The sequence below is a fragment of the Mercenaria mercenaria genome, chromosome 9 (genome assembly GCF_021730395.1).
Source record: "Mercenaria mercenaria strain notata chromosome 9, MADL_Memer_1, whole genome shotgun sequence".
In the NCBI taxonomy this organism is placed as follows: domain Eukaryota; kingdom Metazoa; phylum Mollusca; class Bivalvia; order Venerida; family Veneridae; genus Mercenaria; species Mercenaria mercenaria.
The window spans coordinates 62,681,166-62,818,549 of NC_069369.1; the positions used below are offsets into that span (position 1 = coordinate 62,681,166).

The following is a 137,384-nucleotide window of genomic DNA, read 5'->3' on the forward strand; positions in this document are numbered from 1 at the left end:
GACTAAAATATATGATAAATGAATGCAACATTTTCATCTTTTTCCAAAGCTTTATAGACATTTTATAGATCAAAGATATATAATAAATGCATGGTGCTTTTTATGTCCGTTATAAGTGACTTTTATTGACAGAGTGGTGATACTGAGTAGTAGGAACGGGGATTTATTGCTAGCGCAGAAATGATGTGAGCAGCAGCATAAGAAAACCAACATAGTGCGTTTGCGACCAGCATGGATCCAGACCAGCCTGCGCATCCGCGCAGTCTGGTCAGGATCCATGTTGTTCGCTTTCAAAGCCTATTTAAATTAGAGAAACTGTAGCGAACAGCATGAAACTTGACCAGACAGCGCAGGCTGGTCTGGATCCATGCTCGTCGCAAATGCACTATGTTGGTTTTCTCATGGCGCGGCTCATGTCTGTTATACAAAGCGTTAAATTAAGCCATATGCAAAATGCAGGTGAAAAAATAACCAGTTTGAAATACCAACAATGGTGTCTTGGCATCTAGGATAATGAATGCGGTTTCTGCGTAACTTATGTTGATATCCTAGCTTCAGAGAGTGAGAAAATATTATTGTTTACAGCTACAAATAAAGGCATGTCATTAAACCGTGTGGATAACGTCATTTTAATCTTCTTTTTGTCTATTGTTGAAGTAAATTTAAATAAGTTAGTAATGTTTGGGGACAACTGATATTTTATCAGTTTCTTAGGTATATGACGCCTCTCGCTGGCATTTCATTCTGCCGTTTAGCAAAAACAATATATAATCGCCGTCTTCTTCGACCTTCAATAGTTTTGTAATCAAGTTTTACCAGTGACAGATTACCCAAATTCAACTTCTCATATGTAACAGACCGATGCAATAAGTCTGATTTAATTACTCATTATTTATCTTAGAAAGCTTAAATAAGACTGGCGCTTATTGATCCTTTTAATAATACAGTGAAGTGTCGTCTGGCAACTATATGGAACTGTATCAGCTTAGCGTAAGATGTATGATATCTCTGTTATTTATGTAAAGTTGTTATCAGTCTTAGAATGTTTATTTATTTATTTATTTATTTATTTGGGGTTTACGGTGCACCATCACAGTATAGGTTATATGGCGCCAAACAGGACTACAAATTTTGTTTCCATATCTCATTTACATCGAAATAAAAACATGAGGTATGGAATCCAAATTTGCATACCTGTTGGAATCACGGAGTTACTGCAAAACCAAGTGTTAAGAACCTATTAGTCGCCTCTTACGATCATGCAAGAGTAAGGCAGTGGTTCCAATTCTTTTCATACACAGATCGTCCCAGAACCACATGGGGCTAGGATGAAATCCAAAACTGGTCTAACTGAAACCAGATAAACACTCGATTTATGTATTTTAGATATGCAGAATTAAGCTTGTATTTTTGAGAAATTCAGCGTATCTCTGGCAAGTATATAGTAGTATGAACAGAATTTGATTTCAGTGCTTAAGCAACGTAAGAAGCTAAGAGAATTACACACGGATAAAATAACAGTCATTTTTTGTCCGAGTAGCAAATTTCTAAACATTCTTATATGACAAAAGTATGGGAAATGCGTTCGATTACTGTTAAAAGTAAAAGTACCCTAATAGTCTCCTAACGTATAAGATTTAGTTAATATCTATATCACAGATGACTCCGAAATTTAATAATCTGTTGTTATAATGATTTTTGCAGATCATGTTATGCCGTAGCTGCGGCATACACCTGCTTGCAAGTGTAATAAACATACCCGACCACCGGATTTTAGTGTTCACTTGAGTTTTATACATGTTTGTTAAGCACTTCTTTTTTTCAAGAAAACGTTTCTAAGGCAATTATTCTTAGATTTACATTTACTACAAGGAACAACCAATGTCCTATCTCCCACTAAATTAAATTCAAACGCGAGTGATATGTGGTTTTTTATGTTAAATGAGCTTCTAATACAAATTGAACTGCACAGTGTCAAAACATGAACATAGGTATATTGCACCAATATCTATCGATTGCACCAGGAACAGCGGTTATTTATTACTTTTCTTCACAGTGTATCGACCTTTAATTGTCTTTTATTTAATAAATGTCCGCAATAAGTAACGACGCATTTTCACTGAAGATCTATAATTCCTCCCTGATCTGATAAATTATTTCGCTTCGAGCAATAAACTGTTGTCTTGCTAACAGTGGGCTTGATTGAGCGATAAGTATGAAGAAAAAGAATAAAAGCAGCTTATTTTATAACCATAAAATGCATGTAGATACGGATCAGGTATCTGGCGTCCAAAACACTGCTGTTTTAACTTTCACGATAATGCGGACATTATTGAATAATGTATTATTTCGACAAAACAGGATCATAGTTATCACGCATCTATTTAAGCTCATAATACGATTACGTAACCTAGAAAACTCAATAGAATATCCGTTTAAAGTAGATTATTATTATAAAAATACATAGCATTTGTTGGAAAAGATAAACAAGTGTCTTTACAAAAGACGTACAATCCATTCATCTTTGTTCAAGCTGGTCGTTTATGAAGAAAACATTTCAGATACCGGAGACTGTTTCACAAAAATTTGTAAATTTCCCTCAAGGTCTTTTCTTAAGTATGAACTTTTAAAACGTCCATTTTTCAAGGGATATTAATCATGTAACTACAAAACTATGTCTTTAATTCAATATCATAAAACAGCTGTCATAGCCTGGTTCTACTCAGGTTTTAAGAATCATTGCTGAATATTTTAAATGAATATACTTTAGGTAGTTTTCTAAGTTCTAATTTTGTCCTAAGTTGGCTTCGTAAAACGGGCTTTTAATCAGGACATTAAAACATCAAATCTATACCACTATATGATAAAATGCTAAGAAAGATATAAGCTTTCAAGCTTTACGGGAATGTTTACGAAATGAGTATAAACACGAAAATACTTAGAGAAAGCAAACAACAACAACAACAACAATTCGCATTTTTCACTGACAGGTTTTTAATGAAAATTACATTACTGTCACATACTTTTATGAATATTTATAAATGAGAAACGCCGCATGTTTGTACTAGTTTATATTATAATGCGTTATCTTATCAGTTCTCCGTCGGCTTTCAATGAGTACTAGTATTAAAAATTAAAATAAATAAATGTATGTCAAAATGTGTAACATTATCAGCTTTCAATAGCGTAAATAATTTTACCTAAAAATGAATAGAGTAGAGATGCCATTGTCAAACATGAAACATTATCAGATCTCTACTTACAAATGTAACAACAAATTAGATATTTTTTTTACAAAATTTCAAACGTTTAAACGTAATGGCTGATACAAAAGCATGGTGATAAAGCTACCTACTACCCATTAAGAAGACGTTTCCCGTTTGCCAGTTTGCAGTCGTTTACTTATGAATCACTCAAACACCTGTTTGCCCTCCGTGACCTCGGTACATATCTTTGAAGCTTATCCGACATGTCATCGGGAGTTGTGCGTGTACATTTCAGTACGGACGGAGTTTATCGATAGACATGATGCAAACTCTCGATTAGGCCCAAATCAAAATTTTGTTTGTTTTCCGCTTTATTTGTTTTTATTTCTGTTCATTAAAATATTTCTGTATCAGCCTGTCGAATTTGTAGTCTTGCTATTGCTTTAAAATTCATAGAGTGCCCTTATTCGGTAAAAGTTTTACGGGGCTTCTGTTTTCTCAATACAATTTCTGTAATAAAATCGTGCTATTGGTTTGTTTTACTGTGTCATGCACTAATGTAATAGCCGACTAAGTCCGTTTATTTGACTTGGACGTGCGCACTCGTGTACAATAAACGTGCGTATGCCATGTACAGGAGAGCACAATGCTGTGAAATAACATCTACTTTTATTATTATTGTGATTTTATTTCATTATATCCAGCAACAGACACAAAAACTAAATTCGAATTAATGTAAATCAAGTATGTCATTTTGCCTGTATTGAAAATACAACGTTAGTGGTCATGGCAGCAAATAGGAGAAAAAAACACAGTCGGAAATATCGCCAATATTAATCTGTGAAAATTTTATAACAGACCGTTGAAAAATGAGGGTGGCGCATTCTATAATAAACGAGGAAAACATATTGTGCTTTTAAACATATATTTGTTATCGGTAATATGTCATTTGTTACGACATTGACAGAAGGGTATCAATGTCTGATTCATGGAAGTGTCACATACATAGCGAAACGTGTTTTATGAGGACTGTGTTCACATCGTTAAAAACCCTTAACTGCAATTTTTACACGTCACATGTTTTCTCTGAAAAGACGTTACGAACAAATTGGATGTAACTGTTGTGCACTGGGAATTGTACCCATTTTTCAGTCGAATCTTTCCATCGCCAAAGCAAGTTTGCATCTCAAACAGCTTTTTAGGTTGCTAAACATGTCATAATGTTGAGCTTATTTAAAGCTAATGGTGGGCAAATGATTGCAGAAATATCCCCTTTTCCGCATTCGAAATACTGTTGACAAGATCAGTGTGCGACTTTTGTCAAAAATTCGATTTATACTTTTAATAATCAAAACAGAAGTAAAACTTTTTAAAACGTGGTAAATTAATATTACATGTGCTTTTTCTGAACAGTTTCTGTCTTATTATTCATAACAATCGTCAATATTAAAAATCGTATGTCCAACATGTAAAAAGTGGTAATTTTCACGTTATACCCATATTTAATAAAAGTGTTTTAAAACCTGTTTTGCCGAGACATATACCACACGACATCCTTATCCTTAGTGTTATGGAACTGCTTGAAATTTAAGAATGAATTGGGACTATTGTTCGGGGAATCGCCAGTCTTTTCGGCGGTCATGACATACATGTACTTTTTAAAGTCAAGATGCCCTTGACGGAAAATAATTCTTTCAAAATTGTATTTTGTTGAAACAGTGTCTTATAATTTATCTACAATAACGCCATTCTGCTTTTTATTGTTAAGAACGACACAATTTCTGAATGGCTCGTAAAACAAGATCTAGTTTATACGTGTTTTTGCGGGAAAGTTGAACGTGCCTTCAATGATGTGCATATGTTGACGTACGTTACATTTTCGTGTAAATAGAAATGTTGAACGTTCATACTGCATTTGAACAGTAATCTTAAATTAGAGAAACCAATAGATAAAACAAATATCTAATTTTTTATTGGCCTACACGTTTGTCATTGTAAGAGTAAACGACAGCTGGCGACTGTGACGTATATACTGCGGTGATATCAAACTATCGGTTTTTTGTTTGAAGTAGTTCAAAGTGAAACGCGGGAAAATTGTCAAACGGGAAAGATCTTCTTAACGGGTAGTAAAAGTAGCTCAAATACGTATTGTACGTATTATCCCGTTGCAAATAAGGCTATATTCGTTTATTTTAAATCGATATCAACTTTTGGCACTTACATTGCATCTTACGTGAGAATTAGCTAGAGTTGAAGATATTTCCAGTAAGCACGCGCAAATTAGGGGAATAACATAACTTCTTATTGCCTCATGAAACTATATTGTTAAAAAGGTTACTTATATGCAAGTGCAAACCACTTACAAATCTATTTTTAACGAACATCAAACTGTTGTAAACGTGTCTCAGAAATAGACAGTAAGTGAAATTTAATTTCTGCAGAACAACCAAAGCACGCTCTGCACGATATATATGGTAAAATAAGCCATCGTGAAAAATGAGAATGTGCTTTTTCGTATCCTGAATTAACGTATGAAATTGAACAAAAATTCTTTCGTTAATTGTATTTTTTTATATAAGACAATTATTTTATTTTGAGTAACTTTCGTCTCATGTTTTTTTCGGGATGTGATTGACAACAGTCATGTACGCGTTTTAAAGATTTCAACAGTTACGTCTGTGACAATGCCGCATGATATTCACGTGTGTTTTGCGTGTTCGCTAAATGTTGGTAAATAAAACCATTGTAAACATATATACTCACTTTATTCTGTTTAACCTGTCTAATAGTGACATGTCAGAGCGTCTACTCGCTCCATCTGTTAACTTCTCATAAGGGACGTTACATTTTCTCGTGCTTTGTTATCAGTGAGAGACTAACTTATTTACATGTTCTTCCACATGTTGAAACCAAGAACATTAAAGATAATACTTGCAGATGAACGCTTCCCTTCTTCATCACAATAAAAGCCAGTTAGTTGAACAATAATTATTTAAAAACAATGCCGTACCCTTAAAAACAAAATTTCTGGGTTTAAAGATGAACATTCCACAGCGTTTCTGTCAATCGATAAACGGGTTTGAACATTCACGAAAATTTTTTTATTGTCAATGTCGTCCCCAAAAACGAACTTTGCAGAGCAATTTTAAAATCAAATCATCAGTTAGAGAACACGACAATGACCATGTATATGTTGCTATAAACTGTGACGTCATTGGTACACATCTACAATAGGAGCACAGAAGACAAAATACCGTTGACTTACGATATAAGTTATATTCATTTGACAAAAAGAGCACGTACACAAATTAAACGTTGATTAATTTACCAATATTACTGATTTTATCAGTTTAAAACAATTATATGAGTTACTTAATTCTCCGATTTTTTAATTGTACCGTGTACATTGTTTATACACATCGCCCCACCTGCACTAATGATGCGTTTTGAAAATGCGAGTTTAGTTATGAGACATATACTGAAAATGTCAAAAAATGTTTCGCAGTTTTTTGTGGTTTTTTTTTTGTTTGTTTTTTTCATTTTTAATTAATGACCGGCATGTTTGCTGTATATATTCCGATACAGGCATATACTATTTTGCCAATAATCGCTGTAATACTAAGCTAGAATAAATAGAGTTGTAAGATAATACTAAATTCATGAAAAATAACAAAATATTTTTAAATCTGATTGTTAAATTAGACCCCTTCAGAGATTTTGAGATTTCGGCACATTTATTACGGCACGTCTCGTCAAGTCCGAACCCTGCTGAAAATGATTTGCCTTGTGTTTTATTTCTCCACATTACAAGTACATAACTCTATCGCCCAAACAAATGTAGTGATATTTTAGTATTTATTAATTTATCAGGAAGTCTTTATTCATGATTTGTCTTAGATTTAAATAGACAATGGGTTTTCTTTTCATTAGTTCGTGCTTAAATTGTTTAATACAATTCTCAGAATTTTCGACCATGTTCGTACCCATTATAACAAAATTATAAAATCTATATATCTTTAACTCTTTATATGTATATTCGCTTTTACATGTATCTTTTAAGAGACGCATTATACGTTTCCAATACAACATCTTCTGTGCGATATATGACCTTTGTGAGTCGATTCTCCCGTTGAATCTTAACTCACTCTTTCACTATAAAATCTATAAGAAGATATCTGAAAGCATAGAATGCTACCAAGCAAACTTATACAGACTCGATTTGATTGGATCTGTTCATAAGAGGTAATGAAATGTGCAACACCCCTCACGCTACTAGCATCGGCTTAAGCGAAATTTTGAATTGTCACCGTGATTCCCAAAGACCAGAAAATATAGCAAAACTAAATCTATGGACTTGTTACGGCCGCTACACGGTACTAAAATATTTCTGTTGTGATAGTTAATAAAATCTGTAAAAAAAAGAGATCCCTTAAAAGTATAGAGCTCAAACACGCAAACCAATAGGAGACTCAGTTTAACTGAGTCCCTTCATAATGGGTAATGAAATTAGCAACACCCCTCTTGACCCTTGCGCCAGCTTAAGCGGAATTTATTTAGATATTGAATTTTGATCCAAAATAGACAAGATAACATTAGACTGAATCCGAAACTTTTATAAACATATTATTGTTATTATTATTTTACCAGATTTATATAGCCAACATTTGCTGTGTACAAACCCTTAAACCAGTTTATTTTGCACAAAATTTGTCCATAACATCCACAATGTCCCAGTTATACAACACTTTGTAAATAAAAGCTATCCCCACCAGGTAAATACACATACAACGGGAAAAAACGGTTTGATACCATATACTTATGCTCTTTATTGTACTCTTAATGGTAAATAAATCAGTATGTACACAAAGTCAATGGCCCAATGAGCCCCAAAACTTATAGAGCGTAACCCACCAAACACAGTAAAATAATGGAGTGTGTATATTGACTCAATATCTTGAGGTATTCATAATGTGGTTTTTTTTCTGGTTACTAGTATGAGAATGGTTTAGATTTTCCTCGTACCTTTAAAGAGACTTGCAAATACAGAATGTTACTTTTTCAGTTTGTGCGAGATGAGTTGCACATATTGTTGTGTATAGGTCGAGGACATGGCATGCGTGAATATTGCATGTCCTTTTTGTGTAATTGAGTTATTGCTTTACCGAGGAATAATGGTTGTCAAGTTATAATTTTATAGGACATACTATTTGGCTTGTATTATCCGTAATAATCAAAATGTGAGACAATTTGACACAATGTTTTCACAATACATCTAGAAAATGTTGCCTAATATCACAAGCCAAAATAATGTTCACGCTGACAAATTTCTGTTGGAATAATAAACAACCAAATGCCATTTGTATTACTGATATGATATTATTGGACGTAGTAAAGAGATGACGTGATATGACTATGTGGCAAAACGTAAACAGATAATGTATAATTTACAATACGGCTGATATCACAGACAAAATCACATTGCCTGGTTATTTGACAGGCGTATTATTACGAGAAATTAGTCTAATCTTGCCCGTTGTTCTACCAAAATTGGCATATGTCATAAAAACCAATATAAGAAACTGAATTTTATAAACGCGGACATGTTGGAATTTTCTTCTTTTTTTCCTTTTTTTTCTTCTTTGTTTTTTCAAAATGCCAGAGTATACTCTAAGTCTTTAGGGATATCAGTTAGAATAGAGCTTATTGATAAAATGTGTTATTCCAACGCATAATGAAATTGTATTGTTTGCTACAGAATTGCAATTAACTATAACTCTAGCCTAATGAAAATATTTCACCTCATTGTTTGCTTGCAATATTGTTGTTGTGCACGCACGAATTAGGAAACTATCGTTAATTTAATCCTTAGTATAAAATGTTACATTCATTTATAACAGTTCTAAATGTCAATATTACAGACATTGTCACAAGGGATTACAGGCAGTGTTAAACTGATTATAACTTCCATACCTTCCATACAAGAGCAGTCTTGTGGTAAAACCATCTTTTGTTCTGTCCTCGATTATTTCATTTTAGCTCTTATGCATTTGTACTTCGTTGTTACTAGAACCGAAAATTAGAGCCAGAGGTACTCCTTTTATGCAATTATTTCTTTTCTTATAATTTTTCCTGGAAATATAACAAAAAGCGGAGAAAGAGCTTAGTCTTATATGCGTTTACAAGGTTACGACAGAGGAAACCTTGTCTGATGCATAAAGAAGACAAATTTGTCTGATTTATTACTCAAGAGATTTTATATTCATCCCGTCTTGTCTGAACGTATGTTTCCGGCAAATTTGTGAAGTGTTCTTATGAAGTAAGCATAAACTGCTTCAGCTGCATTATTCCTGGCTTACCAGTCTATGGTTGTTCTGTCCCAAATCAATACCTGTTTACGTTTGGTCACATTAACATTCTTTTCATACAAAGCCAAGGACAGGCATACAACTGTAATAGTGCAGCCTCCTTGAACATCCATATTAATATCAGAACATTCCTCAACCTTTTTGATCGACAAAATGAGCCAAAAATGATCATACCCATTTAGACTTTGTACGGACTGACAAATATTTTCTATCGAAGAGTTTCCGCTTTCTGTCCATTTAAAGTTTTAGAAATCTTACTATCAGATGTGTTTGAATCGATTTTTTAAGCAAAGCATGAGGAAACATTGATCAAATGTCCAACTTCTTTTAAACTTGTGTCTCTCTATTTTGTACGCTTCTCTTTCAGTTCAGCTGTATGAATGTATTGTAATGTAGTGTCAAATTAAAAAAAATACGCGCTTTGTTGCGCATACTGTATTAAAGGTCTCAGAGGACTAATATTAGCATAGCTCTGCTCTTTGTATACTTTCAATATGGCAGTAATAACAACAAGTTTAATTGCTCCATTTGATATGCTACTATTGCACCAAAAATCAAGTATGCTGCCCAGTAGGTCAAAGATACAACGATACAACATGGCATCGTTAAGTGTCCACTTAATCAATTTTTATATAAAAGTTTGATTCAAAATTATATAAATATTAATATTTTTACAGATGTGCACAATACTAAAACATGTATTTCAGAAAGCGTGATATTCCTTTACATTGCGTATGAGTTTTTTCCCTTTTTTGCAATATTAATATCAGTGTTTCCAAGCCAAAATCAATATTTTGAATTTGTCCTGCAATTTAAAAGCATATCATTGTTGGTCTGAAACAAAAAGAATGAAATGATTTTAAATGTTTTCATGCTTTAGTGCTAATGCATTTTCTGCACGTGGTTATTTGTTTTTCACAAGTGTTCCGTGATAAAATATGAGAATGATGTTTCAAACAAGATGTCATTTCCGATTTGGGATGACAAATGTAGCGGTGTTCTATTTACGTTTGCCAATTTTACGTAAAGCACCTTATCTGAAAGTGATAACTAAACAGTACCTGACATTTTTGTGACTAGAAAATTTACTTTTTTATTTCATCGACCATATACAAAATTGTAACAATTTCAAAAACAGCTCAAAAGATAATATATTAAGCAGGAGTCATATGATATCATCGCAATAACAGTTGTTTGCATGTGGCATTAATATACCAGATGAAAAACCTTATGTTTGCACTTGAGTTTATTAGTTGTCACAATTTCTTGTGTTTATTTACCACTTATCAGCGAAATCATTCATTGTCATGTACCAAACTACAAATGTAATTATTCTTAGATTACCTTCACATCCACCAATATCCATCAATCAGTTTCAACAGCAAAAATCTGTCATTGATACTGTTCGGTGTAACGACATTTTCTTGTCGTTTATTTAATAACTGTAAGTTATAACTCAGGAAAAGAATTCAAGACATGAGCATTTGCTTACCTGATAAATTATTTCACTACAAGCAATAAAGTGTTGTCTTGAACACGACGGGTTAGTAGTACCAAGTAGTAGCGATAGGCAGGATGACAACGAATTAAGCTATCCGGCACAAAACAGCTAAAATGTATTACGTAAAGTGAAAATATATCACCTATATAGCTGTGAAACAAACATCATAGCATTTCATCACGTCATACGCTGACATGAATTTGAAACATTATGACTATGCCAGAGTGGAAAATGTGGAAAATTGGAATCGTTTGTATGCAAACGTTTAATATCAGATTGTTGATATAAACTCACACGTATAAGGCAAAGGTAAACAATACATAAATCAACAAAATGTGGCAAATACCTTACTGCTGCGGTTAGACAATTTTATTTTAACGAGTCATTAATCAAAAAAGTGTATCAGATAATAATCAACAAATAGGTATTCAATACCATTTTGATGACAGGCTTTATTGAGTATTTACAGAAAGTAGGCAGGCGCCAATGCCTGCTTACAATGGGAAACGATATCTTTTCTTTATTGCCCTTCAACATTATTACAGTCACAGGCTCAAATGACAGACACTGCATAGGTTTAAATCAAAATGTGTCGTCTTTAATTCCGGTTTTTTTTTAAATAAATGCATGTCAGAACAAAGTTCCGATTGAATTTGTAATAAAAATGACTTATAATATTATACCAGTTTTAATTGTTATTACACGTAAGAATTGCAAACATTCAAGTCACCCTCAATGTTTTCGTGAAGAAACTCTTTTAAGAAGATTATATTGATAAAATATTTGCTGATATCACAAGCCAATATGTATAATTGTAATGCTGTCAGCTTACGATTGGAATAATCAACCAAATGCATATAATGCTCTCTTACATGCAATTTGTATTTATTTATTGATATGAAACACTAACTACACTGATACAGAAATGCTGTGATTTGAGCAGGGAACGAAATGCGAACGAAATTATATATGCGACTGACAATACGGTCATGAAAACAGAAACAGTGATAGTATGTGCACATTTTGTGAAAGTAGGATTATTTTGAGACATATAGAAACTTGACCTTGTATGTTGTTTACTTATTTTGGAGTTATATCTCCGAGAAATTGTAAGAGTCATGCAGTTTAAAGATACGGACTGTTATAAGTGTGGAGATATTGGATGTTAGTGTGATTTAAAAATTCCAAGGTACCTATTTTATTTTTTGATCTTCTGGGTCATTAATAGTAGTAGCTCGTTATATCATTATTTTTATAGTGACTATACGTTATCGTTGACTATACAATGTCTTTGATGGGATTAACGTTCTATTTTAGATGCTAGATAAACCTAGCCTAGTGAAATCTGTTCATCTTCATATTATGCCTAAACACGACAGACTTTTATACTCCGTATCGACAAATTTTATCACGTGACCCGAAACAGGTAAACAGAGAGTTTCCCAGCCAGTGTGTTTATATACATACCGCATGTACACATTGCAAAGATTATCTAGTATTATCTTGAAATCATGGTGTTTTACTGCTGTGTTCCCAATTGTAAATCTTCAGGATTTGATGAAAATGTATCAATGCATAAATTTCCAAACGATGAAAGGCAAATTAAGGTAAGAAAGCTATTTCATATTTTTTATTTATAAAAATAGTTCAGTGTTCAAAATATTAAGATAGAAATGTTGCTTGTTTAAAGAACATACAGAATTCATCAAAAAAAAAATCCCAGCTGCTGTTACAAGGAAAAGTGAAGTATTGTTAAGAGTGCCTTCTGATAAATAGTGTTTTCTTTTTAATTTTAGGTGTGGAAAGACAGGATACGTAGGTCAGGGTCATCGGCTACAAAGGATGACTTTAGAGTAACAGCCAGCACCAGAGTCTGTTCAAAACATTTCCAATCTGTAGACTATGTTTGCCCAGATGCAGCAAAGAAACGTTTAAAGTGTGATGCAGTTCCATCTGTTTTCACATGGATTCACACACCAAAGCGGAAGTCACCGAGAAAGAGAAAGTTTGAGGACAGCGATGAGACAGACACTGCATCAGAAGGCGAGGAGAGAGTGCATCAGGAAGTACAGGCTAATATAGTCATGCCGTGTACTCATAGATTCTCATTGAATAACATCGTACATTCCAATCCTAAGCTGAATTTGTTACGTTTTTATACAGGCTTTGCAACTATTGCAGTTTTCAATACCGTTTTAGAACTGATTGTGCCAAAGAAGGACCGAAGTTCAATAACATACTGGGATCGACGCAAAAGTAGTTCATACACATCTGGAGCTGAATATTTTGAAAGTGACTATGAAATGTCAGAAAGTGAAAGCAGTAATGAAGAAGATTTTGATGCATCTCAAGCATCCAGGACTTACAAACTTTCTTTGGAGGATGAATTCTTACTGACTGTAATGAAACTTAGACTGGGATTATTTAACAAGGACTTGGCAAACCGTTTTCAAATTTCGTTATCAATGGTGTCAAGAATTTTCAATACATGGATAAATTTAATCTACATAAGACTAGGTTCTATGAAAGTTTTTCCTCATCGTGATATAATATCAAAACATATGACACATGATTTTAAAAAGCAGTATCCAAATGTAATGCTAATTATTGATTGCACTGAGTTAAAAATACAAATGCCTTAGAACTTCGTTAGTACGAAAGTCACAAACGTATTCTGACTACAAGTCGGCAAACACATATAAAGGCCTCGTTGGAGTAGACAGTCGTGGAGGAATAATGTTTGTGTCACATTTATACACTGGTGGAATTTCAGACAAAGTAATTTGTCAACGCAGTGGTCTCTTTGATTCGTTAAAACAAAAAATAGAGACTGGCGAATTAAAACGTGGAGACGGAATCATGGCAGATAAAGGATTTACAATTGCAAACGAATTGAACGAGATAGGTCTCTGTCTAAACATTCCTCCGTTCCTTGGAAAAAGAAAACGATTGTCTGCTGCAAATGTACAGGATACACATGTAATAGCTCATCATCGGATACATGTTGAAAGGGCCATAGGAAAAGTTAGAAACTTCCATATATTTGACAGAAGATTACCTATTAAATCTGCTGGTGTTGTAAATCAAATATGGACTGATTGTTGCCTTTTATCAAATTTCCAGGACCCTCTTATTGCAAAAACTTCAACTGACGATGACTAAAGTACTCACTTAAACGTCCGTCTGCTTGTTTTTAAGATAAGGCACTGCTGAGTTGACGTAAAATTGAGCAAGCTTTGGGAAAATTCTTGCCCACACGTTTTTGTCATAAAATATACGTTCTACAAATAGTCCTTTGTTCGTGAAAACAACAAAGTCGCACCAATTTACACCGGCTATTGCCATCTGTCCAGTCACTTGGTAGAAGTAACTATGTGACCTTTTTAAATGCAGCTCCTCGTCCCTTATTTCAAGACAGAAGTCTGTATTTCTTGCTGCTTCCGCGGGTGTAGTATTTCTATATTTATATGGGCACTTAATTTCCAACAGCCCGAAGTGATCATAAGATGACCTGTCTAAAACTTTGCCGTCTGGGGAAGCTCCAAGATAAGGACAGCTTGGATTTATTAGGAGTCCTGTGCGAAATACTGACACATTATGTTTGCAATTGTTTTTCATTTTTTTAGTGTACAATTTTCGTGCAGTATCTTCTTTATCTCTGCCATGTGAAATTGATTTTACACTTGATAAGTCTTTGCATGTAAATAAATTTTTGACAAAAGCTTCACTTGGTTCACTTTTTCTATTTATAACGTCGCCAAACTTTGATGCTGTAAGTCTATTTTTACGCATCTCATGCCATAGTTTATTCTGAGACTGATCGATAGTGATTTGTTCAATCTCCTCAGACCTGGCTTTAGTTACGTCCAGTGATTGCAAGAATGTTTTGCTTGTTTCATCAAGTTGAGTTAAGTCTATGTTAAGACTTGAATTTGGTACAGGTATATCAGGGAAGCGAAGGTTGTCTTGCAAAACAATATCAACTTTGCTGGGAATGTACGCTGAAAATTCAGACTTACAGCTGTGATAGTCTTGGAGTTGATAGCTGAGTGGGGAACCAGTAGGAACTTCTCCAAATAATGTGTCAGTTGAGTGTGTTGTTGAGTGGTCTATAGTTAAATACACTATAGGAATGTTACTGTTGCGTGCTCCAACTATTTCTTGTATAGTAGCTACCTCCTCTTTTGATGGTGCCAAAGTTCCTTTACTTTTTTTTGCACGCCCGTCATACAAATAACATTTCACAGGTTCCCTTTTACGTAGCTGTCTGTCAGTTGCTGCTTTGGCAAAGGTGAGCTTCATTACTGGTTCTGGTTCAATTTTGTCCCCACGTGGCTTATGCCATATTTGGCTCACTTCTGTACATGACATATCTGCTGGGATCTCTGTCATTCTCTTGCTACTCCAGTGATTTACATTGTATAACAATGCAATTATATGGTTGCAAACTCCTCCGGTTCTGAAAGCATAAATGAAATCATATAATTAGAATTTATTTGATAATATTCATTATTCTTTTAGTGACATTTGTTTGAAAACTTCAGTATAGTTTTAATGGAATACAAGACAAAATAATTCACACACAAAAATCAAATTAAGTTTCAATCATTTAAAAAAGTACATAATTTTCACTCACCCAGCAATACAGCTGCATTGTCCATCAAGAACGTTTGATTCTTTTAAACATATCTCTGCCGATAATATATGTGGCAATTCATTTTTCTTCTGACTTCGCCAACATTTTGCTTTGACAAGAAATTTACTGTCTGTTTTACAAACAAAAGCATCATGTACATAACTTTCAATAAAAAAATTGCATCCTTTTTCAAATGCCCTGTTTTTTCCTCTTACTTTTATATAATCAGCAATTTGTAAAATAGTAAATTTTGGAATTTCATTTAATTTTTTACTCCAATTCAAAGAACTACTAGAGGCCATTTCTGTAATTTTCTGTAGAATATTGTAAAGACTGAGATTAATTAGGATTCTGTGTAGGTTGAGGGTCTAATTGTTTATTTATTAGCAAGTGATAAGAAATAGATTAACTGTGGTTATTAATCTGACATGGTTGTAAACTCATTGTAGAGGCATTCTCTCTGCAGTGTAGTGAGAATGTTTACCTGTTTCAGATCACGTGATAGGGCTGTCGATACGGAGTATAAACGCAATGCAATGGTGTTGCAGCGTACGGAACAGGAAACTGATGTTTATTTAATCCTTGGTTTAATCAGCGTTCGCTGTAATTATTGATTGTAATTTTTTGATCACTCGCGCGTCGGCTTCCTCCCGAACCCAATAAATCACAGTAATAGAAAAAAGCCATGACTACAACTCATCGCAGCCCGTCTGATTAGATGAAGCACATTACAATTTGAGCCGCGCCATGAGAAAACCAACATAGTGGGTTTGCGACCAGCATGGATCCAGACCAGACTGCGCGTCTGGTCAGGATCCAGGCTGTTCGCTTTTAAAGCCTACTGCAATTAGAGAAACCGTTAGCGAGCACTATGGATCCTGACCAGACTGCGCGGATGCGCAGGCTGGTGTGGATCCATGCTGGTCGCATACCCACTATGTTGATTTTCTCATGGCGCGGCTCATTCATACAGAATTTACACAAGTTCAAAATTGCAGTATTACCGACATCGCCGATATTGCAATCAGGCTTTAACTAGTAACAGCTTTGACCGTCATCCATTCCGTTGATGGACAGTCTAGTGGTAAAACATCATTTACTAATTGGATACATATTTTAAACATTTTTACATTTGTACCCCTTTAAAGCGTATGTACACAATGAAATTAGTTTATTACTGTTATAAATCCGTTTTGAAGCCAGCTGCACATGTTTTTTACAGTAATTTAATTTGAAAAGACTTATTTCATTTAACATTATTGATGAAATTTAATAGTCTGCATATATATCCAAAAAAAGAGGCCTAGAAATTGGCTTTGATGGCATTTTTTGTTAATGCCCGACAGCCATGTTCATTGTTAACTTTATAAAAATTGGAAACTTTTCAGGGGGGCTGTCGCCTTCTAAGGGTTTTAGTAAGGTCACGGCACAAGGTCAAAGGTCAGTAAGTGCATTTTTTTGTTATAAACTTCAGATATTTGCAATTTTTGCTACATTCTATTACAAACTTGTAATTTTTCGGTGATAATTATGAATTTCAGAAGTAAAATAAATTACTTCAAATAAATTTATTGCATTTGAGACTGGTAAAATTCAAAACGACTAAGGTTATTTCTATAGAATGAGCTTAAATTTTCGGACGCTTTAATATTTTGTTCATTTATGGAAGTTATCTTTCTCATGCTTCTAAAATTTCCGTTTTCTGGCTAACAGTTTCGATAATGGCTGGTTGGTTACCTGTATGATTGAACAGTACAGATAGAAAAAAAATCCATGGTGCGTATTTTATAAAGACTAGTACAGTCAAACTTCGTTTGCTCGAATTCGGATTATCCAATTACTACTTTTGCTCGCTCGAACTCAGTGTCAGGTCTATATAATGTATAATTCACTTTGGCTTGTACTACTGATATCTCGAACACATGTCGCTTGTCCTATCAAGCTCTGGCGAAAACAGTTTGACTGTACTAACTGTTGACTAATCTAAAGATTCATTCGGAGTCATAGAACTCCAGAACGTAAAAACAGCAAACTCGGTTTGATTTAGTCTGTTTGTGAGATAAAATGAAATGTGAAAATTCAAATTAGCATTATCTAAAACTGTCCATGCTGTCAATCAAAACTCTATTCTATTGGTTTTCGCATGTGCATCAGCATGAAAAATGGTACTTTTCATATTTTTGAAAAATTATTCCTTGCACATTGACATTAGGCTATTATTAGAACATGTAACCGCTCTTCAAGTGTTTCAATATCTACAATTTTGTAAATATTTGTTTATGTTGGTTCTTTAGATGTCATAACTGTAAAAAGGATTGATAAATGTCAGTGAATTCGATAGTATATCGAATGTTATCAGTATGATCTTTATGACTGTGAATATAGGGGCAAAGCATGTTTGTTTTCCTGTAACAACAACTTTAGATTTCCGAGTGATTGGTTGGTGATAGAACCGTGCGGAGCAAACTTACCAGTGTATCACGAAGCAATCTACTGATGTTATAAAATAAACAATTGTGAGCTAATGCTATTGTAGCCTTAAACGTGTAAAAAAATATATTGTCAATTAAATTCAGTGCGGAATGTTAGAATGAATTACATACCCTTATATAGAAATAACTTCTTACTCTTATATAAGAAAATGAATAAACTCCGTAACACTTCACAAGCTATAGACGGGTTAGCCTGACATAATTTATCAATCGGCATTATTTGTTATAAATCCATCATTTTGAATTTCAGATCTCTTCTTCATGCTCTTCTCATCCTGCAGGAAGTTATTTTTATGCATTTTATATATCTTGGTAAATATCGAACCACCATATTTCATCATTTTGATTAGCTGAACCGCCATATGTCAGTAATCATGAAAATATCGGAAGGTATAACTTCAATGTATCACTGAACGAGCCTGAATGTTACTATTATAAAAAATTCTAAAGCAACCTTCTGATGTTTTTATATCTTTAATTTTACATTTTTATTTGTAAAACATCTGAATGACTAATGTTTCAGTGTCAAGACACAAGCTTTGTTTTCACAATGTTATCAAGGACATCCTGTCTGAAACCATGTGTAAGATCTGTAAATTGTTACGATCTGATTAGTTTTTCAACTTCAGTTTGAATAGAAAGTGAGAGTGTAGAAGCAAAGCCAAAGATAAAAAAAGATCGAAACAGAAATAGCGTGGTGAAGTTTTAAAATAAAATGATGCAAATATCGCATTAAGAGCTTCGGTGATAGAAAATCTAGTTCTTGAAATGTGCTACTTAATTGGAAATACCTAAAATATACTTCACGTTGACTTGTACTAATGATATCTCGAACACATGTTGCTTGTCCTATCAAGCTCTGGCGAAAATAGTTTGACTGTACTAACTGTTGGCAGATCTAAAGATGCCTTCTGAGGCATAGAACTCCAGAACGTAAAAATAGCAAACTCGGTTTGATTAAGTCTGTTTGTGAGATAAAATGAAATGTGAAAATTCTCTCAAGCATTATCTAAAACTGTCCATGCTGTCAATCAAAACTCTATTCCATTGGTTTACGCATGTGCATCAGCATGAAAAATGGTACTTTCCATATGTTTGAATCAGCTAAAAAATTATTCCTCGCACATTGACATTAGGCTATTATTAGAACTTGTAACCGCTCTTCAAGTGTTTCAATATTTACAATTTTGTAAATATTTGTTTATGTTGGTTCTTTAGATGTCTACTTAATTGGAAATACCTAAAATATGATGATAAATGCCTGACTTATAGTAAAAAAAGAACTATATTACAGTAAATCAAGGGAATAGTGTATAGATTAACTAGTTGAAATCCTACAGATCTGTTCTCATTAGTTTATTACCGTACATGAACTGTGTAAACCTATGCTCTGACCAATATTTCAGTTATTCTTCTGAAATGGTCCGATTTAACCATCGTCACGCGGACAAATTAACATAAATATATATCATATAATGAATCATCACCAGATTTGAAATCATTTCTTTAGGGGCTGGAGAAGGATTCCATATAATATTATAAATGTTACTTTCAACATTATTTCTGTCTTGTAACGGCGGTCAATTAACTTAATCAGTGTTTCTGGAGTCTTTACAAGTAGTAGCCTTTTCCCTGCAAGTAACTGCCAACATCTCCAAATGATTCAGAAAGTGGAGGACGAAATCACTCCTGACAATGTCTATTATCAAATCGTCATGGAGAACATTCACCTCTCCCGGGGATCGAACTCGCGACCCCGCGATCCATAGATCTGCACTCTACTGATTGAGCTAAAAATACTTTTTTGTATACATGCCAGTAAAGTGATTTTAACTATTTACGTGAGAATTTTATACATTTATATGTAATTCATTTTCCGCTTTAGTCTTCTTCCTCAAAACCTATCATATTTTCTCTTTCGCACACATTTCTTAAAAGGTGTACAATATGTAAATATTCTTTTTATAGTCAGTTCAAAGCTTAAATTCAAGTTTTATTGCTGTCTGAAATGCAAGATATGCATTTTGTAATCATTTGCTCAACAATTTTTCTAACTGCACACCTGACTTTTGTTTTTATCTCTGCCAAATTTTGACAGATTTGAATGAAAATTGGACACATTGTTTAATGACCAGTTCAATTAAATAAACATAACAACGATATGAATTGTTCGTACATTCGTTGTGCCATGACAGTTTAAGTAAGGTATCCCCCCCACCAAAAATTGTCACTGAATGAATGCAACTTGGTGCTGGTCTGTATGCGGCAATTACTGTCATCTGCGGGATTAAAAAATTTTGTCATTAATGACGTCACAAACCTGATAAAAAAATTAATATGTACATGTTGAAAATATTAACAGATGTTCCATTACAACTAAACAGAGTTGAACATTCAGAATATAATAATTTTAATATCATTAAAGTAATAGGATCAAAGTGTACTACTGTGATTTGGAATTTACTAATGTGACTTTTAATTTAAGGGTTACTTTATCCTTACCATTTACAGTTAAATGAATTTACATCAGGCTATGATCGTTTTAATGTTATATTATAATAGAATAATCATTTAACATTGTGTAAAACATTCATTCAAATCTGTAAAAATTTGGCAATAAAGGGAAAAACAGGTGTGAATCTGAAAAGGTGTTGAGTATATTGTTAATATACGCACCATTTTGCTACCGTTAATAACTTAGAAGTCATTTTTAAAAGTTCAGTTTTGACCTTGACATGTCTGTGACCTTGAAATAACATTGAAATAACCCTTGGATACAACAAAAATATTTCTCTAGTTCAACCACATTTAAAGATTAGCAAACATGTCAAGTAAAACACACTTTGCCATTGTATGCCACTTTCCCCAGATATATATTATTCTATATAATATTATATATATTAGATATATATTTTATATATATTATCATCAGTTTTATTTACAAAATAGTAAAGGGCATTGAGACACAATATTTAAACCAATTTAGATGGTATATGAAAATAAAACGAGTGCACAGCGGCATAGTTTATTTGTAAATTCACTTATTTGACCTTTGACCCCATTGCACTTAAATGAGGAACCCTAGAAGGCGACAGCCCCTTTTAAATTTCATGTTCGATTCTAAGAAACACTTAAATACACATATCTAAGCATTAACAAAAAATGCCATCAGAAGTCACATTTTCCCAAGATATTAGTAGACTATAAAAGAAACAAGCACAAAACCACAAAAGAAATAGTCGCATGCAGAGAAGGCTGCTAGCAATACAGCTCTCCACATGGAAATGATATATTTATTTGACCCCCATCACACCAGAAATGTTGTATTTTTGTTCACATATTCTCTTCCCATCTTTCATAAACATGATTATTCCTGTATCTAACCACCTTGTAGAAATAACTTTTTTTTAAAAAAAAACAAGCCTATCTTTTAGTAGTGTCAGACGTTTATTGTTTTGGTAAGACGAGTAGCTAAGTAGGATATTAATTACCAAGTGTCTGAACTATTTCACATCTTATAATTTGTATGTATTTAGCAAATACGATAGTGGCGAAAACAACATACGATTTTTCTTAATATTTGCTTTATTGCAAGTTCAATGTAAGTATTACTAACATGTGCTGTTAGATGTCTAATATTTGTTGCCGATTTCTTATAGCAACACAAATACAAGGTTTTAAACATTACTTATCATAACACTGCACATCCTAAAAAAGGCTTTTTCTTTTATAGTTTAAACAGAGATTTTAACACGCACTATTTAAAAACAACAATGCACGATATTCCAATCCAAATAACCAAACACAGGAAGTTATTTTCCACATTTTTGCAAATACTCTGACAAGTATAACAAGCTTATCAGTTTGCAGCTGTCAAAAACAGAATGTAAATGACAGCTTTAGAGTAGTCAGTCTTTGGCGAAGGATTTCCGGTTTCTATCTGGTAAAATTTCACTTCTAAGATATCTGTTCACCAAGAATGAATGTTTTTGCTTTAGTATGATGTATGAAGATTGGGCTGTTTGAGCGATAGAAAGAAGTATGAAAGAGTGTTTTGAACTAAGGATAAGTTGTTTAAACTTTAGTAAACAGTAGAAAGAATGGGCCTTTTGAAACATAGTATGAATTAGAAGAAAGGATATTTGAACTTAGTGTGAAGAAAGGATCGTTTCAGCTATAGTATGAAGGATGGGCCTCTGGGACTATAGCGTGTATTATTACGTACGAAAGAAAAAAATGGCCAACTCCTTTGTGTTAAATTTCATAGGTGCTTTCCATCCTTCTTAGTTATGTGACTGAATAAAGATGTGTACACATTCATGCTGGTTGACGTAAAAATCCTTTATTGCAAACGTATTACCAGAGATCTCTCTTGCGGGTAATATTAGCATGACTCTGCTCTTCCGCATACCTCCTGTATGGCCATTGCTTCATTTGATATGACGTCAATGCATAAATCTAACAATGCTGCACAGTTTACAAATGATATTGCATAGTGTTATCATCAAAGTTTTGCACCAGTGAGAGCTTGCTATAAATACTTTCTTTTAAAAGTATATGCATGCTCTGCATTCAGTTGTAATTGTATTTTAATCTAATGCAATTTCGTCTATACGCTTGAAACAGTATACACTTCTGGAATGGCTTGCCAGTCAATAGTCAAAACTATTGCCCGACGTCCGGACCTTGGGCATTCAGTAAGTGTTCTATTACATGACGTCAGAAATTAATGTTTAAATTTGAATTATTAGCCCGCAAAACATGTCTCGAATACAACCCAGTGATATAGCACAAGTTATTGACTGACCATATATATCAATGGTCATGTAACAAATACAGTTATTGAATGTGAATAAGAGACACCAAACACGTTTCTACAGATACATGTAAAGCTTAAACATGATTGGTGTTTAAAAGTCAAGTTTTGGTTTTTTTTAGGTTGAACTTCACACTGACAAAGTTATAAGTTGTGTGGCTACTTCCCTGCTTTTGATTGTGGAGGACATCGCCAGGTGCCTTTCTGTGTATTTTTCATCACCATCGAACCCCTGGGTAGAACCACCGACCATACATAAGCCAGTTAAATTGCTTCCTCAAATTAGAAGAATTGCGTATCCCAAGCGATGTTTCGAACCGACTGCAGTAAGGAAATAGCTGAAACAGATACTATTCCGTTATTTTATGTACTTTACCGTTACGTGTATGTATGTAAAGCAGGTACTACACCATTTCGTATAAAAATGTAAAACAAGTATGTATGTGTGCACGTTATGTATCAAAATTGGTCAACTCGTTTTATTTTAGTTTCACTGACCACGTACAATTAACATCTGCTGAATTAGTCTGCCCATCAAACATAGCTCAGAAACTGTAGTATGTTGTCTCAAGTCATCTGATATTATATCAGTGACTTTCCCCTTCTTTATACCATGTGTTCATAATTGGCATAAACATCCCAGAACGACTTTATATGTTCTCTTGAGTTTTAATGGTTGGCGCAATTTCTTGTGTTTATTTACCACTTCGTTTGCCAAGAAAACATTTCTGTGGCATATGGAATATAGGAAATGAAATTATTACTGCTAGCAGTTATTGATAGGTTGCTTAAGTTAGACAAAGTTGGAACTGACTGTATTAATGCATTACAACAACAGCCACACGTATATTATACCAATATCCATCTAGTATTTATTACTTGTTTCCATTTTCGTGTCCTTTATTTCATAAATGTAAGCAGTAACGTAACTTCAAGACCCATCAATGCGTAATATACCAGTCTGGTAATTTGATACACTTCAAGCAATAAAGTGATGTCTTACAAACTGTTGGTTATATGTATTATAGCTACTTAAGAAGTAAAAGTATAGTAATGGTCGATTTAAAAAGCCGAAAACCTCTACATATAAATGTAGGAGTAATTAAATATGATTTATTTCACGAACATTTGTTCTACATGTTTATTCAAATGTGTAACAAAATCAGCCCTGATCGACTTTAAAAACACTTTAAAAATTATAAGGGCAACTATATGTTAAAATGTGTAACATTATGAGCTCCTCTCCGTCTTTCAAAACACTTTAACATGTTTTAAAAACTGAAAGGTAGCACATATCTGTTTCTTTATCATCTCTAGATGTGCATTTTCTACCGTTAAATAACAGAGTTAAGCAAATAATAACAAATTAACAAATATAAAGTACCAATTGAAAATGTGAAACATTGACAACCTTTCAATCTTAATGTTTATAAATGACAAACTTTCCAGTTCATGAACTCAAACACATTAGGCCGATACAATAAACATGATATCACAGTTTTTAACTACTCATCAATTGCTCAAATAAGTCTTCATTGTACTTTTCACGGCAGTACAAATAACGCCTTTGTAATTATAATGCTTCCTATGAAAGATGTTTCTTAAGTAGGGGTTTCCTAAGTATTCAGAAAATAGTACAAGAATCTTTCATTGGTTAATGAGGCCCTGTCGAGTTACTGCAGAACAGTTACCAAAGAGCCAGATATTTCCATCCGTACCTTCAACTGGGGATAAATTCTTTTTCTTTGATATTGACATATCGAAAAATTTAATAAAACGAATGTTTTTCTTATAAGCACTACTTTATTATAGTAGCGTATGAATTTACGCATTCATTCATTAATTACAGTACATGAGTCTTCTTACCCGCCGGGTGTAAGATGTGTTTTTCCAGGACCGCAAAAACCCTGTTCGGTATGCAAGTTATAGCTCCTTATCAACTCATAAATCTGTATATCTTTTTACAGAGTACTCAACAGCAAGTGCTCATACAAATTTTAGCACTGTTCTCAACCAAAACGCTCACAATATTATTTTATCACGAACATTAAACTGCTATAAACATATTTCAGATAGACAATAGTTGAAAAATTAATTTCGTCGAAGTAATCAAAGACGCCTTGCACATCTTTAATGTGAAATATATGATATAATGAACGCGAGAATGAATTATTTCATATCCTGTATCATATCTGTTTATTGATGATATCCCAAATATTAATGCAAGTGTAATTTGATTTAACTAACATTTTCTCTCATGAACCTAATTTTAAAATTGATTGACGCTTTCCTTCTAACACCTTCCTTGTTTGCGTGTATATGTAATACAACATCATGTAACATTACAGCAATTAGGGACGTCTCCTTTTAGTATTGATGTTTGACTTTCAAGTTTTACTTTTGGCTTCGTGTTTTGTGGCATTCCTCGTGTGAGTTTATTTTTATATTGAGAAAAGTGCTGGTTTTCTTGGTGTTTAAAGGCCATAGTTTGTAAACAAACGTGCAAATACATTTTTTGACCTTTTTACTTGTCTGCGTGATATAAAGCACATGTCCTTAATTTTAGGATATGGATCTGTTCTGATATGCTTTATTCAGCTATTGCTCAATCATTTTTACAGAGAAAAACAACACTAATTATAAGTCAAGTTGCGCTTGCATTTCGTTATAACAGAATTTAATATTATGTTTGTATTATCTGTATGACACAAACCGTTATCATTACATCGTGAGAAAAATTTGAATTGCAAACATTCATGTCGCCCACAATGTTTTCGTGAGGCAACTCTTATATTGTATCTAGAAAATGTTTGCTGATATCACCAGCCAATATAATTGTCATCCCGTCAGATCACGATTGGAATAATCAACCAAATGTATATAATGTTCTGTAACATGCAATTTGTATTATTGATACAGAATTCTTAGACATAATACAGAAATGATCTGATGTGAGCTTGAAGCGATATGTAAACAGATAGATAAATGTAAAATTGTGAACACGGCCAAGGAAACGAAAATAGTGATTTCATGTACAAATTTGACAACCGTAGGATTATTACGTGAAACACTGGAGTTTAAATTTGTTGGTTGTTTACAAATAATGTGTAAGATCTCAGAGTCGTACAGTTTTAAAAAGTATTTTTGTCAGTACGGATATATTAAATGGCAAGGTATATTATTATTTATTTTTAAATTAATGTTTTTTAACAGTAACTGCAGTAGCACTTGTTGTCTTTGGGCACATATTTTGTTCCGTTGCTGCATAAAATATTGTTGCGGAAGTCATCCAGCTGGCTTACGAAAGGTTGATGGTTCTACCTTGGTGCCCGCTCGTGATGAAATAATGCAAGGAGGCACATGGGTTCTTCCTCCACCATCAAAGCTCGAAAGTCGCCATATTACCTATTTTTGTGTCGGTGCGACGCTAAACTCAACAAAATAAAATAAAAATAATAACATTGTCTTTATTTTTTAAGACGCAATGTCTATATTTAACCACGAAACTAACCTGCTCTTTCATTCACCTAGTACTTAACAGGTGTCATTATTTTGCAACAATTAGATATGATTTGATATCAAAGCGATAATGGTGTGAATTGTATGGCTACATAACGTATTTTTCCCATTGTAAAATTAAGTTTTAGGAAAACAATTGCATGCAAATGTAACTTCCATGCTAGTAAGGAAAGCCTGAAGTTTTGTAGCAATCCATTCACAAATGAAGTCAATAATGAACTTTAAAACAGTTTCGTTGAAAAAGATAACCGCTGAAATTTACTAAAGAAAATACCATGATAATATTTTCTTTCGATAAATTGACATCTGGGGCCGTATTCGTAAAGCATCTTAAGTATAAGTTTTGACTTAAGTTTAAGATTTTACTTAAGTTTGTTGTGATTTCAACTTACGTCTAAGTAAAAACTTAAGTTCTAGTCATAAAACAGCTAAAACTTAAGATACGTAAGAAATGACTTAAGTCAGAAAATACAATAGCGTGGTGAGTACGATTAAAGTGTTGTTTTCAGGTAAAAGCACTTTAAACATAATTGTGCATGTTGTATCTGTCTGAATTTAATGTTGCTTTTTAATGTTTTCGTCCACAATAAAAAACAAGAATTACTTATTAAGTTGTTTTATGAACAACAAATATACTTTAGTAAAATAAATTTCTAACCTAAGTAATACTTAAGTAAATAATCAATTTCTTATACTTATACTTAAGATGCTTTATGAACACGGCCCCTGATCTAGATATTTTTAAACAGTTCCTAAGAATGATATTAAATATCAATGGTATTGTCTTATATTTAACAAGAAATCGTGGAACGGTAAAGGTAGATTAAACAGTGATTGATCATCCTATTGTACAGCTTAACTTTTATTATTTATATTATTATTATTATTTATTATCTATATTGTTATTATTTAATATTATATATTATTTATAAAGTCATATGTTCTGGGCCTATTAGTCCCTTTTAGATGAAACTTGAACTGGTTATATGTATAATTTTTGACATCATCCTATCCTTTCAAGAAATTGTGAAATTATTTTCTTTTGTACTGTTGTTGACTATTTGGATAAAGCTCTGGTAATGTGCTTTAAAATCACACGTACTTTGAACTTAAATGTTGTTTGCTATACGTGGCTTTTAGACCTTTTGTCATACGTTTGTGCGGAGATGACACTTACATGCGTTTTATGAATATGTGTTTCATGTTATGATACAGACAAAAATGTCCGAGCCATCAAGACATACCATTGGTCAAGTTCAGTTAGGTGTGTTTATGTTTTATGCATACACTGCATCATTCCTAGATGGCAAAAGCTCTGCCAGTCTGGAGCTGATCAGTACTAACTCAGTTATTTCTACAAAAAAATAATTACGGCATTACTCTGTTCGTACAAATCTTAGATAACCCATTATTACCAAGTTTCAGAAAATGTTTTATCTCTGTTCATATGTTCTCTTCCCATACTACAAAACATGATACGTTCTATATATCTAAACATATCATAAAAATTAACCATTTTTTCTGATAAGGCAAAAAAGATCAATATTTTCCTGATAAACTAAAGCGGCAAGTGCAGTTGTTGGTATCTAATTTTTTATTAACATAAGACTTCTCTGAAAGCAACCAAATGGTCTGTCTGACATCTTTTAAGCGCATAACTAGAAATTCTCATTTTGCTCTACATATACTCAAACGCAAAAGAAAGTGTGCACTCGGGTTTTCGTCAACTGAATAGATTATGTTGTCCAAAGCAGATTATTTTGTCTAAAAGTATGTCATGTTTGGTACCAAAATGTAGTGCAGCTTACGGCCAATTTTATGTGTTTCGATTATTTTCAAAATTTTGACATTTATGGGGATTCTCGGCTATTCAAAGCCAATTTGGGTCAAAAACGGAAGTTGTAAATCTCTCTCTTGTCAGATGTTAAAAAGCTGCCTGTTCCTCAAACATTATTTTGTTTAAATATCGTGTGTGACAACCTCTACTATTTATTCAAGCATTGATATGGCAACGCTTAAGCCTAACGTAACAATAGAATGACGTCAAGAGGAATTTTATTCCATTCTTGAGTAGCGGTTGTCACCCGAGGTCTGCTGGATTTATGGCGTACAGCAACTCGACCAGTTTGCTGAAATTGCTGGTGCAAAAGAATTATGACATTACTTTGGCACCCAAACGTTCTGCTGACATAAATAACGCAGATTTGAAATCTAATGTGTTTTTCCTTTCATCAAAGGGATAAGAAAACTGACAAAACACGTTTTTCGTAAACATGTTCGTTTTCTGTGGGCAGCACGTGCAAATCGTGCAAAAGGCCACTATTGCTAGTTAACTTGACTCAATCCAGCTTTTATTGTAAAATTGAAAGAAGATCAATAGTACATGCTTCGAGCAAAGTATGTTTCAAATTGTAGACGGATACTTCTTTTAGAACTGAGAATATTCCAATTTAAAAAGTACACACTTTCTTTTGCGTTTGAGTATATGAATTAATATATGCAAATGTATATGGCAACTGGTCTAATGTTATCTTACTAATACGTATTGTTAAAATGCTTTATATCTGTTAAAAGTTTAACAAATACAGGTCGTTTTTTTAAACATGATTGCATAATAAAATTGTAAATAATAAATACACTTATTTATTCTGGGAATATTAACGCACATGTTCAAATTAAAACAAGATTGATTGAACAGCTTTGCGTGATATTCCATGAAACATTAATAGATCAAAACAAACAAAACAGGAAATAATTTTCGAAGCCTCCTGTAAATATCCCATAACACAAGCTTTCAGCTGTCAAATTCAGATGGACATTGGCAGCTTAACTGGTGAAACGTGATTATAAAAATTCAGTCTTTCTACGAATATGCACTTTTTGTCCAAGAATTATCGCTTTTAACTTGTCTGACATGAACATGTCTTGATGTCTTGGAGATTTTTGAAGTAAGAAGGAGGGAAAAGTTAACAATTTTCCAAGTTCTTTGGAAAAATAAAAGCCTCATGTCTCTTCATTTTATGTGCGCTCGCCTAATATTCAGCTATTTAATTGTACAACACGTATGCACTTTCTCATGCTGGTTTACAAATTAAACAAACTCACTATAATGCACTAGCAGTATCTGTGTTCTCTCATGAGGCTAATACTGCCATGACTCTGCTCTTCAGTATGCCTTTAGTGTGGCAGTTATCAATGTTTAATTGCTTTATTTGATATGCAATCATGGCATCAAATTAATCGTGTTGCTCAGTATATCAATTACGTTACATCGCGCTGTCAGCAAACAGCACCAGTGAGTGCGATCTCATATGCTTTCATTGCAGACATTAATGACAGAAACATTACCTGAACAAACTACACAGGCAGGAGAGATAGTTACAAACAGGTAGTGTTTTCTGTCATTGTTCTCAGCTTTGCTTCATGAAAAAGCTACATATGTATTCTAAGTGTCCCTTAAATCCTTCTAATACATTAGTTCTATTTCTACATCAAAGTTGAAATAGAAAAATGTAGGCTTAAACGACAGGTCAATGCAAGTTTCTACACTACTGTTAGTTATGTATCAACCTATACCAATTATCCAATTATGCAAATACAGATTAGCACACGCGATCGAACAGTAACGTTTAAAGATGACCGTTTACTTAAAATTATATTTTTATTTGAGTAACGTAATTATGTAAATATTACAGACGTATTTTAGATTATTTCTTCGGCTGTAAATGTAAAGAAAGTACTGCCACATAAATAAATAAAAAACTTATAACATATGCGAGATTTTCTTTTCATTTTGACCTTTTTTAATGGAGAATATGACCATAATATTATGTTTAAAAAATATTGTTTTATTTACATGCATGGTACCACTGACATCATTTCCTGCCGATTCGCGTGACGTCTGGCCGGGATGTTACTTAAAAACTCAATAAAATTGTTATATTTAGTCATGTCATCATGGAGTCACTACAAAAAATGCGTAAAATGCCCCGTGAGGGCAATAAAAACCGATAAAAGTGTGCATTCCGCTGAACTGAGTTTCATCTCCAAGAATTTCCTTCAAGCGACTTCTAATAATTCTTCCGAGTCAAAAAGGGAAATTTGTTGACGGATAATTGTTGGCCTAATGAAACATCGAATCGGAGCATTTGTATTCATTTTGGTCATCATTTTAGGATCGAGTATAAAGCGGATCTGTAGTTACTCTACGATACTCCTACATTTGTTTATATGTGTAAATGGCCTCTATATCATTGGTTTATAAAGGTAAAAATATAGGTGTAAATATTTAGACTGTGACATTGTAACATACACGTAAAACAGGCGCTGCGGCGCATGTATCAAAAAAGTGTAAACGGGGTCCTGTATCTGTTAACTGGTTTAAATAAGTATTAAGTTTAAATAAGTATTAAATTAATGTATCTGTATTTATTTGAAAGTCTGAGTTAAAATAATGCCAGTGTTAACGAGGCTTGTGCAAATATTTAACACCAAAATAGTATGTGAAATGGGACAAAATAAACTAAAGTGAAGATAGAAATAAAATATCAATGCTACCCAGCCAATATAAATATATTAAGTAGGTCGTTCATTTAAAAGCGTATCAATGCCGCTTGGAAACATAAATAATATACGTGATCTTTAATGTTTACACGCTTTACCGCTAATGCATTTCTGATTCGCTTGATTATCTGTATTCCACAAGTGTTCCGTGATTAAAAAATGAAAATGATAGTTCAGTCACAACGGCATTTCCGATGATCGATTAAAAATGCATTGCAGTTCTTTTTTAGGTCTTTCCGGTTTTAAATCTTCATTTCCGGAATTTCTTGATTTAAAACGTTATTATCTGTGATTTGTACATGGAGACGTACAATCTGTGTTACGGATGCTGATTAAAAAAACTATCATTTGTGTTTTGTTTAAAGTAATCTGTATCTTTGCATAATGTGTTATGAATATAGTAATTTTACTGATGGATATCACCAATCAGACTGGGTATGAGTAAATAAATGTATTGTTCTATTTCACATTTAGATAACATATAGCGCTATTTGCAATTATTTATCCTTATATTTTAGTATATCTGAATAGAAATATTTGAATAACGCAAACATTCAATTTCACTAGACTAATTGCTTTAAATAAAGAATAATACGCTGTGATCTATACGTTTTATAAACAGTTTGCATAAACATGTAAATGAATGCGAAATCTTAAGAGTGTCAGTCATAAACATTTCTTTTGTGTACCATCTAAATTATCAATGTCTTAAGTCAAAGAACAATCTGAAAGCCATCTTATATGTCTCATTAGTCTACAGAATTGACATTTCATTCTAATTTCTGTGTCATAATGATGACCGTCTTGACATTCCTTTTAGAGTGCTTACATAAATTCTTGTTTCTTTTCAGTAATTCATTGTGAAGAAAGGCGTATATCATTGTAGACACGTAAGTATCTTTTAGAAATGTCAGTTTTTATTTTGCCAGAAGGTCTTGCATATATGGTAACATGAAACAGTTTGCTTCAGGTTGTCTAGTAACACAGTCAAATATGTCTGGGAGAGTGTTAATTTCAAATTCCAGATTGTTCAGCGTAATAAGGAAAGCTTTAGTTACTTTGCTTATGTCAGTCAGTCTGTAGTTTGGACTGTCACTTGGTTAGTTGGTCGGTCTGTCTGTAACTGCATAGGATGAGTGTCTGCGGTCAGTAGGTTACATTAACATCGTTTAATAAATCAAATGTTAAGGTGTATAGGAACTCGAGACAGGAAATGATGTCCGGTCAATAATCAGAAAAAGGTTTTGGTCATTAACTTTTTTATTTTACGTATCAGTAAATGATTCATAATGTTTCTGAGTCAGTAGATCAATGTCCAAGATCACACTGAAACTGTGACTGAAAACAGCTTACGACCAATAACTAAAAGAACACTTAGACTTTATGTATCAACACTTCATTGCATGATTGTGTCCCTTTATTGCTTTGCTGGATCAATATGTCAAAGGGAAAAGTCTAAATGATCTTGAACTGGTCTATAGCTGGAAATGCTTCTGCCTAGGATTGCCAAATGTCATAAATACAGTGCATGTGATCAGCAGCTGACCCTTTTAATTCAGTAAATGAAGGTCCAGATCACAATGACGTTGAAATTGAAAGCAGCTTCCGGTCAAACACTTGAGAACATTTGGTCCTGTAGTTTTCAAACTTCAAAGGATGTGAGAGTTTGCTCAGTTCAAAGATCAAGGTCGCAATGAACTTGAAACTGAAGTAAATAGCTTGGGAATGCGTAACGCCATTTTACTACATAACTGCATTGATCAGAGAGTCATAAAGTCAAAAGTCAAGTTCACATAATTGAAAACAGTACGTACCTAGCTACTTCCGACAGGCTAGCATTAGGGTATATGTGTTTTTCAAACAGCTCATGTTCAGTGACATTACTTATTTAAATTGTGATGAACAGACTCCATCAATCCATGTCGGTTATTTTTTTGCTAGGTTGCATTCTGTGTTTCCGAAGGATCATTTAATTTGACAGATTTCATTAACTATCGCAACACGTACTTCGACGGTGCTTTTGTATTTTCTGGGCCTTTGGGATCAACATTCAGCTGTACTATAATATTATTCCGCTTAAGGATGTAGGAGCGATTTTTTTCTAACGTAAAGAATTTTTTCATACTCTGTGAGCTTGAAGAACATTTGTTTCCAAGACAAACAAGAGAAGAAAAAACATAGGTCACCGAACTCGTTTTAATTTTATAGGCATTTACTTCACCCACTGCTTAAGCATTTCTGAAATTTTGTAAAATTAGAAAAATGGTGGTACTTTATAAAACATTAAATATCCCACTTAATTTTATAGGAATTTGGGGTGTTACAGGTTAATATGAATACAAGGTGATGCCATATTATATAAGCATAAATGTCACTAACAATTCTCTTTCATTTTCACATATTGACATAATTACCCCACCCACTTTATTGTCAGTGGGAAAAAACGTATTTAGATCTACAAAAAAATTCTGACGTTAAGATTTTCAAAATATTTTGCAGCTTTAATGACCCACAAAAATGCTTCAAAATGGAAAGAAAAAAAGTTGGGGTCACCATGCATCTAAGAGATTTATTAAGAAAAACCTGTTAAAAATTGGTGAATTTTGATATTTTTTGTTCTTTTTGTTTTAATATATGTTTTCTAGATAATGTAATGTGCTATCTTGAAAACCTTTATTTCAGTTATAGCTCATCATTATATGTATCAGTTAGGAAAATTTCAAAACCAAACCTGATCTACTTTAATAGATATTTGACATTACCTACCCCTACCCCATTGTAAATTTTACGTCAAGTTTAGGCAAATTCCAGCCAAAAATAAGGGTGAAAACATTTTTTTTCGCAAAAAGTAGAATATATTTGCTTAAATGGTACATCATTAGCCATATTTTAATTATCTATCATTAATTTTTGACAAAACTTTTGTTAGAAAGCATTATTCGGAGAAACATTTTTCAAAATGGCGGATATCCTGAAAAAAATAAACGCTCGTACATCCTTAAGCTGGTGATAGTAGGCATGAGGAGTTTTGAAAAATTTATTACTCTCATGAACAGACTCCGTCAGAGTCTGCTATTACGTTGCAAGGTTGCGTTCAGTACATTCAAAGGAGCTTTCCACAAATTTAATTGCTTATACATTTTTAAAATCTAACACATAATACTTTTTATACGCCCGTTTAAAAAACGGGACATATTATGGGAACGCCCCAGTCGGGCGGTTGGGCGGGCGGCGTCCATAGACTTTGTCCGGAGTATATCTTCTCCATGCATGGAGGGATTGTGATGAAACTTGGCACAATAGTTCACCATCATGAGACGGAGTGTTATATGCAAGAGCCAGGTCCCTAGGTCTTAGGTCAAGGTCACACTTAGAGGTCAAAGGTTAAAATCAAGAATAACTTTGTCCGGAGCATATCTTCTTCTTGCATGGAGGGATTTTGATGTAACTTGGCACAATTGTTCACTATCATGAGACGGAGTGTCTTGCGTAAGAACCAGGTCCCTAGGTCTAAGGTCAAGGACACACTTAGAAGCCAAAGGTCAGATACAAGAATGACTTTGTCCGGAGCATATCTTCTTTATGCATGGAGGGATTTTGATGTAACTTGGCACAATTGTACCTCATCATGAGACGGAGTGTCATGCGCAGGTCCCTTCTTTAGAATAACTTTCCTTTGTTGTTACTATAAAATAGCTTATATTGTTACTTTGTCATTACTAGTTGTAGGGAAAATCGAGACTACTTTTCTGTAGTACAACATGCATGTTACATCCAATTTTGAGGTGTATTTTGACCTATCTCTACTTGGTAAGGATTTTTGTATGGACTTAGATTTTTTTTTAAGATTAATTTCCCTTAGTTGTTACTATAAATAACTTATATTGTTTCTGTTTTATAATTGACCGTAGGGAAAACAAGGACCACTTTTCTGTGGTACAACATAGATGTTACTTTCAAATTTTAGTTGTATTTTAAGGTATCTCTACATGGTAAGGAGTTTTTTTGTGGACTTTGAAAAACAAAAGAATTACAATAATTACTAAACAACCACAAAATTAAAATTCCATTTGCAAATACAGGTGCTAGTGTAAAGAAATTTGCTGTGACGGGCGTATATTGTGACATTCTGGCACTCTTGTTAAACATTAAACAACATGTTCCCGTTTGTCTGCATAGATACTGTGCAGTATTTGTATATACTATACGCTACCTATTCAAGCATAATTTATGTTTTAGATTAATAAGGGCGGATCTTCGTGGATACTCAACCTCTTTTGAAACGCAGTTTCTTATATATTTCAGTCTTTTAAAGGAATTGTTTGTTTGTTTGTTTTGGGTTTAACGCCGTTTTTCAACAGTATTACAGTCATGTAACGGCGGGCAGTTAACCTAACCAGTGTTCCTGGATTCTGTACCAGTACAAACCTGTTCTCCGCAAGTAACTGCCAACTTCCCCACATGAATCAGAGGTGAAGGACTAATGATTTCAGACACAATGTCGTTTATCAAATAGTCACGGAGAACATACGCCCAGCCCGAGGATCGAACTCACGACCCCTCGATCCGTAGACCGACGCTCTACCTACTGAGCTAAGCGGGCGGGTTTTTAAAGGAATTGTAGATATTATATTGCAATTATGTAGTCAGACGTTAACAGTTACAGCATACGACAGCACAATACTCTAATCCGGTTTTCTATAACTTATTCATTTTCGTTACCCTTTAGTACCTCAAATTTTTGCAAACAGTGAACATTGCAGGGCCGTATTTACATTTATTTTACCCATTTCTATTTCTGAATCATTATTTTTGATGCTGGGTGATATAAAAACGATGAACAATAGATGAGCTCATTTATTACGTTTACTATGTCAATATTATGACCATTAGTTATGGTTTTCAGAATGCAACTGGGGTGAAATGAAAACAACAATAGGTTTTATAGCATACGACATTTCTCTTTATGTTATTCACTAATTTATTCATTCCATGTAGACATCTTTTGTAAATTTACAATACAAGAACGCTGTTGGTTGCAGCATTATATCTATCTCTTGCATTGTTATTTTCAAATTAAACTTTCATTATTGCAACCTATACATCATTTTAACATTGAGCCTAACGTTGAAGCAACTCTTTTATTACATGTGAATGTTTATTTATCCGATTAAGATACCCAATGGGCGTTTTAATGATGGAGTATTATAGTAGAGTTTATGCATATTAATGAATGCAAGATGATGAATAGTACAAGAACAAACTCGAATTGTAAATTACACCAAGAAGTAGTTGATATATACTCTAACGTCTGTTCACGAAGCAGCATAATTACCCTTTTTGTCGAGAAGTTCTTGTTTTCAAACAGAGCCCGGAATGTGAACATATGAGCAGCAGCTGTAACATATATAAAATTGTGTCGTACCTATGATAATAAAAAATAAACTGCTACAACATGTAATAGCTTCAGATGAAACAGTTCATACAAGATTTTTCGTCTTCTTTTGAATAGTGTAAGAAGGATTTTCTTCAACAGCTAACTTGAATTCAGCTCTAGGTCAGAGCAACCTTATTTATTTTTGACACAGAAAGGAGCGTTTTCTCAAAAGTCTACCTATTAGTAAGTTATGCAAATTTATTGTTTTGTTGAAGAGTTATTATTTTAACCTCGATCAAGTGAACGATATAAGAACATTTGAAACTTTCCTACATTTACCACAAAGTGAGGTTTTAACACTCAGCTTAGCGTTTTTATTATGCATGCAAATAATAAACCAAGTATAAAATTCGGCACTTAAATTACATGTTATGTTGGAAGTATTCAAAGTGGTTTCTCGAGATTCAATTATGATATATCACCCCATAAAACTTCATGATATTACGAAGCATGCTAAAATACAAGTGCTTGTACAAGTTTTAGCACTGAATGCAAACGCTTAGTATCAAAACAACGTATGGCTACGTTTTTGCGAAAACAAAAAGCCAACATATGAGTCACACCATTAGAAAACCAACATAGTGCATTTGCGACCAGCATGGATCCAGACCAGGATCCATGCTTGTTGCTTTCAAAGCCTATTGCAATGAGAGAAACCGTTAGCGAACAGTATGGATCCTGGTCTGGATCTATGCTGGTCACAAATGCACTATGTTGGTTTTCTCATGATGCGGCTCAGTTACAAACCGCTCTAAGATAGACACTAATAGAACTTTAGTTCAACAACTGTAAGACACATATACACGTCTTCATAAGCATAAGCTAAGCATTTGTAGAGGGTATAAGCGATCTCTGTCCTATCTCCGTGGCCGTGTTTAAAGTTGCTGACTTCAAATCACTTGCCTCTCATGATGCAGACATCGGGCGCCTCACTCGGGGCATTGAACTTTTCATGTAAGGAAGCCATCCAGCTGGCTTACGGGAGGTCGATGATTCTACCAAGCTGCCCACTCGTGATAAAATTATGCACGGAGGGGCATCTGGGGTCAAAGCTGGAATGTCGCCATATGACCTATAATTGTTTCGGTGTGACGTTAAACCCAACAAAACAAATTATAGTAAAGCATCTATCATGGAATTAAAAACAAAGTAAGTAAAGCAAGTAAAAGGTTTAAAATATCCGACGGGTTAAAAATACTGCAGTTTTGGGATAGGATAACATTAAAAAATGAAACTTCCGTACTATTTAGTATCCGGCAATTAAACATCATAACACAATACTTTACAATCGCTCAAACAAACAGGGCATCGCAAGCTCACAGTATGAACAATGTATCATTCTGACACATATTATTTGAACAGAGCCATATAAACTCGTATGTTAACGCTATATTCAATAGCTAATTTAATTAAAAGCATGCGTCTTATACCACCTGATACTTAACTTGTTTTATTCATCAATATGATACTGAAGGCTTACGGCAGAAATTGTATAGATCGCCGTGGGATCGTTGCAGAAACAGAACATTTTGTTATAATTAAATGTGTAACTGAATGATCGGTTTCTCTCATACATATTGTATGTTATGTCGAAAACATGTGTCTAACGATGCAATGCTAGTTTCGAACACAGAGGAAATTTGAACGAAAATTTAATGTAAAGAACATCGTGCGATAGAAACACAACAAATTATTTCTATTATTTCTTGTTTCGTGGACAATGCTTTAAATATATATATTGCAGCTTTTTATCATTCGTTTAGAGACATTAAACTGATTACGGCACATAGGTCATTTTAACCATTTTTACTTGAAAGAAATATATATTAAACTAATGCCGTGACGAGTCATTGCGTTTAATTCTCAGTAGATTTGCTGCAAGGGTTATCCGTCATAGTTCTGAAGTTGTACAGGCGCAATGCTATTCTTGCCGGAATCATTCAGACTGAGTGGAGAGTTATGTTAAGTTCACAGTCCAATGCAGTTTTAAAACCTTCATATCATTACATGAATAATCAATTTAATGCATTTAATTTTCTCCAATAAACTATATGTGTATTATCGATGTTAAAGTCTAACTCAAAAGTACAGTTATTTCAATGCGAACATGACAGACATCGCGTAATTCTTTATACGCTATTGGCAAATACAGAAGTTATTAGGAAAACTTAATCCCCCAATACTTGTCTGTCTTTTGTAAACAAGAAATAATTCTCAGTGATTCCGAAAGAATGAACTTTTAAACAATTTTGTAATGACAGGATTTCCGCTTGATGTTGCATAAAGCGTAATTTCAATCTCAAAAGGTAAATCATTTGTTGATAATATATTTAAATTTAATGTTTTAAAGTTTTAATTTGCTATGTTTCATTGCATTTGATATTTCATTTTAATTATTTTCTTCTACATTTATACATTAAGAATAATTATAGTTTTGTTTTTGCCAAATGTTCTTAATAATACATGCAGTACAATATGTATTATATATATATTTATAAAACTAAAGTATTGAAGTTCGATTTTAAATTATGCGAAAAACGGTGTGTTTCTGAAAATGAATATTTGTTCAATTTAGAAAAACATGAGCCTTTGATGTGCGACAGGGAATTGATTATGGAACATAAACTTTATATAGTTACAGATATCACAAAATTATGGTTGTGCGTAAAACCATAAACATAACCATTATTAGCATCAAGCTAAGGATTAACTCTTCAAAGCTAAATATTCTTAATTCCTTAAATGCTCATAATTCTTTTTTTAACGTGACAACCATATTTCTTATTAACATAATATATATTTCTTGTTAATTTCTACTTCTTACAGCTGTTTTTCTAATGTTTGTTAAAAATGTGAACATTGATTAACTTAGTAGACATATCTTTCGAATTATTTCCCTTATATCTCTAACTATGAACGTTTGCGTGTAGTATAAAATATAGTGTTTTCCTTGCCATGTTATTATGCACAGTATCTGTTCATTTAGCTGTTTCGTCCGCTTTTAAGGTAATTCTGCTCATTTGACTCAATTTAATTTTCTACAAGCTAGAACTTGAATAAACACAAACTTCAGATTATACTTAGACATTCGGCAAATAAAAAATAGGGTCATATGCTTGATTTTTTGCTAGACTGATTTGAATAGTTGGACCTCTCAAAAGTCTTCGTAATGGGAGTCTTAGGGAAAATCACATTTTTTATAACATTTTCCAAAAACCTGAGTAGAATTTTTTCTACAATTTAGATTTTAATGAAACTTCTTACAGTCGTAAATTAACATAAGGCCTTCAATGTATAATATGGTGAAACAAAATGTTTAGGACAGTGTTGTTGTTTTTGACGTATGGTTAAAGTGGTCTGCACATTTCAAACTTATTTTAAGACATTATTTCGAATAATTCAACGTGCCAGATGTTTTAATGTCATATTTTGACTGTAGAAGGATAGTTATGTTGCTGTTGTAATAAATTTACTCACGGGTTTCCATAAATATATAAAATGATTATCATTTCCGTACGCCAAAGCCAGGCTTAATTCTACGTTTTCCGGATAAATGACGTTACGCCCTTACATTCTGTTTATCACATGTGCAGAAATACCTTAACATAAGATTTTAAGCCTTATGAAATAGTGAACATGTAAGCGAAAGTCTGATTATGTTATACTTAAGTTGATTTTGTGATAAGGACAAAATGGTTTACACAACATACAGTTATCATACATCTCATTGTGTTTTCACTTAAGGTAATTTTATACAAATAGTAACATCTGGTTTGTATATATTGCACGATTATGTTTTATTTGTTTCAAACTTAAAGCCAGTTAATCAAACTTAAGTCAAGTAACATATTTGTTTTAAACGTTTGCAAGTACTCGCTTAAAGTCATGTGTGTTCAGAAAGTGCTAAATACAAGTTGCATGTATTCTTCGTTCCTTGTTGTCCAAAGAAGATGAATTTATTTTAGCATAAGGATAACTTTTAAAACCTGTCGAAATATATTAATATGTTACTATTATAACAATTGTTAAAGATTTGCATTTATATAGAGAATATTAGGTTATTGTCTTATAAATTTAAATTTATTAAGTGAGTCGGAGAAAATATAAAAGTCGAGGCTCTGCCGAGACTTTTATTTTTTCGTAGACGAACTTAATAAATTTAAATTTATAGGACAGTAACCTAATGTTCTATTTATCCTACCTTCTGATCTAAAATCATTCTTTAATTAAAATTCAAAATTTACCACCAACTAGATCTGAGTCTGTCTTGCACAGAAATTAATACGCCCCACCATTACACAAACAGGTATTTAAAATAAAAATATTATAAAATTAGAGCCGAAAAACAAAGGCTAACCTTGTTCTGCTTTGTGTCTGACTTCTCTGTTCTGCTGAACATTAAAGAATAATTTTAATTTGCTGCCAAGTGAAGTTTTGTCCGAAGTTCAGTTGAATGTCGGATTGCCCATCCTCACCAAGCAAACGCTTGACGAGACTTATATACACGCCATATCGCCGCTTGACAAAACGAATAGGCAAACCGTTTCCTCGATGATTTTATTCAATAACACTCCATTACAGATGCAATATATTCGTAGATTGACGAGTAGAAAGCTAAAATTCTGAACAAACGCTATACATGAGTCACTTTCCCTTTTCTCCGAGCGTTTCCGTTATAAAAACTTTTTGTAGTAATTGCAAGTACGGTATGCATACACTATACATTTGTGATGGTCTCACATACCTAATAAAAGCGCGTTTATGAAAATAATTGCATAAATATGTCTTTTAGCAGTTATTCTCAAAAACAAGATGGCGTCGTTTTAAAAAAAAATCCAAAAAGTAGTCCGCCAAGCTTTATTTAGTCACTGACCAGATAAAGCAAAATTTATCTGACCCCTTGATTTTTGCCTTTATTTTGCATGAAGGTAGGATAAAATAATGTAGTCCGTTGATATTTGCCCAGATGCAAGTCTGAAATATTATTATCTCCCTTTGCATATTTTGGTTGCGCACCCAAGATAGAATCGGGAATATATAAAATCATGAGCTACACGTGGTGGTAAAAACTGCCTTTTGATACAGATTGTAGAAATGATCCAGTTGGAACTAAAAAATGTAGAAACTGTTTTGAAATGAAAAGAAATACCTATGTGTGATATGTAGCTTATGTACCAAAAATACTTTGTTTTGGTATAGTAGCTGCAAACTAAAACGAGCCAGCCAAGCTCAGTGCTTACTCACGTACTCCCACTTGTTACTTCATTTAGATGTGACCTTATATATTGTGAATGGATTGAATCCCACGTAACTTAACAAGTGCGATTTCTTATATTTAAGAATTATATCAGCACGAAGTATCAACCGGTTTGTTTTATTTATTCCTCAAAATACCTCTTGCTGGTCATCTCGATCGTGATGAAAACGGTTATGATTATTAGTCCCCTACTGGTTGAAAACAAGTTTTGGGGACTACAGGAATGCGCTTTTCCATCCGTCCGTCCGTTTCTTTCGTGTCCGTTCCATAACTCTTGCCATCCATGAAGGGATTTCAATATTACTTGGCACAAATGTTCCCCATGATGAGACGACGTGACATGCGCAACACCCAGAACCCTAGCTTAAAGGTCAAGGTCACACTTGGAGATCAAAGGTCAGTAGGATTTTTTTCCTGTTTGGTCTATTACTTTATCATGCAAAGCAGGATATCAATATCAGTTTGCACAAATATTCCCCTATATGATACAACATGTTACGCGCAAAACCCGGCCCTTAACTGCAAGGTCAAAGGGCAGAATAGCTTTTTTCCTCTCCAGTCTGTAACTTTACAATCCTTGAAGGGATTTACATATTACTTGGCACAAATGTTCATCACCATGAGACTGAGTGTCATGTGTAAGAACCAGGTCCCTAGGTCTAAGGTCAAGGTCACACTCAGAGGTCAAAGGTCAAATTCAAGAATGACTTTGTCTGGAGCATTTCTTCTTCCTGCATGGAGGGATTTTGATGTAACTTTGCACAATTGTTCACCACCATGAGGCAGCCTTGATTTTAGACTAACCCCCATTTGTTTTACTATAAATAGATTATATTGTAACATTTTTATTACTGGCCTTTGGGAAAAATTGATACCACTTTTCTATGGTGCAGCATGCATGTTACATCCAATGTTTAGGTGTATTTTGACCTATCTCTGCCTGGTAAAGAGTTTCATGTGGACTTCTATTATATTGAATTGATTTTTGTTTTTCCGTTCATATGGATTATTTAAAACATGTTGGACGTCTCCATGTATAAAAGAATGGTAATCAAAATTTGTACCGGAATCATAAAGTTATCTCCTATGGAAACGGAGCATAAAGTCTTTGGGCGATGTTTTAATACAGGAATAGCGGTGTTACGCATTTGTTATGTGCATTAACGTAGGCAAAATCCTTTCGAGCTAGGTGTCTTCTGCCGATGTAAATAAACAAAAGAAAAAGTGTTTTATCCCTTTACTGACGAATACTGACCTCCAGAGAGGTGCTAATGGTGCATATATTCAATTATCATTTTTATTGGGCGTACAGGTTGCTTATAATTAATAATAAATATATGGTCTAGTGCGTTGTTTTTTGTTTTTCTCCGTTAAACAATGACTTTTACATTCTTAAAAGGAAAGTTATTCAATTACGATCATAAAGAAATAAGTGTCAGACTGTCATGTATTAAGGACATACGGCGACTTTTCCAGCCTTTGATAGTGGAGGAAGACCCCAGATTATTCCAGGAATTGCTTCAGCTGTAAGCTGAATTTATCGTTGAGTTAGTGTAAAATATTTGGCGTGGGGGTACATATACTTGGAAAAGTAGTCCATAAAGTAGATGACGGATAAATATAGACTGCCGATTTGATATATAACAGTTTTGTTTTCTGTTATAAAATTATTCGACGACGAAATAAAACTCATTTTTATTTGTATTATACAAATGCATAATTATGAATGGGTTTAGTGGGATAGAGCTGAAATAGCACAAATCGATTATTTTCGTCCCATTTTGAATTACAACAGAAAAGTTAGTGATAAACCAAGGGAAATATGATAAACGCCCACGGTTCAAATGAAGATTGAACAGAATTGCAGTTATATGCATTAATTGTCCATCAGCTCAACCAGCTCTGGTGCAGATCTTATATAATATAACGACAAACGGCTGATATTGTAAATTTATACTGCAATATAATTAAGCACCTGTTCCTGGCAGATTTCATATTCGCCATTGTTGCTAAATGCTTCTATAGATAAAATACCCAAATGCATAATAAAAAGGTATTTCTTATGGTATATTAAAAAATGTAACAATAACGTGTTGTATTCATTTAACCATGATTTCCACAGAGAATGAGATTTAATAATGCGTCAAATAACAAATGCAATTATTCTAAGATTAATCAAACATTTATTGTTCCTTTACAATTAAAACGAAATGGATATTTTAGTTTATTAGACAAACTTCTCTTGATTATCGAAAATGACATTCCTGTGCTTAACCAACGACAGTCATGCGTACGTAATTTAACATTACAGTAAAAACTTATATTCATTTTGTTTGTCTAAATATCATTGTTTTAATAACTCAAAAACGGCAATGTCTACATAAAACTTATGACATTTTATGTAGGTTTGATTAGTACACTTGCTTGAATGTAATATTGTGTCTTTTTCTGGACCAAAGAGTAAGAAGCAGCATGATGTGTTTAAAAGAATCGTACAAAAATGACTAACACATAATGATATTTTAATACAGACTTAATAAAAGCAACGTTTCTGTGAAACATTATATGAAAAACAAAAAACATTGGAATCGCAGTCTAACAACATGTGCCACAATAATTTGTTGAGGCTAATCTTTATTTGAGTACGAGTGTTATTAAAAGTATTAAATCGGCTGTAAGGGTGAAATGCCACTCTTACAATAAAGTTTATTTACAAATTTTAAGGGCCATATAATATGATGATGCGAAAGAATTTCTGGATTAAGTTCTACTCTCACTTGTCTTTATCGTTTAAAAACTTATTATGTTTAACAAGACCAATTGTTTAAAAAATAATCATTTAATGAGGCCTCGCTCAGGGTGTAGAATTATTCCCCTGTGGAAGTCATCCAGCCCGCCTACGGAAGAATGATGGTTCTACACAGATTTTATTGGACGTTAAGGTGCAATAAAATTGTAATCATACAGTCTGGTGTGTCGCTGCTAAAAACGCTAAAGAAGAAAAAGGTTACATAATAATGATCTAAAAGAAATAAAGAACCAGATTTTCATCATGGATTAAGATTATGTGAAGGGTTCACAGACACCTAAAAACCATATTCGTAGATGATTGTTTGATATATTTTAGGAAAGTATTTTAACTGTTTTCACGAGAAATGTTTGAGAACAGTCGTTCTAATGTCTTCTTCTTCTTGGCGTTCACCTTCGTCCTAATGTAAATTGATTTACTTTTTCTATCTAAATAAGATTCCATACCGGTATTCTAATTATATTTTGTTATTTTGTACGTGCTATTAGTTCAAATGCAGCTTTTGGATTAATACTTTTTGATATTATTGTTATAATATAAAACAAGTGTTTTGTCACTGTGCTATCAGAGTCGTTTATAAACAAAATTATATATAATCACAGACAAAACTGAACACTGTAAACCTGTTCATGGACGGTAGTGGAAGTGCATACTACTGTCTAAACAAAATCTGAAGACATTGTGGATGCAGTGCAATATTTACATGACATGTTAGATCTATCGTAGGAAATGAAGAAAAATCAAACGTTTGAAAACAAAAACGTGATTAAACGTTCATTTCTTGTTAATTTGGTTAGTGGTATTGTACTTGTTTTTCATGGTACAAATAATACCTTAAGAAGTCAAGCATATTGACACTTCGGACTACAGATTTCAAACGGCTTGTTAGTACTTGCATTGATATCTAGGTTAATCTGGTTTTAAACAAGCAATTTCGGTATTCACAGCACATTCTTTATGGTAAATCGAAAGTGATAAATACTTTGCTTTGCTTTCGATTATATTTAAGTCTATCAGATAAGGAACCTGACTATATATACATAATACGTATAATAGTGCTACGCTTGCATGATTTTAAAAGCCTCCCGCTTCTTTGGGATCATGGAATACAATCATTTTTACTATGATACAATCCGCTCGAGCCCTTGATAGAGGGCATGAGGGATGTTGCATATTTCATTACCTCTTATGAACAGACTCGATCAAACTGAGCTTGCTATAATGTTGCTTGGTTGCATTCTATGCTTCTAAAGGATCTTTTCACAGGCTTTATTTCATATCAGGTGAATGCAAAAACTTATTTGACGTTATATGAATGCCATCAACAAGCCTTCCACAACTCCGAAATATTTGCTTTAATCGGATCATTTTTGAAAAAGAAATAGCAGTTTGAAATTTAATAATTTGGTATAGGCAGCCATTATAGTATCTCTATGATGTCGTTTTCACATAACTTAGTTCTCAATTTACTAAATAACCTTTTTAAAGAGATAAAAAGTTCTAACGCTTCTTTAGTTTAAGATGCAAAACACGATGATTCCTTTCGTTTTCTTTGGTAAAAGATAGAGAAATTATTTCTCAGTAATAAGGAAATAAAATTCAAATGAATATCTAAAACTGTAATGGATCCGCCATTTTGTTTAAAGTTGTATTGGAAACAAAATGATTGCCAATTTGATCAATTATTGAACATTTCATAATGTTTCCATTGTTAACTTTATTCTGGAAATTCTTTCACGTTCTTAAATGATTTAAGAAGTCCTAGAAGCCTTATTTACAATAGACAGCATTGCTTTTCACTTTTGTGTCTAAACCTCAATATTATTACAGCTCCAGTTGTTGCAGCCGTCATATTGCTTATCAAACAATGATGTAACCTCTTATTTGTTTTCAAATCGCGAATCTCTCCGAGATACGCAGAAGTGTATGTCAAAGTAAGTACGTAATTTAGTTTTCGCTTTTAAGGTCGAGTTTACTACTTCAATAAATCACTCTTGACACCTGATTCCAGATGACGCAAAACAATGGAGCTACCGATATCATATTTTACGTTTTTGGTATTGTCTCAACCTGGGATCCAACCCACGATCTCCCGTAATCAAAACAGTTGATCTACCACTTGACTGCCAAGGCGGTAGACAAGACAAGACAAGACAATTTTATTGCAAATTATATAGGCTTAAAAGCCCATCATAACACAAATATTACATAATACAAGACATACAGCAAACAGTGGTGAACATCACGATATAATAGTAACTGATAAAGAATTATATAACATGAAGACGAGCGACAAGGAAGACAAAATAACAACCAAAATACACACACAAACAAACAAACAAACAAAAACGGAGAATGTCATCTTTTGACAAGTTTACAAGAGTTGTACTACTTGAAATAGATCTATACAAATCAAAAAGAGACGCATAATTAATGCTTAAATATGTAGCATCAAAGACAGACGCAATAACCAAACAGACAGTATATATATGGACCGTCTGACAATACATGTAAATAAATAACAACATGCATAGTACTAAATGTCAATGGTAACACTTCAATATCAGCAAAGATACAATCTGCCACGCCTGTTTAGGACAAAAAAAGCCTAAATAGTATGCATGCTTTGAAGCATCTAGCAAATGCATTGGTCAATATTTTGGTGTCGTTTTCTAGAATTAAGAATAAGTACAAAAAGCGACAAAGCCGATCTAGACTGCGGCTACATTTTATATACTCAAAGACGTAGGCTATTAATGATACTACGTGAAACTTTTGTAAACACATTCAAATGAGGAATCGTTTTATTCATTCCTCGCACTTTAAATTCGAATTTTATTACCGGTTAGGCGTCAGTAGTATTTCTAAATTAAGATGGGAAAGAGGAACTCCTTTGAAATTTTTCTATTCTAATTTCGTCGTTTTTGATGCTAAGATGTTAATTTGGATCATATTCAATAAAAATGATTAATAGTTGGTCTTATTTGTGATGCTACAATGTGAACGTGAAGGTCATTGAAATTGTTCTAGATTATCAAGGGGGAAAATGTTCTAAATTAGCACGGGGAAAATGTCTTTCTTAACAAAGGGTTATGTTCTCAAATATGGAATCTGAATAATTTAATGGCATGCAAACTTATTAAATAGGCTCGTAATAAAAGATGGACTTTATGTTGCGAGTTTTATTCACTGGGTCTATACTACCTCAATATACTGCAAAAACACCATGTTTTCTACAATAATAAGCTATAAGTAACAATAAAGAAAATCCTATGTATGGGCTAGACAACTTTTGTTGATCATAAATACATTTATTACAGTAACCTTTTGTAACTCAAATAATTTGGTTTGACATATCGCTATTTTATGTTTTTACTGATACATATCAATTTATACTTGAATACCATTTTTCATTGTCACTAAGCGACTCTACACCCGAAAGTATCAAACATCTATGTCATGTGTATTTGAAATATTTGGTGGAATATACAAGCGTTTGAAAATGCATGCTCAGACATAATTTCCCAGTTTTAATTGCATTTAAATACATACATATAAGTGATAAACTGAAGGAAAATTAAAATTTCATGACTCCAAAGATTAGATGAGGATTGAAAATCCACATTTACCTGAAATGGTCAGCATAATCGAAATTAATTAATTTCAATGAAATTTTTTATATATGGACGTCCCAAATATATCATTCCTACGTATCAATAATGTAAAAGGACTGGTAATCAGTATTTATCTATATAGAGTAAGATATGATAATTTACTTTCATTGATTGGACTAATTTTGGCCTAAATCACAAGAAATCATAATGTTTTTAATTGCGATTATTCGGATTTTTAATCAAAAGTACTCGTCAGTGTGAACGTGTTCTGTTCCTTTGGGATCATGGGGAGTATTCATTTTACTGTAACTGAATTCCGCTGAAGCTAGGGTACGTGAGAGGTATTGCACATTGCACATTTCATTACCTCTCATGAACAGACTCATTCAAACCGACTCCGCAATTATTTTGCTTGTTTGCTTCCAGAGGATCTTTTCTTTACTTTATGCAAACATCACACCTGTACTGTATACACCTGGCACTGATCTGCTGTATCATGCACAATGAGTATCTTGGTAATATTTTAGTTCAGCCCTAACAACATTGAATAATCCTTTTGTGTAAAACTTCCATGACATTTTATTGATAACGGCTTTTTTTAAGACGAAGGTGTCCAACAAAATTCACCTTTATTCCATGAACATTTCTTGGAATGAAAAATAAGGGTTCACTTTACCATACAATTCTTAATTCGTTCTAATATAGGCAGTGGAACTAAAAATAAAAACTTCAAGTAGACACCACCTCTGTTAGATATTAGTGTCGTTGACTGCATCAAAATGCACAATCTAAAAAAAATGTTAAAGAATCATTTTCTAGCAAGGGTTATTTGTGCCGAAAACAAATGATCCTGGGTGAAATATTTGGACAATTCCGCAAAGACCTTATTGTAGGTTTATGTGACTAGGTACATATTATTTCCTTTAAACCATGCACATTTACCTCTAGGCATGAAAAAGCATGAATAGTTACTGATTTAAAAGTGGTCAGTAATGTGAAGATTAAACCCAGAAGTGCCACTGGGAAAGTGTGACATTTTTTGTTGTGAACTTTGTCAACAGACAGAAGATTTTGTCTAAAAAGTTAAATCCCACAGAATTTTACAAGGTAAAATATGTTGAAAAAGCCACTGCTGGAAAGAGACCAATCTTAACTACCCATATACATGCGTCTAAATAAGGCAACAAAATCTAGAAATATGAGACAATCAAATAAAACAAAAACTATTAGATGCAAAACTGTGTTATCCTGTTTAGCAGGTAACTTTTCAGTTTCATTGAAATAGCATGGACAGGATTATGATTGTTATTCAGTGTCCACTCAACACTGTGTAAATATATTGTTTCTCTCTGGTTAAGTGGGTTTAGGTTAAATCCCTAGATATTTTCTTTCCAAATGGAAAGAAATTTAGCATTGTGTCAAATCATAAAATTATTAAATATAATCATTCATTGACTAATTCACTGTTAGCTATAAATTTAGAATTCTCATAATTGATTTTCTATTTTATTAAGCAAATATCTTTTGTAAATGGTACTGACTATCCCAAAGCATAAACAACGAGAGACATACGCACATAACTAATATATCTCTATTTCAACAGCAAAAACAGATATTCAATTTGTGTGTCTACACCGGGATTTCTTAATGTGGTTTTCTGGTCCTTCGGGATCATTGATTTCAACTCATTTAGATTTGAAGATTGAATACTGCTTAAGCCGGTGCTAGGGGACGTGGGTAGTGTTGCATTTTCCATTACTGCTCATGAACAGACCCAATCAAACCGAGTCTGCAATTTTCACTGTTTGCCTTGTTCTCGGTGCTTCCGAGGGATCTACTTTTCAGATTTTATTTACTTCACAACAGCGGTTGTTAAGTGCTGTGTGGCGGCCGTAAATAGTCGCCCCGACTTCATCTCAGTGTTGTTATATTTTCTGGTCCTTCGGGATCATTGATTTCAACTCATTTAGATTTGAAGATTGAATACTGCTTAAGCCGGTGCTAGGGGGCGTGGGCAGTGTGGCATTTTCCATTACTGCTCATGAACACGCTCAATCAAACCGAGTCTGCAATGTTCAATGTTTGCCTTGTTTTCGGTGCTTCCGAGGGATCTACTTTTCAGATTTTATTTTATTAATGTGAGCAATAACTCAAGACACGTAGATAAAACCCATCAGGGAATTTAAAGTTTGTCTGATAAGAACGGTTTACAGTTATGACTTAGATACAAGGCTTCATTTATGCACTTTATCCATTTGATAAAACCTTACCAGTTTAGGACAGAAATATAATTAGATACGTGACAAAAATGATGTTTCTTAGTTAGATAATGTTTTACAACGAATAAAAGATCAATATGTGCAACAATGGTTTGCTGACTTAAGAATTTCTAGAAAACTCGGAACTTACAGAGAATCTAAGACAGAGTTTAACATTAAAAAAGCTTGAACTACGTTACAAGTATTAAACAAAGAAATACATTGTCAAGATGTAGATGTTCTGCACATAGATTAGCTATGGAAGAAGGTCGATTTACAGATGGAAACCTTAGAGTTTGTACAAAATGTAATATGCAAGTTTTTGAATCAGAGTACCATTTTTTATTGATATGTCCGTATTACTCTGAACTGAGAATTTTGTATTTACCCAGATACTGTTATACATTGCCAAATTTGAACAAGTTAAGGAATATGATGAACTCTTCCAAGAAAAGTATTCTAGTTAAATTAGCCAGATATATCTGTCTTGCAACAATTAAGAGAGATTCCGTAAATTGAGACCTTTAATAGTTATATTTTGTAAACTTGTATTTATGTTAGTCTTTAACCGCCAAACGTGTAGCTAGGCGATGGACATGTATATGTTTAAGCAAATAAACTTTTTGACTTGACTTGAGTTGTTTGCTCTATTATATTAAGGTGTGAAGCTTTCTACTTGTATCGATAAATTTTGATGTCGCTAAATGTCCAGGTACGTAAATGATCGTACTCACAGATATCTTACTTGTTAGTATAGGTAAAAGGATGCATATAAACCCGTAAAACTGGTGATATAAATTGTATTGCCTTCTTATTGACAAAACGGTCCAATACAACTTTATTTACGAAAATGATACTGATGGTGTTAAAAAAGTCGAAATATGAACTAGTCCATTTAAGGCAAAATGTATTTTCTTACTATTTGTATTAAACACAATATATACATTGGCATCAAAGGAAAAGATTCCTAAGAATACATTTAAAAGTATAAAATAAGATCGGACTCATTAAGTTAATATATTTACTGAATTCAGTCTTCATTTTAGAATGCCAAACAATATTTTACATTGTAGCAGACCGAGTTTTAATAAGAATCAAACAAGACTTTAGAGATGCTATTATCCAAATTAAAGCCAAACTGACCCTCTAAGGAGAACCAAATTATTCTTTGTCGATTTAAGATAAATATTTTATTTTGTGTTTACTTATCTCTTTATTTTTATGCCCCCGAAGGGAGGCATATAATTTTTGAACCGTCTGTCCGTCTGTCAGTCTGTCGGTCTGTCAGTCTGTCAGTCTGTCGGTCTGTCAGTCTGTCAGTCTGTCCGCAATTTTCGTGTCCGGTCCATATCTTTGTCATCGATGGATGGATTTTCAAATAACTTGGCATGAATGTGTACCACAGTAAGACGACGTGTCGCGCGCAAGACCCAGGTCCGTAGCTCAAAGGTCAAGGTCACACTTAGACATTAAAGGAGAGTGCATTGATGGGCGTGTCCGGTCCATATCTTTGTCATCGATGGATGGATTTTCAAATAACTTGGCATGAATGTGTACCACAGTATGACGACATGTCGCGCGCAAGACCCAGGTCCGTAGCTCAAAGGTCAAGGTCACACTTAGACATTAAAGGATAGTGCATTGATGGGCGTGTCCGGTCCATATCTTTGTCATCGATGGATGGATTTTCAAATAACTTGGCATGAATGTGTACCACAGTAAGACGACGTGTCGCACGCAAGACCCAGGTCCGTAGCTCAAAGGTCAAGGTCACACTTTGACATTAAAGGATAGTGCATTGATGGGCGTGTCCGGTCCATATCTTTGTCAACCATGGATGGATTTTCAAATAACTTGGCATGAATGTGTACCACAGTAAGACGACGTGTCGCGCGCAAGACCCAGGTCCGTAGCTCAAAGGTCAAGGTCACACTTAGACGTTAAAGGTCATTTTCATGATAAGTCATTGATGGGTTCGTATCCATATCTTTGTATTCATGCATGGATTTTAAAACTAAAATCGCATGATGTGTGCACGTAAACGAGTGTCGTGCGCAATGCCCAGCTCCTATGGTCAAGGTCCTAACTCTAACATCGCCAAACTAACTCTATTAAAGTGCATCGGGCATATGTATCCTAGGAGACAGCTCTTGTTAGTTGTTTAATTGACTCGATTATTTATAAAATGATTGTAAGAAGATTTACCCATAAAAGTGGCTGTAGTGTAATAGATTCGAACGACCTTTAAAGGAGCATGACGCATTTATATTTATGTAATTATATAGTCAGATGTGTCAGTCTATCTTTGTAAAGCACAATTAATCCGATGAAAAAGAAACATGTATAGTTACCTAAAGAAGTAGACTGAATTGTACAAGTAAAAGTGACATGTATATGTTATTAACAAGTTGGTGCCACAAGCTAGTAGTGATTCACACTGCCTCACGAAGTTAATACCAAGCCATAAAAATCCATGTGACGAACAACATCTTGTTTAATGATTACACATCTAAACATAAAGTAACTATATCTGAAAGTTTCCGTAGATGCATGTTTTACAAATAGTGGCAAGCAAATGAAAGCTTTCATTTTGTCAATCACTTACATCGCTGCGTAAATAAGCCGTTATCTTCTATGCAATGGATGTATTTACTCAGTCATATGAACAATTTTTAACTTCGAAGCACATTGGCACCTTAGGCTATCATTTTAGATCGATCGATAATGCTGTGTTGTGTTTAGGTTCATTTGGACATCCAGCATTTGCAAAATCCATGTTGGTAATTAATGAGCAGCTCTATTGCATTATATACATGTACACATGACTTATCAATTTAGATTTCTTTCTTCACCCCGTAGTATAATATAGAATCATCAGATGCTGTGTTAATAATTTGTAATAACATGTGTAATTCAAAATCAGTGGATGTGATAATAAATCAGAATAAATCTGAAGTGTTAAATTTTAAATTAAAGATGCATTTTGATTCAGTTAATTTTAAAAGTGAATTGAATTACTGTATATGTCTGTAGTTATAACGTTTGCAGGGAAACATTCCGCATGATTCATAAGCATCAATCTTTTAAACTATAATACTGTCTAAACTGAAACTATATTCACTTACTCCGTGTAAAAGTGACAGCTGTCTGGATTTTGCTTTTAAAGCAATAACGTAAATTCATATTTCATTTCAGAGTGTGAATCGTTCCAAAGAATGCGTTCATAAATGACAAAATGAGTTATCTATTCCGATGACATTTTGAATTGGATTGAGAAAGTCTATTGATCCAATGTATAGTCTGCTTCGAATAAAACTAAAATGACTGACATGACTAAAACATAAACATCTAAATGCAATGGATGTATATAGTCATATCTTGTTCAGACTCGTTATTTTTTTAACCGTAGAAGAATGCGATTTGACGTTTTGCACAAACCGTTATTTACTATATATATTGCTATAAAACGAGCAAAATGCCTCTTGTCTGTCTTCTTAGCTGATGTGAGTTGTTTCCTGGTTATTGCTCAAACGATTGCCTTTATAATAATAATGATAATGTGAGAAAATAGTTCATGTTTTATCTTCACATTTTATAAAAACAATTTGCCATATTGTTTTGTTTGAGATAAATCACATTTTAATGACGACTAAATACACGAATCGACACTTTGTTACTCGTACTTTATACAATTTTCGATGAAAACACTCACTGAATGTATTAATGACGGAAATTTATGTCATAGTTACCTTACAATAGGGGATTTTATTGTAAACGAAAATAAAAACAACACTTGTTATAGTATTTACTGCATTTATTTTCCTTAATTGGAATCGTAGAAGCTTCAAGTTAAAGAAAACATTTAACACAAACTGTTGCAGTAGTTACAAAGGGTATTGAGAAATCGCGTGTTGCTTGAAACTGTATTTAATTGACTGAAGGGCACATAGGTAAAAATATTGGCATAAAAACGGCTGTTTGGATACAAAATACTTAACGTCAGCTGTAAGTCATTGGAAAGGAGAAAATACCATAAGGTTACTATAAAACTAATCTGTTCTCTTTCTTATTTTCTCGGTTAACACAAAATTTCGTTTCAAAATTAAAACGAAATCTTCTATTTCAGTATTATTTTCTTCTATCTTTCTTACGGTTTGTATGCATATGGATCCTTCTTTGTGGTAAATGAGAAAACGGACCCCTCTCTGTTCGCGCACAGGACACTCTTTGTGGTAAACAATGAACCCCAACGTCGGTGAGCTCGGAAAATCGAAATTAAAAAAAAAAAATTAAACATGCATCATACGTACTCTGACATCATTATTTACACTTCTGTTACTATTGATGGCAACTCATAAAAGGTTGATATGCTCAACAACTGATCTTGCTTGTGGTATATTTATGATTCTTGTATGTATAAATTACTGTGTTTCGCATAGAATAAGGCTTATATAATGTGCCAGTATTCTTAAATTCATTGCAAAAAAGCTTTTGCTTCTCCTCAGCACTTCCAGTGTAATTGATACTTTGGTTTATTAGACAAACATATCGTAATAAATGAAACTGACGGTTCGCAAAACAATGCTTTCTACAGCTGTCAAAAGAATCTTTGCTTTAATAGTGGCAGCTGTTTTCGTACTGCTTGCCAATGAGCAAACAATATAAACTCCTGTTCGAATGCAATCGTCAACGATAAAATATGTACATGTATCTAATTTCGGTGTAACTTTGATTGTGCATATACTGCCCAAATGATTAATGTGTTTTGTACTAAACTAAAAATAACAACGGCTGTCTAGGTTAATGGAATTAGTATACCTACTTCGAAACTACACTAAAACACATTTGTTATAGTTTGAGCTCGGATTATAAAATACGAAGATTCACATATAACAGGACAAAGCCGATCGGGACTTGGACTTCATTTTTCCTTACGAGGGTATATGCAATTTACTGTGTCAGCACTATTTCTCTTTCTAATTTTGATACCAGTTATTGCTAAAATTAAGGTTAGGAATTTTCATTGTAATCTCATCGTGTTGGAAACTACAATATTTATTAAGATCTGTGATACGTTAGACGCTGCAATATTCTTTATCATCTTTCATTGTACATTTTATAAATGTATTTTGTGAATACATTTATAAAATATTCAGAAAAAAAAAAGATTGATATAAACTACTGCAACGTTTAACATTTGACATAGGTAAGAAGTAATAGTATACACATACTGAATGGTTTGGGAAGAAAACATACAAAAACACACATACATATAGCAGTTTATTCAGATAGTTTCTGAGATTTTATTAGCACATATCTTCAGGAGAGTAAACAAGAAAATGGAAAAATCAACGTAAACTTTACAGACAATTTCCCACTTCATTGTAGGAAATTTATTTGTAATGGAAATATTTGATGGATGAGGAAAGTTATGTCAAAAATATTTATTTATATAATGAAAGATTTGATAAATAACTTTCGTAGATTGGAGTTTTTGTTTGAATCGGAGTTATCATTTTTCGATTTTTTTTACTTTTAATTATAAAGTATTATTCTTCCATTTTCTCACCGACTTACATAAACTTGTTATTGTTCTACAACAACGAAAATGTTTATGTTGCCGATATATCGGTTTATCCAGAAAAGGAAACCAAACTTTGGTATAAGGTCCTCCGTGGCAGAGTGGTTATAAGGTCGCTGAATTAGAATCATTGCCCTCTTCATGTGAGGAAAATATCTAGCTGGCCTATGGAAGGTCGGTGGTTCTACCAAGGTACCCGCCCGTAAAGGAAGGGCACCTGGGGTCTTCCTCACCATCAAAGCTAGAGATTCGCCACATAACATATAATGGTGTCGGTGCGACGTTAAACCAAACAAAAAAATCTTTGGTGTAAAACACTAATGAAATATTGTTGTCCGCGGCTTATACCATAAACTCTGAATGTAACCTTTAAAATGCCTCATCTCTATTCTATGGAGTTTCACAAAAAATATAGGCACCTTGATATTAACTTAACAGTTATGTAACTTATGTTACTATTGATTGAAACTGACAGAATTCTTATACGAGCAATAACGATTCTACTTTATTTTAAAGTTATACAATTGTAATCATATTTTGTAACTGAGATCTTTTCCAGACAGATCGAGATTGAATATTGTGCCAAGTTATAAATGCAATTATTTAAATATTAATTTCATTGCTGACAAAACATTACTCTTCCGTGTTTCCTGCAATTTAAATGTACCTGACAATCTAGTTTAATAGGGAAACAACACTTAATAAATAAAACATTCCACCCCGATTTATCATAAATTGCAGACATACGCAGACAAGTCTTATATTTCAACAGAAAAAAAAATCATTCATCTGTCTACAACACATGACTGTCTTAGAGCCGAGCTGGGCTAGCAAAAATATCACGGGAAATATAACTCTAGACGAAGGCTAACTCTTACTCTCATTTTAGGGGAGAGAGCAAGAACATGCGTCAGAACAAGGCGGAATTGAAAGCTTTGGACAACTCTCAATGTTACCAAATATTTAAAAGCATTACTTTAAGTCCACTGGAATGTCTTATGGAAGGAAAATACAAAATTAGTTTATGTTATGTTAATCATCAAAACAATAAATGAAACGTATCAAAAAGACTGAAGATCGTTGCTATATAGGTGACAAAATTGGATGTACTGCAAGAACGATGAAATGCTTTTCTAAGCGTTAGCTTAGACCAATAAATGTGGTATTAGTACGAATTCGTGAAACGTAAAGCAAATTCCTAAGACAAACACGCGTGCAAATGCAAAATAGGAGCCTAAAGGCCGTTTAGTTGATTAATGTAAGGAATAACGCAAGAAATATAGATGTTTCGCTAAGACCCATCGTCGATTTTATTTAACGCTTGTCTGATAAAATTACCTTTATGTCACTAGATGCAATATCGGGTTGTTTTTGAAACAGGACTATGCAGTAATCGTACAAAAAATATATATTTCATCAGACCAAAAACCTTGTCATGCTTATAAGACACAAAGGTATTTACTAGATAGACAATGAAAAACGATGGTTCTTAGTTAATTACCCTTTTATCACAAATAAAATGAAGAGAAATGTGCAATTTTAGCAATAACAAACAAGTAAAGAAAATGTTTTGTTTTTATATTTGAATTGATATTACTAATATTCATATTATCCATATAGGTAAATTGTCTTATTTGTAAAAAAAATGTAGCGCAGTATATTTTACGTACTTATTATTTTCTGTTTAAAATTCATATGTTTAACAAAGTAAACGTTTCATTTTTAGTATCAGTGATAAGTAATTATTTGATTTCGTTTTACTCGTTAAGACATATGTAAATTAAGGTATTATAAGGTTGAACGTAATAAATGGGAGTTACGTTCCAAAGACGCAACCTCCCTAAGCCGCGACTAACAGCACGTTGACATAAACACGCCAGACACATACGCAAACTCACACTTGAAAGTCTTGTAAACAAAACATATTTGACCTAAACTAACCTATTTTATAAACTACAGAATACCCAGCTAAAAATCTTTTTTAATGCTACAAATAAAGTATTATATCTATTGATGATATGATTTAGGCTCGATCAGTCTATTTTCGATAGTCGATTTTCATTTAGATAACTCTCTTCCAGTATAAGTGTATTTGAGTGGCAACCACAAATCTGATATTTGTAATTCTTTTGTTCCTTTTTGAATATTTTTCGTTGTGTTTTATTTATTATTACGTTTACACGAGGAGGTAATAATAGATCAGTATTATATTCTTCAAATTGTAGCATTATTACTAAGAAGTTATGACCTTCAGAAATATACTGGTATTGCATACTTTTCATTGACATTTTAATGGCACAAGCAGGTTAAATTATTTATTTTGTATTGTCCGGAACGTCGCTCCCTTCGCATGTAAGACAATGAATTTAACATCCTGAAGAAGAAAAGAGAAGTATTCAAAAGAAATGACCTTTAACATATTGAATTTAGATCACGTAATATAATAGCAGTTATCATCAGACAACGTACAACGTTCGATTGGATGCAAGACTAGTTGATGATTTCCAAATCTTCAGTTGGAATCGGTGAGGCTTTTTCTAATTGTTATTTCAGAAATGATTGTTTTCATTTTTGGTTTAATAAAAGATTAATATTGTTACTATATAGCTCTAAATAAATATTCTCACAGTTCTAGTCGTATATAAATGTGAGGTAACTTAGTTGAAAATGCAAAGATTTCTCAGATGATGACAGAAGCTTTTCGACGTTTTCAACAAAACAGAATCATCACAACATTATTGAATGTTTATATATTTCATAATTTGTATTGTACTTGCGTTTCATGATAAACGTAAAAACCTGACCTTTCAAGCACATCGGCACTTTTGACTATTGATTTAAATAACTTGAATGTATTTTGTAATCTACGTTTTTTGTAGTTCTATCCAGTTTGAAATCTTCTGTTCTTAAATTCAAATGAAAATCAATTGATGCTGTCTTTTTTAAATTCCTGTTGCATTTCTATTTATCAGGTATTGACTTTGATAAGTGAAATATAATTCACTTTCCGCAACGTATGTCTGCATTGAACTTTATTTGGCATCATGTCACATGATTCAACATCCTAATCCCATAATACAGCATACGATACATAAATCATGCATGTCTGTTTAAAAGCTATCGTCCTATTGCTTTTAAAGCAATAACGTAAATTCATATTTCATTTTCACTGCATGAATTGTTCCAACGAATGCATTTATAATAGAAAAAGTTTCTAATTTGGATGGCAACTACAATTTGATGTCTTTCGTTTTGTCAAAATTGCTTCTCTCATTTCTTCACCAGACAAATGTTGCAAAATTGACATTACCTTCATATATAATTAAAATCTAAACATGCATTTCTCTGAAACGCCACACTAACCTTTGAGAATATAGTGCAAGCTTACTCATCAACTTCCGTAACACTGTCTCATATTTTGACTTACTTATTCCCCTTTTGCATTTCGAAAATATTACAAGTATTTATCTGATATCAAAACATGATTTTTGTATCTGTCGATGTATTTCTGAGTCATACTTTGTTTAAATATGGAATTGCTTCTTCACAAAAAAAGACACAGATTCTTACCGTATTTAAAAAGGACAGATTCTAACTGTATCTACTGTATTTCCATGCTTCGATGGAAAGCTGCTATTTTTTCGATTTTTCATGTCTGTTGTCCCTCTTGAATGTTGGTATTTCAAAATTTAACTCTTGATATTTGGCACCTACATGTTGTTTAAGTATTCAAGAAAGTTATAAACAATTTTGTCTATTTTGGAAGAAACTTCCAGATGTGCCATAAAATGTCCGTCTCGTCAGTGTAAATTCAGTGAAACATTGCTTAGATTCAATAATATCAATGACTGCTTATAAACAGTTTAAAAGGCAAAATTTGTAACCAGAATTTGTTTGTAAGAAAATGTTACAAGGTTAATTCACTGAAGACTTTAAAATCTGTCACCATGCCGTCCATTATTGAGTTAGAGTATAAAAGGAATAATTGGTTTCTTTTTACAATATCAGCATGATAAAATGTTTGAACGATCGTCATATTTTCTAGCTGTTTACCCAGTTTACAATGCCTACTGTATATGTGCTTAAAAAAAGAAGATTGGATAAACCTGTTATGACTGTGTAAAACTGAAGATTATCTGGCATGTTGGTATCGATCTAATAAATGCATAAGGAAAAGATAAAAAAATAGTTCCCTTTTATACACAATGGTCGCATATTTTTGTATTTAAGGCAATAACTTTGGCACGGAATTTAATGTAACGGTTCACTGTAAAATATGACATGGACTGAAAATTTGGAGTAGGAGAACCATAATCCCATTATGAATATGTTATCATATCACTTTTTATACATAATTTTGCACGTTTTCTTAATATATTTGATAAAACTTCAGGTTTAACCAAAGGAAATTCATTGGAACTTAACATAATGATAGATGAAAAGAACATAAACAGTAAAGCATAACTAGATGCCCACGGGCAACATGTCGACCCCGCCAGCTGTTAAAAGGACTGGGAGTTGCACGCGACAAACATTTATGCCAAAATAATAATAAAAAAAATTGCAATTAAGTTATTTATAGTAACAACAAAGGGAATTTGATCATAAATTTTTTTTTTATTCCACACAAAAATCCTTACACGGTAGAGATAGGTCAAAATATACCTCAAAATTGGGTGTAGGGTGTAACATGCATGTTAAACTATAGAAAAGTGGTCTCGATTTTTCCCTTCGACCAGTGATAAAAAGGTTACAATATAAGCTATTTATAGTAACAACAAAGGGAAGTAATTCTAATCTAGGGACCTGGATCTTGCGCATGACACTCCATCTCATGATGGTAAACAATTGTGCCAAGTTACATAAAAATTCCCTGATTGCATGAAGAAGAAATGCTCCGGACAGTCATTCTTGTGTCTGACATTTGACATCTAAGTGTGACCTTGACCTTAGACATAGGGACCTGGTTCTTGCGCCTGACACTCTATCTTATGATGGTGAACATTTGTGCCAAGTTGCATCAAAATCCCTCCATGCATGAAGAAGGAATGCTCCGGACAAAGTTGTCATTCTTGTATGTGTGACTTTGACCTTAGACCTAGGGCCCTAGTTCTTGCCCATGACACTCCGTCTTATGATGATAAATAATTGTACCAAAACACATCATAGTCCCTCCATGCATGAAGAAGAAATGCTCCGGAAAAAGTCATTATAGAATTTGACCTTTGGCTTTCTAAAGTGCGACATTGACCTTTGAGGAAGGAACCTGGGGTTTGCGCATGACACTCTGTCTCACTGAGGTTAACATTCATGCCAAATATAAACAAGATTCCTCCATGCGTGTCAAAGTTATGATCCGGACAAACAAATCCGGATGGACACACGGATCCACGCACGCACAACGCACGCACGACGCACGCTCATACACCAAAACAGCCATTAGGACAACAATGTCTTCGCTTCCGCAAGCGGACTCTACAAAAATCATCTTTTTCGCTGAAAATGAAATACAGTTTTAACAGAATGCAAATAACATTATGTATAACCATTATAACATTTTCAAACGAATCTTTTAGTAGGATATGAATCACATAAATGGATAGCTCTAGTTTATTTTGTTAGCAAAAGTTCTGACATCCCAAATTCCATAAAGTTTTGGCGGCAAAAGTATTCCTATATAAAGTCATTTACTCTGACTTTTATTTCGATTTACTTTCCGCTTTTAGAAGCTAAGATATTAGTGTAGTCAAAGATAAATAGAGAGAAATAATTCTTGAACACATTTATGGTTGTTTACAAAGTGAATGTTTTTACCATTTACAATCATTTTAGATGAGCCCGGGGAATGTTTTTCCCAACAAAACATTATACTCTCAAACAGACCCACTGAAAGTTCAAAGAAATGTAATCACATAATATAACTCATTATTTAAGTTTGCTTTTTCATTTTGTTAGCTTCATTCACTGGATCGGTCCTATCTCCTTTTAGGTAAACAGATAATGTTTACCATAGTCTAAAACTATCAGATGTAATGGATTACAGACGATTGTTTTATCTTTATTTTTACGATATATTTTGTTAATAATTCAGCATGTTGTAATGAATACTAAAACATGAAACGACCATGTATTATCCGACAAATATTTACATAATAGCAATATACATATGACGTTGAAATGACGAGGTTTTATGACAGAGTTTAAGGTTGAAGATTATTAACTAAAGTAACTTAATGAATAAGCAGCATTTTTATATTGGAATCGGAATAATTCCCCACAGAAATACAGATAAATATTTTATGGCGTCATAATACTGAAGAACACAATCAAACACTGTGTCAAAACGTGTGCTATCAAAGTATGTCAAAGCGTAATGCTTATTACATTTAAATAGTTATTAACTGGTAAGCATAAATGACAAACGTATTGATATAAACAAAACCAACAGTTTTTATATGTTACAAAAATACAGACCTTTATGTATCCCAGTGGCAGCAGGCTTTGATTGACAAACTACAATAGTTGAAAAATACTTTCTTTTCTGTGAAACTGTCTAATATAGGGTAGCGGTATGTAGCCCTCTAACAGTAAGTGTATGTTTCATACAGCAAAGGAAATGTGCATTGAAGAAAACGTTACTTCTACCTTACCATATGTTTATTTCTTGAAGAAATGATTTGGTAGGGTTAATTGTGGACTACATGGATTAATACTACACTATTCTTGCAAAAGATTATTCAAGTCTTAATTGATTTAAATATTAAGTTCTGACATAAAGTCATGATATGAAGAATGATACAAATTTGAATTAAGTCATTTTCTAGCCTTTAATAATTGAATTCGGTACATAAAACATCGAACTAATTAGAAAATTATTTATGTTTTACTTGAGGGTATATCGGATAGACAAAAGAATGTTTCATTGTTTCAGTGTAATATAACAACATATTTCTTCGAGTGAATATAACATTAAGTATTACAATATGGTGTTCTTGAGTCAGAGATATTGCGATCAACAAATTTTCGTTTTATGTTATGCGTTATAGATGGGTTTATCAAATTGTTTAAGTTTTACGTACATATCGTCACGCCCAGTGAGCAACGCCATACACAGTATCATGACGTCATAATGTAAATTTGTATTTGGGAATTTATAGATTTCTTGAACACTTTAATATGATAAAGCGCATATCTTTATGTTTTATATGTATTTATATACTGTTATAATTATCTTCTTTTTTATACCCCCACCAAACATGTTTGAGGGGGGTATATAGGAGTCAGTTTTGTCGCGTCCCGTCGCGTCCCAAAATCTATTATCTCAGTTATTACCAAATGGATTTGATTCAGACTTAAAATACATGTTCCACCTTATCATCCACATCATGTGACACAAGGTGCATAACTCTTGACACCAAATTTTCATGAATTATGTCCCCTTTTACTTAGAATTTAAGGTTAATTTTGTTGTATTTTCACTAAATCTCTGTTATTACTAAATGGATTTGATTCAAACTTAAAATAGATGTTCCACCTCATCACCCACACCATGTGACACTAGGTGCATAACTCTGACACCATTTTTTTTATGAATGATGCCCCTTTTTACTTAGAATTTAAGGTTGATTTTGATGTATTTTCAATATATCTCAGTTACTACTGAATGGATTTGATTCAAACTTAAAATAGATGTTCCACCTCATCACCCACATCATGTGCCCACATCATGTGACACAAGGTGCATAACTCTGACACCAAGTTTTCATGAATTATGTCCCCTTTTACATAGAATTTAAGGTTAATTTTGTTGTATTTTCACTATATCTCAGTTATTACTAAATGGATTTGATTAAAACTTAAAATAGTTGTTCCACCTCATCACCCAGATGATGTGACATAAGGTGCTTAACTCTGACATAAATGTTTTATGAATTATGTCCCCTTTTACTTTAAATTTAAGGTTGATTTTGGTGTATTTTCACTATATCTCAATTATTACAAGATGGATTTGATTCAAACTTACAATAGATGTTCCACCTCATCACCCACATCATGTGACACAAGGTGCATAACTCTGACACCAATTTTTCATGAATTATGCCCCTTTTTACTTAGAATTTAAGGTTAATTTTGATGTATTTTCACTATATCTCAGTTACTACTGAATGGATTTGATTCAGACTTAAAATAGATGTTCCACTTCATCACCCACATCATGTGACACAAGGTGCATAACTCTGACACTAATTTTTCTTGAATTGTGTCCCCTTTTACCTAGAATTTAAGGTTAATTTTGATGTATTTACACTATATCTCATTCTGATTGGCTTAGAGCCAAAGAGAAGTAACCTTTTTTTTAACTTTTGTACTGAGTTTCTTCCCCTTAAATTCCAGGAATTAGTCTATTTTTAGAAAGCCTATTTTTAGATTTTCAATATTTTAGGTATTTTTCTAACTTTTTTTATTATAAGTCCTATGTAAAAAGTAAAAACATTTTTCTGTGGTAACATGGGTCGGTAAGACACATTTTTGTATTCACTTTTAGTGTTTCTCTAATATTAGAGATTTAATATATTTACTAGTATTACTATACTAGTATTATACTAGTATTACTTATATGTGGAAGCCCAGGATGAAGTACTCCAAAGTATTTTTAAGATTTCTTATGGTTGCCATTCTTCTGTGATAAGACAGTATGGTTGGGGTATGAGACACTCCTGTGACAGTTCTAGTTTTTTTTTTAAATAATTTTCAACTATTTATAATTCGTATTCTGTCGCTCTCAGTAACAGTTAATGTTTAGAACGGCGAAAGTTATGAATATAATCCGGCGTTATATTTCAATTAACTACTGAAAGAAGTGAAATAGATTTTGGTAGCATAGTCACAGAAACAACAATACACATATCAGTAAACTCAAAAGTTTGCCTCCATTTTGATTATATTGAAAGAAATGTGTTTAAGCTACACCTAGTGGAAAAAGTCCACAGGTCAAACAGAAATGAAAAGTACATTTATCTGCATTGCTCCGCTCCCTCAGTGAAAGTTTATTTAAAATGGAAATGCTTGATGGTTTGTCTTCAGATATAGCAATAGAATTGTATTTTACACAATGAAGAATGTAAAAAATGGCTTTCATTGATTGGACTACTTTTGGTATAAATCATTTTGTGATTATTCAGCAACACGTCTTCAATTGTAGGTTTTAATACAACCGTATAGAATATACTTCTGGTATTGGTGTATTACAGCATGCACAGTGAGCATAATTATTATGTTTTAGTTCAGACTATTAACAGAAAACCATCATAAAATAGTACTGATTTCAGTTTGAAATGTACCATTTAAAATTATTAATCTTTGTTTAATTGAGCCTGCATGGAAAATAAGTCTATCCTAACATTAACAAAACACTTGTGTTAATGTCGATAACAAATGACAGAATGCTCAAATGCACAATTATAAAGGTTCCACTTTGCATCTTTGTGTTATATTTGAGCAATAACTTCTTGTGCTAATTTATCACTAGCTTCCCCGGAGAACGTGATTTAATAATGTGCCAAATTACGAATGCAATTATTCCTAGAAACCTGATTACTTTCACTAGTAACAAAAGATTTATTAATCAGCAACTCAAACAATTGATATTCTAATTTATTAGACAAACGCCTCTTGAAACTGCAGATCCCAACAGACGTTCGTATACAAATGATACGATACATTTATCTAGATTATACATTTTGTTTGTCTGCATAAATGTCGTATATTTCAATAATAAAAGTTATAACTCAAGAAACAACGATGTTTGCTCATTATTTAAGAAACATCGGCGCTTTCTATGCTTGTCTGATAACTCTTTAGTGCAAGTAATATATTGTTGTCTATCAAATAATGTTGTGGATGCAGCGAGATAAATAAGAAGTAATTGCACTTGAATGATCTTTTCAAACAGAAATGCTTTGAATCAGAAATATATTAAATAACAAGCTAGTCAGTTTCGAACGGCAAAACCTAATAAGTTATTACAGTATGCTTGATTTTATTGCGAATAATTTGTCAAACATAGCTGTAATATTACAAACGTTTATTGATTTGTATCAATTATAAATCAAATTAAATTCGTTGTCTATCTTCAAGAAATAGTAGTTTTAGCATGTCACTGATGGCATTTAAGACTGGCCGTATTTGTTTATAATCTTATTTTGTTGCATAGATATTTACAAATGTTATATGATAGTACATATAAAAACATATATGATTGATCAAATAACCAGCTATTCTAATGAAATAGTATCTTATTAAAAACTTCCTCCTGTATTTGGTATTTCGAGTTACAGCCCCGTTTAAATGTTCTGTAGTTTGAAGTTTGTCAGTCAATGAACAAAACTTAAGACTGCACTAACACTTTAATCCTACCCCTAAATTGGATGAACTAACCCTAACTACTTGATATGACTGTTGGCTTTAACATCAAATCCGACTGGTTTCTTTCCTCTTGAATTATTTCGTTTACGGTCAACGTCTAGGCGGATATGCGTCTACTAATTATCCCCCGCCGATGAAATCGGGAGGGTGTATTGAAATGGCGTTGTCCGTCCGTCAGTCCGTCAGTCCGTCCGTCCGTCCGTCCGCAGCCATTTCTCAGTAACTACTTGGTAGAATTTCATGAAACTTGAAATAAACATGAACCAACATACTGCGATGATGCCTGTCAGGTTTTTTTTTTGATTGGTCAATTTCCCTCAGAGTTATTGCCCTTGATTTAATAAAAAATGTCCGTCTGCAGCTATTTCTCAGTAACTTACAGGTAGAATTTCCTCAAATTTGAAATAGACATGAACCAAGATACCGTGCTGATGCCCGTCAAGTTTGTTTTTTTTGATAGGCCAATTTCCGTCAGAGTTATTGCCCTTGATTTAATGAAAAATGTCCGTCTGCAGCCATTTCTCAGTAACTAGCAGGTAGAATTTCATCAAACTTGAAACAGACATGAACCAAGATACTGAGACGATGCCCTTCAAGGTTTTTTTCGATTGGTCAATTTTCCATATAGTTATTGCCCTTTAATTGTTTAAAAATCCACAGATCTGTACATAACAAACCAACCAATTGGAAGAATTTCATTAAACTTCTTTCATTCTTTTCCATGAACATTTATTATAAACATGTGATGTTGTGTACCTACACCTGGTCACCACCTTACCTTGGTCCCCCCCCCCCCCCCCCCCCCCCCCACCATTTTTTTTTTCATTTTTCATTTTCTATCAATATTTATAATCAACATGTAAACTGTTGTATCCTTAACCACCCCCCCCCAGCCCCACCCAAACAAACCATTTATTTTCTTTTAATTTGATTTTGAATTTCATTAAACTTTTTTCATTCTTTTCCATGAACATTTATTATAAACATGTGATGTTGTGTACCTACACCTGGTCACCACCTTACCTTGGTCCCCCCCCCCCCCCCCTCCCACCATTTTTTATTTTTTTTTTTTTTCATTTTTCATTTTCTATCGATATTTATAATCAACATGTAAACTGTTGTATCCTCACCCCCATCCCCCCCCCCACCCCCCAGCCCCACCCAAACAAACCATTCATTTTCTTTTAATTTGATTTTGACTAATGAAATTATTTGCTTCTTGGTAACATTCTTAACTTTTCGCTGGATATATTTTTTTGCCGTTCCTCAACTCTGACCCTTTCGGCGGGGGATTCCAATTCATCGAATTTGCTTGTTATTTTTAGATTATCGGTCGCCGTCCGATTACCAGGCTTTCGGACTAAACATTTATTCAAGGATACATTCATAAAATGCAAAACGGTACTTCATATATGTTGCAGTCATTTATTAAAGCTTTATTTAACAGAAATCAAAAACGATTGGAATTCTATTGAATGAATTTACTTCCAAAAGGCTAATACCCTCGTGTGCATTTTAATACTAAGTCTAGCATTAACCGTTAAACTTGATTGATATATGAGAAGCGTTTAATGCTGAAACGGATTATCAGTATAGCGTTCTTAGAAGTCAATCATGTTTTATCAACTCGTAAAATATGCTGTGATATAAGTTGTACCTATATACTTACAAAGATATTTACGATAAGTGGTATAACCACTCACGGCATTGTTTATAGCGATATAAAATTGGTATATACATATCTTAGATAGATAGCAATCGACATTCATTCCAGCAGAGCATTCAACGACGCCTAACATGTCATTAATCGGAGAATTTTACATTATCATTAAAAGTAAATTTCTTCTCGAAACATCCAGTAAGAATGTTCTTTTCGCCGATAGATGTATTAATAATAACGCATATTTTTACTGCTTTCGTGTCAGACATCTCTCCCATCTGTCATAATTTATTTATACTTTATCAGTAACACTAACAAAGTCAAAACCGAATTTTGCTTGTTATATTAGGCCTAAGGCTTAAGCCATTTCGCCAGCATTCAAGAGCATACATATTCCTCTTATTTTAATGTTCATTACTTATATTATTGTCAGTGCGTACTTGCTACAGGAATACTTATACTTTCTTTCCACATAATCATGTATTCTTTGTATTCCCTTATTCCTTATTGAAAATATATATTCTATGAAAATCTATATTCATAAAACAAGTCTTGGTCATTATATTATGAAAAATTCAAAACTGGAAGAACCAATTGGAATACTCACATTTCTAGACACGAAACCCTACAGTAGTGTAAGTATGGATCCGTAAAATGTTGATATTTACACAACAATGTGACAGCCTAATGAAAAATATTAGAAAACAAGACCAACACAAAGGGACATAATTTGAGATGACCTCGGAAAGTCCTGTTGCAAAAATCGCCACTAGGAAGTTAAGCCGCATAATAGTGCACATTTAATATCATTCGAACCCCACCCCCATCATGTTCCATAACTATTAGTGTTTAAAAAGTTATCCACGTCAGGTAACTAAGGTTAATAAAAGGTACAGTATGTAAAACACAAAATAACTCTAAAAGCATTCCTTATGAAAGATAAACGCATGTACTCAGTATCTTTGCAATAGGACAAACAACATTAAGGATCCGACGAAACTGCAAAGGACACAGTTGTCAAAACAGTACCAAAGCCATTTATTTAAAGTAGGTTTTAAGACCTCAAAACCATAAAATAGCCCACATGTTCCGTTAGACACAGGCAAAGAGGACAGTGGAACTGCAAAAGGACACACAAAATGCTCTTTCAATTGTAACAAATGTAATTTGAATCTTGTCATATCCATACTCTGACTAAATAAATACATTTTCCGGCAAATGTCAGGTTTTGATACATGTTGTAATGAAAATGTTTTGGATTACGTTTTTTCTAAACTATTAGTAAATATAATTACGACGGTTTATGATAACTGCACTCTGTTGAGGAAATAATAAGTACCTGCAAATTGGGGAAATGTACAATTCAAACTAAATTTAAAGTTATCTCTCTTATAACATTTTTTCGTATTTTGATGATATCATTCTGTTTAAATGTTTTAAAGAGATGCAAAGCTAAACCAAATAAAAAGAAATACAATAGATGTAAACTGTTGCTTAATCACAGTACGTGGAGTGTATGTAGACTAATTAGCTATAATAATGCATGCATTCAGATTACTTGTCAAAATAACCCGTCTCATGGACGTTTGATTTGAAGGTGGTGAAATATTAACGTCTATTTCTTCACCTGACGATTCGTAATCAATTGAAGCCAACCTTAATAACATCGCTGGCCACCAGAAAGGAAATCCTTTAAGGTTAATATTTATCGGGACTTTTTTGAAGAAGAATTGTCATCGTTTTAGGCATAAATGGACTTTATCTCCACAGGACTTGAGAAGAAATTTTTACATCAGTGAAAAACATTAATTAATTGATATGTAACGGAATGCCACATGCCGCTTAATGTTTCATACTGATCACATTTATCGTTTATAGTAGAGTGACTCTTGGTAGAAGACAAGGTTAGCACAATACAAAAAAAAGAAACGATTGTTGCTTGGGGTAATTAAAAATGTTATAGATTGTAGTAAAGTACCTCTAAATAGCTTAGTTAAGTTTAAAAGTTGTCGAACGATTTTTAGTTTTGCTAGTTGCATACATGTTTGGCATGCACGGCTTTATTCTTGAAAGAAATTAATTGAAAACTCGTTGATATATTTAGTGACGCTTTGACGGATGATTATATTTGTAAATAGTTTTCTTTGTGAGCGGTCATAACAGAAAATAGAAAGGTAATAATAGTTTTGCTTTACTACGGACACAAACGCGCAGTTTCAACTAGAGGTAGATATCAAGCAAATTTCTGCATTTAGTCTGAGGTAAAAACAAACTAATTCAAAGGATTATCTGCAACTCAATAAAAATAATTATTCGAATTTAAGGAATCATCCCGCCATCAGTCATTCTGATTGATCTTTTTCCGGTAAAACTTCGAGATATTTCGGCTTAATTTTTAACAAAATTTAAATGTCTTTCTTTTGTTGTTGTCTCTTAAAGTTTCGGTTGTCAAGTTCGTGACGAAAATCGGTAATTTTCCTGAAAAAATTTAAATTTGGTGTTCTTTTCATGATTTATTCTTGCGCGTGACAGTTTGCACATGTGTTTGAACAAACCCATACTGTGTTCGATCATTTTTGACAACGTAAAAGTACCAAGTATAATTAGTCAAGTTGAGATGGCAGTTATATTTGTGTGAATGTATTATTATACAGTAGTATTAACATTTATAATCTCATTATAAAGCACTGTAAGGTAAATGTCCAGTTACGACAAGGCGCCAAGCTATACAACCGGACCGGCATCTTACACTACCAATGTCAGGTATATTCATTCATTTTTTTAATGTGACATTGGTAGTGTAATATGCCAGTCCGGCTGTATATCCAGGCGCCCGCTAACCTTACGGTGAGTTATTAATCAGTAGTTTTATGATTATATGTCTGGTTATTTGGTTTGAAATTTAGAAGAAAAAAATGAATTGTAAATTTCTACATTTCTCACCATATTTTTTTCGGCACATTTTGTTATCAAGGTGATTATAATATGCTGAAATCGCATATCTCTATCTTTTCATGCGTATTACGAATTTAAAATTTCGTTGTTTCATTTCATACCGTATGGATAATACATGTGTTTTCGTATTGAATATCTGCATAATTTTGAGAACTTTGCCAGTACCATTGTCCCTCAAGGGATAGACACCGACGTCTTTCGAGAAATTCCTAATATGCTATAAAAATGAAACATACATGCATAAACGATATTATACTGTATCATTAATTTATATAACATGAAAATAGCTGAATTTAATAAATGTTATACATTTCATTTAAGAATTGTTTTTATTATGCGTTATAAGACCGTTTTACACGGATATATATATATATATATATATATAAGGTTACGTTAAGAGTACCTGATCGCCTTTTTAATACACTTTTACACCCCAAAACAGCTAAGCTAGAATAATTGACACATGGTTGTTGTATAACTGTTTTGTTTTGTTTTTTGTATTTTTCGTTGTTGTTGTTGTTGTTTGTTTTTGTTGTTATTTTGTTCAAAAAGCACCACTGTATTGTCTTGCAATAATCACGAAAAAGGAAATAAGGTATTATATTACATTTTGCATTTGTATTACATTTAGAAAAAACACTTTTCTAGTTAATTTCTAAGATTCGAAAACTGACAGAGATAAATAGATTCCATTACTCTTTTTAATGGTACATACAAGTTCAAGTGCTAACAATTATGATGTCTGGAGCATCACAACATCAAATCTTATATCATTATTTACGGAAGTCAATTTATAATCATCCATTAAACAGAAGAGGAAAAGAAGCTTGTGTCTGCTGAACGTCAATATGGAATTAACTAATTTTCAAAATTATTAAGATACATAATAAGTCCTATCATGCAAATGTCATCCAGAACATAGACAGGAAATGTGAATTTATGGACTCGTCATTATTTTTTGTTTAATTTTGTTCAAGGATCATTATCTATTTGCGTTAAAGTAAATGCTTATTTTCAAAATGTGCGTTGATTTTGAAGAACATTCAAATTGTTGCTAAAAAGCCTTTCACCTTGATGGATTCCACTTTTGAGTATTCCTTAAAATTCACACAGCGGATGGTCGTTTATAAATGCATATGAAGTGTTCGAAAGATTAAATTCAGCAAAAATACAAAAGTTGCTAAGATAAGATTTCTATTTATTATCTGTCGGCATGTGAAATAATGCAACTAACTGTTTTACATGCTTCATCTCTAACGCATTTCCACTTGATTTGATTATCTTTAATTTACAAAAGTTCCAAGATAAAATGGTAAAATGGATTTTCAAGCACATTGTCATTTGCAACTTTCGATTGAAAACACTTGAAAATGGACTGCTTAGCTGTTGAGGTCTGAATTTTGTATTACTGGCATTTTTCTAAATCATTTAAAGCTTTATTTATAGTGGCATTGTCTTTTCTGACTTATACTAATGAAAATATATCCATAACATTGAAATTTAACAAGGTTCTTAAGAGACAAAATCCTAACGGATAAGTTATAAGTAAATTAAAATACCGTTTGTTCTTGCATACAAACTTGTTCGTAGGGGTGTATTTACAAGGAAGAAAACATGCATTGACGGAGGTATTCGCGCTTTTGCGCTGTTTATGCATATCTTAATTATTCGCGAACGAAAGTCCCTCTGTCAACAAACGAAATGGATGTTGAGTGGTCCTTGTTCTAGTCAGAAATCGACTATACACTACTTTTGTTGTTATCCACAAATTAAATACGATTTCGTGTTAGTTGTACTTATATGCTTCTGTTCATTGTGTAAGCAGTTATTTTTGTGCTTACTAAACACGACATCTCGGGCGTCACTGTGATTGTTTACTAGACGCTTATCAATTACAATGCTATGATTTTGTCTTAAACCAGTATGTATTGACAGAATAGCTTAGACACAACTAGTCAGAATATCTTAGACACAACAACTAAGAAGTAATTAATCAAAGTTGCATATGTTATGCCGGGCAGTAATATGCAAAATATAAATAAATCTTGTTTCTGTTTCTTCTTGAAATACATAATATACATGTCAAACGTAATCCAACAATTAATATTAAGATCTATAACAATATCGTTTTTGAAGCAAAGAAAGACATCAAACAAATTGTGTTGATAATGGTCTTGTCTACAAACAAATGTCTTAACAATATTGCGTTTGTACTGAAAATGCCATTGTATTTACCCCTATTTTGCACACATATCTATACGTTGTAATATATATTTGGTATTCTTCTCTTGTAAAACAAAGTACTGTAATACGTGTGCTATAAACCATCTCTGAACAGAACCGTTCCTGTTGTAAAGACTGTTGATTTTGTTTTCTAAATTAACATTTAAATTGTATTCTAAGTATGAATAAAGACCATCTTTGAATAAAGAAGATTTGTTCTCTCTCTCAAGGGTGGTCGTTATATACAGGCTTTGCTACGGAAACGCAATTAAACTCGCTGTTGTTATGTTGGGAACTACAGTAGAACAAATAAAACCATACTTACGGATCAGACGTTTTAGTTGTGTTTGCGAAAGGGTACAATTCAAATCATTATGACTTATTAGTCCCCTACTGGTTGAAAACCAGTTTCGGGGACTATAGGAATGCACTTTTCCGTCCTTCATTCCGTCCGTCCTTCCGTCCGTCCGCAATTTCGTGTCCGGTCCATAACTCTGTCATCCATGAAGGGATTTTAACATTACTTGGCACAAATGTTCCCCATGATAAATCGACTTGTCATGCACAAAAACCCGGGCCCCTAGCTCAAAGGTCAAGGTTACAGTCGGAGGTCAAATGTCAACAGGGTTTTTTTTCTGTCCGGTCCATAACTCTGCCATCCATGAAGTGATTTTAATATTACTTGGCACAAATGTACCTCATAATAAGACTATGTAGCATGCACAACGTTCAGATCCCCAGCTTAGATGTCAAGGTCACACTTAACATGGCATGAACAGGGTCTGTTTCATGTCTGATCCATAACTCTGTCATTCATTAAGGGATTCTAATATTACTTGGCACAAATGTTCCCCATGATGAGACAACATGTCATACGCAAAACCCGGACCCCTGGCTAAATGGTCAAGGTCACATTTGGGCGTCAAATATTAACAGGGCCTTTTTCCTGTCCGGTCCATAACTTTGCCATCCATGAAGGGATTATAACATTACTTGGCATAAATGTTCCCCATGATGAGACGACCCGGACCCCTACCTTAAAGGTCAAGGTCACAATTGGAGGTCAAACGTTAATAGGGTCTTTTTTTCTGTCCGGTCCAGAACTCTGTCATCCATCAAGGGATTACAATATTACTTGACATAAATGTTCCCCATGACGAGACAACGTGTCATGCGCAACAGTCAGAACCCTAGCTTAAAGATCAAGGTCACACTTTGAGATCAAAGGACTATAGGATTGTTTTCCCGTCCGGTCTATAACTTTGTAATGCAAGACAGGATTTAAATATCAGTAGGCACAAATATTCCCCTAGATGAGACGGATTGTCATGCGCAAAACCCGGGCCCTAGGTCAAGGTCACATTTAGAGGCCAAACATCTGATACAAAAATGACTTTGTCCGGAGCATTTCTTCTTCGTGCATGGAGGATTTTGATGTAACTTGGCACAAATGTTCACCACCAGGAGACGGGTTGTCTTGCGCAAGAACCAGGTCCCTAGGTCAAAGGTCAAGGTCATACTTAGAGGTCAAATGTTAAATTTAAGAATGACTTTGTCCGGAGCATTTCTTCTTCATGCATGGAGGGATTTTGATGTAACTTGGCACAATTATTCACCACCATGAGACACCTTTGCTTTTAGAATTACGCCCCTTTGTTTTTACTATAAATAGATTATATTGTTACTTTTTTATTACTGGCCGTAGGGAAAAATCGAGACCACTTTTTCTGGTACAACATGCATGTTACATCGAACTTTTAGGTGTATTTTGACATATCTCTACCTGGTAAAAAGTTTTGTGTGAACTTATAATAGATTTTTTATTTGTTTTAGGAATTAATTTCCCTTTGTTGTTACTACAAATAACTTATATGATAACTTGTTTTATAATTGGCCAAAAAAAAATCCATATTAAATTGTCTGGTTTATAGCTGTCTTTGTACCGCTATTAGAGCACTAACGTAAATTCTTGTATCATTTCAGAGTGTGAATCGTTCTTAGACTAAAAATTCGCAGTAACACAGTAAGTATACTCAAAATTTCAACTTAGATTTGATAGTAATGAAATCTTGAATTTTAAAAGTCTTTTTCTTTCTGAAATGGTGCGACAGTAAGTTCCCATTATCTCATATAGTGTCTAACGAAATAATATATGAATAAATATGTTCAGAATGTTTACCTAGTTCCTAGGATAACTAAGTAGAATTTTGAAATGTTATTGAATGAACATCAACATGCATTGGTTCCATGGACGCATCACACAATAAATCCGTTCAAAAAGTCAACATTTAACAATTGAAGAGTCCATGAGTTTTGACATGAGGAAATGTTAAATGTTCTTATGGATATGAAAGAGTTGTGTGCTATATATTTATGTTTAGGTCCGACTTTAGATGTTTTATAAGAAACATAAATTATTATTCAACCGAATCTGCTATAACACTGTTTGATTGCGATCTAGTCTTCTTTGTAAAGTGTCAACAGCAGTCTTTGTTTTGAACAAATGAAGTTAAGTTGTTTCTTTTTTGAAGTTCGGTATATATTCCATAATAATAGCAGTGAAAAGACACTAGTCTGTAAATACAATGCCGTTGTTCTCAAGAAGTAAATAAATACTGGCTACTAGACAGATTGAACGCTGTTACAACAGGATTGGTGTACAAGAAGGGTAAATCATGTAAATGAAACATGTTACAAATTGTTTTACTGAATTCAATTAATTATATATCTAGTTTTGTTTAAAGAACAATGCGAACAGGAAACCTTTCCGATTCCGTTTTTCATCAAACACTTTGTAAGGTACACCGTGTAATGCATGGTGTCTAGCTTGTTACATGTAGTTCGTTCTGATTTATTGCGTTCAAAAACGTTTAGAATTCAGTCTGTTCCTTAAAATAAATCGTAGTGGACTTGTGCAAATGAATGGTCCGAACGTAACAGGTAACAACACAATTTGTACTGCACTGCTTCAAATTCCGAGAAGTAAACAAAGTTGATTAATTTTATTTGTCATTGTAATAAACATTTAACCACTTACTTAATCTAGTAATTATCATTTACGAAGGTTTCCGCCAAAACCGTCCCAGATTAAATGGAAAATAAAAATAAGAAACCGCCGAGTAATGTTTAAATGATATTTACAGTAAATGAAACCATTTACCTGGTAAAGCCTTAATTCTTATGCCCGAATATTAACACCAAATGCTCACTTAGCCAAAATTACCAGAAAACATAAAATAAGCTATGATGATATTCGATCCCTCCTTCGAAAAGTTTTTATTAGGAAATAATTTAAGTTTTTTGATCTCTTGATAAAATTTTAAACTCTTTACCTTATTTTCATCTGTTTTGGCCGAAGACACTATACACCTAGTTATTACGGGATATAAATTGTATTGTCCTAATAACAGTCAAAAACTTAGACTGATTTAAAATCTCACCACAGAATTTTGATGCTTCTCCAATTATTTTGGGACCGGCTTTGGTGAAATTCACATGTACCACTATACACTTTGCTACAAATGACCTACGTGACAGCGTGGTTATTGTCACTGCGAGACTTGCTCTGGTCGTCATGTGACTTGTACATGTTCTTAGGTGCCCGCTCGTGCCTGAAATAATGTCCAAAGTGGCATGTGTGTTCTTACTTTATCATTAAAGCTTGAAAATCTTCATATTACCTAAGCTGGGTTTTGGTTTGACCTCAAACGTATTAAAAGAGAGAAATATTCCTGCGTCAGCAGCGGTTTGCTGTCGCTATTATAGTTAAAGGTTCTTTAATTAAAAAGCAATTATTGCTTTCAATATAGAGAAAATCTCATGGCTTTTCCTGGTCTTTGTTTACTTGAGGTATGACTATTGACGTTATAATTCAAAGCCTTTTGATCTTACATCACTCTATTTTGATCTGCGTAATGCTCAGTTAAAAACAAAACAAAGGAGAAATGTGATAATGACTGGTGTCACAAAAAAGGATTTCCATGTCGTCCGCCGTACATTTATTTTATTTGCAGACCAATTTCAATTTTGATGGAACCTATTGACATGTCTGGCACGGGGAGTTTCTGCTTCCATTTCCTGATCAGAGTTCAATATCCACGTTAATATTTTCAATTTATCAAACAGGCATAACCTGTCACTTCCTGTGAAAACAGCTTTAGAACTCAAGATAAATATAAGAGATATGTCAAATGTGAATTTAATACGCGTCTGGTTGATCGACATATGATATTATAATCAATATCGGTTTATCGTGATTCTGTTGCTGTTTACAGATCAGAATATCTCGCCTTAGTGTGTATTATTATTGCAAACGAAAAAGGTTACCGTAGCGAATTTCTCTACATGCTAGTAATGGGAAATTTGATGACAAAGTTGAGACCTATGCGAGGCTCTTTTTAGGTACCAAAAACAATCCACTTGTACAAAACCCCACATCGAAATAGAGATAGTGTACAATGTACATACGAAATAGAGATAATGTACAATGTACATACGAAATAGAGATAATGTACAATGTACATACGTGTATACATTAGAGCCAATTATGTGTGACCGCGATAACGTTTACATAAAGGAAACATTCATATGTAAAACGGAAACACATCAAGGCATCTCTATGGAACGGTCAGTGGCAAAGCTTAAAGAAGTTAACTGGCGCCAAACTTTTACCAAAATGTTCCCATAATGCATGACACTGAATAATATTACTCGCCTCAAGGGTCATCCCTTGCATTCGTCAAAGTATCCGCAGGAACACAATGTCATTGTGAAACACAAATATGCTAAATGAATTTATTGATGTTTCATCCGCATGTTCCGCAAGCAAATGGTTTCCTGGATTTCTCTATGAATGTAAGACAGTACCACCGGGATAACAAATCATTTTAAAGAACTCCGAATGTGCTAATAGGGTTGCTTTTTTTGTTCAAAATATCTTTTTACATTTTGAATTTATCATCAGAAACAATTTCAGATGGGCATTTTCCATTGTAAATTCTGGCCATTTTAGACAAGACGTTTAAAATTCGAATGTTGGCTTTATTTTTTTTGATGACTTGTTATAAAAACATGCAGGATATCGTGGCATACCAGCAATATTTGTATACAAAATGTTCATTATACCCCCACCAAACATGTTTGGAGGGGGGTATATAGGAATCAGTTTGTCGCGTCGCATCCCGTCGCGTCCCGTCCCGTCGCGTCCCGAAATCTATTATCTCAGTTATTACTTAATGGATTTGATTCAGGCTTAAAACAGATGTTCCACCATATCACCCACATCATGTGACACAAGGTGCATAACTCTGACACCAAGTTTTCATGAATTATATCCCCTTTTACTTAGAATTTAAGGTTAATTTTGTTGTATTTTCACTATATCTCAGTTATTACTAAATGGATTTGATTCAAACTTAAAAAAGTTGTTCCACCTCATCACTCACATCATGTGACATAAGGTGCTTAACTCTGACATCAATTTTTTATGAATTATGTCCCCTTTTTACTTTAAATTTAAGGTTGATTTTGATGTATTTTCACCATATCTCAGTTATTACAAAATGGATTTGATTCAAACTTAGAATAGATGTTCCACCTCATCACCAACATCATGTGACACAAGGTGCATAACTCTGACACCAATTTTTCATGAATTATGCCCCTTTTTACTTAGAATTTAAGGTTTATTTTGATTTTTGTTCACTGTATCTCAATTACTACTAAATGGATTTGATTTAAACTTAAAATAGATGTTTCACCTCATCACCCACATCATGTGACACAATGTGCATAACTCTGACACCAATTTTTCTTGAATTATGTCCCCTTTTACATAGAATTTACGGTTAATTTTGATGTATTTTCACTATTTCTCATTCTGATTGGCTCAGAACTAAAGGGAAGTAACCTTTTTAAAACTTTTGTACTGAGTTTCTTCCCCTTAAATTCCAGGAATAAGTCGATTTTTAGAAATCCTATTTTTAGATTTTCAATATTTTTGGTATTTTTTTTAACTTTTTTATTATCAGTCCTATGTAAAGAGTAAATACATTTTTCTGTGGTAACATGGGTCGGTAAGACACTTTTTTGTACTCACTTTTAGTGTATCTCTAATATTAGAAATTTTTTATATTTACCTCATCCCTCATCCAGGGCACATAATTATACTAGTATTACTTATATGTGGAAACCCAGGATGAAGTACTCCAAAGACGAGTAAACTTCTTTTTAAGTATTAAGCTTTCTTGACATTTTTATATTATTCTAAGTATTTTTAAGATTACTTATGTTTGCCATTCTTCTGTGACAAGACCGTATGGTGGGGGTATGAGTCACTCCTGTGACAGTTCTAGTTAAAATCTTCTTTTATCATCATCGCAGACATTTACAATGATGTTTAATGTATATCTAGATCTGAAACAATAAACCAAAGTTCGCGATGACCCTAATAAGGCATTAGAATACGTTGTCTATCAATACAAATTACACAATACAAAATCAGAATTATCAGATACAAAAGCTTTGATACGGTTGTTTTAATAATTACTTTACTTTATATGGTTTTAAAATTAAAAAATGTAGTTCGCCGTTAAAATTCCATGATGACCTGTGTACATGTACATGATTTTGTATGCACATTTTGCATACGAGACAAAAACATATAATGATAGATATATAATTTTATTAAGGAACTACCATTTTCCATATTGAAGTTTATCCTTTTAAACTGAAAATGTCAAAACAATAACAGTAGTAAAGCCATACCCCATTGTTAACCTTGTGGAAGCCCATATCTTAGTTCTAACTCATCACATTTCATACATATTTGATAATATCTAATGGATGACATAGGTTCCGTAACTCTTGCTTTCATTTTGATTAAATTATGCCGTAATGTACGAAGCCGTCTTTTTTAAGCAAAAATATTTTATTATTATTTATTAATTATTATGGTGACTTACAACAAAATTGTGTTGGCGATTGTCAGCAACTCATTGGTAAAATAATGCCATTTTTACTACATTGTCTTCTTTTTACAACAATATTCTGTTCGCGATTGGCAGCAAGTTAGCATTTCTGAAAGCACACCTCTCCGCTGGATGAAACTTATCACTCTTCTTTGTAATGATAATACCAATTTAGTAACCCTGGCTTTCATTAGAAAATTTTAGTGTCTCTTGTTTTTTTTTGTTTTTTTTTATATTGTGTTTTCCTATTCCGTCGCAACCGCACATTTCCTACCCCCAAATCACCTACTCATGTTAATCCCTGGTTTTTAGTTTCATGTTTTTGATATTGACTCTTAGTATTCTGCAATCTCCCGTCCCATCCGCAACCACCGCAAACACCACCCGACATTCTTTTACTTTCATATTATTGTGTTTCTAAGTATAGTTTTTTACTCAACCAACCACTACCAACGAAATATTCAACTAAAATAATCCCTTTCAGACTGTTCCCTTATTTAACTTTTCATCTTTGTCGGCGAGCTTCCTTGTCTGCTTATAACTCTTGTTCATTAGAACGGCTAGACTTCTATTTTATTCTGTAATTCAATTACACTTGATATATCCATCATATCAGTAGAGTTAAGTGGGAACTCACTTTAGTATACCAAAGAAGATGCAGCACATTTAAGTTGCAGACACATTTATGGAACTATTCATTACCTTGAACGACAGTAAAAATAGTTTTGTACAAATTTCATTAACATAATGGACGTTTTAGTAGCAGATTTAACTAAGGGGTTTTACTATTGCTAATCCGCAAAGGTTATTAATTCCATTTTATCTTTCATTACAATAGAGTACTTTCTAACGGTCAGTGAAAAGCATGCAAATTTTACAGTTAACATGACATGTACTCCAGGTAAAAATTTTGACATTTTGTTTTGAAACAGATATAAAAATATAAATGACACATTTGTGTTGTTTTATCAATCTTTTATACGAAATTAATGTTTGGCCTCATACATGTCACTTGCTGACAAACAGCAGATAATGCAGTTATGGTTTAAGCTGAATTGTCAGATTTATTGGGTACAGCGCAGTAAGGTTTCAGTCTGTTAACATCCGGAGAGTACAATGTAAATATGAAATAATTGGAACGTCCAAACTTCATAAAAGGCCTTGTACGAAAGTATGAATTTCAAAGCACCTTATCACTGCCAGTCTCATGTCACTGTCGAGGTTGTTCGGTTATGTAAAATATACAGTTTAGTTTATATTTGCAAATGGCTACGTTTTAGCTCTCCCTGACTAAAGTCACCAGAGCTATTGTGATACCCCAAAACGTCGACGTCAACGTCATGTCTTTACACCTTGTTAACGAGTCTCAGCCAGCTTTTACATCGATTATCGCTCGTCATAGTTAAATGAAACTTTGAACATGCCATTCTGGTGTTAATATTGACTAAAATACAAAACTCTGCTTTCATTTTAATGAATTATGCTCCTTTTTTTTTACTTAGAAATAGTTTCTTTTTTTTTTTCGCGATTATCATTTTAGAATTTGTATCCAAGAAACTACTAATCAAAACTGCATGAAATTTCCATACTTTTTTTCCCTTTTCCATGGTAATTCCTTCTGAATACCATTATAGCTAAATAAAACTCCGTACATCCTTTTGTAATCATAATGAATTAATGACGCTGGTCCCATAACACTTGCTGTCACATATCTGAAACCACGCCCCTTTATGTACTTGACCAGCTGTCCCTAATAATTCGAAATAAAATTTTGACTTTGACTATCAGCAAGTTAATATCTTAATAACTACTAATCACAACTAACGAATCATTTCAAACATCTTTTTCATGATATCGTAAGTGTAAGACATGCTTTTTCTTGACAGTATACTTTCAAATCTTTATCCGCTTTCCAACATTATCATGCATAACAAATCTAAAAATATAACATCCCTTTCATACTCTGCTATTGTTAAACTTTTCATTTTTTGCATGGAGCTTCGTTGTCTGCTGACAACGTTTGACGAGTATACCGAATCTGAATATTGCGTTAAACCTTTCAAACCGATTTCGATTTTAATCAAGCTTTGAAGTTCACTCGCGATTACGAAGAATATATCTTTTAAAGTTTAAGCTGAAATCGTGTCAGCAAAAATACAAAAGCTCCCAAGATAGAATGTCACTACAGACAAGTGAAAATCTAGTCGATGTTCTTGAACAAAATGAAAAGATAAAAACAACTAAATGTTTTACATGCTTTATCTCTAACTCGTGTTTTTCCGCTTCACTTGGTTATCTCTAATGTTTATAGATATTTGTCAAAATGGAATATCAAGCACACTAACATATCCGACTATCGATGAAAAACACTTGAAAATGCAGTACTTGGCTGTAAGTTTTTTTTTTCTGCTTAAAACTTGCCCTAAAAAAAGGCTTCCGGAGTTAGTATACTGGGAGCTTTAATTATCTTCTTATTTTCCATCGAAGTCCGATGTATTATCCGTAAATATGACTACAGATAGGTCGCCTCATTGTGAAACGGTTGATATCTCCTATACCATTGGAAGCCGATTCTACCAAACGCCGAGGTTACAACACTATTGTAGTTGTTTTGGTTTAACTGCTTTGCTATAGTTGTATCATGTTATTGTTGAACTAAACGCAGAGTCGACAAATTCAGAGCACTGCTTGGCAAAAACAGGATTATATGATATTTACTTCCTTTATTGACCATTAATGAAACATCATGTTTTTTTATTTCAGAATTTTCCTCGAACGATATCCTTACATTATACCTATTACGGCTGCTTTGCCCAAATATAGCGGAAAACAGTAAAGAAGTTAAAAGAGTTAACTTAAAATATAAATAAAGGAATTTCTTCTAAGATTTATAATCGTGAAGTTCACTTTCCTCAACCTCCGAATATTTTTTGCAAGAAAAGTGAGCATATTTACATTTACCTATATTTTCCAGCGATACAATGCAGGAATATTATTTTTACGCTTGCGGGGGAAATGTAGGGGCTTCAAAACTCATTTTTGATACTTTCCATCACATTAACATCAAAATAACTTCCACGGGCTAGAGAGCATGGACGGTAGCATGCATTTCCACTACCGCCCATGAACAGGCTCAATCAAACCGTCATTTTTGTTGCGTTCAGCGCCGACCTGTGGAGTCATACTTTTTTCTATTTTTGTATGTTAGCTTTTAGCTTTTTCCTGATTTTGTTTTTCATCTTTTGGAACAATTTGAAGACCAAATTTTACGAGTCACACGTACTTTTCACTCCGCCATTAATGATCTTTAAGGTCACTTTTCTCTTGCATCGTCATGTTTAAGTAATTCCCCTAGCTTGTTTTCTGAATGTTGGTGATTCTGCACGAACCTAGATGCCAAAGCAAGCGTGAAATCATGCCCGGTGAGGCACACATATCCTTTCCGCAGCCTTAACGTACTAAAACGTATTAGCGTCTGATAGCCCTTTCACGCTTCCGTAGAAACAACATTTATTACACGAAACTTATTTTGAAAATACTTCTGAAATGTCTAGGTCTGCAGCTCTCAAATACGGTTATATCTTACATCTGAGGCTTATACTGACACTCTCAGACAACATCAAAAATGACATTTTGAGCGATTTGATGAAGTTCCAAAATTATCAATGTACCCTTGGTCCGTTACGGACCCCTGTGGGATTTCTGTTTATCCAGAGCTCAAATATTTTTTCATAGACTAAAAGCTGACATGCTGTACTAAAGCCCAGGTAATTTCAATTCGTAATAAAGTGCTGAAAATTGGCTCCCCAATAGCAAAAAAAAATAAGTCCACGCGCATACATTTAGACGGGGTGACCCCTGCGCGTGACCCCTGACTATCTACGAATCAAAATGCGGCTTTCGTTTTCAAGTTTTGCATTTCTACTTTCATTTTATTTACTTCCGGAAATAGGTGAAGGTCGAGTGACGTCATTTTCTGTGTTGTCAAAAACATACATATGCCTTGCGAGATTGCATAAATATGTGCTGGCCGTCCTAAGGATATAAGCTTAATTATATCGGTTTGAAGTATAATTTAACGAAATGAGTAAGATCATTTTCACCCAATTTGAAATCGTGTCCGGATAGGCACCTAGGGTCTCCTATTTATGTCGGTATGAATTAAAATTCAACGAAATGAGTAATATCTTTGCCACCCAATTTGCTGACATAACATTAGTAAAGACGACCTGTTTTGATTAATAGCAATCCATTGTTTTCATTATTTAGCCAACTTAAGTGTTTTGTTTCCATGACTGTTTATCTAAAGTGTGCTCGCGTTTTAATGATCTTATATCACCCAGTTTGTTTTATAAATAACACTGCTAAATAACGAGTGGAAATACGAGAATGACTTGTATTATAAAAAAGGATTTCCATGTCGTCCTCCGCACAATTAAGTGAATTTACTTTCAGACCAATTTCACTTTTAATAGAACCTATTGACATGTCTGACAGTGGGAGTTTCAATTCCATTTCCTAAAAAGAAGTCAATGTTTACGTTATTTTCTATAATTTATCAAACTAGTATTACCTGTCACTTTCTGCGAAAATAACTTTAGACGTCTAATTGAATATATAGATAAGTCAGCAAAACTGGTTGGTCGACATATGATATAACATGTATAGTCAATATCGGCTTATTGTTCACACTGAAAAAGAGATCACCATATCTCGCCTCTTGTTGCATTTCGCAGCTAAAGCAATTAACCAATTTCCATGTTAGCTAACATTGCAATGTATATACTATGAACATTTTGAATGAGATATTTATTCATTAGATATGTATTTCAAGTGTAGAAAATCAACCTCAAATGTATTTAAAAACTCTGTAGAGTTGTCTTCACAATTAGATATGTAGTTACAGTTATTTGGTCTAAAAGAAACTAATAGTCCGTATTCATCTCAGCTTTTCAGATGTGAAATATTGATATGAGATCTTCTAGTTGAGCCTCTATGTTAGGTACTGATTCTAGGATCTGTTTGTTATATGTAGAGAGATATTTTGTGGATAAACATTTAAGTTACATCACATAAAAAATATATATCACTTATCTAACTGATTTTTTTGTCGTTTACTTTGTCAGCTATATTTATGAAATTCATTAAGTTTCTGAATGTAGGGTGAACGCACGTTTTTCGTCTCTTTCTTGAGTTTTTCTGCAGAAGGTTTTACGCGACCAAGTTTTTAGTTTTGTTTGAGAATTCTACATATCTTGCTCCGACCTTTATTACAGACCTGAACACTTATTAAAAGGTCAAGACCGGCCGTAGAGGTCAACATTTCATTTTTTCTGTCCAGTCAGTTTACAACTTCTTCTGTTTTTTATATACGTAGATGAACTCGAATATTCGTATATCTTCCACCATAATGAGACAATGTGTGAAATCTAAGACTTTAGACCCCTAGGTCGTGATCACACTTTGAGGTCAATTATTGTGTTATGTCATTATTCTTTATCGATGTTTCTATAACTTTTGTATAAATAAAATGATATTCAAATAACTTGGAATTAAGTTTCCCCATAGCAAGGGAATGAAACATTTAAACGTGCGGGATGTTCGCTTTGGTATCGGAACATGCTTCTGTGTCATATGGAATAAATTGTAGTAAACGTTTTGTCCTAATTTAGACAAATACTTTATTTAAATTTTGGCAAAATCAGTGTATTTTACAATGTTCTGACGTATATCCTTTCTAATGAGAGTTTGTATATTACATAATAATTGGATAAAACTTCCGATCATGTGAACATTTTGTCTTTTATATGAGACCCCAAAACTGCCATCATATGAAAGCAGGTTTCTTAACAAATATGTCATTAATCAGTAATACGGATGTACAATTACCATTATGTAGGTGATTGCTACAAGATCACTGCAATGAGTCGTTCTTTATTTTATTATCATTAAAAGGAAAATAATGTTCTCTTTGAATGTTTGTTTCCGCGCATCCGGCCAAGGGATAAAGTAAACCACGTACCTATAAATAAAAAGTTATATACTTCAACGGACCAATCATTTCCGGAAATAAAACTGCGACTGATTGATATATCTTATCTTAAACCAAACAGCATTGGTATAATCAGCTTATAGATGCGTTTGGAATTAAAATCAATCTGCAATGCCGATTCGCTTTATGTTTATCATTTGGTATAGATCAAACATATGTAGTGTAAACATCAAGATTTGCTTATTCATTTAAAAGTTCCTATATGTATACAGCTACAATCAAACTGCTGAATGTTCTGCGAGTCAGGAAGGGAAGGTTGACATGTTGTTTCTTCTTTATCATTGTTATATTTTCTGTCAGCGTTTTAGCCTCTAGCGTAATTGTGTTCGAATAGGCTTTCATTTAATGATAACTGACGATCTTGTGGAAGTACAGCATTCGTCTTAAGGTAGCAGTATTCCTCTCTATAGTCAAATTTTTGTTGATGTGCTAAGTTGTTAAAATATTATTACAAATGGCTAATTATAATCATCTCTTAAATTCAAAACCAATTGACAGTGAAAGTGTCTGAATTTTACACTCGGTCTAGTAGTAACGGTTTACCCTGGCATTAATTGGGAATCGATCCTGGATCGATCCCTCTACGGTAACATCATGTTACTAACATGCGATATACCTAATGAGATATATACTATGGAATTAAAAAATGTGTACTTCCGGCACGTGCACAGAGCGTGTGACTTCGGATTTTTTTGGAAGTATACGCTTTTTCCTTGTGCCTAATAAGCGCTTACATAACTCCGAACCGCAACGTCTTGCACATCATTACAAATATGGATATATGGTATACACGTAGTGTGCACTTTTAAATAAAAGCACCTAGTGAGCACAGTTCATATAAATAAATATAAGGGTGCGCCTATTCAAGAGGAGGAAATGACCTGTAATACAATACAATATTGGTAGTGTTGTTTTTATTCCAAAATCTACCTTTAAATTGATAGGGAATCTATCCTACGCGTAGCGACGAAAATGGGGACCGATCCCTCTACGGTAACATGCGATATACCGAATAAGATGTTAACTACGATTCGAATTAAAAAATGTGTCCTTCCCTGTTGTTATTGGACAGTTCGTTTCAAATGTTACGGGACGAATTGAAATCGGATCGATTCCCGATTGAGGCAGTGTCTTATTTCATATTATATCTGATGAAAAGTAGTTTACTGATGAAGTAGACTGCCTCGGTAGTCTAGTGGTATAGCGCCCTCTTCGAGTGCAGGAGGTCTTGGGTTCGATCTCTGGCCGCGTCATATCAAAGACGTAAAAATGATACTAGTAGCCTCCTCGCTTGGCGCTCAAACATTAGGAGGATAGTGCTAGGACTGGTCAGCCCGGTGTCAGTATAATGTGACTGTTTGGGGTATCATGCCAGGTGTCTACGACGTGATATTCCAGTGAGGCAGCTCTATAATATTGGGCATTGTGCCCACTGCTACAAGTAGACACCGTCATTTATATGACTGAAAAAAGGTGTTGAAAAAGACTTTAACACGAACACACACACACACACGCACGCACGCACGCACTCACGACTTCATGCCTTCTTTACAGAAGTGAATTAGTTTTAGAAATTGTTTCCTAAATCTAGAATGTGTGTTTAACGATAGAACTGCTTGTAAAGTTTCTATTTTAAGAACACACAGTGTTTGATACATCGCATAATTGCCCAAATTATGCGTAGCAGGTAAAACAGACAACATTTATTAAGTTATCAAAAAAATATATTTGTTTGAATAATTCGGATCTATGTGAATTTATTTTAGAGAAAGAAGAATTGGAATTTAAGCAATCGTGATAGAAAATAAAAGCTTGGCAGTATTTACATCTATCACTGCGAGCTTTTGTGTGATACCTGAACACATTTTCTTAATGGCTGCACTGATTGCTTGAACCCGTGGGATTTGGCATTTATTACATGGGATTTTTTAATGTGCTTGCGTATTTTTCTAATTAATTTTCTTTTTCTTTAATTGTGTTTTATATTTAATTACATGGAAAATCCATAACTTGATTTTATTTAGCTTAATGAAGACAAAACAAGATGATATTCTGTCTCTTTGCTAACAGATGGTGCATATTCCTTAATAGATATGTCAGAATGATTCACAGTTACTGTCAAACTGTTATCTAGATCAATTTCTACCCCAGCAGTCGCATGTAAGGTGCATGTATATGCTGCAAAATAAACGGATCATTTTTAAAGGAGTAGTGTGTTTGTTTTCCATCCTCGGTGGTCACGGTTTCGCTTTCCCCCAAGAACCCAACTGCTTCCTCTACAGTCTTTGACTTAGGCTTGAGTACAGGCCCGAATGCAGTGCGGCGTTACTCCGAAGTCTCTTACTTAGGCTCGGGTAAAGGCCGGAATGCATTACGGCAGTTATCGACCGTTGTTAAAATATGTTGTGAGAACTTCCTCTACAATCGTTAAAAAATAAAAATGTTTAAACTAAAAGGTTATTAATAAATAACCCTTCTTACTATTGATAAAAGGCAACCCAAAAAATCACCTTAGACGTCAAAGCTACCAAACACTTGTATCAATGAGCGTCCACGGAACAACATGTGGTATGCGACAGATGGTCCAGACAGCTGCGCACGCGCAGTTGTCAGTCATGGTCTAATAGTTTCTCAATTCCAATAGGCTTAAGCGAACATGAGCTGACAACTGCGCGATGCTGGTGCATACCATATTTGGTTTTCCAAGGCAGTATCAATTTCGTTACCCGAGGTAAAAGAACATGATTTTGAAGAGCAATCAAGATCAAAATTTATCGGCTTTGCACGAACTAGTCAGAACTTTTGGAATATGTTTTATCGAAAGAAAAATTGGAATTTAACAAATAGTGATTCTAGTGAGGAATCAGACAGTGCGCTCTTCAATCAATACAGTTATCTTGCATTTTCCCGATGCCTTATGCTCGTGCTGCTTTATTTGGTTACTAAATTCATTGGATATTAGTGATTTAACGGGGATAATACGTAAGTTGTTCAATTATATTTTCCTCAAATATTAATTCTAGTTTTACAGCTTCCATTATAATTTCTAACTAAAATTTACTTATATTGTATTTCATTTCAGATAAAAACGTATATCGATTGAAATGATTTTGATTAAAACTTTATATAAAAAGGTTACCTATTGAATGACGGAAATGTTTTTTTTTCTGAATTAATTTGTAGATGTAAGATAACTTGTTTTTATTAAAAAATTAGAGTTAAACTTAATAAAATCTGCACAATACTACACCTGCATACAAAAATTATGAAAACAGTTACTGATTCTTTATTCCTAATTATCATTTGTAAATGAAATTGAAATCTATTGTTTCTCAATCATTTATACACGTTTAAACGAAGTAAAATAAAACTGTAACTTATTTTGAAGTTGGTAATATCTCATGTTACTCTTAAACAATTTTTAAATTTTCACGTTCTAAAAAATATAATCTTATGCTATGAATAAAGTGGACGAATTAAAGAAAAGAAACAACACAAAATGCATATACATTGAAGCTGCGTGCTTTAATTGTTTCAAACTGTGACAAAGTTCTATTTTCGATAACGTTATAAATCAAAAACACAAACTGAATGAAATGTTAAGTCACAAAAAGTGATTGCACTAATAAAAATTCTTCTTTTCAAAGCAAAATTGAATATTCAATATGCTGTAGATAATTAGAACTATTTTAATGCATAAAAGAAAGATGTCCTTTTTATGTAATGGCTTACTGTATATTTGTTTTCTTTTTGAAGAAATAACATTGTACTTATTCTTGGCGCTCTCTCAATCTCATCAAAAAATGAGCCGTGCCATGAGAAAACCAACATAGTGGTTATGCGACCAGCATGGATCCAGACCAGCCTGCGCATCCGCGCAGTCTGGTCAGGCTTCATGCTGTTCGCTTTTAAAGCCTATTGGAATTGGAGAAACTATTAGCGAACAGCATGGACCCTGACCAGACTGCGCGGATGCGCAGGCTGGTCTGGATCCATGCTGGTCGCATACCCACTATGTTGGTTTTCCCATGGCACGGCTCAAATAAAGTTTTATTCAGTTGAGTCAGACGGATAAAGTCCACTAAAATTGATAAAGTATATTCAATTTAGACCATTTGTGTAATAATAATGCGCTTTCTTGCATACCAGACGGGGATTTCCGGTATTTTTACCGGTGCTGGAAAAATCCATCTTACACCCCGGGGTGTAAGATGACTCTCGTGCTTTAAATGACGTATTACGAACTACATATATGTAGAAGATTTATGTAGTTATTTATATTTTATTTCGAAAAACGGAATAAAAATCCAGTACCTTGACAGTTCCTCTTTATTCCTGATAGTATATTTCTCGATTCAAAACACGTTATTTTATCAAAAATCCATAACGTTACTCTGCAACAGATCAAACAAAACCAGAACTAAACATTGTTATTTGTCTTTGAAACGTCATGACGTCTTTCCTGTTTACGGACGTTGCTTTCCCGCGCTTTGTTTAAATACGCTGCTATAAGAAATAGTTCTAAAAAGAAAGCCGTTCGACTGATTTTATTTTTATTATTATTTCTTGATATCGGTATGCAAGAAAAAGATTCTGTCACTGGTTATAGGTGCAGATGGGAATATCCGGCTCTCGGGTAACTGTTTAGGCGGTAACTCGGTAGGAACCTCGTTACCGCCTAAACAGTTACCCTCGAGGCCGGAAATTCCCATCTGCACCTACAACCAGTGAAAGAATCTTATAATACAAGCTTTTGTTTCCGGAAAAAAAAATTGTTATTTTGAATAACATGTCTAGACAATGTCATAAAAATATAAAATAGAGAAACATTTAATACTGTTTTGTGCTTCTAGGAGTAAGTAACCTGGGAGAGTAATATACCAAAGTTCACTACCTCACCATTATCAAAACACATCTTCAAAGTAAACAAAATGTAACACGATTTGAAAAAATAAATTATCAACTTTATGTTATGTGTTGACTGTCACTGGACGTTTGTAATAATGATTAGCTTTTTAATGAAATTTCCACAATTGCAACGTATTACATTTTCACAGTCTTTTAGTTTTAAGATTTAATCTACCCTTACCTTTTATCTTTTTTTTAGTTTTTAAAGATATCCAATAGCTATCTTTCTCTAAAATACTTAGATACTTTTTTCAAACATAGAAAATATTTATTAAATATATAACTTAATCGTTTATGTAGAGCTACATTTATGATTAAATGTCAGGCAGTAAAAGTCAGTAACGTTTCGAGCAGTTCAAATAAGAAAAGCTCTGAGTGAAGTATTTATTCATTAAACGCTTTTAGGTGATTCAGTTTTTATGCTTCATCAGAACTGTGAAGATCTTGGTTTTCCTGATGTATGTGTGTAATTCACTTCTTATATCGTTTTCGCATGAGTTTGAAATTGTAGATTAATTACGAATGATTGATTGATAAGCACACTGATTCTATCTAATATGTTACCCCCTGGTACATTAAACATTTCTTCCATCAATCTTTGTTTAGAAACTTAAGCTGATTTTTGGTTTATCCAATAAAGCTAGCTACACTCACGCCCTAGACATGTACGAGTATTTACTAGATTGATAATAAATGTAGAATTTACTTGCGGGCTAATCCACATTTTCCGTAACAAAGCTTTTCTTTGCTTTCTATATAAATACAAGATAACGCCATTAATCCTGTACAACATACAAAAGAATTCCATAGGTGGTGAAAGGATTTCTTTTTTCAGTTTTCAAATATCCTGAAAAATGTATCATTAAAATATCGTGGAGTATTTTCCAATGTAAATATTTTGGCCATTTTGGATTCGAAAAAAAGAACCTAAAGTATTTTAAACTTAGACTTTTTTGTTGATGGATTGTGATAATTTAGTTCGTACATGTACTAAAACAACATTTCCATGCAGACATTCTGTAAGCATTTTATCAAAAATACTTCTTCGAAGTTATTAGTTTGACAGATTTTTACTGTGGGAAAAATGAGTACAATTTCGGCAATGAAATTGATACAGTAAACGTTATTTTACAGTGAAAAAAAATCCTATTTAATACATTCGGAGGCGTTTAGAAAATGATATTTAGCTTAAATTTGGATCTTGCATGATAATGCCAAAAAACCTTGTTACCGATTCGGCGGATTAAACAATAGCTCATTTATCGCATTTCTTCGCTTATTTTGAATTTTGCATTGAAAATATACCTATTGTATTTGCTATGATCATATAAAAACTTTCGAGTTTAATTAAAATCATCTCCTTTTCTGGAACGTAATTCTAATGAAACGGCACGAGAGCCGCTCAGACAGGTGGTCAACAGCCGGAACCTATCAGATTGTTTATCTCGTAAATAAGCTTTATATCGATAAATGTTTGTCCGATCCTTTATAGCTGGACATTATATTAGTTAGTTTGAACGTTTGGATAAACATTCATAAAGATTTCCAGATTAGATTATCCTATATTTATGCCTACGAAATTCAGCACAGTTCTATGAACTACTAGACTCTGTTCAACCACCCTATTAATTATTAATTATGATTATGATATATATGTTAATATTAACATTCAACTCATTATTGTGAATTATATGTAAAAACATGTAGAATTACTTAAATTATTTATATATTTATATAAAAGATTTTTATATATTCAGGTATATTTATAATACATGATTTAATTATAAAAAATATTCATATATTAGATTATTTCCTTTAGTTTAATGTCAGGGTTAATACTAACACGTATTGGTTAAAGTTATTCTTAGCAGAAATATATATGAAATTTACTATTTTAAATAGATATTTTGTATTTTTACTAAATATTAGAATTAAATTAGTGATTCGGTGTGATTCCAGTGTCTGGTCAAGACTCATGTATTACACGTCGGAAAACATGTAGTGATCTGATGTTTGTATATCAGAAAATGGAAAATAATTGTGAATTGAAAGCTTTCTCGGCTTATCGCAAGTCAAATTTTGCTAAATGATTATAGGTTTATAATGTATCAATCATCAGAGAGTATCTATTTATATCTAATTACGACTCGTACAGACATAAAATGATTGAAACCTTCTTCTTGTTCAGACGTCTTTTAGCTGCCATATCGTTAAAACGCTGCGTTACACTTAAAACGCATTTAAAAAAAATATTTCTAATGGCAAACTCGTCAGGTTGTTCGGTCTTTTGTTGATTTAGATACAAGTATATGTTTGAATCTGTGTTATGCAAATTTTCCACTAAAAATGCACGGTAAGCTACCAGTTAAGGATATAATGTTTCGCAATTAATTAATACAATAATAGAATGAAAACATTTGGGTGGTACACAGAGACAAAATATCAAATATAAATCATTGAAATTTATGAAATTACAACGAGCATTCTCAATAATATGTTTTCTTTTGTGAACACAATATCTCACATTTCAACACACGGCTATCTTTTGGTCGTAAAAATACTTCGATCTTAATATAATGAAACAGATAAATATGCATAGTATATCAGCCACGGCCAAGAAAGACCTAAACATGAAGCTAAACTGGCACGATTGCGAGAAGTCTATGCTAAAATATTGGACCCGTAAACACACTTGTCAGTGCTTACTCTTGTTATGCAATTCAGCATTTTTCGGATGTAAATGTTGCTGAACGTGCAGATGACTTTCCGTAAAAACCAAGGAATGCCGAAAACTCATACGGATAATCTGTTAGTTATAATAATTTAACAGATAAGTACGGTTGTATCATCATGGCATACGTTACTAACATTAGGATTAGCATTGTGTTTATATTAGGAAAATGAATGTTCATATCACTTTTCATGGCAGTGGGGCCCATTTATTTGTTCAAGGATTTATGGTAATAAGTAAAACTACAACAATTGTTAGGTCTTATCAGGAAAGAAAAATAATAAGAGCATCTATAAATTTATCCGTCATCGTAATGAGAACAATCTAAAAAAGACTAGTTTCTTTACTGAAAGCTCAAAGACAAATTACACTTCCATTAGATGAGGAAATCGTACGACGTTAGTGTCTGTTTAACATGAACATTACAGGGACTTACAGTTTGTACTTTTGCCATGTCTTGGGTTCAGCAGTTTATGTGTTACGTGGCGTTTAAATGTTCTTTAAGTATGATCTTTTCAATTTCATTCAGGCTAAGAAACATATGTATATCAGTTAAATAATAGCCATAAGTGTGGATGCTTATGTAATGAAATAGAATATCATATTTTTATCGAGAAGTGTGCACTTATTCGTACGCGAAATAATATTGCGCTCCTAAAGTCGCGCAAAATTTCCGCTGCAGAGCTCATGCATATTTCCTGACATTATTATCTTTAAATATTTCCACTCTACAAGATAGATCTCATTGACAAACTGTATGTATGAAATTATGTTTAATAGAGTTCCACTTCATTTGCCAATTGATAGGTAATTAACTATAAATAACTGCGAAGAACATGTATATATTGCGTTCATACAAAGTAGATTTACCTTAATGCTATTCAGAAACTGTTTATGTAACCATATTTTTACATTTTATCTTGCTTAATGACATCTTTAACGAAATTGCATGGGAACGAACCTCCCTTGATCAAAATGTATATCTTAAGGTTTAATCAGATATCGTAACATTAAATCAACTTCTTGTTTAAAGTGTTGCCTACTGCCTCTCCATTATCAAATTAATTTAAAAGCCACAAGAAGACTTGAGCGCAATTCAATCGGCGGAAATAACTTTGATCTGACACGATTTAATCAAATCAAGAAATTCCGTTCATTTTCTCTTGAGATTTACTTTGAATATATTGTTTCAAATAAAAGCAGAAAATGCAATGATTTCTTGTTAAAAACGGCTCTGAATTCAGTTTCTGGTGAAACACATTTGACTTTGTAAATATACACGCAAGCACTTTGATTTGCAATGTAATCAGTATTATAGCTAAACCATTAACCCATATGTTTCACATCTTGAATTAAAAGTGCCGCGGCTTTCAATGTTAGTATTACGTGTCTAAGATGTTTTTGCATTATCACTGAGCTGTAAAATATTCAAGTCTTTCGAGACAAAAGTCAGTTAAGAAATATTCAAACATTTTACTGATTAGATTTTCAACAAACTTCAGTCAGATCTTTATGTCTAAACTGATCGCAACATTTCGGACACATATTTCTGTCCAATAATTTTTTACAGATTGCACAAAGCAGAAAATTCTTATTACAGATAAACTGAGCGTATTCATGTTTTGAACGTGTATACTGTACACGTATGTCTCAAAGTCAATGTATAATTAAGCAGCTTAAGTGTTTTCGTATAGAGGTATCATTTACGATTACTAAATATATACGTTTTGATCGTGGTTTTTAATGTTTATGAGATACAATGTTTAGAAATTTGGCATGAAGAGTAATTAGTGTGACGACTAGTGTTCGAGTTGTCGGCCCTGATTATCAATATACATATGGGAACTATTTCTAAGACCGGATTTACATTCTAAGATGTATTTCATATGGGTTAGAATCATACATGATGTTTAAAGAGAAACATGTTTGGCTCTGGGTTTTCATGTCTTATGTTTCGAACATAATATCAGTATGGTACAGGTTGCGATAATTTATTTTTTTGCAGTCAGTTAAACCCGTGAGCTATCTCGTTGATAGAAATGTAAAGGTAGTAATCAAATATTTTAACTCGGAAAAATGTTACCGGGAGAAAAAATACGAATATCAATATTTCATTCAAAGGCAGGAACAATTTAAATTATCTCACACTTAATATTTTGTTTGAATCGTATATTCAAATCTTAAGCAAGATCCATTTGAATATTCCGCTTAGATAGCTGATGATGCGGATAGAAAACTGAGTTGTTCTGTTTTAACCAAGGTACCGGGTAGATACTTAAAATGCAGATGTTTTCAACTTTAATTAAAGCATGCATATTTCGGCTTTTCATATATTTTCATAAGTGTATGGAAATTCAGTTGTCTCAATAAATTATCATTTTCTTTAAAAGTGTTAGTAGATATTTTATTTCTATTTTCTCTTATGTATAATATTAGTGACATCATTTCATTCAGTTTATGTATTATCACCATGTTCTATGTATCTATTTGACGACATCCTAGTTGTTTTGAAAAAGAACGTTTAGAGAAGCCATGCAGTTGTGCTATACCACGTGTTTTAGGTTTGCAAAATGCACTTTACTTAAAAGGTATCATTTAATGGGTTGTACATTAAAACATTTGTCGCATTGAGATTATTAACCGATAATTCTAAATGCGTTTGTGCTTTTAAAAACACAAGTGAGATGTCGTTTAGTTCAAACCTATTATTTCAGATGTTAACTACTGATAGTGTCACACTCGGGTGCATGACAGTGTTCGGTATTGCACAGGGCATTTTGCGTCATAGTCTTAAGTGTACTTAATTAACTGGGCATTTAGCATATGGAAATATATTCATATATTATGATATGTCCGGATTATTGTTTCAGAATATATATTTGCAAAGTCGTGAACAGTTCAAAATTCTGTCTTTTAAGCCTTAAGTTGTTTACAGAAACTAAGCCGAGATCGTTTCTATATGTTGGAAAGTATATTGACTGAAGTTTAGCAGGCATAATGGAACTGAAATATAAAAATATAAGACACTAAAAAACTCATGCACTGTATTTCTGGGTTCAGTGGAAGTTGTATTTGTGTTGGGCTTAGAGTTACACCGACACAGCTAAGTCATAAGGCGACTTTTCCAGCTTTTTATATAGAGGAGGACTATTGGTGTGCCGCCTCTGGGCATTTTTTGAGGCAAGAGTTGGCTCCTTGCTACAACAACTGGCCTTACATAAGACAGCTTGGTGGCTTCCACACATGAGCTATTGTACACCCTTAGCGAGGTTTCGAACCCAAAGCGGTGCAGGGCAAGCGATTTGAAGAAAACGTTCTTAATCACTCGACCACGGAAGCCCCTCCGAATCTAAAGTTGAGCATGTTTATACGTGCAGTTAAAGACACGAATCAAATCTGAGCATTTCTATTTGCAATAAATAATTCACGGATAGTAACCTTGCAAATCACGTCTGTCACATTACTGTCAAGTTCTTTCACTTAGAAAGCAGCAAAATTGCGCTTAAAGGAATAATTCTGTTTGTTTGTTTCACGTTGATTTATTATTTTGGCTGATAAATACGGGATTCTCTATCTTAACAAGCATGCCAGTCGGTGTATTGTAATTATTAAGAAATATTGTGATTATCATTAATGACGTAGGATCTTAAAATATCGCTCATAAAACGTATCAGAACGTCAGACTTGCCTGTAGACCATTTTAGGCTATTTACGATAGATCAAGACGAGGTGCCTAGGTACTAATTCAAACGTCGCCGCTAATATCACGGTATTTGTTCTGTTCAAGAGTTTATCAGAGAGAGACGCAGTACTCTTTCTTCCAGTATAATCATTACTACAGTTAGCACCTCGAAGCTTTTAGGTACAATATAATAAAGCATCGAGTATATAATTTTATATGAGCCGTGCCATGGGAAAACCAACATAGTGGGTATGCGACCAGCAAGGATCCAGACCAGCCTGCGCATCCGCGCAGTCTGGTCAGGATCCATGCTGTTCGCTTTCAAAGCCTATTACAATTAGAGAAACCGTTAGCGAACAGCATGGATCCTGACCAGACTGCGCGGATGCGCAGGCTGGTCTGGATCCTTGCTGGTCGCATACCCACTATGTTGGTTTTCTCATGGCGCGGCTCATATTGTATTTTTGCACGCAGATATGAACGCATTTAGTTTGTGTAACACCTTGTACATCAATGGTTCAATTATTATTTGCTTAAATGGAGGACTGGCTCTTGACATTTTACATCGCCTGATAAAATAACATTGTGTCAGCTTACAATAAAACCTTTTAATATCTAATTTAATGCACAGTAAACAAAGATCAAGTTGCATAAAGATGACTTTTTAAGACACGAAAACTATGGAACGCCGTGTTGTCTTTTATGGACATTTGTCATGTTATTCATTAGTTTATTTACATATTTCATAGCGCTGAACTGCAAACCTAATCATACTTATCACAATTAGCATTACCGAGTGCACAATCTTCTCGTGGTATTAATGAGTAAACGCCGTAATGCTGGGAAAGCCAGTCTTTTAAATCATTTGTAAGTTTAGAACGTAACCAAGCAAACTAATAGCAGGTTAGTTTTATTTAGTCAGGTTCATGAGGTAATGAAATGTGTAATACTGCTTAGCACTGAACTGCCCGATCTCAGTGGCCACAGTCCAGGAAAGATGATACTTTAATACTGCTAAAATTAGCACTGAACTGCCCGTGCTCAGTGACCACAGTCCAGGAAAGATGAGACTTGTAACAGCTCTCACATGGCACTTAGAGACTGCTGTTGTGTTTAACCAAATCTTCTAGAAAAATCCTTCTGAAACAAGATGATAGCTTTCAGTTGAAAACTCGATATCGCGAACTCCCTTTTCTCAAAATTTCGGATATCGCGAAGACATTTTGCAAGTCTCGTCCCGAAAACACGTGTGTTAAATAATATTTTAAATAGAATTTCGGTTATCTCGGAGTAACACGTTTTGACTGTAGTTGGTTTGTTTGAGCCTGCTCACAAGTGGTAAATGTGCAGCCTCCTCACACCCAATGATAGCGACTTAATCGGCACGCATTAATTGTAATCCATGATCGCATCAGGGTTACTAGATAAATAAAACACATCATGCATGTAATTGATAAATCTAGCACTTCTGCTGTTGTCTTATCATTCATTTACAACAACAAAATATTGTATCGATCTGAAACCATTTACTTGGGGTAAACTTTTTTATGAAACTAATACCATATTCGCCCTGTTTAGACGCATGTATGTACATTGTACAACAGTTTCACACATTTACTTCATTAGATATCCCGCCATTTGACACAGTCATTTGTTTTCCCTTTCTCTATAAATAAAACATTTATACAATATTATTCACGGACTCTTCGATTTTCTTTACAGTCAGACGTTCGAGAGTGATTGCAGATGAAGCAGAAATCAAGTGGTAACATTTCACCCAGAGACGATCTGTTTAAATGTTAATTGAAGCTATGTCTTGAAAGAAGAGATGAGATGATTACAGTCTAAGCCCACACAAATTAAGGAGAATTTTGAACGATAATTTCGTGAAGTCTCTCGAAGATCAAACGTGCTATATACGCTTAACAAGAAGTATACATTTACAATAATCAAAGCCAGTGTGTAATTGAGTTGAAGCCAACAATAGCGATTGGAGGTCAACTTAATGATGTGTAAATGGTGAATATGATTTTATGAATTTATACGAAAATTTCCATGGTTAATTAATGATTGTGTCAAGCTTGGGTATTGTGAGTTTCCACTACATTTCACAGATACTTCTTATCACGGAAATTACGACACAAAAGGATGTGAGCTGTATTGAGAAATTCATTCAAAGCTGTTTCTACGATAACAAGTAACAGGGTTGGTGAATATTCATTACGGTGGATCGTTACTTTAGAATCGCTGTGATCGGCATTCTGCAATCTTGAAAACCGTCAACGGAAAAGATATTTATTATCATATATAACCATTCTCAGCACGACCTCAATTAAACCAGGAATTTACGGCTTCATTAGAGAAATTGCATGGCCCTGAAGACAAATCACCGCGCCTAATAGATGCAATTTAGCAAACACCGCTCTGTCGCCCTCATCTCAAAATTGTTTAATTAACGACAAAGCCGATAGTGCTAGCTTTAAGAAAGACGAAGTGGTGAGAAAGCCAGCTTCATTGTTTTAAATTACTTCAGACGGATTTCTGACAGCTGTGGCGTAATTGCTGTGACCAGGATTATTTAAAACGCGAGGAAAAGTGTTGTAAGCATTTTCTTTCGGATTTGTATACAATTTTCTCAGTGGTATTGACGACGAAAGCTGCAGCGATGGGAACGGACTACACGCCTTATACAACCTCGGTAAACACCTTTTTTGAAAATAGTTCAGACTCTTTGACAAACATTCAAAATGCTACGCAAGCAACGATTCTTCAGGAATCTGACCTTATGAAGTTTCAGGTAAAATACGCTCGGATTCACGGATATGTCAGTGCTTGCGTTTGTTTGTTCGGGTTTTTGGCAAATATTGCAAATATAGTAGTGTTGACGAGGAAGAATATGATAACGTCTACAAATGTTATATTAACGTGTCTAGCTGTTGCTGACCTTTTTACAATGTTGGATTATTTTCCGTTTGCCATGCACTTCTACATACTAAAAGACCCAGACCTACAATTTCCGAGTACTCGGGGATACGGTTGGATATGTTATCTGCTTTTCCATGCAAATTTCAGTGTTGTATGTCATTCTTGTGCAATATGGCTGACCATTGAGTTAGCAACCTTCCGTTTTGTTTGCATATGGTTTCCAACCCGAGGGAGCGCATACTGTACTGTGATAAGAGCAATAGTATGTGCAGCAATCATCCTAGGGTCCGTCTTATTTTTGTGTGTACCAAATATGATCATAAACAACATGAAAAGTAGCTATTCCAATATCACTGTTGGAAATACAACAAGACTGGACATTGTCTATAACCATGTGTACAGAGAAGGAGGGGCATTTGTACACATTGACAAGCTGAATAAAATGATACAAGCTACCATATTTAAAATCCTTCCCTGCTTTTTACTTACTGTATTAACAATTTTGCTGGTTGTTGCTATGCATAGAGCGTATAAAAGAAGAATGGCCTTAAAGAACCAAGGACGCCGCCAGGAATCGGATCGCCACGGCGAACATAATAGAACAACAGTGATGCTTCTTGCGGTTGTTGTCTTGTTTTTGCTGACCGAGTTACCACAAGGAATTTTAACAATTATGGGTTTGATTGAGGAGAGGTTTTTCTTCGAGGTTTACCAACCTCTGGGCGACATACTAGACATAATGGCTTTGTGTAATAATGCAATAAATTTTGTTTTATATAGTACAATGTCAAGGCAGTTTCGAGAAACATTTGTTTCCACGTTTTGCTGGTTTTGTCCGAAGTCAAGGCCTGGTTGGATGAAAATGGAACTTGTAAAAACAAAACCAACACAGAACGGAAACACTATGATGACAGAACATACCCATGTATAGTTTTTTAAACTGTATTATTTCAAAGCAGCTATGCCTTATCACCGTTCTTCGAGTTCGTGTCGTATATCATACCTGATAGTGATTCCTTGCTAGTACACACTTGTTTGTGTCTGAAATAATAAATAAATGGCTTTAACGCAGAGGTGTACTGGTCAGGAACCCAGGCAATCCTTGCGTGTATCAGTGCTATACACTGGGCACGTTAAAGAACCAGGCTGTCTATTCGAAACGAGCTAGGCTAAGTCAGCCGGACAAGCCTGTATCTGATTTCTGATCTCTGTCGTGGGGGGCTTTGTCTCACTCTGTCCCTCTGGTCAGATCGCTCTGTGACTGTACTAATAGAGGATGAATTATGCGCCCTGTGTGGCTGTATTTGAACTATGTAAAGCGCCTTTGAACGTGAAATTGATCATGAAAAGGGCGCTATATAAATCTGGTATAATAATAATAATAATAATAATAATAATACAAAGGATAACTTTATTCATTTCTTTATATTTGTCTTACAGTTATTAATGAAAGATCTAATTCAAGGTAATAAGTGCTGTATCAATGTTGTATTTTCTAAACAAAAGCAATATTTTAGACACGAAATTATATTATCAACACAAAATAATTTGTAGAGAAAGTATAACTAAAAATAAGATGGTCTGGCATAGCTGTTTTAAACTGTAAAGAATTATTAATGCTCATTTTGTCCGATATATTATATGTACTGTAAATGCTTTTGTTGGATAGATCACATCTTTACAAACATTTTACATCAAAATATTCCTGCCCTCAGATTCTACATCTCACATAAGCAGATTCAAAATAGTTTCGTCGATTTTGTTATGTTCAAATTACGTCTTCAGTTGTGTTTCAATACATTTTTTAATAAGAAAGAAGAATTCTTAAAATTATGTTTGTTCTTTAATTTGCTGTTTACGAGAGAACGATGGATGAAATGGACGTACACAATCATTTTAGTCTGTCAAATAGTTTGTTTCGTAAATGTTTCACTTCATATAAATCTAAGATAATAACTTGTCATTAATGACAAAACTACTCGTATATAACTTTCTTAATTTGGTGACAAAATGATGTCTAATTAACGCGGATACAATGATATTTTTGTTTCAATTTTCGAAATGGATTTACGTTTTCCAAGACCTTTCAGTGAACCGATAATAAATCTTATCATCTTGGTCTATCTACAGCAGTTGTACTGTATTCTGTATAAACAAAACAAGAATTCTGTATTAACAAAAAAAGAACGACCAGCAGTAAACGATCTTATTATAATATCTGACTGAAACATCCAATTTGCTGTATTGAAATAAGTGTTGCAAAAGGACTTTAGCTTTGAAACATTAGGAAATGGTGGTTTTATAATGCGTTTGACAATAACTATTTTGTCGTTATTTTTATGAGTTGTTTGGTTAATATTTTCAACACAAATATACTTTTTACGTTTAAGATTTTTGTGAGTTAAGTGTCATTCTAAAATATTCAGTCTCGTATTATTCAGGAGAGCTAGAAGATTAGTAATCAAAATAAATAGCAATATTAGGACTCCAGCTGATATTTGGCGAATTATAGAAATTAAGCACACTGGCATACAAAATATACTTTTCACACTGACTGAAAATAGGAAAGTACACAATTATGAAAAGTTTGATTAAAATGGACATTTTGGATTTTTTTCTGTACGCGAAAATGTCATCGAAAGTACGATTGTTTTCCATACAAGTGCGTTGTGATATTGACCGGAGAGGCAGTATTTTCTAAGCGGTCTGACTAAAAAACTCGAGCACATGGTAGTATCTTTTAATTGTTTTATTTGCTGAATTTCCTTAAAATACATTTGCGCTTTGACATATTTGTTCTGTATTGTAGTTCCTTAAAAATAAAGTCCAAACACAATTTAGGTTAATTTATTTTATGTTTAAATGTTTGTATAGATGTGAATCGAAGGTTGCTGTGTAAATGTATTCACAACGTGTCCTTTATAATGTTGAATTGAAGTTAAGGAATAATGACATACAGATAGACATATCACTCATGTTTCACTATTTCATTGCAAAGGAAAAAAGTGTAAATAATTACTTTTAGATAAAACAGTAATTAATAATTGATTTTATTTAATGTTTTAGACCCACACTGGTCGGAGACCAACGACCGGACACTTTTTAAACTTTTTTCACGATATCTTCAGTAATTCTTTATACCCGACACTTGAAATTTCAATTGAATAAAGTTAAGTCATCCTCCAAACCAAAATGCATATTTGTTTACCGCTAAATAAAAGGGTTTTTTTTTGTGTGTCAAGAACTTACATTCAAAAGATGTTCTATGGAATCTTGTAGAAAAGCAAGCGTCTGATTGATCGGCAACAAATGATTCAACTCTAGTGACAAAATAAAGCGTTTACAGGGGTGTCCGGGTTTGATGGTCATCCGGATTTGTTGGTCGCTGACCAATAATGACAGTCGGCAATTTCCGTGCCATCACGTATCTTCATTATGCGATCTCGCATCTTTCGGCCATAACAGAAAATGCAGAATGCCGATATTGCATTCAGAGAAAACGGACACGAACGGAAAATTACGGTTGTCATTACTGGTCCATTACCTTAACCTTCACCCTGCTAAATTTCTAAAATGGACTGGTCCATCTTTCAATTTAGGCAGTACCATTTGTTTATCAAAAGGGTGTTCACTGAAAATTTACTTACCGAATAGCGAATAGTGCAGACCATGATCAGACAGCTGATTTTGGTCTGCACTGGTAGCAAAGGCAAAATCACTTGTCGTCAGCAGGCTAAAGGTTATGTCTTTTCCTGTTAAAATTGTCTCCTCGTTATGTAAATTAGCTATTGTAATATTTACAGAATGACCATTTATTAATTGAACACTTTTAATATGATTATCAATATAAATGTGTATCATAAGGGCCAAAAAAGCCATACTATAATTACATGTTCATGCCCTCTGCTCAACTGAGTAAAAAATGTTTAATTCAATTTTAGCATTTTTTTTTCAACGGTTAAATGTTTAATTTTACAAAAAGAACTGTTCCTTTGTTATATTTAGAGACGATGATTTTGAACCCGTTTTCTAGTTGAGCTTTGAGTAATGTTTATTTCTTTAACAATGCTATTTTCATCAGTATATATTTTAAAACTTCGTTGCTTTTTCCTTGTTTAAGCGATAGATATGCAAATTAAACTCATATTTGATATATAATTCTCCCTCTTTTATTTTATGAAATGTTTATACTATACTACGAGCTGAATCAATACTTTGAGTGCTAGTTGTATTCCTGTAATTATGAAATAGACATTTGAAATTTTCCACCAAGGTGGAAAAATGTTGTCATGAAAATCAAATATTCTATCAAGTGAACTTCAAACCTTTCGTGCATCTTATGAATTCAATACTCAACCTTTAATTCTTTAACATTCTTAATGCTTTTTAATCGTTACTTTAGTTCACAATTCGGTTTTTGTTGGTTTTGGATAACTCGATTATTTTGTGCGCCACCACGAGTGCTTAAGTAGTCTGTGTTTGATGTAACAACTCTATTGATATAAGCTTATCAATTTTACAGAAGGGTACCTTAGTACTTCATAAATGAGCCGTGCCATGAGAAAACCAACATAGTGGGTTTGCGACCAGCATGGATCCAGACCAGCCTGCGCATCCGCGCAGTCTGGTCAGGATCCATGCTGTTCGCTAACAGTTTCTTTAATTGCAATAGACTTTGAAAGCGAACAGCATGGATCTTGACCAGATTGCGCAGATGTTGGTTTTTTTTCATGGCACGGCTCAAATGTTACTCTTATAAATATATAATTCTGATAGCAATATGCTTTCTGTTTGCAATATATGTAAATAAACATTAGATTTATAAATATAGCAATAAGTTGATTTACGTTAAGATGCAGAAGTGATATTATGATAACTATGACTTGAACATTTGTTTGTGTAGTAGTAGGTATTGTGTCTTCGTGTTGAAATGGTTTTTTTTCTGTAAGAAGTTCTAATGTTGTATATTATTAGGATATTTGATGTTGTTATATGCAATACAGAGATATATTTGGACGAACACCTGTTCGGCAAAAATAAATTGGACGAGCCAATATACATCCCATTTGTTTTTCTGGACGTGTTCGAGTCCAAGTATATCTCGTATTATACAGGATAATGTTAAATAATCTTTTTAATATCTGCTTATTTTTCTTAGTAATTAAGGACGCAGAGGCATCGCTTCAATGAACAATTAAATTAAAATGTTGATATTTAGGCTGGTAGTTTTGTTGGTCAGCTTTGTTTACCGTTAAGTTAATAATAGATATTCAAATTTGTTGAATCGTCCGATACGAAATACATGTATATTGTATCAAATACGGAAATATATTGGACGGTCACATGGTACAGATGCGAATCATTGATTGGAAGAGAAAAGTAGGTATAGAAAACAATGCATTTTATTGTAAATGAATAATGTTTGCGTTTCAATATATACAGAACTCATTACCGCAACCATTGTTTGTTAAATATATTTTCATAGTGTATGTGGAAATTTTCAGTTGTATATCAGTAGGAAATGTGATATCTTAATGTACGAGTAAACTATACATTAATTTTATACTTTTTCATCTTTCAACCTGAGAAACATATATGATAATATGTATGATAATCAGCTGTTCGGTAGGTCATCTAAAATACCTTTTTAATAGATGTAAGGGGTCATTTCGCCTTGTCGTAGTTATAAATACAATATTAGCAACAAATATTCAGGAAGACATACATAAGTTCAACTGTGTGTTGCATAACAAGAATCATGCAAATTAGTAAGTTATCACACGCTAACAAGCAAAAGCAGCGGTAAATCCATGGCCTTTTTTCTTTGAAACGTTTGTTTCGCAGGATATATAGAATACAAAATGTAATTCAATGCTGTTTCATATGGAGTAACAACGACTCACAATGTCAAATTGGAACCATGGTCACAGGAATAGAATGTCAATCTATAGCCTAATAATAATAATTTAATGAAAAACAAAACTCAACCTGGACAACAACTTATTCTAACGTTTCAATTTTGGCTTAATCTGTTAATAAATAGTTATGGAACTTTCTGAACAGTTTAATTAGCATATTAAACCATTCTCTGTGAGGTCTTCTTTTTTAAATTTCGAAGACGATTTCATTTTCAAAATTTCTCATGAGGCAAACTTGTACACATAGAAGACATTTTTGAGTCGGCTAAACGCTGAAAGCGTTTTGACGAGTCCTTGCTGTTCAGCGATTCTCAAAATGGACCAAATAACACAGTGAAGGGATGTAGTTCCATTTGATTTCTCAAACTTCAAACAGTTCACTGCATGAATGAAGTAAGTTGTGTCAATTCCCTTTGCTATGACCAATATACGATTTAATCTGTCATATTTATGACTTGTAATTGTGCAATACTCGAATGTAACTCATTAAGCATAAATGTGCATTTTATGAATTGCGCAGGCTTACAAAGCTTGCGTAACATCCAGCGAAAAACAAAAAATAGTTCCACAGGGCTCCAGATAAGATGCGTATTAGCGTAAATTATGTATAGAAATAATGCAAATACGCATGTCTAATAATTTCTAAGCGTATAAAAACGTATATAAAATTACAGAAATGCACACAATGCTTTTTTAAAAACAAAATCTGAATCGTCTGGATGCGTTAGGTAACATAGCCGATCAGCCTTAATTCTCCCACATTGAACGTATACACGCATCGTATGATTTCTATAAACTTTGCGTGAGTTGAATTTTGCAGTCAGTAAATGGATAAATTATCGGAAGAAGAAGCTCTTACTGGTTTGTTTAGTTACTACAGATATTAAAAATGATTTTAATTCTTATTTTTCGAGAAATAAACAAATCGGCGGAACATTAAATTGTATTTTCTTGTAGTTTTTGAAATCGAAAGTAGATCGTCTATGTTTGGCTGCTTTCACGAAACGAAACAACTTTTTATGAAAAGATTTAAATAAGAGGTAATTTAACCGTAAACTTCAATGTCAGATACTGCCAATTGCTGCTAAATGTCTTCATATCATCACAATTTGTAAAATATATTGTTGAAACTGGAGAAAAGTGTAATCGTATCTGGATATAATATTTTGGGTAAATATCGAGATGTGTTATGAAATTTCAAGAAAAAAAACTAAAAACAAACTGAAACTGGTAGACTATACTGTCAGTACATCAATCATTAGCCGACTCAGGCCCTTCAGGCCTTTGATTTCGCCTTAAAATTAACAGCATTAACTACTTTAAAATTTCGAAAGATCCATATCTACATGTATGACATATTTCTTAATCTTGCAACAAGTCAAAATTCTCTTACAGTTTGGTGGATCAAACAGAAAGTAACGAACTCCTTACTTGATTCACTTTTGTTCCAGCTTTCATTTTAGTTAAGACTGTACCTTAACATAAGAAGCTTTCTATATATTCGGAAGCAAACTTAATGTTGAAAAATATATAAATATTTGCTATGAAGTAAAGTTATATTGTTCGGAATACAATGTTTTTTGTCAATATTTAGTTAAGTTTTTGTTTTATATATATATTAGTAGTATGGCGTATGCGTTTGTTTCAAACTTAAAAATATTTAGTATCGTACTTAAAATCGAATGATGTGTCTGTGTTCGTGATTTGTTTATGTATGGACATGACTCATTACAGACTGCATGTTGTCATATTATAAACAACGCTATTTTAGTTTGATTTCATTTATTACAAGTTTTTAATCAATGCTTGTTAAGTTTAAATCATTTTTATATGCTTATATATATATAAAAATATTTTAGATTTTACCGCGCGATTAGTTTTTAGTTCCAACGTAGATAGTGCCGCCTAACTAAATTTCGTACATAAAACAGTTCATCTTTTAGAAATATTTTTTTCACATTCTCACAGTGGATGATACCGCAAACTGAATTCCTCATGAAAGTTGTTTAGGAATATTGTTTTTTTGTACATTCTTTTATATGTATGTGCAGTGTTGCAGAGTAAGAGTGCTGAAAAAAAGATATTCAGGCAATGCTTACCGGCAAATGTTAAACGTACAAGAGACAATGGCAAACATGAATAAGTCACTAGCAATGACGTCATAAAGATAGTAACCTAATAAGAAATCATATGAGCCATGCCATGGGAAAACCAACATAGTGGCTTTGCGACCAGCATGGATCCAGACCAGCCTGCGCATCCAACAGTTTCTCCAATTCCAATAGGCTTTAAAAGCGAACAGCATGGAGCCTGACCAGACTGCGCGGATGCGCAGGCTGGTCTGGATCCATGCTGGTCGCAAACCCACTATGTTGGTTTTCCCATGGCACGGCTCATATGATAAATATCATTACTATCTACATGCATATTAATGTATTTTATGTTTGTATTACTTCATTTTGCCAGTTTATGTCCGATTTATAATGCACGAGCAATAGTAAGTAAGTAATACGTCTTTAATAATACGTAGAATAATTTGTGGCCTATTGATATATACACCAGTGTATAATTTGCGTGAATAGACTGTTCAGTTCAGTTCATTTTGTTATTTGTATAGGATTTAAGTAAAAATGTATAATTTGTATTTGCATCAAATACGAGTAGATGACATTGCAGGATTACAGTTGTAATAATATTTGTGCTAATATTTGTAGTATTATTAATTCCTGGTGATAAATTCCTGTTGCCTAGATGTGCATATCATCACATTGTTTTGAAGCAGATGTAAGTTGAAAATAGTCTTTCCTTGTGTAGTGTTACGCTGATCACGTCTCCGAAAATGTTTATTTTATCACTGATTTTCACTGTTATTTGTTTCATATATCACATCATGTAATTACAACATCATATCTAGTGACTAGATTAAACAATAAAAACGTTGTGAAAATACATTTTATTTCTTTATTTTTGTTCCATTAAGGTAATACTTGTTAGTTTACACGTAAGTTAATAATAAATAAATACTACTGATGAATTATTCTGCGGTTTCGATTAAATATGTACATTCTTAATTTGGTTTACCCTATTCTTCAAGACAATATAGAAATACCGCAGTGTGAAAAGAACAATATTCTTTCGAAGATTCTCTTAGACTTCCTTTGCTTTCGTATTTCAACATAAAATAACATATTAAAATTTATTATGACATTTAAACAAAACCTGTAGGCTACAATAGTAAAACAGATTCATTGAATAGATTCCATGGTCCTGGAAAACTATAAACTGCTTTGTCCATTTTCGAAGAAATGTCGTCGCATTCTTTCAGTTGTTTGTCACGTATTACATGCTCTTCTTTCTATCCTTTCATTGATACTTTTATACTTATTGTATCTCTTAAAATTAATCAATTAATTCAAGTTTTGATTTCGCAGTATAAAAAGATATTTTTGTACTCCTTAGCTAAGGAAAAGGATGAATGTGAAAATGAAACGTCATCAAAATATTTTTTCGAGTGAGGAAAGCAAAAATTATTGTCAAAAATTCTCACTAAAACGGGGGAAAAAGCAAGATATTAATTCTATGTTATATAATAAGTGAACAACAAACCTTTTACAAGTCGCTATTTTTATCAGAAAATATTGACAAAATTTCGACGGAAAAATCAATTTCACAGTTAAACACAAAAATAAATAAAAACAAAGCATTAACTTTAGAATCGTGCGTAAATGAAAAAGAAATAGAACGAGTAATTATGAGCATTAAACGTTACAATACAAGGGCATAATATCATTGTTATATAAAAATGGAGAAAGAGAAAACATCAAAAACTGGCATCCGCTAACCTTGCTCAATGTTGATTACAGCATAATTAAGCTGAAAGACTTAAACCGCCTCTTTCAAAACTACTTAATACTGATCAAAAAGGTTTTATAAAAGGTCGAAATCAAAATGAAGTAAACAGATTAATTCAAGACTTAATAGATTTTTCAGACATCGAAAATAAAGATGGTGTAAAAGCCTTTGACAGAGTAGAATGGGATTGGGCTTTTATATGTTCAGAAAAATATGGTTTCGGAACTAAATATAGAAAATGGATTCAAATGATTCTTATAGGCTCAAAATCAGCTATACAAATAAATGGGTTCACTAATACGGAATACTGATCATATCAAGGTCTCTATAAAACAAGGCTTTCCGGTGGCACCGATACTTTATATCCTGCAGGATGCCATGTTAGAGCAGATAGAAATATGAAAGGCATTAAACTTCCATCCATCTATTAATCAGCTGAAATTAGAAATCAAACTTAGTCAATATGAAGACAGACGAAAGGCAATTCCTCTGCGAGAATGAAACTTGTCTTCCACATCTATTTCAAAATCTGAAGGTATATGAGAAGGCATCAGGCTCAAATATTTGCAAAGTAAAAACAACCGTACTTTTTAATGGTAGATTGAAAAACAGCATTCCGAAACACAACGAAATCAAATGGACTAAAAATTACATTAAAACTTTAGGTGTGTGCCATGGCTACAATATTGATTCCAAATATGGAAATCGAGAGATTTAACGTATCTTGGAATACTATTTTGTCGTATCGCATATTAACTTAGAAACAAGAGTAATTCCATTAAAATACAATGATAACAAGTAACATTTTAAGGAATAACAAGAAAACAAAGAAGACGGAAGCCTTAATATATGTAACACACCTAATATCTATGCAGGTCTAAACATTAAGATGATTTACAAAATAATACAACTGGAGTGCAATTGGCAAATATTATATACAATCGTATATGATAAGAATGCTTCACAACATGTTTCGGCGGACGCCGTCTAAGAAGGAATTCGTGACCTGGACTGACCCATACCACGTGAAGTTTGCAAATCAGACTACTTAATAACGCACTATAGATAATTTATCAAAATGAAAGATTTATGCAACACTGCCTGATTGGACAATGGTGTCTTTTTTCACTCTGCTGATTGTGCAACGCTGAGTGAAATGAAAGACGAAGCTTTTGTCCTTAATGACGCTTTTTATAGTTTTAAAGCTACGTTTCGCTCAGTATATTTAGAAGAATATTGATATATCTAAAACACGATAAGTAAGTTTAAGAAATATAATAAAAACCTGTTCAAACACCAAAATATATCAATTTACAGAAAAAGCTGAACACGGTCTGCGTATCACATTAATAAAGGTGTGGTTAGCCTATCGATAATGACTTCCAGACCACTGCTGTGATTATTCGTCGTAGGATAAACGAAACAAAATTGCACCCCTACAAAATTTTTGTGAACAATTAAAAAGAGAACCATTTAACTTGTTAAAGTGTGGTGTTAAGATTTGCTATTTGAAAAATGTTAGATAGATGACAGAATAACACAAATGATATGAAAACCTCAATAACTTCTTGTCTTATTACAATTCGCCGACGATCTATTTCATTTTTCCTCTGCAAAGGATCCACAGTAGAAAATATTATTGTATCAAAGAATATTTATTTAGTAACTACTATAAAGTAACATTAAATCATTCGGCTAGATTAAGAGAGAAACAAAAGTGTACATAGAAAATATGTATATTTTCTGCAATAATGAAATAAAGCATCGCGGCGATTCTTTGAATTTTGCATCCTCAGCTTTTGTTATATTTGATTGGCTTATCATAGTACAAGGGACAGGACGTGAAGTGGTTGCGCACTTGGTTCAAGCGGGCGAAATGGTAGCAAACTTACAAAATGGCGGATATTTTCTGAAATTAACGCGTGTTCGATTGTTTTTTATCACATAAGTGGGTTTCTATGGTATTTTGAACTCTACGGGTATGTGCAGGCACCAGTTGTATGTCTTCGTCACACTCGGTTTTGCGTTTCAGCGTTGTAGATTTCGAATTCTCGAAGTTATTGAAGATATAAAATGGTCATGCCCATGTTTTGATATTTGAATGACGCCGTTTCCTGCCTTTTTTACATTCTAATGATCAAACTAGCCTGTTTTTTTTGGACCTTAAACGAGACAAAACAACTAATTGTGAATATTTCTATTAACGTTTGGCTCTGCATGTTATAGGGATAGTGCTACACCCAATAAATCTTGTTCAAGCTCTTTTTTGTTGCAAACTTGTACTTCAAGCAATTTCTGACGCGAACATTTTCTGAAAAAAAAAGTGTCTAACTCTCGAAGAATGTTTATTGTGCAATTCGTGGTACATTGCATTCCTATTTATCAAACGGCCCTTTGATATTTTAATATAACTGTTGATAAAAAACAAACCTTAACATGTTTTCATGAAAACTGGTAGGATTATGGTTAGTGTTCCTACATAATTTTAACATATTCCCTGTTTACAGATTCAGCTGTCTGCAAGGAGAAATAAAACTAAACATTCTGAGACATCTCGGTACATTTTGTCTTTTGGATCATGTCCAGCTATACACACTATACAGACAACGACTTTAACATGCAGTTGTTTTCTTTCAGATCCTTTCAGGTCCAGATGCTATGAACACCAGACGCTATTATGACCCGAGAGCATGAACACGAATCTTCATTAGTTGAATAAATTACTATAGTACGCAAACACGTATATCAGAAATAACCATTAGGTACCCAGCCAGCATGACTATATCGGCCCGATATAGGTAAAATGTCGAAATGTCGGCAAAATGTGCCGATGTAGGGCCGACGTCGGGCCGTCGTGAGTGAGTGAGTTAGGTTTTACGGCGAATCGACACAAAATGATCATATATCGCCGGGATCGAACCCTTGAACTGCCGCAAAATATTGAAATTGGTAGATCCGCATCAATCAGTGTAACTATTTCGTAAGTCGGATTGACATCGGGCCGATATCTTACATCTTTTTGGATACCAATTAAGCAATCAAATCAACAACAATTAAAAGAAACACGTAATAAAATACGGGTACTTCGCTACCATCTTTTGAAACACTTTGGGTTTGCCTTGCCGAAGTTGTATGTGGTACTTCTTCTTTCTACCTAAAACCATTCAATTATCCAATCAAAAATTTTAAATGACAAAATTAAGCATATAATAAAATTATGGGAACTACATCCATGTTTCTGCAGATGTTAAACTGTAACTTCGACGAGTTAAGCATTTTATTTCTGTTTTACTCTCAGTGATAAGGAATGGCCGTACCGGCGACAATAACTATCAGAACAAATCAACACCCTTTACAATATTTACAAATTTATTTACATAAAATGAGTATTAACAATGAATAAATGATATGTAGAAAAGAAACTGATTATAAGAAAGAAAGAAAACAAATCAAAGTTCAGTATCTCTAGATACAAAGTTCTGACAGTTCCATTTTAATGTGACGTGGCACAGATCTTTCAGTTAATTGCGAACTTTAAGTAGCACAAAAAATATATAACATATCTTCAAATCAAGTCCCTTTAAACCGTGAATACGTTGATTCCGTTTTGGCTCCCTATGGTAGTAGGTGATTGCATCCCTGAGCTGACTTCACAGGATAACAAAAATCAGCGTCTTTGCGGTTTACGACACAACCATGGGACGAAAGCTCTGCGCTGGGAAAATCACATCCAGGCGAGTGAAGACAAGTGAACCTCGGGCATTGTTCTTCCGGGTTATGACATCACCAGGTAAAATCGTCTGGCGGAAGAAGCTAAAATATATAACATATGGTAAGCACCATAGCAAAACAAATAAGTTAGGGCATAAAACTGCTCCTTTGGGTACACCATACCTCCGTAGGCTCCCATAAATAATACGTGCTACTTATACAAAATATATGTGCTACTAAGTTCATACGTCACGTGATTAAAATACGTCACTAATTACTTCCATTATTACAAAAATTTCTTACTTAAAAGACTAAAGTTAAAGTATGAAAAAGATATGAAAAGTTTATGATGAAAAAATATAGTAATGGAAATGATAAACTGCAGCCATTATTTACAACTACAAATTAACAAAATGGTCAGTAAGTACCATGACATACATATTGCCATTTTCTGTTCACGGTAGTGGACCCAAGTAGTCAATAGCCAGCGTGACCCAGGGTGCACCACTTTGCAAGTGTCCCATTGGAGCTCTCGGCGTTTTCTTTGGGTCTGCATTGGCTGCACATACATCGCAAGCTCGGACATGGCGTTTAACATCATCTCGCAGCTGAAACCAATAGTAGTTCTGCAGTATCCTGCATTTTGTCTTCTTAGTACCAAGGTGACCAGCTAACACATTATCATGGGCCTGCTTTAATATTTGCTTTTTCATTTCATTTGGCACAATCAGGTGGGCGTAAACATCTGTACCCTTCTGTTTTGAGAACCTCTTAAACAAGAACCCATCATGCAGAAATAACGACTCCCACAAAACCCAATAATGCCTTGCTGCTGGACTTTGTAGCTCCATCTGTGTATGATCTGGCATTGAGCCAGCCCTAAGTGCTTTGGCAATCACCGCTATGTCTGAGTCAGCCTCCTGTCGCCTTGCCATCTCTGCTGCAGTTACGGTCTCCAACCATGGCCTAATCTTTGGAGTCTCCCAATCTGTGACCGCTCTAACTTGCACACTCGCTTCACTTTCGCTGGTTGTATCTCCTTGGCCCACTTGTTCTATGGTTGGCCCTACCAGTTGCCACGACAACGACATCTGCTCTGCACGCCTTCGGCATTTGTTGCACGGACCGCACTTTAGAGGCTCACTGGTGTCAACATTGCTGCAGTCACAAGCCCTCGGGTCCTCGCACCTAGAAAGGGCATCACAGTGAGATTGGAGTCTGCCTGGCCTGTACTGGATTGCGAATTGGTACTCAGCAAGTATCTCTATCCACCTCGCAATTTTGCCGTTAGGCTCTTTAAGACTGAATAGCCACACCAAGGCTTGGTGGTTTCTGCGCACTGTAAATTTCCTCCCTAAAAGGTACTGCCTGAAATATTGAGCAAAGTATACCACTGCAAGAAGTTCCTTCTCTGTTATGCAGTAATTTTGCTCGGCCTTGTTCATTGACCGACTAGCGTAGGCAATCATCCTTTCCCGACCCGACTAAATTTGGGACAATACTCCCCCAGTTCCAAAACCCGATGCATCAACATCCAGATAAAACTCACCCTCTTCATTTAACGGATAGCCCATGATATCAGCACCAGTAAGCTTCGCTTTCAAGGTCTCAAAAGCTACCTGACAAGCTGGGGTCCAATGAAAACTAACGTCCTTCTTTGTCAGCTCCAACAGGGGCCTGGCAATTTTCGCAAAGTCTTTCACATAGCGACGGTAATATGATCCGGTCGCAACAAAGGCCTTCACCTGTTTCGCCGTCGTTGGCCTGGGCCAGTCAGCAACCTTCGCTATGTTCATGGGGTCTGGGCGCACGCCCTCCTTCGACACTATGTGTCCCAGAAAGGTTACTTCTGTCTGGAGTAAATTGCACTTTTCTGGCCGTAATTTCAGCCCTGCCCCACCCACTCTTGAAAGGACCTCATCCACACGGCTCATATGGTCGTTAAAGTCGGCGCTATAGACGATGATGTCATCAACATACACTAGGCAAGTATGCCACTGGAGATCCTGCAAAACTAGCTCCATTGTCCTTTGAAAGGTGCTACTGCTGTTGCTTAATCCAAAGGGCATCCGGTCATCTTAAACAGGCCATATTTGCATGTTTTGGGGACATCATCCTTTTTTAAGGGGATTTGAAAATACCTAGAGGTCAAATCAAATGAGCTGAAGAGTGTCATTCCTGCCACTGCATCAAGACAGTCCTGTACCCTAGGCAGTGGGAAGCCATCTTGTTTCACCAGCACATTCACCTTCCTGTAATCTACACAGGGTCGAACAGTCCCCGACTTCTTCCTGACAAACACAATTGGGCTTGCCCAAGGCGATGTGCTCTTCTGAATGACACCTTTCTTTAATAAGTCCTCTATAGCAGACTTCTTCTCGGCTGCAAATGCTAAAGGCACACGCCTCGGCCTCTGTTTGATTTTTGCTGCGTCACCCGTGTCGATTGCGTGCTCGGCTACATCCGTCAGGCCAATGTCCCATTCATCCTTGGAAAATATGTCACCATGCTTTGCAAGGAGCTCCGCCACTCTGCCTTTCTCATACTCACTCTTACCTCCTGCTGCCTTCTCATAAAGTCCCTGTAAGTGAGCTGGCACCCCACCCACTCCAGGCTTCACCTCTTTAAGGACAGCACTAGGTCCCGCTCTGTCCCTGCAGGTAACCCTCCGGACCCTGGACAAATTGCCATCCTCACATACGTGCTCTTTCTCAGCAAGAACACTCACGATTCTTACTATTCTCTCAGCAGCACCGACGTGTGCGTCCTGCTTTAAAGTCACATCCACTGGGAAATGGTTCAGTACCCGTACCTTACATGTAGGACCATTATTAATATCCACCAGAGTGGAGGCCATTACCAAATTGTATCGTTCTTTGAAGCCTTCACTAGGTTCAACCAAAAATTCACTATCTCTAGCCAGATCATCAAGCGTCTGCCTCTCAACGTAAACGTCCACTATCGTTTCTGTCCTACCGGGTAATAGTACATCATCAGCGACAGTTACTTTTCTAGGCCCCTTGCCTACTCCTACATGTCGGCATGGTATCTCCACCCCATCCAACACTATAACCCCTATACTCAACAGGAGATCAGCTGGTCCATTCTTCCCGCCCATCAGAACATCAAATCCTAGCAGCGCCTCATCCTCAATATCCACCACTACTTCATGTTCCAACTCGTATGGCCCTAGCTTCATGTGAAACCCAGCCTTCCCCAACTCAGTAATTGGCGACCCATCCGCTCCCCTGAGGTTGCCGGACTTCACAAGCTTCGGCCTTCTTCCTTCACTCATAGCCTCGTACACCCTTGACGACAGCACTGTCCTAGCTGCCCCAGTGTCCATTGTGAACAAGACCTCTACCCCCTCGATGGCGCCCCTCACATAAACACCGTCACACAACCTCCTCCTGTTGCTGCTATTATGACCCTTACCTTCACTGTTCCTCTCGTATTCCGAAACCCTGTGGCCCTTACTCTCTAATTGGACCGTCCCCTGGCCGCTGGAGCTGGTCCCTTGGAGTTTAAATGCACACCTGCGTCTGTTACCTTCGGCCCATTGCTCCCGCTCGGTCTCCGGTCTTGAGGTGACCCATCACCTGCGCACTCTTTTGAGGGCAATTTCTAGCATAGTGCAGAAGCATTCCACTGACTCAATACCCCGCGGCTTCTGATCACCTTTAGGCCACGTTGTATTTGACCTTCTTGAAGCTTCGAGCCTCTCTAACCGCTCTAGAATTTTGGCAAGCATTTCTTCTTGCGCATGTGTTTGCTGGCTGTGACCCGTAATTTCACTACCGCTGCCCTGAAATCTAATTCCACTTGTAGCCCTTTCCGGAACTCTACAGACATTTTCGGTCACAACATCTCTAGGGAACTCCTCCATCGGTACCGCACGTCTTGCTGTCCTGTGTTTCCTTTCCCAGGCCTTACTATTCCTAGTTTGTATAAAATTTACCACATGATATACTGCTTCTTCCAATGTGTCTGGCTCTTTGTGAAATTCAACCTCAAAGCGAATTTCCTCATCCCGAAGCCCATCCAGGAATTTTCTGACCAAATCTTCTTCTCTAGTTTGCCTATCCCTATACCCATGAGCGTTGTCGTAAAGCGTTTTCAAATCCGTGGCATATTCCTCTGCTGTTTCACCCAACCTTTGAAGACGCCGACTGAACTTCGCTGCGAATGACCGACTTGTGTCTATAACGCGAAAACGATTGTGCATTTCAGTTGCGAGCTCCCTATAGTCACCTAAGATCTGCTTTGGTAATTGCCCATATAGGAACTGGGCAGCCTGACCTTCCATACGGGAAGTAACTGGTCCAGTTTATCTTCATCGTCCCAACCGTACCTCTTCGCTATGGCTTCGAACCGTGTAATCCATACATGCCAGTCCTCTTTTCCCGTGAATGGCGGCTTCTTGCCACTCTCCATATGTCTCACTTTCCTACCAGCTTGAAAACCCATACCCCCATAGTCAGGTCTACCTGCACCTATGTATGTTCTAGACTCAGCCGAATTATAATTGCAATTTCGCCCCTGAAGTCTTGGATCAAATCCCTCACAGTGAACTTGTTGATCACGTCCCCCCCCCCCAATGTCACGGTACCTATGCCCTCCTGGCACGGTCTCAAAGTCACCTTGACCTGCATTCATTCCGGGCCGCATCCCATAACCTGATTGAGGGGGGTCCGTCTGGTGTCCACCTTCTGGCAACACCTGCTTCTGATTTTTCAATTCGGCAACAACGTCCCTAAGTACTCCGGAAACTTCATTTAATACCAAATCCGACCTGGACTGGTCCTGCACATGCGCACCGGACTGTGATGTGTTGGCCGCAGCATCAGTGTATGAAGACGTGTGCTGGACATTTGCAGAATAATCTCGAGAGGGCCGCATAGTGACGGCATCTACTTCATCATCTGACAGTGTCTGTAGGCTACTACACCTTGAAAGTTCATGGTCACTCACATTGTCTGGATCTGGCTTGCGGAAAAAGATCTCCCCGTCACTATCAGCTGGGGCATGACTTTCCATGGTATTGTCTTTCCTTACGTAGGTCCGTCTCACTGGATCCTCAAAGAATTAAAGGATCCCACTTTTAACACCAAAAATTATGTTGCGCGCTAGTGGGGGCACATGGTGAGGGGGGGGGGGGGGTGTCGTTGCCTCGCAGTGTGGGGAATAGGTGGAGCGGTATTAAATAGGGAGTGGCAGTGGTTGCCTCAATAATGCTCGGATTTTGCCTCCTGTATCCTACCGAAAGAATCCGTTGTGCCCTAGGAGTCCTCCTTTTACATGCACAATATTTACTAAGTGTTCGGGGCTAGACTGGTACGGTCCACCACGAAAAGATTCCAGGTTCAAGGCTGCAATCGGTATCCGCTGTAATCAGCCCTTAACTCCTATGCCATAGCCCAGCTGTTCCTGCTCATCAGCCGTCTGGGTGTGGTGTTTTGAAATGGACTTCAGTTATATACAAAGGCCAAATATTTTACTTAGTGGATACAGGGGAGTTAACCTATAACTAATTACTATTAAAGATGAGACAACACCTTTCCACTCTTAACAATTTTAATTATTTTATTAACAATTTCAACAAGAGCATATATCTGTATCAGTGGCATATACACTACCTTAAATTTATTAAAATACCCCTGAGGTTCTCGAAAGCCTACCCAATAAAGTTACCTTGCAAAATACCCGACATTATGCAAACCTTTGACTTGTACTCATATATAATACTAGTATTAAATTAAAGCATCACTTTGATAAAGTTTAAAACACTAGAAAAATGATGATAATTTACTTGTAACATGTCTTTGAAAAATAGTTATAAGGAATTATGCAAATAACACAGAATTTACTTAGTAGCCTTAGATGAAAAATTTAAACCTTGTGTCTAAACGTCACAGAGTTCAAGACTGACCTATTTATAAACCTAGAGGTAAAGGGAACATACCTAACTCAAACATTGTCGTGACCCAACCCAAACAAATTTTCAACTGAAGTCCCTGAGCACAGCGACGACCGAGTATTTATACCCAGGACCTGTGCAACAGACGCCGTGTGCAGCAAACGATGCACTAGCGCAGCACTGCAGCGGCATTTGCACCAAAAAGCTTGCAAATGCACGCAAAGTGCAACACCAGTACAGCGCTGCTGCACTGCAACCAAAACGCAGCAAAAAATGCAGCCCGACTGCACGGCACACAAAAATTCATAAAAATACAAGCACTGTGACGATTATACACAGGAATTAATATTGCAAAACATTAATATAGAATAAACACCTTATGATTACGCTTTCTGCAGTTCAGAAGGTGAGCCATTATATGTAAAACACAACTTTCTTAGCGATTCTTACACAACGCACATAGAATGCAGACAGTGTAGCAACGAACCGGAAGTAGTTAATCCAACATGGCCGCTCCCAGCAAAACAATAACTGAGGACTACATATTATCGGAAAAAAATTGAAAATTACACAAGGAATAACTTGAAATTACCTGGCAGGAATACAAACAATGATTAACATCTTCGATTCTGACAGGATTCAGCATAAATAGTTCATTACACAAGTACATATGGACGGGATATGCAAGAAATCATAACAACATGTACATTGTTTACATCTGAAGTCGAGTGTCACTTGATTTTACATAGGAAAATCTTCAAAAAGTTTCTAAAAATAAACCAGACCAGAAGGCCTAGAGCTTAGATATTTGACATGTAGCATTGCCTAGTGGACTTCTACAAAATTTGTTCAAATCATGACCCCCGGGGTCAAAACTGACCCCACCCCAGGGGTCACTTGATTTTACATAGGAAAATCTTCAAAAATTTTCTAAAAATAAACCAGAAGGCCTAGTTCTTAGATATTCCACATGTAGCATCGTCTAGTAGACCTCTACAAAATTTGTTCAAATCGTGACACCCGGATCAAATTGACCCCGTCCCATGGGGTTACTTGATTGTACATAGAAAAATCTTCAAAATTTTCTAAAAATAAACCAGAAGGCCTAGAGCTTAGATATTTGACATGTAGCATTGCTCTGTGGATCTCTACAAAATTTGTTCAATCTTGACCCCCCAGGGTCAGACTGACCCAGCCCCAGGGGTTACTTGATTGTACATAGGGAAAACTTCATAAATTTGCTAAAATAAACCAGAAGGCCTAGATCTTAGATAGTTGATATGTAACATTGCCTAGCAGACTTCTACAAACTTTGTTCAAATCATGGCCCCCGGGGTAAAATTGGCCCCGCCCCAGGGGTTACTTGAGTGTACATCGGAAAATATTCCAAAAAAATTCTAAAAATCGTCAGTTTGACATTTGAAACATGTAGTTCATTTTTCTCAGGTGAGCGATCCAGGGTCATCTTGACTGTCTTGTATCATAATCATATCTTAAGACTGGGATATATCTTTGTGCATGTATCATAGAAATGAAATATAACGTATGCATTTATGTCATTATGTTATTACATTACTGTTGTATATAAATGTGTTGGGTTTTTTCTATGAAAACTACATATACTAATATTTTACGGAAAAAAAACCCTGTATTTTAAACGAATTAAGTTAATTTATTTCGGTGTTTCAGATATAAATGTACACTTATTTTGAGAAAAAAAAACAACAGTTTTTTATAAACAAATCATATATCCTGGTAGTTTGTTGTCTCATGTGACGACAAATGACGTTGAAGCCCACACCTTGAACGGAATTTCTTTTTTTTTGCAAATACCACATTCCAGAGGAGAATTCCCATCGCTGTCTCGTCTTGCATTTTTGCCTGAAAAATAAATTGAGCAAGGAAATACAATACTGTAGATTCCAGATCTATTGAAATTAAAACACAAGTTTGCTAATATATTAATTCGGTTATAATATTTCTTTTGTGTAAAATATTTTAACAAATTTTCTGTCAATTATAAATACAGGGTCAATGGAGATGGGAACTGAGAATTGGGATTAAGAATTGAGTCGAGAACAGATTGCACGGGTTTTTTTTTAAGTAATTTCCTTGGGCAAGATACACACAAGACTAATGCACACCATAGCAAAACATCGATCATATTATTTCCAAAATCACAAAAAGCTAAAAATAAGTCTCTTTTTTTGTGCCCAAACGTCGTTATATGTGATTAGAAAAAGAATTATGAAATTCCGCGTTGTCTGCTGCAACTTGAGAAAATTCATGATTTGCCTCTTCAACCGGTTGCACAATAAACATTCTCCGAGAGTTGGACACTCTTTTTCCATAAAAAGTTTGCGTCTGAAATCTCTTGAAGTACAAGTTTGCAATAAAAAAGAGCTTGAACAAGATTTATTTGGGTATAGCACTATCCCTTAAACATGAAGAGCCAAACGTTTATAGAAATATTCGCAATTAGTTGTTTTGTCTCGTTTAAGGACCCCAAAACGGGCTAGTTTGATCATTAGAATGTAAAACACGACAAAAAACAACGCCGTTCAAATATCAAAACATGGACTGGCCATTTTATAACTTCAATAACTTCGTGAATTCAAAATCTATGATGCTGAAATGAAAAACCGAATGTGACGTAGACAAAGAACTAATGCATGCACATATACATAAAGTTCATAATACCATTATAGAAACACACTAACCTGGTAAAAAAACAAGCGAACACGCGATGATTTCAGAAAATATCCGCCATTTTGTAAGTTTGCAACGATTTCGCTCGCTTGAACCAAGTGTGCAACCACTTCACGTCCTGCCCCTTGAGTAGGTTGTCCCCCTTGGAAATTGTCCGATAATCAATATTGGTTTCCCTGCTGATATTACTTTGAGCAATAGGTTATATAGGAAATTTATTTTCAATCATTATTATGATTAATTTCAAATATGTCTTTTGGTTTGTGAACATTTTACCAGATATGACAGTATACATCAATTTCGTCTCTTCAATTTAATGTGAAAATATTTATTCTAACTGAACATCTTCTTGCTTTCAATTTTGTATTAAAAGTATCACCATCGCTTATATTGAATATATAGTAAAAAACACTAAAATTTTCAATTTCTTTTACTTTAGAGGAAAATAAATTATATTTTCCAAAGCATGACAATTTATTATCACATATGTAGGTATCTTGACTTTATAAACAATACAATAGTATAATTATAATTGTAATAGGTTAGAGGCTTCTTAAAGTTCTGATGTAACTTAAACCGTGTTAATCTACGGAACTGCATATACCAATAACTAAAGTACGATTCAATATAGTCTTTTGAAATAATAACGTTAATAAATGTCTCATTAGTCAAAAATAGAAAAAAAAATGAACAGAACAGAATAGAACAGAGCTTTGATTTTTCACCAAACTGTTTATGAGAACGATACATATCAACATAAATTACATTATTTCCGACTGAAAGCTAAATATCTTTGGAATATTGAAACATTCGACGACAGGAGAAAAACTACGTCAAAGAATAATTTTCTTATGAAATATTGTAATTTGCAAGTTAAGCGCTCGTTGAAAGCTGGTGAGAGGGGGAGAGAATGTGTACATTTATTTAAACAAAAGACACAGCATGGTTTACACGCTGTGCAAAGAAAGGGTGAAATTAACAGACGCGCAATATCATGTCTAGTTTAGCAATGAAATCCAAGCTTGAAAACAAAACAAAACAAAATAAACAAAAAAAAAAAAAACAACATTTATAATAGCATGCTTTCCATTTGCAAGGTAGGGTTATCTCTTTAGTACGACCTACATTTTTCGTCACGGTTTTGTTCGTGGAAAGCAGGCAGAATAGCCACCTTTACAGCTAAAGACTTTAGTTTACACGATAAATTTGATTTCGTGATTGAATTGTTTAGCATGTACAAACACATATCTGAATGGCATATTTGATTTATGTATATCGTTGATCATACAAGTAACTTAGAAACTTTATATAAGTAGACAGGGTGAATCAGAGCTTTTAAAAAATGAGTTTGGATCTCAATGATACACATACACCAATGGTGATAAGAAAAAAAAAAACAGAAACTGGATTCATAATTAAATAGATTTTTTTCTTTCCTTGATTTCTAAGGAAAACCTAGGATCAAGGCCATTTAATAAAACATGTGTGTGCGTGTTTAAGTAACATGTATGTTTTTTAAGTTTGTTAAATTGCTCGTGTTTTTTTTTTTGCCATTGCCTGTCAAATACAGTATTGCTTCGTTTGTTGCTTTATTTTATCATGTTTTAAAGGATAAACTTCTAGGCATGAAAGTTAAACAAAAGTACCGTTATATGGACAAGAACAATCAAACAAAATGGGAATACATGTATCTTCACACAAGTTTCGTTTTTCTCGAGGAAAACTATTATACATGCTTTTGCGGGAAAGCTCGTTTATGAAATAATTCTAGGATTTCAATGTTTAGCGGGATTCAAAGTTTCAAAAGAAAAGAAAAGAAATTTATTTAAAAGTTTTTATTTTCTGTTACATGACAACACGAATTCCGCAATATCATAAGCTAACATAATAGTTTTTTTTACAGAAATGTTTAATATCTTCACAAGAATAATATTTCTATATGAATCTATAAAACAACAGGATTTATATCAAAAACTGGCTACACGTTTTGTTTCTTTCTATGGAGAAACATGCGAGCTTAATTTCCGTTTATTACCTAAAGCAAAATTTTAGATCAATACAAAATCCATGACAAAGAATTATTGACTTGGGTCATGAATGACACGACTTTAGCTAATGTAAGGGAGACACTCCAATTTGAAGGGAATTGCTTTAACACATTCAATAATTAAGGGAGAGAATTCTTGCAAATTCTCGTTAAAAGCTGACCATGATTCATTTTTAAAGGGAAACATTATTTCGTTAAACAAATCTGGGATTTTTTCGCAGAAATACTTTTATTTCATCTGAAAACTTAAAAATAAACGTAACAGGATCTCCGATGGAACATTATTAAATCGATCATTCCGAAAAAATATACTGAAGCACTTAAAAGCACGGATTTCAAAGCAGATAATTTATCAATTTGTGTAGACGAACTGCAATTAAAAGGTATTTGACGAAAGTACATTAAGCCGGAAAATCTAAAACTAAACCAGATATCCGCGATATTGAACAGGAAAAAGTTTTAACCCAAGTCGGAACATAAATGGGAAAATTCACTCAATAGCACCCTACGTGGGAAAAAGTCTGGATTCAGATTTCACTTTCTTATTCCTCAAAAAAAGGCGAAACAGTTCCAGCGAAAATTTATACATAGGACTATTTTCAAGGAATACAGACTAAATCTTATGAAATTATCAGTTGATCAGTTGGGAAATGTATTACACGTAAAAAAAATACCGAGAAACTTTAGTACATTTGATGTAGGAATGTGATTTTGCCAAAGAGATTTGGAATGTTTTGATACAAAAATGTCAAGACATTTTTTTTTAAAACCCAACTTTCATTTTTTTGCTCTCAAACTCGCTGTACTTTTCGGCTTTATTAGTTATATGAACAGCCCACTTTAATACGTAGATTCGTAAATACTAAAATGTTTGAAACAAAATGGGCTATGGAACTATATATAGATATATAGAAATGATATGAAACATAATCATACAAAATAACCACTTAAAACTTTTCACAGATATTTAAGGTCAGCAAAGATTATATCTGAATAAAAGGCCTTGAAATTGAAGGCATACATTTCAAAAATATAATTAAAACGCTGTACTGACAGATTTTGATTAAGGCAAAGGACGTACCCAAGTAAGGATTCTGTTTCAAAAGAAAGTAATTTTCGCACTTTGCGCTATTAGACAGGTCAATGATATCGTATAGCGAAGGGTTTTTTCTTGTTTGAATATATTATTATAGCTACTGTTCAGCGTTTATAATTTGCTTGTGAGCTATTGTAACATCTGTATTATATGGATTTCATTTACTTCATAATAATACTTCATTTGTTAAACATTGTAAGGCTTGTAGGCGGATGCTCCCCGACTCCTATTATGCCAATGACAGGGAAAATAAATGGGGATGCCCATATGGGGCCTAAAAAAGCGTTGTTACTGTGATTGATGATCTCTCCTCCCACTTCAGTTAGAAAGAAATAAAGAAGGAAGCAATAATTAAATTGTGAATAAGAGTGATATTATATGTCCAACTTGTTCCAATACTGTACAAACCCTTTGCACTGAAATAGTCAAGGAAAAGAATGGGTATATATAACAATAAACAAGAAAATTGCAGGAGTAGATATGTAATATGTGGTTAAATAAACATTTGAGTTAAAAAATATGGTTGAAAATACTTCGAATTTGCATTTCGACGACTAATTTAGCTAAAAGCACTGCCTTCATGTAACAGAAGAAAAGAAGAGAATTCAGGTAGGTAAACCCATAGCTCTTGGAAGCAGATAGACTACGTCGATCGAAACACATGTTCCTTGATCGAAATTAATCTCCTGTTATTTAACATTAATCAACATAATCTGGATTATTTTACATTTTCATATTAATCTAAGATTTGGAACATGGTTAATCCGTTACCTGTAATCAAGAAATACAGTTCTTTCCCTTTTCTTTATTATAATAGTGTTTCTAACATTTCACAATGTCTTAGATTTTGGCTTGTTCAGATTCGCCGTTCACAGTATTACTATTGTAAAATACTAAAACGCTTGATATACTAAACACATCCGTCTCTTGCCTATCACGTTCAAAATAGATCCTGGTGACAAATAGCTTCGGGTATTTCCTGGCATTATTTTTATTGTTAATGACGTCATAATAGTGCCAGTACTACGTGACGTCACCTAAGTGCACGCTATTTTAGACAAGGCTTTTCCCTAGGGAAAGACAGGAACATCCATCCCTGGCACGTGCTCGGACATGTATATACTTTCCCCGCCAGGTAGGCAAATATATATTCTAATCCATTATTAGAATAATATCAATATAAGGATAATACACGTTTCTTTTTAACTTCTGCAAAATTGACGGGCTTTTGCACGACAGAGATCACGTGCAGAGATCGTAAAATTAACAGAGGGCTTCAGTACATAATACAGTCTAGGCCTAGAGCTGGAAGGTGAAACCCTCCCCCCCCCCCCTCTAGGGATTTTTGAAGACCCCATTAATTTTGAAGCCCCTTGTATGTAGATCATATTTCTGAATTCTGCCATCTGGCAAGCGGGTTCTCCATGAGTTACAGCCTGTTATTTACGTTACCTTAACAATTATTTAATAAATGATAAAACTGGAATGTGGTGATTTATATGGTAGAAACAACAAAAATCATTAGCAAGTGGGTTTAGTAATACGCAGAATATGCTGTTGTCAATGTTCCCGCTTAGTTTTGTTCTCTCAATCGATCAATTCATTTTGTAATTTACGTTACCATACGTTTTATAAAAATTTTCATATCGTTTAATTCAATATGTTTAATTGTCAGAAAATATCAGATATGTCTAAATTATAGCATTTTTGGATACACATTACATTAGTATTTAAGTATTCATCGTTCAGCCGTTTTAAGTACGTTACCATTATATACGTTACTAAAATTCACGATATAATATTCTTATTTCTCAGTCAATAGATTGTTTATGTAATCCTTATAATGATGCTCAAACTTAGATATCTTATCAAGTTTGAACTAGTTTGATAGCACAGCACTGACATTGTAACCTATGTTACGGCACGTTACTGAATGTTTATTTAAGTAACTGAAAAATACACGCATACAACCGCTTACCTGTTTAACCAAATAAATTCACACAATTCTAAATTGAGAAACAATTAAGTTGCGGGGTTCAGTCACCTAAGTCATCATAATCACTGTCTGTTTCGTATATGGTGTCAATTATATTGGTCACCTCTACTTTTTCATAGTCATTAGAGTCACATGTTGCTGATGTGTCACAAATAATTTCAGCTAGTTCTTGAAGCACTATATTATCGGTGCACCAGTCATATTCCAACACATTTTCTGATCCAAATTTCTATCCACTTTCATGTACTTTTGGTATAATTGGGTAAATTGATATTTCACACGTGTTATGTGCATCTTAAGTGACAATTGGCACAGTGGAAATAGACTCATGTCCATGCCATTATATTTGCTTGGGACATTGCCATCACGTACTTGATACTTTGCAAGAAACCTGTCATAATATAAGTTTGTTGATGTCATTGTATTCTTCAGTCTATAGATTGCACAGACAATATTTTCGATGCCATTCAGAGGTCATTTGATCAGTGATGTGAACTACTTCTGCTAATGTTGCAACATACGCCTGTTTGTCCTCTACTAATTTGAGCGGTGTTACTTTCGCTGTGCGAACAAAAGCACTGGTTGTGTCAACCAGTCAGGCAGTGTATTGCATGAAAAATTGAGCAGATTCTTTCTCCTTTGCTTATAAAGATGAAGTGAGCATTTAAATGGTGTCTCTTATTGACTGTTACAGTGTAAAAAAAACAGCATTTCGTATTTTTGAAGATATCACCAATAACGCAAACATGTCTGTAACTGAGGATCTAACTTGGATTTTCGCCTTTCGTGTAGTGCTATTAGTACTGATATCCGTGCAATGAATATTAATCTTGTGTCTGCTTCTTCCTTTGTATAGAAACAGTGGTGCGATATATAAGGTCGAGCTTGAACTTTTTTCTCATCTTCACTTGTGAGTAAATTACACTTTTCACCATTGACAAAATATAGTTGTCTTCTTCTTCATCTCTGGTGCATAGGAATCACATTTTCATTGTTCGAAAATTAGATTGATTAATTGTGTTTTGTTTTCACTATTTGACATGAATGCTTTTCAGTCACATGGTACTTTGGTTTTCACTCTTGACAAGTAAGAATTTTGGACAAGATCTATATCTTCTACGCTGATAAGATTTGATCGACTGAGGACTGTAAGTGTTACAAAAACTGTCTTAGGTAGTTGACGTCGGCTACGTCTTGGAATGTTGCAGGGATGGCTACTTACTAAGCTTTGCAGCAGGGCGTTACTGTCAATCAACAAAACAATGTCATCTTTTTTGGACGGCTACAGCCTTTACATAGTGAAGTAGTTTTGACTTGTCTGTTTTCATTAGCATTCCAGTCGCATTGGCTATAACGGCCAGGGGATAGGTCCTAAAGGAAAAGAACGTGTCAATTCTAGATCTATGTTGTGTTGAACAGCCAAAAGTACCAACTGTTCATACACGTTACGTTCTGCTCTTACCTGTGGTATTTTGTATTTTGTTTTGAGTATTTTAACTTCAGCTATGGCAAATGTTTTGAGTTATCTTCTCTTAATGGGGTCTTGAAAAGGAACTGATTTTTCAGTCAATCTTCTTTTGGTAATCCATCCATTGTCTTTTCACCTTTTTCAGTTGCCTTAAGGTCATGAGAGACTTCGGATTTCACAGGAATACCAGACATTTTTACACACAGTAATTTTCATCTTTGTTGGTTTTTCCAGCCTGGAATGGGTTCGTGAAGGATTTTATGCCATCATGACCCTGTTAACTCCTTCTTCTTCACTCCTGCGTATTTGAATAAGTTATACTTCTTTGTGTTGGGACATGTCTTCCCTGTGTTGCTTCAACATAATGGTTCTGTAATGACGTGTCATGCACCTATGGACATATGCAGCATAGTTTCTACTGAAACCAAGTATGCCAACCTCAGACTTTGCATATCTGTTACTTGTCTGCTCTGTAGTGATATCTACAGCATTTCTCAATGCTGGTACAGAAGACCTAGATTCACTAAAATCATTACTTCGGAGAAGCTCTTCTGCACCTGGGTCTCAACAGGTAAATGAGGAGGTAGGGGGCATCATTTTTGCGATCAAATGCGAAGAACAAAGAGCACAGTTTTTACAGAGATGCTGTATGTAAAAAAAACAAAAGCATTACCGGTAATCTGTGTTGCTTGGTTGAGCAACAACATCAAGTGAATTATGTCTACATACATTAACCAAAATTGAGCAGTTTTTGCCACTTTCACCCTTTCTGATTTCTGATTTGAACTGCACATGTCTATTGAAATATTCTTCAAAGTCAGGAGAGTTATTATTTCAAGCACCTTTGCTTGGACTTTCAGTCCGTTTCTATAATATTAGTTTCTTCCAAAATGCTTTTCTTGCGGGGTTTTGCCTCTTCAAATTTGCATAGAAGCAAACACTCAAGAGCTTCCTTACAGTCCTGTGTACATTTAGGGTATGGTTGTAGCGTTTACCTGGTAATTCTTTATCAAGTGAACCACTGGAACAAATTCCTGGTTCTATTACAAGTTCTGTAAGACCATTGCCCTTCATTAATTTTCCTACAAGCCCAAATATAGAGCAGATTGTGTGAAACACACCCATTCTAACAATTATCCATCTCTAGACTGCAGAACCAAAGAATATGCTTTCTTAGCAACAGCCGATTCACATGTCACTAAAATATATTTCTGGCAAACTTCATTACTTGCATCTACCGACGTTTTTATCATATGTTGGACTGTAGTATTATCATTGATTGAATAATTCGAAGGTGCCATATATATGAAGCAAGTTTGAGCACTCACTCTCTGCAAATCTTTTCACACATTTGTAATTTATTTATTTATTTATTTCATTTTCCACTCAATGAAATCAGTTTCATTTCACATGAAAAATGATTTTTTTTTTTAATCTTGATTGTAAATTCAGTTTGAAGAAAATTATATATGATTTATGTAATTAGTAGTTTTCGTTACAATTATATTTTGTAATATATTTATATGTTTTAAAATATATAGTACAAATTTATGGAATTTGTACATGCATTTTTACACACAGTAATTTTCATCTTTGTTGGTTTTTCCAGCCTGGAATGGGTTCGTGAAGGATTTTATGCCATCATGACCCTGTTAACTCCTTCTTCTTCACTCTTGCGTATTTGAATAAGTTATACTTCTTTGTGTTGGGACATGTCTTCTCTGTGTTGCTTCAACATAATGGTTCTGTAATGACGTGTCATGCACCCATGGACATATGCAGCATAGTTTCTACTGAAACCAAGTATGCCAACCTCAGACTTTGCATATCTGTTACTTGTCTGCTCTGTAGTGATATCTACAGCATTTCTCAATGCTGGTACAAAAGACCTAGATTCACTAAAATCATTACTTCGGAGAAGCTCTTCTGCACCTGGGTCTCAACAGGTAAATGAGGAGGTAGGGGGCATCATTTTTGCGATCAAATGCGAAGAACAAAGAGCACAGTTTTTACAGAGATGCTGTATGTAAAAAAAAACAAAAGCATTACCGGTAATCTGTGTTGCTTGGTTGAGCAACAACATCAAGTGAATTATGTCTACATACATTAACCAAAATTGAGCAGTTTTTGCCACTTTCACCCTTTCTGATTTCTGATTTGAACTGCACATGTCTATTGAAATATTCTTCAAAGTCAGGAGATGTATTATTTCAAGCACCTTTGCTTGGACTTTCAGTCCGTTTCTATAATATTAGTTTCTTCCAAAATGCTTTTCTTGCGGGGTTTTGCCTCTTCAAACTTGCATAGAAGCAAACACTCAAGAGCTTCCTTACAGTCCTGTGTACATTTAGGGTATGGTTGTAGCGTTTACCTGGTAATTCTTTATCAAGTGAACCACTGGAACAAATTCCTGGTTCTATTACAAGTTCTGTAAGACCATTGCCCTTCATTAATTTTCCTACAAGCCCAAATATAGAGCAGATTGTGTGAAACACACCCATTCTAACAATTATCCATCTCTAGACTGCAGAACCAAAGAATATGCTTTCTTAGCAACAGCCGATTCACATGTCACTAAAATATATTTCTGGCAAACTTCATTACTTGCATCTACCGACGTTTTTATCATATGTTGGACTGTAGTATTATCATTGATTGAATAATTCGAAGGTGCCATATACATGAAGCAAGTTTGAGCACTCACTCTCTGCAAATCTTTTCACACATTTGTAATTTATTTATTTATTTATTTCATTTTCCACTCAATGAAATCAGTTTCATTTCACATGAAAAATGTTTTTTTTTTTAAATCTTGATTGTAAATTCAGTTTGAAGAAAATTATATATGATTTATGTAATTAGTAATTTTCGTTACAATTATATTTTGTAATATATTTATATGTTTTAACATATATAGTACAAATTTATGGAATTTGTACATGTTACATATCTGTTTAAACAAAATATTTTACAATATCCCAAATATTTTTCGACTTTTTAAAAAAATAATCATTATAAATTTGAAACTCATATTTACAACATTATATTATTTCATCTTCTTTACTATACACTTATTTTTTTCGTAATAATTAGAAATATCTTACAACTGATATAATTATGTCAAGCTCTCAGCTGTTATAAATGCAACTTCCTTTTATAACCCTTTTAAAATAGACACTTCAAATAAAATATAAAATCACACAGTTATATTTTCTATATTCGTTACAAGTTTTGGTAACGTACATTTGATAACGTAAAGCACATGCCTATAAGTGTCAATTTTACCTGCAAAATGTAAATCTGTATATTCAGTCTTTATATATTGAAATATTGTGTAGCTAGTAAACCATTTATGGCTAACTTGTAGTGCCAGTCAGTATTTTCTAGAAATTATTAATGGTAACGTATAAAGTAGGCTGTAACGTAAAAAGAACCCGACTGCCAGATGGCAGAATTTCTGGAATGATAGCTCATATTATATGCTTTAAGAAAATCATAGCGTAGAAATATCCCTAGAGGGGGGATGGGGGGTTATTGTCAGCTCAAGGTCTAGTCGTGTAGTGTCGCTTATTCTTGCACCAAACATCACTGGCATCATTTGTATAGTTTCGGTTCAATATGGTTTGCATTCTTACATGTCGTTATGTGGTACTGTCAAAAAGTTTTAGATATCCGTATCCCGAACACATACTACTAAACAAACGCTTTACTTTACTATTTGAAAAGCATAGTTTTCTACTTGAGAACAAATGTACGTTTCCATTTAAAAAGTATATAACAGATATGAGCATATGTACTGGCACAGGTCAAATGTAAATAAAAATGTTTTTTGATGTCATTATGCATGAAGGAATATGGAATCCATTCAATGTCATTATGTAATGTAGCTCTGCTTAAGCCAGTGTTAGGCTGTGAACAGTTTTTTTTCTTAACCTCTCATGATGAGATTTAATTAACCCTAGTCTCCGAGTCTGTTGTTCTTTTAGCTTCGATTTGTTCAAAGCTTTCAATTGATCTCTGTACAAATTTTATAGTCAATGCATTTATAGTCATTGCATGAGATATTCGTATCATTTGATGTGAATGGTTTTAATGTTTCAAACGGACGATATGTGGATACAAATAGCTTTTACGATAGCATGTTTACTGAAGCTAAACAGTTATCGCGGCATTACGGCTTGTTTCGGAAGAGTACGTTCCACTTAAAAGGCTTTCGTTCCGTCGTTATTTTAACCGATTTTCCATATTTTTTTATTTTATTATGTGTTTGTTTAAAGGTGCACTGTAAACATGTTATTAAGTTCAAATTAGGTTTAAGGAGATAAAATCACAAACGCAAACTGCTGTCACTTTCACCCAAGCCTGAGCAAAACCTCTAAAGAAAACGAATTTAGAAGGAATGTGTCCCATTTTATATTATATTGTACAATGTACATATTCATTGCAATAATACATATAACAACATGCAGATAACAATGAACAAATATAAATGTTAAATAAAGTCAGGTCATATACATTATAACACAAACTTTAAGGATGACAAAACAAAGAGACAGAAATCATCTCTTATTTCCATTGTGGTCCTTGCGTACTATAATATAGCATGACATTGGAAGACATATCACAGAAAAAAGAAAGACTTACTAAAAGGTTATCACAATTCACAGATATAAACTTATGAAATACTAACATTATCACAATAGATGGATGAAAAAATCAGTATTATGTATTAGCTAATCTGTTACTCTATATAACAAATATCGCTACATTATCTGGTAAAATAATGTTACCAGTACAATGCCTGGGCGCGCAGTATCGTATCTTATGCAATATTTGAAGCTAAAGTCATGAATGTAAAATATGTACTTAATTTGGTAAAATCATGCCATGAAACCTCTGACAAAAATGACTAGCAGAGAATAAATCTATCAGTATAAAATCGTACGCGAACATTAAAAATGATTAAAACAATTAAAAATTCAGAAAAAAACTAATATGGTGTTCTTTAACATATGACTTAAATGTTAAAATTTCTGCTGCATCACTAATAGTTTCTAGCAAGCTGTTCCATAGGTTACAACCATTATATGCAAAATAATTTTTACCAAAACCTCTCACTTTTGGCAAAATTGTTTACCATCTGAATAAGAATAGTCCATATTGTTCAAAGCAGAATTAACTTTTATACTAAATCTTGTGTGATACTTATGTACTTCACTAACAGGAATAAAATGCTTTCTCATGTAAGCAGGAGCAATGTTAGAGTATCATAAAGACATGACTCAGAGTTATTTGATTGACTCTACTTGCCACTGGTAACCAATTAAGGCGTACAAAATATTTTTTATCAATATGCGTCCTGTGGTTTATATTAAAACTAGATCTGATTGATTTGTCCGGGTTACCTATAACTTCTATTATATCTCTTGAGAACTATGAAACCAAGCAAAAGACGCACAATCAAAATGGAATTGTTTGAGGGACTATGAGGAGTTTCTTTGTATGTTGAGTGAGGAACTGACTTTTCCTATAAAAAAATAATTTGGTATTTGATTTTCTTATTAAAGATCTTGCCATAAATTCAAAGGGCAAACTTTGATCAAGAGTTGCACCAAGATATTTTACTGAAGTTTTAGATTCAATACTATGATCTTTGCATTTTATGTTGAGCTTGAGCTGGGACTGGAACCTTAACCTTTGTTTAGTCCCAAACAGAATGGATTCAGTTTTACCCAGGTGCAAAGAAAGTTTTTTAGCAATAAGCCACTCACTAATAGTATTCAAGTCCTCACTCAAGAGACATTCTATGTTTTTCTCATATTTTGCACTGACTAAGATTGTACAGTCTTCTGAATACAGTAATAGTTTATGCTTAATAACTGCATGCATATCATTAAGGACCTACAATTGACCGTTGAGGAACACCAGAAGAAATATTTGCTTTTGTAGACAATATACCTGATATATCAACTAATTGACGTCTATCAGAGAGGTAAGACAAAAACCAACTAAATGTAAGACATCAAGGCCTAGAGCTTTTAATTTCATTAAAAGAATTGAATGATGACCGTTTCAAAGGAAGTTTTTAGGACAAGTAGGACCATGCAAACAAGGTGACCTTTATCCATCTCAAAACGATTATCATCTGATGGTGGATGGTACAAATTGATCTGTTGAAAAACCATGTCTAAAGCCTGACTGAAACTCATAAAGAAGATTATTCTGAACAAGATGTTCCTCATAATGGTCAAAAATAACCCTCTGGAGAATTGATGCAATACCCAAAATCGTGACAGGACCGTAATTCCCAACATCCGTCTTGTCGTTCGTTTTAACGAGGGGAACTAACCGTTGTCGTGGAAGAATAAATGAGATGATTAGAGTCAAACTGATACAGAATAGGGCGGTTTCAAGGCACAATTTTCATTTCCATAATATCTCGTTGTTATGACATAGCATAACATATACTAGCACATTATTATTATATTTAATTAGTGAAACAACAATAAAAAACAGGTTAATAGACAAGGAGACCAACTGTGATTTTCTAACTTTTTTTGAAGCTTTTATAGATCATACGAGCTGCGTTTGCAACTATTTTAGGACTGTTATTATCGTAAAAGTAACAGAATCAGTTCGTCTTAAATAATAAAAAGATATTTATCATCATACTTAGCATTTCCCAGCTAGTCTGCAATAAAAGCAAATTGCGGGTTGGTTCATTAGTGGAATTGAATTAAAACAGCGCATTGAGCAAAGGCGTTCCGTCGCCCACATCTCAAAATACTTAATCATCGTCAATTCAGATGGTACTCGGTGTGAAAAATAAAAATGACAAAGTAGTTAGAATTCCTGCTTTATTGTTTTAATTGATTCAGACGTATTTCTGACACAAATTCCGTATAATTTGTGACGGCTAAGTTATTAAATACATGAAAAAGTTGTTGTATTTAAATATGTATTCTTTGGTGGTACTGAAGACAATACTACTTGGTCTAAACTTGACACTTTAACACTTTTATTTTTAAAGTTGTAATTTGTATAGTTGTTACTATGTACTAGATACAAATGCATACTTAACGACGTGTGACATTTGTCTATGGAGTTATATTCTAATATCTTCATTTATAACAATTTTTTACTATATTACAAATGGAATTGTTATCAGTATTGTGTTTGCTATGATACAGTCGATATTATTTTTGAAATGATACAATAGGTACTGTGTTCGGTATATTATAGTTGGTACAGGGTTTGCTTTGTTAAGAGTTGGTATTGTGCTTGCTCAGTTGCATTATCGTTATTGTTTTAGTTTGTTTGCAGCATTTCCCTTGGACCTAATTTAGTAAACTGGTAATATGGTTAGAATTGTGTTTCCTATGTTACAGTTGAAATTTTATTTGTCGTGTACCAGCTGGTTTTGTGATGCTACATGTATGTTCAAACAGCAGTTGTGTTTGCTACATGTACGTTCCATGTATATTGTTGTTTTTTTATATGTTACATTTGGAGTTATGTTTGCCATGTTACAGTTTGTATTGTGATTTCTATGTTAGAGTGGTATGATGTATGTTTTCTTACTGTTGGTTTTAAATTTGCTATCAGTTAAAGTTGGTATTGTGTTTGCTTTGTTAGAATTAATATAATAATTGTGTTTTCTATGGTACAGTTGATGGTGTTGCTGCTATGTTACAGAAAGTATTTTGTTTGAAGTGATACATTTTTGTGTTTATACGTAATTTAGGAAAAATTATATTTTATATGTAAACAAAAATGCAACAATTAAACTTAAACGAATTTCAAATCTCAACAGATAATTCAAAATATGTTTTTGGTAGTAATTTATTTTAACGATGATGCAGTTATATCTTGATAATGGCCGAACATTTTATGGGAATGAAATAATTAATTAGAAAAATACAAAAAGCTCACCATTACTAGCGAACCAATGTCAAACTGGGAACAAAACCACCAAGCATTCTTTTTACCTTCATATCCTCACAAACATTTATGATATGCTATAATAAACTTCAAGTATTCTGTAAACAATACGGCTGATTTACAAAATAACTACGAACTGATGGTAA

At 33.9% G+C, this 137,384-nt stretch overlaps 3 protein-coding genes across 3 annotated transcripts; 2 read left to right on the plus strand and 1 right to left on the minus strand.

Annotated features, from left to right (window-relative positions):
* Positions 1-12,461: 12,461 nt before the first annotated feature.
* On the plus strand, positions 12,462-14,234 carry LOC123547267 (uncharacterized). The gene is made up of 3 exons (XM_053550599.1): positions 12,462-12,679; positions 12,869-13,471; positions 13,758-14,234. Exons 1-3 carry the CDS (start codon positions 12,584-12,586, stop codon positions 14,232-14,234), a joined length of 1,176 nt encoding a protein of 391 aa, XP_053406574.1. The 5' UTR covers positions 12,462-12,583.
* A 32,258-nt stretch (positions 14,235-46,492) lies between these two features.
* On the plus strand, positions 46,493-109,450 carry LOC123547271 (G-protein coupled receptor dmsr-1-like). The gene is made up of 3 exons (XM_045334237.2): positions 46,493-46,535; positions 75,301-75,340; positions 99,381-109,450. Exon 3 carries the CDS (start codon positions 100,324-100,326, stop codon positions 101,512-101,514), a length of 1,191 nt encoding a protein of 396 aa, XP_045190172.1. The 5' UTR covers positions 46,493-46,535; positions 75,301-75,340; positions 99,381-100,323; the 3' UTR covers positions 101,515-109,450.
* Positions 109,451-116,117: 6,667 nt separating this feature from the next.
* LOC123546249 (uncharacterized) lies at positions 116,118-117,410 on the minus strand. Its single transcript, XM_045332443.1, has one exon. It carries the CDS (start codon positions 117,408-117,410, stop codon positions 116,118-116,120), a length of 1,293 nt encoding a protein of 430 aa, XP_045188378.1.
* Positions 117,411-137,384: the final 19,974 nt, after the last annotated feature.

What these genes read in the sequence shown, in the direction of transcription:
- LOC123547267 (XM_053550599.1), top strand. Translation starts at nt 12,584, where the DNA reads ATGGTGTTTTACTGCTGTGTTCCCAATTGTAAATCTTCAGGATTTGAT. An exon ending in ACGATGAAAGGCAAATTAAG is followed by an intron (nt 12,680 to 12,868) that starts GTAAGAAAGCTA and finishes TTTTAATTTTAG; the next exon opens with GTGTGGAAAGACAGGATACG. An exon ending in AGGATGAATTCTTACTGACT is followed by an intron (nt 13,472 to 13,757) that starts GTAATGAAACTT and finishes TCTGACTACAAG; the next exon opens with TCGGCAAACACATATAAAGG.
- LOC123546249 (XM_045332443.1), bottom strand. Translation starts at nt 117,410, where the DNA reads ATGGACACTGGGGCAGCTAGGACAGTGCTGTCGTCAAGGGTGTACGAG.
- LOC123547271 (XM_045334237.2), top strand. Translation starts at nt 100,324, where the DNA reads ATGGGAACGGACTACACGCCTTATACAACCTCGGTAAACACCTTTTTT.